Below are 144,179 nucleotides of genomic sequence, written 5' to 3' on the forward strand. Positions count from 1 at the left end.
CAGGCCGCTCTCGTTCCACCACCCTTTTCAAGGAAGGGCAGATGTCATACAATGAGAGCTGAGACAAAGCATTACTTCTAAAGGCAATTGAAAGTAATGAGGTTCTGCTAATTCAATTACAGTACATGATTAGATTCAGGCTCATCCTGATGGAGAGATACTGGACACAGCTTTAAGGTCATGGGAGCATATAGTAATATGGCTAAATGCTCTTTTTCAGACTTAACGTTATGGAGCAGATAAAAAGAAAGTTTCTTTATGACCTACTGATGGATTTTAGCTACAGAGTTCAGGTGATTGAATCCACCGCGCTGCGTCCGGCTTCGCCGGGGGTTTATACAAACACATTGGCTCGTGTTCGGGGGCTGGAAGCAGGGCAGGGAGGGAGATATATGGAGAGTTTTTAAAATCCATCAATAGGTCCTAAAGAAGTGTCATGCAAAATGTGGTATCTATATGTCCACTTCATAAAGGTAATTTCCATAAGCCAGGCAATTGCAATAAGCCATTATCTTAATAAATCAGGTCACAAGACCTTTTTGTACTTATTTTGGGACAACGAACAGACATTTGTAGCATTTGCGGCAACATGTGGTGCTTTTTTTCCATGTCATGTCACTAAGCCACCGCTGACTAATACTGAGAGGGAGATGTACGGTACTGTAGCTGCTACTGTAGGTTCTGTAGGCTCTAACCTACCGCCCAGATTGGGCCACACGGTGTGTGTTGAATTATGACATCAACACTGGCGGTACTAGAAGAGCTAACAGCAGCGTTAGCGTTTGTGTTCATACAGGTGTACATCAATGCATCATCAATGCATCTACCATCTGTTAGCTTATCAGCTTATCTATCATCTATTTATTTATAGACATAAACTCAATGTTTGTACTGAAAGTTACAATTTACAATCCAGAACGACTTACAAAATGCCAAGTAAAAAAAACATAACAGCTGAGTGAGTCACATCATGCTTTAGCTATCCAACTGCCATTTTAGCACGTACAGCTTGTCCGTTTTCATTTTTATTATAGTCTATTCTTCAAAGGAATGCATTTCTTGTCAGAAACCATAACTTGCTTTGGCCAGAAGGAACTTGAGTGTATTCATTTATACCGTACTTGAGTTCAATGAGATTTCATTTCAATGACATTAAGAGAAATGTATTCTTAAATTAGAAGCTTATGTGAATGTAAACCTTCATTAGGTTTGGTTAGCACTTCCCTTAAATGGTAAATGTTGCATTTATATAGCACCTTTATCCAAGGCACTTTACAGAGATTGTGCATTACATTCACCCAGTCACACACACACATTCATACACTGAGCACATCAGGGTTCAGAGTCTTGCTCAAGGACACTTCGACACTAATCTGAGTTCCCAGAAGTTTTATTTTTAAATTCGACACTAACTCTGGGGGAGCCCGGGTTCGAACTGGCGACCTTGCGGTTAATACCATCCGGCAACCGGTTACCATCCGGCCACTCTACCCCTAAGCCACTGCCGCCCTTAATTTACAAAATATTTTTTCGATGATGGTCTGTGTCTGTTAGACTAGAGATATTGACCAGTTTTAAAAGTATAGTGTTAGATAATTCCATATTACAAATACAAATGTTATTTCCATCATAACTGTATGTATCCCCTGAGCAAGCAGGCGGGTTCCACTAGCTCAATGGTGAAAATGTCAGCACTTGCACAGGAAAGACAGGTTAAAATCCATTGTAGGAGATACAAGTTACATGGTGCAGCTTCAATTTACAGTATAGCTGTAATCATGCTCTGTATTTGGGAGTTTTTCCACAGTAATATCCTGGATTCATAATCTGTAAAGATCCCCAATGCTAATAATAAAGCATGATTAGCCCAGACCCTTTTTACCGATTTATTACAATATTGACATGATCATGAGCACACACATACAAAGTGTATATTGTACAGATACACATGTGCGGATAAGTGGTTGAAGATGGATGGATGGATGGACCCATGTGCACATGCATACGTGGATTATGTGCACACACACGCACGCACGCACGCACGCACGCACGCACACACACACACACACACACACACACACACACACACACACACACACACACACACACACACACACACACACACACACACACACACACACACACACACACACACACACACACACACACACACACACACACACACACACACACACACACACACACACACACACACACACACACAGATCATCATGAATCATCAGCTGATGATTCATGAGTCCCATTGACTTGACATTGTGTTCTGCCTTGGCTATACCACTGCTAAACCTCCCATGAAAGCAGAGGAAGTTTTCATTACGATTACGTTGCTCAAAGAATCTCACACAATTTACGCAAACTTTATTTTTCCAAGGTAAAGGTGACTGACAGTTGACACCTCCCTGTCAAACAGTTTGACATGATTTACCACATGTCAGATCTCTGTCCATGTGTCAGAGCAAATGGAATGCTACTCTAAATACAGTATGAATGATGGTACAGTTCACTGCTGTTATCAATGCTTCAGTTCAGTAAATAAGGCATATTCATAAATGTCACATTACACATTTTATAAATAATACTATTCAGCTTTGATAGTACATTATTTTGTCTAGCAAGTGTAGTAGTAGCAGCAGCAGCATCAATTCCACAGATTAACTTCAAAGCCCACACCAGCTATCATCATCATCCTCAATTCCATAAAAGATTGATGACACACACACACACACACACACACACACACACACACACACACACACACACACACACACAGAGAGAAATATTTATCTATGTTCACATAAACAGAAGTAAAAGAATGCCTTGTACAAAACACTGCCAGTGCAGTCAGACAATAGGAAAATAGACAGTTACAAAGTGCCTAGATGGCAAAACATTGTTAGATCCAATATAGTTGACATACTTGTCTTAAACAGCAGACATAAATAATGGATAAAGGAAACAGCGCCTCCTCCAAATGGAGTGGCTTCCTACAGTATATTAGCTGTACTGAACAGTACCTTGCTAATTCCTTCCCCCACAAGGTCGACCATTTGTAAGTCCCTCATGTGCACGTGCCCCTAGGCTACCAAACATAAAACCTTTACATCTGTAGCCTATAGCTGTAAGATGGTGTGATATTTTAACACGTATCACACTTTTATGTGTGAGTATTTTGGTGACTGCAGTGCAGACCAGGCTTGTAAAGGTGGTACTGTGGGGGGCAGGAGTGGTTTTACGAGCATGCCTTGGCTCTGTGCATGCTTTGCTGTGTGTGCTAATTTTCCATAATACTCCTCTCCCTGTAAGGAGTGAGAGCGCCAGCGTTTGTGGCATGAAGCAAGCTCCCCCACTGAAGAGGGGTTGATCCAGAATCTTTTCATTGTGGTCTACATTTGTTGTTATTGTGTAGCTGAACCTTTATGTGATGTGTTTCCCAGACTGCTGTGCTGTGCTACAGTACAGTAGCTCAGACTATTAGTCAAGCTGCAGCTTGCTGGGTTTGACCCATGAGTCAGTTTTTTGATCATGCAGATGTGATGATGATTATACACGGATGAGAAAAGGTAAACACGTTTGGTCTGGTTTGGTGATTACATTAATTAATCAGCTTGTGAAGAAATCTCACATAATTTAGTTGCGTGAGAGCAGAGGTTGAAATGTCTACATAAAGGAGAGAAACTGCCCTTTTGGCTTAAGCAGTGGCACCCTGCTTCGCTGTAATATCCGAGGTCAGGACAGTTAATACAGCACTGGATGAAGTGGAATTCTCTTATTGTACACAACCACAGATGTGGGACCAGAAAGTTCGGGGTTGTGGCTTTGATCAGCCTTTGCCTGCGGCTGTGGCAGCCTGTTTGTTGCAATCATGAAGGCCAGCTCAATTAAGACAACTTTATGAAATAAATGTAATAGCAACAGAATTGATTTCCATAGACAGTATAATGTAAAGTGTGGTGTTTTCTGGAATCCAGCTTGGGAAGTTGTGGCCTGGTGTCTTCTTGCCGCACTGCTCAGTGCAGGATGAAGCATTCGGCAGAGCACCGGGTGGGACATTTTGCATTGGACATTGGGATCTGTTTTAGATGGCCAGAAGACACCACACATTCTGTGGTGGTAAAAAAAGAGCCACAGTTAACAGATTTGAGTTATTGCTTTCACGGCCAAAAGAAACCACAAATTCTGTGGTGTTAGAAAGATCCACAGATAACAGATGTGAGTTATGTTAACTAATGTGATGTCTTGCTGTGAGGTTTGATAGCCATTGGCAAACCCAAATAATATTTTCGTGCATTCTGACTTACTTTCAGCTGAATATATTTTATTCTGCAAAAAGTAAGTCAAAAGATACGAAAATGCTCATTTGATATACAGCTGCTATGATAAAAGATTTAATTTAATTGAGCCACCACTATTGTAATGATGTCTGTATAGTCTACTGTATGTAAATTACGGTATGTTGATATAGTGTGTATGTACAGTAAGTACATGTATACGTAATTTACGTATTAACCTATTCTGTCTGCAAATGTGTTCATCCGAAGGTGCTGAAAACACCAAAGCAACATTGGACTGAGCCAACGAACGAGCCTCATGGCTCAACTATGCACACCTCTAGGATGCGTTGTTTTGTTTTTGCTGTACTTATAGTATCTGTAAAAGCATGTGAAAGAGACTGTGTGGCACCCGTGACAGAGGGCTGGACTCTTGTGAAGTCCTTCACTAATGTAGATTTATGCCTGGGCCATGGCTCAGCGGTCCAGGCTCCTTGGCTGGTAATCCAGTCAGGCAGTGTGCCACGGGTTCGACTCCCGATCCCGACGGCATTTACTGCATGTCTTCCCCCCATCTCTCTCCCCATTTCCTGTCAGCCTGTCTGTCCCTCCATAAAATATATAAAATAAAGGTGAAAGCCGCAAAAAAATAAACATTAAAAAAATTAAACGAATGTAGATTTACAGTATTATGACAAGGATTTAAAAGGAGAGCTTTATCAGTCGCTGAAATGCTCTAAATAAACTTTGAGGAAACCAGGGTCAGCCAGGGCTCTATGCTAGGTATGCTAGTATTTCTGTCAACACCAAATCTCTTTACTGAAAATAGCCGATGTACCAGCTCACAATCCACCAAAGTTTTGCCCTACTACAGGGACATATAAGGGTTCATGTGGTTATGGCCACCTCAAAGTCTTTCATAGTTCCATTGATGAAGCTCTACTTGTCAATTACAATTGCAATTTAAGCATTTAGCAGACACTCATTTCCAGAGTGATTTATGTCATGTGTAAGATCGGGGCAAGTGCAGAAACGAACATGTATTAACCATCAACAGCCTTCGATAAATTACTGTCAGAATGCTAAGAAAACAAGTATGTGCTACAAAGTAAAGATAACAAGCAGATTCCTACTATAAATGTCTCTGTTTGCTTGCGTGTGTGTGTGTGTGTGTGTCCTCACCTGCGCAATTTCCAGCCTCTGCCTCAGCCAATTGACCCCACACCTGAAAATTGATTACTTAACCACTCCACTCTTCACAGTCAGTTTGCACTCTTCAGACAGACACAGGCAGATACTAGCCTGGGCACCATTTCATGGTGGAGCGGATGATTACGTTACGTCATGTTGTAGTATTGTTTTGTAGTCGACATTGAGGAACAATCAAACTGAACTTCCTTTTCCCTCAAACCGATTTTTCTCAATAAAAGCTGCAGGCTACGAGAGCTTTTATTGTTATTCTTCCGGTTTGAGGGAAAAGGAACTTCTGTTTGATTGTTCCTGCCTGTTGACTACAAAACAATACTACAACATGACGTAACGCTATCATCCGCTCCTGAGCGGATCATATACCCGAAATGAAACAGAGACCAGGCTTTCCTCCGAGGTGGAAAGCCTGGTGAGGTGAGGTTAGGCAGATACAGAGATCTCCATGTGGGACACAGACAGATAGTTAAAACGGGTGCTATGACAAGTTGACAACGGGTATTATTAGGTTCCCAAGTTGCATCGTTCTCAAGGCCGGTGGCCGACGCACGTACAAGTCTAGTGTATCTAAATAAACTAACATACTTTAGCATACAGTAGCATTATGTCTACAAGTAAACCTCATACTGAATGTCCAAAAGACAAAGATTTTACTTTTTAGGAGTCAAATTCAAAAATAGCAAGAGTAGCAGATCTGCATTATTTTTTAATGAAATGCTTTTGAAAATGTTGCAATTGTTTTTAATTGACAAAAGTTGTGATTGTTTTAGTTTAAAAAAAAAAAATCTTTTGAAATACATATATTTAGCCTATATATTTTTTTTGTAGGAAACTGAAAAAAGGGCATATTTTTTTAATTGGTCCGTGACCTGTGTTTGGGAAACAGTGCTGTAGAATGGTCGCTCTCAGCCGCAAATGGTATGACAGGAAGACATCTGACCTCACATGATTGCTTCCTGCTCAAGTGTAGTTGTCTGCCTGACTGTTACCAACTAGACCTTGGCAGGTACTCCTTCCTGCTTTGCAAGATTTGATAAGAGAGATTACTTGGTGGAAAGATCTGACGTTTATTTATTCAGTTCAACTCGAGAAGCAGTGGAATCCATTCCATCCTTTGCAGAAAGTGTATGTATTACTATTATGTGTGGCGCGTACATGTACAGTGTATGTAGTGTGTGTGTGTGTGTGTGAGTGTGTGTGTGTGTGACACACACTGTGTTGTAGATGTAGATAATAAAAAAATAAATCGCTATAACATTTTGTAAAAAAAAAAAAAAACATATTTAGCCCCATGCTCGAACGCCCCCCTGTAAAAAATTGCTAAAATCGCTTAAAACGAAAGATAGCAGCAAATGAAAAGAAAAATTACATACATCTAACAACCTAAAACATGATCCTTGGTTGAAAAAAACTAAAGTTGTCCTCAAACTTGCAGAGTGATGGATTATTTTAGCTGGGTTACATCTTCGAATGTTGACATGAAATAATAATCCCGTCTAGTGTTTCATTAGTGCGAACATGACATAATAGTCTACAGCTGCTGATCACGAACACACGTCACAACTAAGGCTACCAAGGACTCGACAGTGATGTTACTGTTATGCAACACGGAAGTAGTACGGAATTGAAGCTGTTTATAAACCAGTCAGCCAGTGACATCACTGACGGTGTCTTTATGCGACGAGTCACGTTTTCACCTACACCTTTTGTCTTCTTCCTTCATGGGACCCCACGGCGTCTGGGCCCCGGTGCAGCGCACTGGTTGCACCGCCGATATTTACGCCACTGCACACACACATAAAGGATTCTTTTTCAGTATACCGACAGCTCAAGTGGCCTTGTGGTTAGAGTGTCCGCCCTGCGACTGGGAGGTCGGGGTTCAATCCCTGGCCGGGTCATACCAAAGACTCTAAGAATGGGACCCAGGCCAGTGCCTCCCTGCTTGACACTCAGCATCAAGGGTTGGATTGGGGGTAAGTCCCTGCGACATACTAGCGTCATGTCCAGGGGGTGTACTTGTACATCAAGCTGCCTCACGCTACAGAAACAGGAGATAGCCTCCTGCCCTATGGGCCTCATGGCTCGGCAAGGCTACTTACTATAGACCGATTCACAGAGGGTTTCCTGGGTGTGGCCATTACTGAGGTGTACCATTGAGTGCAGCAGCACTGATTAGCTACACCTGGCCTACGGAGCACCTGCTCCATGGTTTACACCTCAGTAATGGCCGCGCCCAGGGCACCCCTCTGTGAATCGGTCTATACCGACAGGGTGTTCATTTTTTCCCTTTGCTTTGTCATTTATGTGTATTTATTTTGCGACTCATTTAGTTATGATTATGTCAGTTGTGACATTGTGACATGGGTGGAGTGGAGGACATAGTGTACTGCTGTCTGTTAGGCCACATACCGTAAGGTCACATCCAATTAATGTCATCATGGACATTGGTGTGAATGTATACAGCCTGCCGTTCATTTAATTATGTGGTCAACACTCCGGTTATCTACCGGCACGCCCTGGAAGGAGATGTTCTAATCTAACAGACATTAAAGGGTCATACTGGAGGTCTGGCATGTTTAGCTTTGACTCGGTAACAGGAACATTCGCCCCAAAACACACTCGCCCCCATTTCTACCACGGACCTCTTGCCTCCAGCGGTTCTTGTGTTCTTGTTTTACTGAGGTTAGAAATAAGTTTAGTGTTGGGCATAGTTTTTCTGAGGTTAAGTTTAGGAATAAGACTAGATTTAGGCTCAGTGTGTGACACTGATGAAGGTTGGATAGCCGAAACGTTTGTCCCTGTTCAAATATGAAATAAACTATTTTAACTGAAGTCTTGGTGTGTGCGACCCACTACCGTTATTTTGATAATGTTTTGAATGGGTACTATGACTACCAGTAGGGGCGCTGTTGTGCCAGAAACAGAGAGAGGGATAGTGCTGCATTGTTGCCTGCTAATGAGAGAGAGAGAGAGGGGGGGGAGTTGCACCACTCAGTTCACACAGGTGTGATTTGTCTGTTTAGGAATAGCCTACAGATTAGACCCGGAGTGAGCGTGTTCTGGGCCCAGCATTCTTGTGTTCTTGACTCTGACTCAGAGAATACTTTACGTTATACCGTGTCTATTATTGTCGCGCTTGCTATTTTTAATGCTTTTTGATTCTTGTAATCCATTTTTCACCTGGTGCCAACTGCCTAAGCTATAATCCTGGACGATACTGAGCTCATGCTTCCTCAATGCATGAGGAGTGTGCAGGCCGCTTCTTATCATCTGACAGAGGGGAGTTTCCCCAGGGAGTTTCCCCAATCCAACCAGTTCCATTCCCCTCCATAAAGTGCTCTGGCTGACCAGGGGGAGGCATATAGAGACTAGGATTGTTGAGGGGCGCGAGCCCCTCCTACAATATGTTCAGCTTTTGGTGTATGTGCACAAACTTCACAAACATTAAAATGCCATTGACAATGAATGGACAATTCAAACATTTATGACGAAGCCGAAGGTGAGGACGCAAACTGTGGCCGGAAATAAAGGGTTGATGTATGATGTATGATGATGTATGATGTACGATGATAAGAGCGCCCCTCACTTCACACGGGTGTGATTTTTGTTTCAATGCATTGAAAAGCAAAGATCGATTAGAAAAGTCACCATTACTTTTTTGATGTGCGATGATGAGTTTAGCCAACATTGTGAGCTTGTACAGTAGATCTGCTATTTTCCACTAGTTGGTCTGATCTCTCTTTTAGGGCTTGAGCTAAAAAGTGTGGGGACCACTGTTTGTATGTAGGGCTGCTGCAACTATGATTTTCTTAGTGATTATTCTAACAAATGATCAAAAACAGTTACTATACAAGAAAATATGACAATCTAACGATCTAACAATAAAGCCATTAATGGCAAAATTGTCCATGTTTATGTATGACTAGACTTGTACGTGCCCGTCGGCCACCGGCCTACTTGAGAACGATGCAACTTGGGAACCTAATAATACCCGTTGTCAACCCGTTTTAACTATCTGTCTGTGTCCCACATGGAGATCTCTGTATCTGCCAGTCTGTCTGAAGAGTGCAAACTGACTGTGGAAAGTGGAGCGGTTAAGTAATCAATTTGCAGGTGTGGGGTTGCCATGGCAATCAAATGGCTGAGGCAGAGGCTGGAAATTGCACAGGTGAGGGGACTTTGGCTCATTAGCCTTTTGTGGTGGTTCTGGAGAACAGTGGATCTGACCGACCCGATACCAGGCACTGCACTCCCTGTGGGGGTGTGGAACGTGTGTGTCGAATTTGAAGTCGGTGGGTCAAACGGTTCTCAAGTTAATACAACCGCACACACACACACACACGCACGCACGCACGCAGACACTTGTGTGAAGTGAGGGGCGCTCTTATCATACATCATCATACATCATCTTATTCTGCCCAAAATAGCCGATTTGCTCGTCTACATATGACGAATTTCCTTTCATTGTCAATGGCACTTAATGTTTGTGTTTCTACCAATTTGTTCAGACACATAATGGAGAGACAGCGAGCTTGCACATATGACGAAAATTCTCCTTATATTGTCAATAGCAAATGTGACAAGAGTTCAGGACAAAAAATTATATAGGAGGGGCTAGTGCCCCTCAAAAATCACACCTGTGTGAAGTAAGGGGCTCATCGTATTGGGGGCAGCGGTGGCCGAACGGTTTGCGGAGCGGTCTTGATACCGGAAGGTCGCTAGTTCGTATCCCCGGACCGGCACGTTAAAATTACCACCGCTGAAGTGCCCTTGAGCAAGGCATTGAACCCCTACCATGAAATGTTCTATGAGCAGGGCCTGGCTGTAAACAAGTTCTTGAGCTTAGTCCAGTTACCCTGGGTAAACATATAGTAACTTTGCTTTGCTTTGTATATATCATCATGACGTAAAATAGACACCATGACATAATTGTCCATTCATTGTCAATGGGAATGTAATGTTTGTGTGGGACAAAGTTTGTGCACTGCACATACACCACAATCTGGACATAGGAGGCGATGGCGGCCCTCAAAAACCCAGTATTGCAAGTAAAGCCCCTAAACACGCGCCGGTCGGCGCATAAATGCACCGGAAGCACCGCTCGCCCCACGGACATAATTCAGTCCCAGTGGGCACTACCTTGTAAACAAAGGGCTAATCTGGCCCTGATTATGTTCCTTTAACTACTTCAAGCCTATACTTTGTTAACCGGAGTCCCCCAAGGGGAGCTTGTTGAGCGGCTATATATTTTCGCTGAATTTTCACCTCAGGACAGTGATGCTGTATATGGTTTCGTTATATTCTATTCCCTTCTTGGGGGCATGCTCTTATTTGTAAGCCTATGCAATTTGACCTAAAGTAGCTTATTTCTTGTTAGCTTTTATTCTGGGCATTATGTCATTTATGACATATGCCCAGAATAGGGACGGTCGATGCAACACCTTTTACAGAAGGCTACAGTAGGCTGACTGTGTTTTTCTCATCATTAGTGTGAGGCTGGTACGGTACAGCTGCTTTGATCTCAGCTCATCAAAGGAAGGAAAGCATCGGTGTGGAGGTGTGCAGAAAGCTAAGAACACATGGCATGCACATGGATGTTGAAGATGTTTTGGGGCTATTTTGTTGTTTTTTTCTAAATGTTTGGGGTTGGGACATTTGGCAACTGCTCCAATGGGATCAACTTTGTAGATCATATCACACTCAACTAATATTGCACTTGTTTAACACATTATGGTAGAGCAGTCAGTTTGCCACTAAGAATACGTTTTTTGATTCAGTTATTAGTGTAGATTTTCGTCTTACACAAAATTCCCATTGACATTGAATGGAGAATTTGTCATATGTGTCTGAGCAAAGCTATTTTCGTCCTGCACAAACATTAAATTCCCATTGACAATTTGAATGGAGAATTTCACGTCGGCTAACCAGTCACATCAATTCAGCTGTTCATAAGATGATGTATATATAGCGCCCCTCACTTCGCATTGGTGTGATTTTGTATTTTTGTTTATAATTTGGTCTTTTTCTTTTCTTTTTTACTTTACACAAGTAAAGTAGCTAGCTTTGTGTAGGTAAGGCTTTTGTTGTTTGTGTTGTGTAGAACTTGTACAGGGAGGGGCAGAGAAATACCATAGCGAACATGTTGGACAAAAACAAAATAATCCTAAAGTGAGGTTATAATCTATGAGAGAAAATGAATGTCTTTAGGACCAAGTGCCTGCATGTAGCCGAGAGAGAGAGCTCTCTGGGGGCCGAGAGAGAGAGAGAGAGAGAGGGGGGGGGGGGGGGAGCGAGGGAGAGAGAAAGAGAGGAGAGAGAGACAGAGTTTTGTAGTCAGTTGTCCTGAGGTTGCAGCATCAGCATCAGCGGAATGCGTTACAGCAGCAGTGTGTTTGAGTGCGCAAGTGAAAGATTAAGTAGCTTACATCGACGGGAGACGCGTGTGGGACTGTTGGCTGTTCATTCGTCTGTACTTCTCTACTGAACATAATTCATGAAGACGTAAAGGTGGCAAAAATATTCACGGACACTTCTGGTCAGGATTCTTCCGAAAGGAGCCATGGATAATGTAAAAAGGCACAAAAGTATTAATTTCGCGACCATCTTTTTAATATGTAAGTAGCAATTATTTAATTCACATTATTGTATTTACGACTTGTGATTTTTTTTGCTTCATTTTCCCCAAGAGACCAAATGTTCAACTTCACAAAAAAAAAAGTTTTGTCTTAATTTCACACCCCCGCCCCCTATTTTCCATTGAAGTAGGCCTATTCTAAATCAATTTACTCGGAATGCTGAACGACCGTGTTCTCCAATTAAGTAATTAACAGCCAGCCGTGCAGTTTCAGTGCATAGAAAATGGTGCGACTGATGGTGCCACACAGCAAATTCATTTGAACCCATATCCCGCATTAACTTATAGCCTAGCCCTAGACTGAATACTTTTGCTTGCTTTAATTAAGACATACTGTATAGACAGAGGAAAATAGGCCCTTTTGATCAGTGCATCTCCATAAAATAAAACGAATGATGAGACTTGGAATTTAAACAGAATATTAACCAAACATGTCATATGATTTAAATAAAATAGCTCAATAATGATAGAAAATACAAGCATATTCAGAAAGTCCTTGTAATTCTAAACTGTAATGATTTAGAATTTAGTCTATCTACCTCCCATTATTGGCACATGGAATGTTTAGTTGGCTAGCTGACTATGAAAAGAATTTCATGCCAGAATTCTGTATGTGCTTCAAAGTCCCATGAGAGGGGAAATGTAATTTTAACAAATTCTTAATGGCACTTATTAATCCACTTTGTACCACAAGCTGTTATACACTACAGTATACTGTTGCTTTTGTTTTTCTATTAGTTCCATAATATGTGTTCTTGGATGAAGAAAAAAGGAAATAAATAGTATTTCTTGTATGTCATATAAATGGATAGCTTAATTTACGCTATGCATGATGCATTAGGTATAGGGCTACTTTATTAAACCACAGAGACATTGAACATCTGTACATGGAAATGATGATGATGAAGAACTCACTCATGGATTCATCACCATAATCTAGTATCATTCTGACTGCTCTCAGGCTTTAAGTATTCATATGGAATGCATTACTTCATCTCAGGCAGGACATTTGGGATTCAAAGCATGCACGGATGGATTCCCTAAATGTGTTTAAATTCCATGCTTCTGTTTCGGAGCAATATTGTTGACAGCACAGCAGCCTTCCTTCTGGTGGCACATGTTTGCAATTCTAGTGCAAATAAATCAAAGAAAGGCAATGCTTTTGGCCAGGCTATTGTGAAAATAAATAGTTCTGTTAAAAAAATATCAACTTTACTGATGCACTACAGTAGCATGAACTTTCTCTTTTTGCACACATTTGTAGCTGGTTGCTCCCTCTAGTGGTTCATTTTTTCATCCTGTATGTTTTTATATTTTCAGAAACAGGTTCATTAAAGTCTCCTAGTTGTGCTGAGGTAATTTTGACCTGTTGGCTATAAGTGCACTGCAATTCAATGCAAGTATAATACAATTCATACTGTATTTATTCAATCAATCAATCAATCAAACTTTATTTATATAGCACATTTAAAAACAATTAACCGTAGTTGACCAAAAGTTCAAAAGTCACATGTGAAGTGAGGGGGGCCTGGCAATGTTTTTTCAGTGCTGTAAACAAACATTAAAAGTCCACAGAATTGGCTGCCATATGACATCATTTCAAAAGCCAGACGTTGGAGAGATTAGCGCCCCTCAAAAACAAACAAAACAAAGGAAAACGAAGCAACAAGGCGAGCGAGAGCTATGACTATAAGCATGTACATTAAACTGTACAAACACAGTTGGCTGTGTTCGGGAGAGGTGATTGTTGTCATTACATGTATTATGTTCTTGGGCAGTGCCCATCACTGGGAAATGTTTAACTGGAGGAGTAGGATGGAGGCTCTGCATCCTTCCGGTGGGGGCTCCTCACTGGCAGGTGATCCAGTAGGGATATTAATAACAATAACAACTAAATTAAACATTGTTTTAATGTGAATTATCATTGTGTGTAACAGTATGCAGTTCCTCCCTTAAGCCTGATTTATACTTCATCATATAGGTGTCGCATGCCAATATCATCGCAGAATCATGTACAGTGTGTGTGTGTGTGTGTGTGTGTGTGTGTGTGTGTGTGTGTGTGTGTGTGTGTGTGTGTGTGTGTGTGTGTGTGTGTGTGTGTGTGTGTGTGTGTGTGCGCGTGCGCGTGTGCGTGTGCGTGTGCGTGTGTGTGTGTGTGACGTGTGTGTGTGCTTTTAGTATGATTGAATTGTTGTAAGATGTTGCCAGGCCAAAATATAGACTCTAAACCTGCTTATTAAGTGGCTGAGCTGTGCACTCAAGATGTACAGTAAAGAGGTCAATATGGGCAACATTCCAAGGCATCCTGATAGCCAAGTTGTTAGGCACAACATAGCACATGAGTGCAAAATACCCTTTATCAGTAAGTCTCCAGTTCGATTCCTGGCTTCCATTGTTCTATTCTTGGCACTATCAAAAAAGGCTTAAAGATTCGCTCTTCAAATGAAAGAAAAAAACAACAAATAACATACATACAAAAAATCAGACCGTCTGAGTGGTGCTGTACTGTACTCGTGCTGTAATACTGTACTGTACAAGCCTTCCTCCCTGGTCTCTGTGTGTGTGTGTGTGTGTGTGTGTGTGTGTGTGTGTTTGTGTGTGTTAGTCTGCGCAACGCTATAACGCTATTTCCGTGCTCAGACGGACAGACCCAGAGACAGAGCCAGCCAGCCAGCCAGCCAGGGACACACATTGCTGTGCATTGGAGTGGCTGTACCACTCAAAAAATATCTTAAACGTAAATAGCTCATTCATAGTACACACCATGGCTCATTTACAAAACAAGAAAATACTTATTTTTTATTGTTCTACTATGTAATGAGCCAGTCATTTACTTATTTTGTATTTTTTCTGGCCTTCCTACATCTTTGCTTCACCAGTCTTAGAAAGGCATAGCCCTCCACCATTTCTGCTCAAGGCTTTGATTAGATTTGCATTGATTTGTTCAACTTCTTTGGCTCACCCCTTTTAGCACCTCACAGTGTTTCTACAGTATCAGTGTGAAAAGGGGTGCCTGACTACATCAACAGTTTTTGAACGTACCATAACAGCATTCAGTATACACAGTCATGTAATACTGGACTAAAGCTAATTCAGAGCATCAGTTCATCAGGTCAGAGATTATATTTCATTTGGTGTGGACCTTGGAGTTGATACAGGGAATGAGGGAAATATATCTGGATAAACACATGCAGCTCCATCTAATGTTTATACATTCTGTTAAACTTGTAGCAGTGATTTAGACCAATTTAATTCTGCTGGCTGTATTTAGGCATCGGAGTCACTCCGGGATCAAACGGCGGCTGCTACCGTGAACTGCTTAAATGTTTATCTTGGAAGTGAACCAAGTTCTTGAATGTAGTTTGAACCCTCATTTCAAACAGAAGAGGTTGGTTGAAGGGGTAAGTAGATTAGTCCTGGGTCCTGACCTCAAATGCAACACGCAATTCAGAATGGCTATTATGCACCTGTGTACCCAAGACGGCAAGTACAGTAGCAGCTAAAAGTGTTTGTCTTGTTCATATAACATGACAGCAAATTACTTTGCATGGGGTGCAAACCTCTGACTTCTATACGGTTTTCAATGCTGCGTGTGAGGTCTCACTATCAGTATTATGTATACAGTAAAATCCTCAGTGATTCGAGCTTGCGGATCTGCTACTTTTGACTGTTTTGTGTGACACTGTAGTATGATCAAGTGTGGCATTAATTTACGAAAAATACGGAGATGAACGGTTTCTGCCCGACAGCAACGATATAGTATAGATTTTGTGATAGTGCTACAGTATTTCCATATGCACTTATGACCATAAATCCTTCCCATCTGTCGCTGTTGTTCTCCTCTTGTTTGTGATTCAGCACAGATGCTGAACTTTGTACTGAGGTGACGTCCTCGGGTGTGTAGGTGGTAGAATGTTCTACCCCAAGTCGATGATCAGAGAGACGTTGCAGATCAAAGCTCTGCGGCCCTGCAGCTTGACTGACAGATGATCATGCTGTGGCATGCATATATCTGACCCGTCAACTTCTGAGACCAGTCGAACATGGTTTAAAGTGGATTTATTACTTTCAGCTCTTGATCTCGTATGCGTGAAGGCATGAGGTTGTGTTAAAAATGAGAAATGAGGAGCTGACGGTTTCATTAAGCTACAGTATCATCCAATTCCATGACAGAACGTCTTTTACACACAGACATAAAGCTGTGCATGTACTCACAGTATAATGGAGAGCACCGCATTTGACAGTGATCCATAGTATCCATTCAAAGCTAAATAGTCCTCTCGCCCAGGGCTTGATTTGTTCTCTCCCTCAAACATAATGTATTCCAGGTAATGTATAGCACACTTACACCATATGAAACGAGACAGATTTGAGGTTGTGTACAACCAATCAACTCCTTTTACCATGTATGTGGCATTTTCTCCTGCTTTGATGCAATAGAACAGCACTACTGGCAACACAAGACAGTGTTGTAAATCCCTTAAGACACCTTTTTCCCCCAATGGCAGCTAAAAGTGCGCAGATGGGGTATCAATCTACACACTAATGTTTTTTTTTAATTGGAATTCTCATCTCAATGGGTAATTAGTCATTCAAAGTGATCAAACCCCCCCCAAAACAAACATTCTGTAGAATGAAGGTCATCGCAAGATTGCAGCAACATAACATTGTACCACAGATGGTGCCAGTGGATCGATATTTCATAGCTGTTTTCATTAGGTCAAATGGAACGATGTATCACAGTGTAGACTACTTTCAGTTACTGTAAAGGACATATCATGAAAGAGTTTTACGGGCAGGAAATAAAAACAGAATAACAGGCAGCGCTCTATGGACTATGGATTCCATGCATGCGCTCATTGATTCGTTCTCCTCACCTTTGTATCCTAGCCTCCTAGGGCCCTCCAAAATGTCAAGGATGCGTGGGAAGGCGCTCTAGGGCCGACATCTGCAGAATAATCACACATGAGATGTGTCGCTAGAAACACATCACCAGCTAAAACCATTGTTTTCCTATGGCTTCTTTCTTGTGGCGTTCGTTTTCTTGTGGTTTTAGATGCACATTAAAAGTTCAAATAATCTATTTTTTTCAGCAAAAGGTGCAGAGTTGCTCCTTCCTGTTTTGATTGATGACGGTATAATCTACCGTATCTACAGTATAGTATGACTAGTGGGACAATGGCATGACAGTTTAACATTAGACTCAATACTCAACCTCTACTTGAAACTTGCATGATATATACATACGTACTGCAGTCATACAGTGCATACACAGAAACATTATCCTGTGTGGAAGCCTGTGTAATCAGGACAGCCTTGTGGCAGGCTGGTTCAGCGCAAAAGGAAGGGGTTATACAAAGGAAACAAGGTGGAAACTGTTCAGAAATTAAAGTTAAAACATTTGAGCTGTATACTGTATGTAGATTCCAACAGCCATAGTTGACATGAAACACATTGTGCAACAATTGTACAACATTATTGCGAATGTCAACTCTAAGCTTTTTAAGGAGGCTCAGTTTTGGGCTTGCATAGTTCATATTGTATGAGCTGATGATCAGCCTACAGTATGCTGTTCAGTGCTGTGCATTCCTAGTGTAGCCTCAGGATATTATTACCTTGTACCAGGTTTAGAGTTACTAAACCTGGTGATGCAAGCCTGTCAGAAACCTCTTGGCGGTTTTGTTGTAGAATGGATGTGGCATCATGTGGGGACCCTCTATGTGAGCAGAAGATAGTCATATAATTAAAAGCTCCACACTTACTGTACCAAATAATGCTAGTGGAAACAGGAGGTGGACCGCGGCGCCTCAATGACCGTGACATGCCAAGATGATATCTTGGCATATCAACCTGGTGATCACATGCTCATCCTTTTTAGTTACAGTTGCTGTAAATTATTTATTTAAACTGCTCTCTCTCTCTCTCTCTCTCTCTCTCTCTCGCTCAATGTCTCTCTCTCCTCTCACCGCTTTCCTTGTCTCTCTTCAAAGACGAACTGTAGCAGCTGAATGTGAGCATTGTGTTGAACTCAGATGGATTTGGATGTTGTGAACCCGCCTATACTATAATTCAATCGGCTATCTAATGCACTCTTTAAATAGCACAGAAATACTGCGCTGGGGAACTGCACTATAGACTTTAGACCAGATCAAAGCTGCTCTATCACTTTGCACTTTCTGACCTTTCTAATATAGCAATGCACCAGCAATGCAGCTGTCTACACACGCCATACAGAACAGATGGGCACAAGTTAATTTGGCACTTACACAATGAGGCCGATATTCATGAAAAAAACAAAAACGCATCAGTTGTAAACCAGAAATTACAATTACACTGCACTTTGCACAAATCTGTGCTGGATGCAAGAGCTATCTGTCATCTAATTGATGCTTTACTTTGACCTGTTGCTATTGGTAATGCCTGATAGAATAGAATCATAGTTGGCTGCTGAGTTGCAAATATGCCTTATGTTACTGTATGTTACTGTATAACAATGGTTCTGAATGTAAACCTGTGTGTGTGTGTGTGTGTGTGTGTGTGTGTGTGTGTGTGTGTGTGTGTGTGTGTGTGTGTGTGTGTGTGTGTGTGCGCGCATTCAGGCTCTGCCACTCTTTGCGTCTAGCCCTCGCATGAAATGCAGACTAGCCTCTCAACTGTAGTGTAAATATAAAAAACGTTTTACCTACTCACCAATACAAAGGGGGTTAGTGTAATTAGAAAGTCTATACTTTCCATAGTATTGGTGAATAGGTAAAACTTTTTTTTATATTTACGCTACAGACAAGAGGCTGGTCTGCATTTATGCGAGCGTAGAAGAGAACAGTTCCATAGCTCTAATGAAGGCATTAGAGCTATGGACCAGAGGGGTCAATAGAGGTTCATCTTAAGTACAAAGAAAATCCTGGCTTAATTGGTGCAACACTGTTCATAACCCTCTGTGACTCTTGGACTTAAACTGCACTTCTATCAAATAAGTCACGCAGCACATAAAGTATGTGCTGCATTAACCAAGTAACTCTTTGTTAATCCTCAAATGTGGCTACATGTATACACTAAGTATGAAATGGAATTTATAGTTTCATACAATTTAATGAGTTAGTAGAAGAGACTGTAGCTGCATGATGCTTGAACACGGATGGTTAAAGACTTTGAGGTTACATAGCCAATCTCAAATCAGTCCACAGCACACAAAGGGTATATAATTTGAGCTATGACATGTAGGCCAGAGAACAGCTGGTACAGTTTAGCAATAGCCAACTGGTATCGTTTATGTCCACCATACTAATCGCATGCCCTTGAGCAAGACACTGCATGCCATTGCCTGAGTCAACGCTATAGCTAACCATACTCTGTCCTATTATAATCATATATACTGTATAAGACACTGTTCTGGGATAGGGCCTACAGGAGTCCACACAATGACAAATCAGATTGACATATACAGTAAATTAATTAAGTAATTCATCTCAATCATCACTCTTAAGTCCTTAGTCAATATAACCCCTCACTGTAGTGTATGCTAAAGGTAATTTATTATGTGTGTGGTACTTAGTCACCTTAGGCTTAGGTTAATATTGCCTTTTGATATGACCGATTGACCGATAGGACAGAAACGATGAAAACAGACAAAAAAAAGCTGTAGGTCCACCTTTTTTCAAAAGCAAAAACCAAGGGACAGGGGCGATCGAGGGCTTGCTTACGGTATCTAATTCCAGCCGAGCTGCAACCAATTAAATTATAAATTGAGTTATGGGACTTAATTCTTTTGGAAATGCCAAAAGCCTGATTCAGTGCACATGAATGGGCCTTCAGAAGGGTGTCAGGGGGGAGATGGACCGTTTTATGGCCACAACAACCAGCCACATATTTGGTCTCAGACATGCCTGGCTGTAGGCTGGTCCTCACGAGAAGCACGATATAACAGATGCTCTGTCACGAAAGCAATGAACATCTTCCCCCACTCTACCTCGACATCGAGACCTGGGAAGAGCTCCCTGCCTCTTACCTCCATATCCTTGGCTGAGTACACCTCAAAGGAGATAGTCGATTTGTACAATAGATCACTCGTTGACTGTTTGTAGCTCTCACCTTGCGGATCAGAAGAGATGATAAATCCTACGTCAGCTCCTCACTTGGAGTAATATACATTTAGATGGACAACAGGGTCTGTGTCCACTAGACAGGCCTTATTTATTGAGTGATGGTTGACAGTCTGACCATTGTTTTTGATGGAGCATGAAAAATACATAGTAGTAGAACGCTACAGTACTGAACTATATGTCAGCCAGAGAATAATAGTCTTCTTCATGCATTTGTATATCTTGACGTTTTACAGGTCCCTGAGTTGCCCCTTAAATTAACATTATGGTCATTATGGCTTGATAACAAAGGAAGAATGGTGTCAAGTAAGAAAAAGACACATTTTAAATAGCTACATTTTGTTTTCCAGTTGACTTAGTTTAGAGTTTTCCTCAGTGTGTTATTTATGATCCTAAAGTGGTTTAATATCCAATGTTATCCTAGTGCTCTGAATATAAACAAGCAGGGTCTGATACAGATGGTAATGACTTTCTGGCACCTCTCTGGTGTCAATTGGGTGTGACAATGTATGGCCACTACCATATCTATAACACATTAATTCTTTGATGAATTGAGTACAAAGAACCCCACCAATGGAAACATAGGGCAGGCTTTCTTGGGTTTAAAATCCTCTTAGCAGACCTTGTAACAAACTGTACTTTTCTGTGCAACCAATTTGTGTCCAACTGTCCATCCTTAAAATACATCATTTTTGAAAGCCCATTAGTGCCAAACAGGGAAAGCTTTCAGTTCAGTTTGAGTGGAAGGAAAATTAAAATAAAGATATTATGTGACATAAATTGCAGTTGCTTATGCTTACGTTTAGAACAGTGCCACTTTTTTTTTTTTTCTTCTAGGCTGGTGTTTTGTGGTTTTTAAGGTATTAGTTGGCTTCTTCTTTGATTTTCTATGTATTTGTTGCATTTGAACTTGATCTTGTTGGCCTGCTTGTGTGATACTGTATATGAATGCAGTCGTTCCAATCAATCAAATTACTTGTTAAGACAGAAAGCCCTAGTAGCTAGCTATGTTACATTTGTTTCAACTGAAATAGGCATTATTAACTGGAACAGACCTTGGCTCAATGATTGATTGAAATAGAAGAAAGGTTTCCTTTAAAATCCCCATCCTCTCCTCTCTGACCCTTATGCTGCCCATGGTGCTGAATGGTGCGTGTCAGAGCGAAGGTCAATTAGCCCTTTGCTAAATCCCACCCCAAAAAGCAATTGTCCACTGCCAATGATGAATCCAAATAGTTTAGCAACTGTTGGTATGCAGGTCAAGCTTTCGCTTGACCTGCCCAGGTTATGGCAATAATACTAATGACCGTAGTCTTAGGGCCGATTCATACTCCTATTTTACCGCTGTTTCGGCGCTGTAGTGCCGAAATGATTTCGGCTCGTCAGAAATTTTCAGTAGCACCGAAGAGCCCACTTTAGGACGGTACCCGCCCCCCCGAACCTCAAATGACGTCAAATTGTAGGCTCTACAGTGCCGAACCGACTTTTATTCGGCTCTAAAATAGGAGTATGAATCGGCCCTTACCGTGCAACATGAAAACTCCTGTCAGGTGGTCGCTAAAAGTTGATTTCTCCCTCTCATATTTCTATAGTTTATTTAAATAATGTCATGCAAATTGTCCAGTGCATAGCCTACTGCAAGCCTGGTTGACTAGATTTAGAAGACATTGTTATGCTCTTGCTACTGAAATGATTGATTATTTATATTTTAACATGCATGATGCATCTCTATGGGGGAGAAGGACAGCTTGCCCTGTCTCCTCACTGCTAACGTGCCTATTGGACGGGACGGGTTTGGTAGGGACTTAGCGAAGGGCTAATGTGAGGGAGTTCCAGGGGCCCCCCAGCTAAATGATAGTTTGGAACCAAATGGACCCTTATGGGTCTGTAACTCTGACCCGTTAGGGTCCATTTGGTTCAATTTGTACACTCTCAGAGTTAAATTAACATTGATTTTACAATATAAATTGGGGTCTTAGAGATAGAAATGCCATTAAATGGGGGTCTGTAGACTAATATGCATGTCAAACTGATGGTCCTTGACATTAAACGAGTTGAGAATCATTGCTAGAGCCGTAAAAAATCTTCTCTTATGGGGGTCCCTGGCATATCTTTTCAAATGGGGGTCCGTGGTAGCCTGGCTCCAGCCCTGATCTCTACCATTCGCCACCGAGTGGCGCGCTACGAGCTTGTAGGTCTGCTACTTTTGAAAAATCGTGAAAATATTTATTTCAGAAAACTGGAGGATTTAGAAGATTTTTTTTTAATTTTGAGGTCAGGCCTAAATGGGTTAAAATAGAAATGTATTACATGTCTAACAACACTCGATGGTCGATGGTTAAGTAGTTCTTTGAAAGTAATAGCCTACTGTACACATACATAACATTGCTGTAATTGAAGACAAAGCAAAACCCAGCTTTCCTTGAATTATTACCAGTAATTTACGAAGGGTGTACGCAACCATAATGAGTTCCAAAATGTTTTGCAATTTTATCTGTCCTAACATTTCTTTTTTTGTAATTGTGGTGGTGGAGTCGTGCAGGTATGCTGAAGGACCAGTACTGTGGTTACCAATACAATTGTGAAAACATAAACAACACAGTGTTGAAATGTGACTAACACTTGGGTTCCACTTGGTCATATTTGCACACTCTCTCTTTAAATGAACACTGAGGCTTTTACTGTGTGTGGCTGTAGCAGTGTGTGGCCTTGGGACCTAATTTAAGGCGGGTGTTATATTGTTTTAGTGGTAATCTGTGTCTTTTGGACAGACCTGTGAGACCTTAATGAGAACAGATGTGTGTTTGTGCATGTTGTGAGCTGTGGTGTGAGAAAGAACCTCCTCAGCATAACATTTGTTCCAGGTTACATGTTTTAAAAGTGTGTAGTGAATATGATTGATGTGTTGCTAAATGTCAGCGTTTTCCCTTAAATAATATAATAGATATTTTGCCACTAGTGTTCTTTTGAATCTTCAGAAAACCAAAATGACAAAAGACGGAAACGAATTGTGGAATGCTATGCTTAACCAAATTAACACTGAACGATGTGAAGTGAACGTTATATAAATGAATATACATTTGATTGTTTTCTTTGTGCTGAAGTTACACCACCAATCAGACGTGAGTGAATAATGATCAAAAAGTCATGACCAACACTTGTTGGCGTCAACATTTTTGTGTGCCATTTGTAGATTCAATTTGTACATTGTTGTTTCAGTGGTATTGGTGTTTATCTCCAACGACATTGCTTGTTAGTTTACCTACAGATGTTTTTGATAAACAACCTGGTTACACATAAATTGCGTAACCGCAATTTTCTACACCCTCTGGGAGAGAGATTATCGAGCTTCAAGCTGCATTTTTTTCCTGTGTCTAACCTAGATACCAGACTTTGAAAACCTCTGAAGCAGGCACGGTAACACAGTGCTCCCTGACGAATCTGCATTTACAGTACCAATCATTCCTTACTGATCCCAATAACAGTCCAGAAATAGTTTATAGCTTAATCTATTGCAGACAGAATTTAGAGCAAGATAAGAAACTTGATACGTTTTTGTTGCAAGATTAGAACTTGGTATCTTAGTTTTCTGTGACGTCAGTTGCTTTCGTCAGCAGCTAGTGTTGAAAACAATAATAATTAACTTTTATATTATAGAAAATGACTGACAATATGAATTCATGATAAAGTACATATTGCACAGATCTGGATGGTGTCCAGCTAAACCTTTTCCTTTCAACAAATTAGATGATATATTTCAAACTAGGCTCATATTGAACAAAGCATACTTGTGTTGTATTTTTCAAGATTGCAATTGTATCTATGGCATGTGACCCCATATTTCAGCCCCACTGCCATTTACTTCCATCCATTATAACATTTAAGTGAAAGATTTCAGAATATGACAAAAGTGTGGAGGTACTTCCTTGGCCTACTGGCATTGTACACAAGAAATTGCACTCTGATCAATCCAGTGTTCTGCAAGATTAGCCCTGGGCATGCAGATAAACCCGCAAACACACAGATTTGGTGATACTTTTTTAGGTTAAAATTTAATTTTTGTTGAATAAAACATTACATTTGTGCTGTGTATTTTAATTTGAGCTCATTTTTACCTCCAAACATTTAGCTAGAATTATTCAGCTGTTGTTGAAGAATGATGCTGTCTGTGATCTATCAACAAGCACCTTTTTAAACGTTGAAATGAACAAGCATTGGCAATTCCAATGTCATTACATTTCTTCACACACTATTATCTACATCTTATTTGACAAGTCTCCTGGAGAGTGTTACAGCTACAGTCATCCACAGCTTTGGCAGTAAAACCGTTTACCTATTTGTTTCATTATGTTTATTAAACAATGGGGGTGATGTTAGTCTGTATCGTACATATACACAGTCAAATCAGAGTGTTCATTTAACTCAGAGAGGCTGAGCGTACAGATTTGGTTCATATGACACACTACCACTGGTTCCAGTTGCGCACTCTCAGAGTTAAAAGAATACTGATGATTTTACTGTGTAGACACAGTGTCCAGAATTAGCTGTGCACGCTGAAATGTGAAACAGACGTTTCATCTGTTATTTTTCAGGGACGTGGTGTGCGATGTGGTCGTGCCTGTTTGCGTCCAGCATGCACACATGTGCATGCATGGCCGTGCACATGTGCACTGGTGTGTATCTGTTGTCAGCCCAAAACCTTGCTGTTCCAGAGAGCACATATTGTCTCGGTCTCATTGCGGTTCCGGAACAGTGCAGCCTCACAGGAAGACAGTTGGTCCACGTTCAAGGTCGAACATAAGTGTTTTAACATCAGCTAGCTTTACCGGGTATTCTGTCAAGTCAAATGTGATATCTGAACATTACACGGACTGGATTAGATACATGTGGCCTTGCATATAGCATCTGTCAAGTTGATAAGTAGATTAAGCCCAGTTGTTTTGAAAAGCAAGTGAACCATTGGACCCAAGTTTTCTGAGCCCAATTACTTATTTCCTGCTAAAACACATAGGAATACTTATTTTACCCCACGTTCAGTGTTTGATACTTTTGATGTTTCTCTCATTTGCCTTGTGAACCCCGGTAAGACAGCAAGATTGATTTGCACCAGTATTATGTTATTTGTCATTCTCTAATATCGTCCAAAAAAACATATCACTACAAAATCACAATTTGAGGAGATCAGAGTAATAAGGGTTTCATTTTGGCCAGTGGACAGTCTTCATCATAATAGTCTACAAGCTATGACTCTTTCTTGGGACGATACATAATAATAAGTGTAAGAAAAATATCTGGGATCTTATTTTCTCCCCGGAACATCCAGACCCCCAGGAACCCGAGCTCCTTTCTATAAAATGTCATGTCTGCTGGTTTTGATTATACTGATGCTGGCTTGTAGCTGAAAAGCTTTCGGTTTTTTGTACTCAGTAAATAGAAGATGATTGATCTGTGAGTGAAAGAATGCCATTAGTTTTGATACTAGTCACGACCAACATACATACCCAACATAGTTTGTAATATTGTAAGCTGTGTGACTGTACTAGACAGCTTCACATACATACAGTAGCCTACTGTACAGTGAACTAGAGGCGCAATAGCCAAACTAATCAATTTAATCTAGTTTTCCAAAATACCCCAAATACAGTAGCAGATCTGCAAGCTTGCAATGTGTCGTGATGCATCATGCGACACATTGTCAGCTTGTAGATTAGCTAAATTATGTTCTCTCTTTCCATGGCACACTGTTGTACGATATAATTGGGCTTAATTGGTTCAGACTAATTGATTTAGTTGATTATAATTTGTTTAAAATTAGAATTGAAAGAAAATAAGTGAGAGTTACAGACCTTCAGTGAACCTCCAAGAGCAGTCCATAAATGTTATGCAATTGTGGTTTGGCAGCATTTACATGTCTAACGAGGTGGAGAATTCTGGATAAATTGGCTAATACTGCTAATTAGAGGAGAAAAGAAATCCCACATGCTCTTAAGTACTAGATGTCGACTGAGTTTCATAGGCTGATGTTTTGGGCCTATGCCTTCATTTATACATTCATTAGAAGACGCAGATGAAATCATATTCATATGTTGGTCCGTTAAACCCAGTTGGCATCTATTGTAGCATTTGAGTGCGTGAAACACAACCATGCCAGAATAGTGGGCACAGAAAATGACTTACTGGAATACTGGAAGTATGTGTTATTTTTGTAGTTATTTTGTGGCAGTGTGGTCATCATTGCTAATGTCCTCTTGTTGTAGGGCAGCCAAGCATGGCCACTGATGCAGTGCCTGTGTGGCTGTTTGCCAGGCCTAATGCACTCGTAACTGTGCAAACCTATTTGTGTGTGATTCACTGTGTGTCAGAGTGTACAGTATAGTATATTATTAGTCCTGGTATAGTTCCCTGTTCCCTGTTAAAACCCTCTTGTACTACTGATGTAACCAATGGATACATTAACATTGAGGAGTTTTGTGTACATGATACTGGTACTATTGGTTCACTATTGGTCATATTAACATTTTGCATAATGTCCACTACTGTCACTGTGATATGATTCCTAGCCTAATTTATGACGAGTATACATCCTCTTCATTTACACATTTCCTACAGTCTGGTCAAATATTTTGTTTTAACATGCATTAACATAGTGTTTCTAAAAGTGTGGTCCAAGGAAGGACCCCCATGAGGTCTTGAGGTTAGGGGGTCCCCAGTTTAATATAGCATTCAAATCAGTATAACCAGGGAAGATGCTGAGCTGCCTGAGCACTAGTGTTCCTTTACAGCAAGACCCTGCACGATCACATTAAAACCTGGGAACTGCCCATGTACAACCTCAGTTTTATACTGTTGTCCACTGAGCTGGGGGTTCAATGCCTTGCTCAAGGGCACCTAAGCAGTACTCATCATGTTCTATATAGTGTAGCTGTGATGTGCCAAGTCTGTACACAACTCTTCCCTGAATTTATAGTTGTTTATGTTACCAGAAAGTATTATGGAATGTTATTTTGTCAGTGAGTATTTTGTGGACAACAGTGAAATGCCCCAAACATCAGTCATAGAGGTGAGACGTTTGGGTTTAATGTGACACATGTAAGCAATTTAATGAAACAGATAGTTCCAATCCGTGATTAGGGTTGGCTGAGCTGCATTCGAAGACATCGTAACATGCTCTTAAACAGACATATGTGACTGCATGACATCAGTATTACTGCGCAACCGGTGATTAGAATAATCATCTTTTTGGGACCTATCATGCATTTGCATAGCAACTTCCTTGTTTGTGCAGGCAGTCAGGAACTGCTTCATTGTAGAAATTATTCTTGTAGTGAACTTGTTGAAATTTACTATGAAATAGAGCGTCGCAGTCCCGCCCCCTTTCATGACGACGAAGAAAAACAACAAAAAACGTGTTAAAACCTGCCGCTTTTTTCTACTTTGTTTGGCCCGAAATGTTTTGTTTGTTATCATGATTTGTCACGACAACAGTTGGCTTTGTCCGCGGCGTAAACGTCTTTAGATAAATACTTTCTGAAAAGTTTATGAGGAAAATTAACGGGGATTTATTTTCTGGGTCTCTCGAGGGGGCGGGACTGCGACGCTCTATACTGTATGCTCAAGACCTCATGGCATCACGTCTCCATATATGGTCACGCCTCGAAACATCACATCTCCATATATGGTCACACCTCGTGACATCACGTGACATTATGAAGACCCTTAGATCTTCATATATGGTTGTCAGTCCATCATGCCTCGTGACATCACGCCTTGTGACAGGCTCCATGTCAATCTGACATCATCAAATCCTCTACTGGATAACCATACATGGAAAAGACTGGATCATCACCTAGATCTGCATATATGGAGATCTCAAACCTCAAACCCTTAGATCTCCATATATGGAGATGACCTGTATACTGACATTACATATGTTGATCCGACCCCACCCGCCCTTCCTGTTCTGCCAGATCTGACCTCATCAAACCCTGTACACTCAAGACACGCTCCATATATGTCCAGTACAGAATTCATTCCATATGTTGATCTGACCCCCCCCATGCCAAAGCGCCGGCGCTCGCCCAGCAGTCTGCCGTCAGCCAGGCGCATGCATGCACGCAAGGGCGAGGTCGCTTCTCACTCTCAGGGCCTCTTACTGGTTATTAAAAACCGAGTTTAAACTCAGGGCCCTGAGTTTAAAGCGTGCACATGGATTTTATTTATCGTATAAAATAACAATTCCTGTGCCCCAGCGTGCACAGGAATGTGCACCTCCCTCCTGTAGCACCTAAGACTACGTTCTTTCCTATACAGGAAAACCCTGATTTGTGCTGACTCGGGTATGTCCAGTCCATATATAGGCATTATTGCTGATTTGTGCTGACATCTGGCATTTTCCAATTCCAGTCCATACTTGGGCTTATGCCAGCCCGCCAACTTGTCTTTATCTTTATGCCCGCCACAACTTTAACTTTAAGATAACTCACACCAGGTTTGTCTGAATGTGGAGGAATTACTTATGTGTACATTTTGAATAGCTGAGTGTGTGTGTGTGTGTCACTGTGTGTCTCACTGCATGCGTGTGCGTGCGTACGTGCGTGCGTGCGCGTGCCACGTATTTTGGCTGTGAAAAGGATTTTCTGGCTCATTCTCTCTTCTCGCCGTCCAAGATAATTGTTTCCAATGTTCTAAGCCACCATCTGTCCTCATCCGTCTGTCCTTATACAGTACGTACCTGATGCTGACGAGATGTCACCAGATGTCTCAGATTAAAGCCGTCTTTGGTCTATTCTGCTGTCATGTGTGGTGGACTGAAGGATAAGAACCGGCACTAGGAGTGGATCAGAGGAGCGTTGTTAGGCAGGCTGCATGGTTGACAAAGCTTCGCTCCCTATGGATAAAAAGGCTCAAACGAAGCGCCAAAGAATTCTCTCGCTCGATGGTTTTCTTACAATTCTCCCCTGAAGGTTTCTGGAAATATTTGAATTAGCTGCATTTCCCCATCACTGAGTCACTTCCTGACCACCTGAAAGTTTAGGATTGAGAAGCGAAGGGGAAGAGAGCTTTTACCTTCTACTGTCTTTGCATCTGCACTTACTTATTGATGACAATTAACATAGATCCTAGGTACTGTATGTTGCTTACTTGTTGTTATCCTAGTTAGTAGTTACATTGTTATTTGTTCTAACACTCCTTGACTACTTTACCGCTGCTGTTGTTGACAAAGAAATCATCTGAAACTTATACTTTGATTCTGCACTTTTTATATCGCTCAGTAAGGTCTGCTAAAATAATGCCTAAATTCTAAATTATTCTGTACAGCACATATCCACTACCTAAGCTGCTCCAGTCAATCACATTCCTTAAACCCCCAATATACATCAGGGGCAGTGGCTCAGGGGTAGAGTAACTGGATGGCAACCGCAAGGTTCCCAGTTCGAACCCGGGCTCCCCCAGAATTACTGTCAAAGTGTCCTTGAGCAAGACTCAGTCTGAACACCTAATGGTTTCCTCCGGCGTCGGTGTGTGAATGCGTGTGTGAATGGGTGAATGTAATGCACAATCTCTGTAAAGCGCTATAGCACCATTTACCATTTAAGCAGCATGCCTCTGCTTAGTCGGTCTTGTCAGGGGTGTTTTAGATTGACCCAAATGCAGGACAGAGTCGACGGGAATTCAGCGGATGTGCCAAATAAATGTAATGCTCCAGTCGGCCAGAAAATGCAGGAACACAAAGGCATGGTTACAGGCAGAATACACGGAATAATCAAGTAACATTACACGTAATGCAGGCTTCTATCAACAGATGAGCGGCCAACTGACTGACTGAGGACAGAGCTTTTAGACAGTACACAGGGGCGTTGATTAGGGAACAGGTAACCAGGGAATACAAGAAGGGCCGGGTCTGATAGGCTGATGGGGAAAGGAGGGAAAGTGTGATGGATGGTATTTGATGGGTGAGTGGAGAATCACAGGTCAGGCCAGGGGAGAAAAGTAATTTAGAGGAGGAATAAACAGAGAGACAGAGAGGCAGATGAGAGAAAGAGACACGTCTAGACTCTAGAGACTATAGCCAGCATTGGCCCACAGCCTAGAATACTGCTCCCGTGGTTTAGCTGCAGTTTTCTAGATATGCACGGACTGCTTTCAGAGCTAAGATGTTTTCAGAGCACAAAGCCAACACAGCCAGCGAGCTGGGCTTCAGTCATTGATGCGGCATTGGCTAGCGACCGATGTCTGATGAGTCAGCTCACTTCCTCTATCAATTACGCTCTGTTTTCATTCTTTTTGTTTTGTTTTTGTAAAACAGCATACCAATAAAAGTGCTATTTAAGTCTAATGTATTAATTAGACTTATTACAATTATTATTATAGTACAGAATGTCTTATTTGTCTGGTTTTGTTTGGTCTTTAAATTTCTGAATATCTAAAGATACATTTAGCAGGGTTTTCTTCCAAATAAACTATTTGGGTACTTTCGTGGCTAATAATAGTCTACTTGGCTCTCGTTGTTTTGTCCCAAAATGTATTTTTTCCGGTTTCCATATTCAGCCATCTATGCATAGCTATTGTGTGTTCTATTTATTACCAATGAATAGCTGCTCCGTCACTCTTCAACACAACTGCCCATTTTCATCACCGTCTGCTTTTAATAAAGTGTCCCTTCTAATAATCTCGTTAGTGCTGGGTGACCAACGTGACACATGCCTCAGAGGCATTAGCTAACACTAATGCCGTTGTTGCGGGGGGTTAAGTTACGATGACACCCTGTGATATCATCATCTCTGCCGTTGTGTCTGGTGAGCATGAAGGGGTCCTCCCACCCTCCCTCGGGCCAAGTGTTCTATGTCCACCCCCCCAAAACAAAGCCAATCCTGTCAACTTGTCTTTATCTTTGTTTGGTGTGTGTCTGTGTATGGTCAGATTCCAGTAACTTTGTTTATAATGAAATGAAATTGGATTAAACCAGCCCTCTGCTATTAATCTCTTTGCCAAGTTGATGTTTTTCATACTGGCTAATTTCCACTGACCTTTTGGAAGTGGGTCACTAAACTGTGATAATAAGCCTAAGGCTATTAGAGTGCAGGAAATCAAAGAACCCCAGAATTCTAACATGGACAGCTGGTCCTCTAATAATTCCAGTTACATGGGCAATACGCTACTAATAAGGCCAGCTGACAGATACCCATGAGGGAGATGGCACAGATGCACCATGGATAATGGCTGATGATCTGATCTCTCTATCTGTCTGCAACAAATAGTCAGCATGGTGTTGTCACGCCAACGGATAAAAGCCTGTCACAGTCATCGGGGGAAATACAGAACAGGACAAGTTAAAGTATTGTGTAAACTATGTTGTGTAACAATTCAAGAGATGTGGTATTTTAAACATAATGGGCTCCATTAAGCAGTTCAAATAATATTACTAATCATATTACAGTTTTATGAGCTGGGGGCGTGTGGTATGTCATATTGCAATTTTGGGCATGTTAAGAAGCGCTTTCGACACCCCGTGGATTGCGCAAAACGGCCTTGAATTAGTCATGGGTGTGTTTAAGGAGTGTTTGAGACGTACCCAATCAACATGTCCGTACTATTCTCTTTACCAGTCAGCTGATGTCACATACGGAATGCGCACTTTGGGGATCGTGGTATTACATTTCTTCAGGCTGGCACCATAGAAGACATGACATGACTTGGTCACATTTGGGTTAATTATTCCTATTGCACTGCATGCTGTCACCTTTATGCCTCAAAATAATTTGTTTCTATTGAAAAACACCAGTAAAATAACGTTTATTATATTTTATTTCATTCAAGTCATGATGAAGGAATGAGTTGAATGCTGGCTGCTTAATGCTGTGCCTGTGGCCCCGATGGTATATGGTCTTAGCATTTTAGCATTTTATTGAAGAAGACTTGAATCGGGTGTGATACAGCATATGAAAGCAAACCTCCCACGGATTATGGATATGTTTTTATTTATTTTTAAGGTTGAGAAATGAAAGAATTATGGCTGTTTCTAATCTCAACATTTTACAAAAAAAAGACGCAAAAAGAGGCTGTTGCCATGTCTCATAGAAACAAGTAAATAGGTCTATAAAAATAAGCGCATATAACAGGGGTCTGTAACCTATTTTAAATGAAGTGCCATGTTTTTATTTTCTAGATAGTGAGTCTGCCATATCCAGATTCATTTTAATGACACCACATTAAAATAAAAAAACATATTTTGATTGTCCACAAATATAAAGTTCTTCCTTGTTTTTAAATATGTTCTTGCACATTGTTATAATGATCATTATATATATCCCCCTGCAGTCAGAGTTCATAGTTTTAATGAATGAATGTGATGCATTGTGAGCTGGTATAGATCTGCTATTTTCAAAAGTAATCTTGGAAAATTTAATTACATTTTTGGATTAGCCGTCCTTAGTTGGGCAAATGCATTCATCTGGGGATCCTTGACATGGGAATGTGCTGTGTGAGGATCACTGGTTTAAACAACATTAGGAGAAAAGCCCAAATAACCACTTTAGAAACAAGAAAAGCAACCACAACTAGTAGGCTACAACTACCAATATTTACAAGCAACTTTACAGAAAAAGAAGCCGCTTATAATAAACAGACATGGCAACACTCCAGCAGCCTCCCAGAGCGTCAAGTGTAAAATCAAACAGTGCTTTTTACGTTTATGAGGTGGTCAGACCCACGTCTAATCGTTATGCGCTGAGTGTTTTTAGGTCAAGGGGCTTAATAGCAAATTGCGCAAAGCGAAAATAATTAACATATGGACACTCCGACAATGCTAAAATATTCAGGAACGCCGTATGCCATATGTGTGTGCGTTCAACACGGGCCGATATGCCTTTCATTATACGATTGTGCGCAGAGCGAGGGCAATTTATGTATTACCCCATTGTAAAACGGATCTTCAAAATGGCACCCAATGGCTCAAGATACAAGGTCCATTCAGGGATACGAGGATGCTGTAAGATGACTACTCCTTCCCCTAAAGAAAGGAACTTTGAATGTCTGTGTACATACTGTGAGCTTTGTTTATACTGCAGTTTATTCGTTTGTACATTGCACGACAGAGTTGCTTGCTGAAAATAACTGATTTTAAAGCATGAATATCCATAATGTTTTTAGCAAGCAACTCCATTGCAATTCCGTATAAGTATAAATTAGGCTTTCAGCCAGAATTCTACCATCTCCTCCGAAAGGGCTCCATACCCGCAATAATCTCATACATAATGTAATATGCATATTGGAGTCCACAGTTCAAGGGCAGCTACTGTACAGTTACTGTACAGTGTCGTGTCTATCGTGACTCATAACTAGTGTGCGATACCACATGCTGTCATTGACTGTGCCTCAATCACTTTGCTCTCTCTAATTTAGCTTAAGTGCTGCGGCTTGAAAAAGCCATAGCAGGCTTTTTTTCCATCGATAAGTGAAACAACTAACGGTTTCCTCCATCTCCGTACCCCTCTCACCCCCCCCCCTCTCACCCCCCCCTCTCTAACCTGCAGTCTGCAGTACCAGCCATGCTCTTTTGGACAGATTTCTGGAGGAAAACTTCTCTGATCATTTGTTGCCTCATCAGTCAGACTCGGAGCACGATGGCCAAAGTAAGATTTGCACGCACGCACGCACGCACGCGCACACACGCGCACACACACACACACACACACACACCCTCACACACACACACACACACACACACACACGCACACACACACACACACACACACACACACACCCTCACACACACACACACACACACACACACCCTCACACACACACACACACACACGCACACACACAACTTTTCTGAACTTGTATCTTGCTTATTATTTTATACACATACATATAGTAATAAATACAAGGAATGAGTAGTACAAGGAATGAGTCAACCTAGTAAATGGTGCATTTATATAAAGTACTTTACCCTTCACACTCATTCACTGATGACAGAGGAAACATCAACACCTGCTCATCAGGAGCAGTTTGAGGTTCATGTCTTGCTCAAGGTCACTTTAACCGTCTTCCTGCCATTGCCGAAGCCCTTCGGCAATTGAAGCATTAATTTGATATTAACGCTTGCTGCCATTGCCGAAGCCCTTCGGCAATTGCTCTTTTATAGTGCTTATGATTGATCAAGCCATAATGCTACTCACGTTAGCCGGTTAGCTAGCACTGTTGTTAGCACTGCACTGGATCGTTCATATTAATTCACCGTCGCCATAAGAATCCATTCTATCCGTTTCTTTCAATCGCCTGTATCTCCTATTCCTTGTCCCAGATGGCATTTTTGGTCAAAACAGCGTTTCTTTGACGGCACGAGCCGACGTTGTGGAGTGCTAAAATGTACCGGCATGATTCGATCATGTAAACAAAGGTTGTCTTGGCAACGTAAAGCTGGCAGGGATAAGCTCACTTCCGGTTGAGGCAAAATGTGGCTTTTCAAAATAAGAGCTCAAATTAAAAAAATGCTGGCATGAATTAGGTCCTAATTTCTCAATAAATGGCAGCAGTAAAAGGGTTAAGTAACTAAGGATGAGCCAGGGGATCCATCCAGGAAGTTTCCGTTTCCCAAGTGGCCGCTCTACCCTCTGTGCCACTGCCGCCCAGTAACGGGTATCACTGTGAGGGCTTTGGAATGTCATTTGAGGTTATATTCTACTATAAATGCGCCACGTCTCTGCGTGCGTGCGTGCGTGCATGCGTGAGTGCGTGCGTGCGTGCGTGTGTGCGTGCGTGTCTGCGTATGTACAGTTGTGCACGATTGCACGTAACTCGAGAACCAAAAACATTATCTTAAAAAATAACAGATGTACAAGTTTGCTGTGATCTTGTACATCTGCTATATAAAGAACTCAAAAACACTGTCGTAAGAGTAAGAGTTTCCTGAAATACTAAACTAAAATCTAAAATGACACAGATGCTTTCCCAGTTTTAACGGGTTAACCTGACACATCTTTTGGCGGTGGTGAAGGGGTAGTTCAAATATAAGTGTCAACTTAATTTTGCTATTTGAATTAGGAAGAAGATCAGAACTGGATCCAGTCCTTCAAATAGTATAATAAATAGTATGATAACCGGTTAGAACAAAAAAACCGCAGCCAGACTTTGTACTGTTGCATATTGGCAGAATCTTCTTTGTTTTTAAATCAACAGAGCAGCCATTGGAGATATCTCGCCAATATTTGGAGTTACGTCATAGCTACACAATCCAAACCTCTACCGAAGCCTCATTTTACTTTAAGACACCAGCGACAGTTTGACAGAGACAAAATACTGTAAATAGCCTGCTTCATCCTTGCGTCATCATGCGATCGGAGGAGAAAGCTCAGTTCTCAGCTTATTTATGACAGGAAAAGATAAAACGGAAAAGTGGATTCTCAGCAGCAAAGGACTGATTTAATAACATCTGACCTTACGACCAAAGGGTCTCTGCATGGGGGTTTTCCTCTCTCCTGTGTTAATAACGTCTGACCTTACGACCAAAGGGTCTCTGCATGGGGGTTTTCCTCTCCTGTGTGTCCCTGAGGGCTTTTCTGTGCCATGTCGCTCGTTAGTGGTCATTTCCTCCTCTCTGACGCCAGTATCACATGATGCATCACAAGCATCTCCTTTAACCCATTTGGAGTTTTCTGAAAAAGCTATGTTTCTATGTCAGTCGTCAGTCATTTTTCAAAAATAGCAGACCTACAAGCTCGTAGTGCGCCACTCGGTGGCGCGCTATGAGCTTGTAGATCTGATATTTTTCAATAGCTAAAACATAACATAATGCTAACACCAAAAGGGGTTCCCGCCCAAAATGGGTTAAACATCTTCCTCCTATCCATTTTCCCCCCTTTTGTATCTTATTATTCCTCGAGCTCGACCTCAAAAAATGAATATCTATCTATCAGCTGTGTTAATTTATCCATTTGTAACAGAGCGTGTAACATTTTTAAACTAACACTGACTGAGCTGCAGTTTGTACTTTTTTTGTTGTTGTCGTGCCCAGTATTTGACCCCAGGTCTCCCGAGCGTGGGAGACTACATTTCTTCCAGGAGGGAATCCCTGTTTGGCTATAGGTAGATAGATATTGCCCTTGTGAGCTTCAGGCAGCGCTGCGTGTGTCAGGTGTCGGGTAGGAGTGTAAGGTGTCATACCTCAGTGGTTCTCGACAGTGAAGTGACAATTTAAGATTTTAATACCTTTAATACCTAAAATAAATATACCATTAGTGGATCAAAAGTAATCAACAAACTATACTATAAAAACTGGTCAAACTTTGGCCAAATTGTCAAATAATAAAATAAAAATTGTGAAAATAGCCGTGTTAGGCGTGCTAGGCGCTGTGAGCTTGTAGATCTGCTATTTTCACTATTTATCTGTGGAACCGAGTCAAACCGACCCGGGGGGGTCCCCAGTTCAAATATGATTATTTTTGGAGATCCCCAGTTCGGGGGTCGCGGCCTGAAAAGGTTGAGAACCACTGCCCTACCTGATATTAGGGTCTACAATCATAGGGACACCACCAACAACCACTGAAGATGTACTATATTGTTTTTTAAAGGCACTAACATGCATTTTATAACTTTTTAATATTTAATATCGGGCCAGTGCCCGTGGGAGCCTGGGCAGGGGCCCTGCCCAGAGCCCGGGCAGAGGACTTTTGTGGCGGTCTGAACGACTCGACACAGGGAACTGCACTTATATCGTGATGTCAGAAGTGATGTCAGCGTTATCCATTTTTATGCCCATATATGGAGTTCTTTGTCAGGCATGCCCAAATGGAGTCTATGCAGATGTCAGAATAATGTCAGAAGTCGGTGGGACGAACCCGTATTTAGGCATGCCCAAATTCTGGAGTCTGGTTCAGTTTCATCACCCCATAGCGCGCGCAGCAAATGGGGTTTAATCTGATTTACAGAACCTTCCTTTTTGCTTGATACCGTTTCGTAGAGACGGCCTACACGCATGATCTATACCAAATGAAAGCCCGAATTTCAGTACTTTGAATTTGAGATCTGAGATCTGAGCGATGAAAAGATGTGTTCCTGGCTCTGTGCGGGGTGGAAAAAAATCAACATAAAAAACGGCACGGGGGGGCGGCACAAGTGAGACTTCAAGGCAGCAACACATCACTCTTCCATGGGCTATAGACCGTAACGCCGGGGCTCCACTGGTCAGCGTTGCGTCTCCGTCACGGTCAGGGAATGTTCCCTTTTTAATCAATGAAGGGTGGCTCCACTGCCTGCGTTGTGCTGCCCCGGTTCCTTTTTTGACCCGCGTCACACGCGTCCAGTGGAGCCCCGCCGTTAGGCTATGAAGCAATATAGCACTGGGCACTGAGCCCTGGCGCTTCACCAAATCAAAAGGCCCCTACTGATTCAGCCAATTAATTAATTAATTAACATGCATGCATGCGTTTAGCGCATATCCACTACTGCCTGCGCTGCCCGCTGACACACAGCACTGCATGCCGCACTGGGCACAGCCTTTCCAACTTCAGTCTCTGCTAAACTATCTGCAATTTCCCCGAAAAATAATTAGCCTATATCTACAAGCTCCATTAGCAGGCAGCAGCATGTTTTGTCTAAATTGTCTTTGTGGCCAACAAATGTAGCTACGTTTGCAAACAGTGCTGTTGACCATGTTGTTACATGGTCCATATAACATGTGTGCACCAACAGACAATGCCAATATGCTATATTAATATTAGAACGTTTTAACGACAGATTAATTATTGACGACAATGCAACCTGTGGGTCCAACGTCACTGAAAACTTTCATAATAGCAATTAAATTAATTTACTCACGAGTGCTGAAATCGTGAAATGGAGGATGTAAGAACACACTTTTGTTGTATTAGAGCAGGGTAAATATGAAGTTTTGCGCCAAGGTCTTGTTTATATTGCTCTTTACATAGGCTGTATGTTATTGTCGCAACTTGGTCCGTCTGAGAGGGGGCCTTCCTGAGCAAGGGGGCTTCTGACGGCGTCGCTTACTCGCTTCCCCTCTGTCAGAGGTGGAAGCGACGCGCAGCCGTGGGGAACCCCCCCAAACCGACTGCCCCTCCCCTCCAGAAAACTCCTACAGAAACTCTCAGACGAAGACCAAAAACACTAGCGGGGGTTCCTATGTTGCGTTATATTTTTCGAAAGAAGCAACAGCTGTACCTATAGTCTCGTACCAGGCCCTGCAAGCTTCGGGCCCTGGCGCTTAAGCTCCACCTAGTTCCATTGTTAGTCCAGCTCTGACTGGGCATAACGGGCAACGGATAAGGGATCTCTTAACACAAAACTTGCTAACGATTTCCTCTGGAAGCTCTGATGCTACTGCTGATAGCATTGGTGGACCAACCTTTTCCAAGGCCGACAGCAAATGTTCTCTTATAGCGAGAAGCACACCGCATACCTCAAAAGAAAGCTTCATTTGTCCACTCCAATTTAAAAAAAACATTGGTTTTACCATCTTCCATTCTGGAGATATTTACCTTTTATGTAACACCTGCTTTTGTAATAAAGTGCAGAAAGCCGAGTTAGGGGGCGTTTTATGTCAGACGTTGACAGGCAGATATGAAAATGAACACAAACTGATTTTTGATGATGATGATGACGGATCGGGCATACGCCAGACGGGATGCAAACGATGCAAAGACACGTCATTATTTATCCATCTATGTACGTGTGCGTGTACGTATTTGCATTGTTTCATCTGACCGATGATCATCATCATCAAAAAAAAAATCGCAGAGGGACGATACAATCCGTGATAGTTTTCTTGTTTGTTCTTAGTATGCAGAAGGAAAGGAGACATGAATCTGGCCGACTTTAGATCTGTTATGATGGTGTCCATGGGAGTCGGCATGTTCCGACAGACACGACACACAAGACACCCTCCCCTCCCCTGAAACAAACAGGACCTATTATATAATTATAATTATAATAATAAGACAGTCTCCAAAGACAACATGTAAAATTGGGAGATAACTACAGTATGACATCACGAGTAGCACCAAATCATTTGGCCTGACCACTGTTTATAAAAACCCAAATATGATGAGAATGTCTGATTGTTCAAAATTGGATATTTGTGAGGATAGAAGACACGTAGGGGTGCCAAAAAAAACAAAAGAAAATTGGGAAAAGTTGAATTTTATGTTTTAATAATTATTAGGCTGTTTATTATAATAAGGATTTGGGGTTTAACACTAAGGATTTTTACTGCACTGTGTGTTCTCTTTTCTGTTTCCTCAAGCCCCCCCCCCCCCCCCCCCCCTCCTTCGATTCCTTAGTTATAATCATAACAGCTGTTTTCTCTTTCAGATGATTTGTTCCCTTGTCAGCCATGATTATGGATGACTGTAGATCTGTATGTAATCACGCCTGCTGCTACCCTACATTTATGGGGAGATTTGTGGGGAAATTTGTGCCGAGTTTGAGAATTATGTAAACGAATTCTTTTTTAATTCTTTTTTTTTAGTTCATGGAAGTTTTCTGGCCTTCCATCTTTTCCGCTTCTCCGAACCGTAAAATAAAAATGAAATGTGGTCTCTTGAAAAAACTAAAAAGCTACTTGGTTTGAGATTTATTATATGATTTATTTATAATTGCTTTCCTCCATTAAATATTTTTTTTTTACAAAAAATGTTTTCAATTTCTCCCAATTTAGTCATTTCCAAATTCCACTCACTGCTGACCCCTACTGGTTAAATGCACCATTTTCCAGTGGTAGGAAAAGTACTCAAAAGTTTTTACTTTGTTTATGTAAAATGTAAGATTAGTCTACTCATTATGCAGAATGGGCCATTTTAGGTTTTCAAATCATCTTTTGAAAATAGCCCATCTACAAGCTCACAATGCGTCACATCGCGACACATTGTGAGCTTGTAGATCGGCTATTTTCAAATGGCCGAAATATATACAGTAGGGCTGAAGTGGTTACTGTTTGTGTCAGAATCCAAAATCTACAAAGTAACTAGCAACTCAAATTGATGATATTGTGATGTCACTATATCACTGCTTTTTTCATTGGTACATTTGACTGTCAAGGTTTTAGCCTCCAGGAAGAACATAACAACCACACCAAGGGGTCCAATGAAGTACTTATAGGACTACTAACAAGTATTTTTAAATTGTAGAACCCTATATATATATATACAGTAGACAGTATATCATTCTCAGTTTCGGGGATAATTAAGTAAAGTGAAAACTCCTTTGTCTCCGTCTGTCCGTCCTCTTGTTCTATGCAGTTACCTCCTGTGATTTTGAATCTCCCTGCTCCTGGACTATGTCAAATGACAGCGCTCAAAGGGACTGGTCGATCGCGTCTCCGTGGCAACGCGGTGCAGGCAGCCAGACCGCCGTGGCGATGCCTGCCACTGACCAGTCAGAGGGAACACGTGACGGTAAGGACTCACAGGGTGTACGTAAATCCTCTTTATAGTTCATACTGTGTGTTTCTGTCAGGATTCACAGTTCACACAGTTCCTTCTGCAAGGAGGTTAGGCTACATAATAACGCACTTATGTAAGGTCCACTCACACTGAGCATACTCATACTTTAAATGCTTAGTATGAGGTATGAAGTACGGCAGCCTTGTGTTCATAAAACAGAAAGATTGGGTATTGGGTAAGACTGACGTTATGTATCTTTCAGGACCTTTCACTGCTTCGTCTCAACCATTACTCTATGGCTCTGGTCTCAGCTACCGCGGTGGATATTTTGACATTCCGTTTCTTTTTTATGTTGCCACTACTGTTGGAGCAGCCATAAACTACACAGGTTCATCTTGATGTTCTGGGCATCTTTGTAATGTTAGTTTTAATAAAAAGCAGGTAAAAGAGTAACGTTTGAGGCAGACTAACATCAGTCACTCTACTGTTCACTGTAGTAGAAGAGATGCACCTGGTGAGGGTTTAAACCCTGCAGCTACGTCGCCTACAGGAAATATGTAAGCTGCGACCATGAGACCCGTTTTTGAATTCGTCTATACAAATGACCCTTTACTGAGGATTTTACTGTGTACAGAATCCATACCGTTCCTTCTGCAAGGGGGTTATAATAACCTGTTGTTCTCAGATATAGTGTACACTAAAATCCTGAGTGTTGAGCTGAGGATTTTTATTGTGTACTGGTTTGACAGTGCATACATAATTCATACAGTTGATTCAGCCAGGGGGTTGTAATAACACATTCTCAGATACAATGCATTGAATGAGCAGCTTTTGATGTTCTTGATGTTGCGAAAGTGTGGTTTGGGGTTTGTATTGTGCTTTATTCTGTTGTATTGTGAGTGGGCGGGTGGGTATGGTTTGTACATTTGTTGTTTTATTTACTTTGTATGAAATGTGCTATACAAATCAAACTGACTTGACTTAACCACTTACTGTACATAATTAAACAGCCCTGGGGTCCCCCAGCGCGCTCTCTTTTTGTGTTTTTCAGAAACCTCTTAGGATTTAGAACAGTGGTTCTCAAAAATAGCAGATAACACAACACAACAATGCTGTGAGCTTGTACATCTGCGCTATTGATGAAAAAAAATAATCTTGAAAGGGTTTCATAATTTAGATTTTTTTAAACACAAATCATCTCTTCTGGGGGGGTCGCTGGCATAAAATATTTTCATATGGGGTGGGTCCACGATCAATTACATATCATTTTGGGGGTCCTTGGCACTAAGAAGTTTGAGAACTATTGATTTAGAAGGTCTAAAGCCCTAACCACACCAAAGGGTCACCATGCAACTCCTTGGGTCCACTCCAAACGGTTGCAAGGAGTTAACGTCTCCTTTGGTGTGGTTTGGTCCATTGAATTCCATGCGTTGAATCACTAGGGACGACGCACGTCAACGTGCAACAGGACATATCACACCGCAGGGACAACGCTAAAACCGCCTCGACCCTTTCGTGTGGTTTGGTCCATTGAATTCCATGCGTTGAATCACTAGGGACGATGCGCGTCAACGTGCAACAGGACATATCACACCGCAGGGACAACGCTAAAACCGCCTCGACCCTTTCGTGTGGTTTGGTCCATTGAATTCCATGCGTTGAATCACTAGGGACGACGCACGTCAACGTGCAACAGGACATATCACACCGCAGGGACAACGCTAAAACCGTCTCGACCCTTTGGTGTGGTTTGGGCTTTAATGGCTTAATCTAAAAGCTCAAAATGAAACACGTGAGCTTGTAGATCGGCTATTCGGGATCAATAAAAGTCTTATCTTATCTTATGTTTCCTTGAGGGGGTTCCATGGACCCTTACAGGTCTGTAACATTTGGTGGTCCTTGAAATGACAAAGGTTTGAGAAACACTGCATTATTCAATTCATGTGCATTTTATTGTTAAGTTATTTTATTTATTTTTTTTCTCCCCAAAAGGTCATTTCCTGCTTCTAGGCCCCTCCTCCTCTGGGAGCTGTGAGTACCAGCTGACCAGCCCGGTGCTGCCAGGCAGCGGTGAGCTGTGCCACCTGCAGCTGGCTCTCTACGAGGCTGGCACGACACTGGGAAACCTCACGCTCCTGGTCAAACCCGTCCTGTCAGCTCCAGCTCTTACCTCTGTGCTTCTCAACCACAAGAGACAGGAGAGCGCCAGGTCAGCGCTTACATCTTCTCTTTTGTTGGAATAGACCTGAGTAAAGGTTGACAGATCTATATACTATAGGCCTATCAGAACACAACACACAAATACCTTTTACATCATGGGTCTTCAACACGGGGTCCTCAGAGTTACCACAGAGGGTCCACTATATTTTTTGTGAGATAGTAACATTTTGTATTTGTTAGTTTATTTACATAAAAAAATATGTCTGAAATTACAAATGAACTATTTCACAATGCTGATGATAGTGCTGTTAAACAAATCTATGCAGCCAAAGCTGCCAATCTTTAATGGTCCAATTTCTACCAGGTCGGACCAAAGAGCTGTAATTCAAAGATGACCGCAATCTTTTGAGTGTCTGTTGTTGCGGTCATGTCCTTAGTTAGAATTGATCTTATGCTAAAGCACAGCCATCTTCAGACCAGCTAAAAGCTTGCTTGTATATGTATGTGCACCCTGGAAATGAATGTACGTATAATTGGTTATGACAGGAGCAGGATGAATGACCGAATGCAATAAGGCTGTATGTCATTGTTAGTGGTTGGTGGGTAATGCACCATACATTTGTATTATGAAAGAGGTTTTTACTTCAGTCACAGTAAAACATACAGGTAGGCTGGTTTCATCCGTCCGGCCAGCCTAACCCCATTTCTAACGCTCAATTGTGTATTCACTTCAGTAGTTACTACAGGACTGTGTGTTTATGAATTACATGATATTTCTCATGGAAAGGCTGTTTGTGTAGCGATAAGATTCTTCTTGCCATGACAAGGTTAATGGCTACAGTGTCAGTAGCATTAGCACTCACTGCTAGTGCAGTGATGAGTGCACACACTGGGAAGTGGGAACAATTACAAACAAACACAGTGACATCATGACAGTAATTATTAGCTGCTACCAACTAGTTGTAAGTGGATGTACAGGATGTGGCCGGATAATTGACGAGGCTGATTGGAAGGCTGCGATGCAATGGAATATTACTACTACTGTAAAGTCAAACCTAGCCCCTTTCGGGACCCTACGTAAAACTTTTTTGATATTTTGTTGAGTTTAACGTTGGGTCCCTGCTCTCTACTGTATTTTCGTATGGAAATTCCTAAATGCGGATGTGGAGATTCTCTCTAAAATAGGCCCCGCGGCATGTGACGCCATTATTTTCCTTGAGTTATTCTGAATTCGGTAACTTTAAGTAGCTATACATCCCGGTGCGAATATCTCCTGTGGCGCGGAAGCCGTTAAGTATTTTTAATCTTTGTTTGACCGATTTGGTCGCTTTATTTCTTCTTGTTTGTTTACCGTTTATTGTACCGCCTCCCGGTGTGCGGTTGGCTTGTGAGGCTACGTCCCTGCCTCTGATCTGCTGTGTCATAGCTATAGCGCCACTAGCTAGCCAGATAGGCGGTACAATGAAGTGTCAATAAACAAGAAGAATCCAAGCTTCCAAATCGGGCAAACATATATTAAAAATACTTAACGGCTTCCGCGCCACAGGAGATATTCGCAAAGGTATGTATGTGTACTTATACTTTACATATTCAGAAAGCCTCATACTGAAGAATATCGTCAAAGAGCGCGGGGAGGCGTTTTAACATGTAAACATAGCCAGTAAATGTTTTAATCAGGTGGCATGGACGACGAGGAACAGGACCCAATGCACTGGGTCGAACAAATGTCAGAAACTTCAGTAGCATTTGGGTTCTGCTTGGAGGGCTAAGTCAAACCCCACTTCCACTCCAAATGACAGTAAAGGAATCAACTCCAAATGTCCAACTCAAATGTCCAACTTTATTTTCAACTTTTTGCACACTTTGTTGCAGTTGCTTTTGTTGACTTGATTGGTTGGTTTCATCAATAAGGTTGAAAACCTTTGAAAACAAAGAAACAGGTTTTAACAATGCAAAACAATAAACATCTTTTCAAACATGGTTGATTTTAAACATTAAATATATATATTTTAAATAATCAAAACCGTCTTTTAGACAAAGTGGTTTAAATAGTGTTTTCACACAATGAATGCCAAAATGTAAAGTCTTAAATTAACTTTAAAGTCGACATTTTAACAGTCTTAAATTAACTCATGAAGTCGACATTTTAACCCAAATTATTAAAGTCATTTTCAATTAAACATTTCTGAATTGTAACCTTTAATAAATGATTCAAGTTAAGTAAACATTTAGTATTTTAAATTGAATAAGTGAAGAAAAAAAATAGCTGAACTTTAAGCTTGTAGATCAGCTCTAATTGAACAAGGCATTTTAAACCTTTAACATGAATTGTCCACATTTTTAGTAGCTTTCAAATTCTTAAATCATTTTAACATTTCTAACTTGGTCTTATTTTGTAAAGAGATACTTTTAAACATAAATTAAATCCAACTCTCAAGCAAGTTATGTGTTCCTTCCCCACTTCAGACTGAAGCAGTTGAAGCTACTAAATACACAAATTAGCCTGATTTTAAACACATTAAGCAGAATAAGCAGTTGAATAAGCAGTTGAATAAATATAACAGACCATTGGCGTCTTTGGGGTAGAGCTCCTGGGTAGACCTTCAGCTTGCTTGTTTGTTTGTTGTGAGAGAGTCACCACCACCAGCATTTAACAGGTGTTCAATCACCCAAACGAGCACCAGCAGCCATCTTGCAGCTGATGCACTCTGGGAGATGTAGTTGTCTTGTGTCTTGTTGAAGATTAATGCTCCATTTATGAGTTTATGCTCCACTCATGAGTTTTAACTCAACAGCCTAACCCCATTTCTAACGCTCAATTGTGTATTCACTTCAGTAGTTACTACAGGACTGTGTGTTTATGAATTACATGATATTTCTCATGGAAAGGCTGTTTGTGTAGCGATAAGATTCTTCTTGCCATGACAAGGTTAATGGCTACAGTAGCATTAGCACTCACTGCTAGTGCAGTGATGAGTGCACACACTGGGAAGTGGGAACAATTACAAACAAACACAGTGACATCATGACAGTAATTATTAGCTGCTACCAACTAGTTGTAAGTGGATGTACAGGATGTGGCCGGATAATTGACGAGGCTGATTGGAAGGCTGCGATGCAATGGAATATTACTACTACTACTACTTTCAACAATTTATGTAACATTTCTGAGACACTATGGATATTTTGACATTCTGTTTCTTTTTTATGTTGCCACTACTGTTGGAGCAGCCATAAACTACACAGGTTCATCTTGATGTTCTGGGCATCTTTGTAATGTTAGTTTTAATAAAAAGCAGGTAAAAGAGTAACGTTTGAGGCAGACTAACATCAGTCACTCTACTGTTCACTGTAGTAGAAGAGATGCACCTGGTGAGGGTTTAAACCCTGCAGCTACGTCGCCTACAGGAAATATGTAAGCTGCGACCATGAGACCCGTTTTTGAATTCGTCTATACAAATGACCCTTTACTGAGGATTTTACTGTGTACAGAATCCATACCGTTCAGCGACTGATCAGCCTATTTTGGACGATATGGGTCTTTTCTCGAGTCAGTGTGTAGTCTCACTAGTCTGTGGTTAGGTCTCTTTGGTGAATTCTTGATCAGTGTTATTATGTCACGCCTCAAGAACAACTACAAAAGAAACCCGATTAGCACTTTTTAACACCTCTTGGACGGCCGGTGTCTCTCAAGACAGACTGTTGCCTGAGGAACAACAGGGGAGGCGCTGTTTTCCCGAATATTTGACGATGGGATTCTCAGATTGCCGGCGGAGAGGTCCAAAATGTTCGGAATTCCCAGAAAATATGTAATGTAAATGTAAAATGTCCACGAAAATCTTCATGGGGGCCGAAAGGGGCCCTAGGATTCTTCATGGGGGCCATGGCCCCGTGGCCCCCACAGACTCTACGTCGCTGTCTTCTAGTGATCTATGCGGATTTAGAATGTATTGCTAGTCCACTCATTCCCAACGTGTGTGTGTGTGTGTGTGTGTGTGTGTGTGCGTGTGCGTGTGCGCGTGCGCGTGTGTGTGTGTGCGCGCGCGTGTGCATGTGTGTGTGTGTGTGTGTATGCGTGAGCGTGTGTGTGTATACTACTGTATGCGTTTCATTTGCCTATACTATACTAGTATACTCCTTTCTTGATACTCCACTTGACCTAATAGCAATCTCTTCTATTATTCTAAAATCTCTTCTAAATATTCCATATTTCAAACATTTTAACCGTTAAAGACAGTATTTGAAATCAGTCAAGGGCCATACAGCCCAAACGCCCAACATCGTACACAATCTCCAAAACATCTGTCTGTATAATGTGTTACTGCAGAGCTACATCTGTCTGTATAATGTGTTACTGCAGAGCCGAGTGGGAGGTTCTGGAAGCTGTCATTGGCCAAGTGGACGAGCCCTTCCAGGTGACTTTGCTCTACACTTCCTGTGTGTGGCAGGAAGGAGCCACTCTGGCAGTGGATTCACTGGAGTTCAGAGACTGTGATCTGGGTGAGTTTCAGAGACTGTGATCTGGGTGCGTTTCAGAGACTGTGATCTGGGTGAGTTTCAGAGACTGTGATCTGGGTGAGTTTCAGAGACTGTGATCTGGGTGAGTTTCAGAGACTGTGATCTGGGTGAGTTTCAGAGACTGTGATCTGGGTGAGTTTCAGAGACTGTGATCTGGGTGAGTTTCAGAGACTGTGATCTGGGTGAGTTTCAGAGACTGTGATCTGGGTGAGTTCAGAGACTGTGATCTGGGTGAGTTTCAGAGACTGATCTGGGTGAGTTCAGAGACTGTGATCTGGGTGAGTTTCAGAGACTGTGATCTGGGTGAGTTTCAGAGACTGTGATCTGGGTGAGTTTCAGAGACTGTGATCTGGGTGAGTTTCAGAGACTGTGATCTGGGTGAGTTCAGAGACTGTGATCTGGGTGAGTTTCAGAGACTGATCTGGGTGAGTTCAGAGACTGTGATCTGGGTGAGTTTCAGAGACTGTGATCTGGGTGAGTTTCAGAGACTGTGATCTGGGTGAGTTTCAGAGACTGTGATCTGGGTGAGTTCAGAGACTGTGATCTGGGTGAGTTTCAGAGACTGTGATCTGGGTGAGTTCAGAGTCTGTGATCTGGGTGAGTTTCAGAGACTGTGATCTGGGTGAGTTTCAGAGACTGTGATCTGGGTGAGTTCAGAGACTGATCTGGGTGAGTTCAGAGACTGATCTGGGTGAGTTTCAGAGACTGTGATCTGGGTGAGTTCAGAGACTGTGATCTGGGTGAGTTCAGAGACTGTGATCTGGGTGAGTTCAGAGACTGTGATCTGGGTGAGTTCAGAGACTGTGATCTGGGTGAGTTCAGAGGCCAGATACTGTATGCTGTCAGCGATACTCATTACTACTTACAGTAGCCTATTAGGGCCTACACTGATAGTGTAGCGCCTGTTCAGGGTGTGGCTGCTTGCAGTGGTGTAAAGTAACTAAGTACATGTGCTCAAGTATTGTACTTTGTTCTTTACTTGAGTATATCCAATTTACAATACATTCTACTCTACTACATCTCATAGGCTTTTACTTTTACTCTAATACAATTATTTGAAGCCTGTATAGTTAGTAGTTACTGTGTAGATTTTGATTATTATTATTACAAAACAGACATTAACCACTTCATCCCTACATTTCGGCCATTGGAAAATAGCGATGCGACACACACACGCACACACACACACACACACACACACACACACACACACACACACACACACACACACACACACACACACACACACACACACACACACACTACACATACACACACACACACACACACACACACACACACATACACACACACACACACACACACACACACACACCGCACATATACCCTGTTAAACATGACATGCTAAAGCAGTACACATTCAATGACGGCGATAACAGCAGCAAAGGCAACCAATGCAAGGCACCAACCTGCTCATCTGGAGCAATTAGAGGTTCAGTGTCTTGCTCAAGGACACTTCGGCACACAGCCAGGAGGGTCTGGGGATCGAAGCGGAAACCTTCTGGCCCCTGTATCTCCTTAACCAGAAGGCCGCTGCATTGAGTTTGTGCTTGAAATGTACTGTAATTCTGCAAACATAAATATTTCAATCAATGAATAAAACTCCTTAACCAGAAGGCCGCTGCATCTCCTTAACCAGAAGGCCGCTGCATCTCCTAAATGAACTCCAGCTGAATATGTAATCAATAACACACTTCATACCTCCGTCCATTATTTGTTTGGTCCTCGGTTAATAAATGAGAGTGGCGCACTGTGTGATGACATGCAAGATGCACTTGAAAGGATAAGCAAGTCAGGCTTGTTTCCAATTTGATCTTGTTTGATCAAATGTACTGTATGCTTTACTCGTGTCATTTAATGACATGGACATGCATGTTTCAAGGTGCAGAACGCTTACAAATCAGGACCTGAGAATACTGTTGTTCATGCAACAAGAACAATTTGTATCATTAGATAATTACTTGCGCAAGCAGAGCGCGCAAGTAATAGTTTTCGTCCGCGTATGTTGCCGTTTGATGTGTATGCGCCGTGCCAGTGTATGACGTAATGACTACTTATATATACATATATAGAGGCATTCCACCCGGCACTGATCGACATATACGTCACCATCGAAAGACGTCACTCATGCGTATGACGTATTGACTACTTGTGCTTGATATAGCAGTGCTGTCAGATTACATACATGTATACATAGGGGCATTACCTTTAATCCTCCCGACACTAAAACATATGGTCATTACGTCACCATCGAAAACCAATTACACCCTGGCATTGGGTCCTTTAATCCACATCTTTATTACGTCATCATTGAGATATATATCATATGCTGCTACGATACATACGCATCAAACGGGGCATACGCAAAGTAACCACAGTATACCGCTAATCAACTTACACATTACATATACATAGAGGCAAACCTACCTCCAAAAACTAGGTACGTAGCATATACATAGCTAAACCTAATAATTCAATATTTCAAACGCTCTTTCACAGAGAAGCTGAGATTTGACAGTTTGTAACGGTCCACAGTACTTGCGCGCTCTGCTTGAGCACTAGTAGGCCATTTATGGCCTACTAGTGTGCAACAAGCAAGTAGGCACTCAACAGAGTGCAGCTCTAGTTATAATTGTTATCAATAAAGGTTTATCTTATCTCATCTTGTCTTTATAAAATAGCTTCTTGTTTGCGGCAGGTCACCATGAGCCAGATCTGGGTGCAGAGTGTGAGGAGTCCTTCCACTGTGACACTGGAGGATGCATCGACCAGAGCCGAGTGTGTGACTTCCACAGTGACTGTCCTCTGGGAGAGGACGAGGGATTCATCTGTGGTGAGTCTTGTAGTTTCACTGTCCTCTGGGAGAGGACGAGGGATTCATCTGTGGTGAGTCTTGTAGTTTCACTGTCCTCTGGGAGAGGACGAGGGATTCATCTGTGGTGAGTCTTGTAGTTTCACTGTCCTCTGGGAGAGGACGAGGGATTCATCTGTGGTGAGTCTTGTAGTTTCACTGTCCTCTGGGAGAGGACGAGGGATTCATCTGTGGTGAGTCTTGTAGTTTCACTGTCCTCTGGGAGAGGACGAGGGATTCATCTGTGGTGAGTCTTGTAGTTTCTGATATCACACTCACACCGATATGGGTTAAACAGAGTGATGCTGGTAAATAAGCTTTATACAGACGTCACTCAAAAAGCCAGTAACTGTTTGGCACTAAAGTGCTTCTGTCGAACTGGTTGCTGCAGTCTGAGGGAACTTAGCAGACACATATTTCTGTGTATGTGTGTGGATGACAATGAAAAAACTTTAATTACATTAATCTTCTGAATTCAGGCCACATTTTAAGCATTTTAAGCCTGCACGTGTGTTGAACTGAATTTTGTTATTAATTTTTTATACTGTTCCAGCCACTGGTTAAATGATAACATTGTGATGTACTATGACAGAGTATACATTAAGCATTACACACGGGAGAGTTTTTTTTGTTTTTTCATTCAGTTGTGTCATGAGTACATCCACATATCTTTCTTTCCAACACAAATAAAAGAAGCCACCTGTATCCACAACATATTTTTGTGAAATATAACCATTTTCAGATAATTTTTTCCCGGTGCCTCTCTACCCACTACTGCCCAAACTGTTTGAGATTATTATGATAAAAATCACACCCGTGTGAAGTGAGGGGCGCTAATATATTAAAGTCTAACTCATGTTGATATGGTGATGTAATGGTGATGTAAAACAAACGGTGCCAACACAAACATTAAATGCCATTAACAATAAAGAGACAATATGACATAATGAGGGACAATATGACGTAATGAGGGACAATATGACGTAAAATTTCCCTTCATTGTCAATGGCGTTTTTAAAACAAACATTGAACTAAAAACAAACATTAAACCTTTATATATAGGAGGGGCTAGCACCCCTCAAAAATCAGACACGTACATGCAGATCTTGGGCTGATAGGCACTACTAGGCAGTGTGTGTGGGTGGGGCATGAGTGTTGCAATGCAGAGTTTTACTGTAGCAGGACGGGACAGAAAGTGCATGGTGATACAGTACAGTACTGGCAGACAGTATGCCACTTGCATTAAGTGTATTAAAGTTTAAGACCATGATAAATTGATAATCCTTTGGCTGGAGGCACTAGATTAGCCAGTAAAGTGGTCACGTTGCACCTCAGTAGCAATGCAAAAGCATCCAATTTGAAGGTACTGTACCTCAGATAGGTCTTAAGACACGTTTTGTTAAGACATCTTGATAAATAATTGTCTTAAAGGAGATATACTGTAGACAACATTCAGTGTTTGTACACAGAAGTGAGAGGTGTTGCAAAACAGATTCAAATCTGGCTCCCCCTCCCATCAAGCCATGTCACTTCAGGCTATGGGTTGTTGTTGCTGCTCAACTCCTGGTCCTGGGAGGGACACATTGGATATTTTATCATAATGGCTAAATATGGCATTAAAAAATGATGAATTTCTATCGAATATCTTAGTTACAATGAAATTGAGTTGAGTTTTTTTAAGGTTAACTGTAGCATTATCACAATGTCACACGGGTCCCGTCACGTGGTCACCAAGCCATTCCCCTCTCGCACGCCTATCAACTCTGACCAGGAAAATGAGAAAGTGGCTTTCAACGTAAATTATCGTTTATTTGTAATCGGTGCATATAAAAAATATATTCCCCCTCAAATGCCCCAGCCACTACAGCATCGTTCATGTGAACTACTTTGTCCACGCTTACTCATTGTAATGATCAAAATCGCTATGATGATCTGATCCACGCTTCAACCCGCCAGGCAGGCGGAAGCAGCCGCGGTCATCCGGCAGTGGTCTCACCATAGCGACTTCCACCATTTCAACAAATAAGCACAAACAAACCACTTCACATGAACAATATTGATGTAACCTGGAGATTTGGTGGGGGATCTGACGTTCTGTCGGAAGCTCCCTGTATGTCACTGACCATGTGTTATGCAAGCATAATGAATTGGCCTAATTTGTCACTATCAGTGGGGTCTGTCTTTCTGTCTCGTCTGTGGTTAAATTATGGTAAACAAGACCAGCTACGCTGATCAACATAGCATTTATTCTGCATGCAGCCAGTAAGACAAGAAAGTCAATCACATGGTATTTTTCATATGTAGCGACGTGATTTTTGTGGTTTATTTTGTGTGGGATTTTATATATTTATCCAAATGTTTCAGTTTCACTCGAACTATCCTTTTACAAAGTTTACCATACTGTTATTGTACATGTTACCATTTTTAATAGTGAATGTTTTTCTACTTCTTTTGGTACGGAATCTTGCTTTTTGGCTGGGCTTTTTGGGCTTTTTGTTTAGGGCCACCAAAAACCATGGTCTGACTGGTTAATTTGAGAACTCCTCCTAATTGGGCTCCAGGCCCTTGGGGCAGGGTAGCTTAAGAAGTTCTTTGTGTAGTTGGGCTGTATGCTTCTTAAGTGCGGCAGCGTGGTGAGACACAGTGTGGTCAAAGGTCTTCTTGTCTGCAATCCACTCCTTGCACTGTGCCATGATCTCTGACTGTTTCAGGTAAAAGTGCTTGTGTATCACCTCTTTGAAACATGGGGAGGGATTGAGCATCTGCTCCAGCATGGCCCACTTGACAGTGGCCTGCCGGATGTTGGCGTCATACTGGCGGCACTGCGTGGTGCCGGCTTTGGTACCACGCATGATTTCATAACCTGGCTCGTTGAAGAAGGGCTCAGGCACCAAGATCAGAGACTGCAAAGACACCAGTACCTGTAGAAGGCTTGATGTCTGTGGGTTCCATTGCTCTTCTGGTGTGCCCGACCAAGTGTTGAGAATACTTAAACATACTTTTCCGTCTTTATATAAATTAGGGTTGAAGCGCACGCTCTGGTGTCCTGTTGTCTCCAAGTAGACCAGTGGAGGGGAGTTGGGATAATCCTGGGAAAAGAACACATCAAACTCAAAGCAGCCGTTGGCGTATGGAGAGTCGGCTGGGCCTGTGATGAGAACCTTCATGATGTCCAACCTTTCATCGTCACATCGGATAAACACACTGGAGGAGGAAGACAGAGGCAGTGAGGTGGAGAGCGTGGCGGCCTCCTGTGCCAGGCGACGGGAACGAGCAGAACTGCTTCTATTGTTAATCATAGACGTGTAATAGTAGTTGACTTGGAACAACAACGTTCCTTCATTGCTCTCATGGGCCATATCAAACATGTCGAACTGGAGCTTCTTCATGGCAGCAAAGTATTTCTCCTCTAGGGAGCCTGGAGTCAACTCCTTCTTTGAAGACTCTACAGGCTTCTTACCCTGGGTGGCCTGGCGTATGTTGGTGGTAGCAGTGCAAACTATCTCGGCTGTTCTCTGGATGTCTGACACCAGCAGTGTCAAGCCGTCGTCGGGTTCGGCGTCTGAACTCATCTTTCTGCTCTTGCCTTTCTTTGAACTGCGGCAGTTAACTTTGTTTGAGCTGATGAGGCAGTTGGTGTACATGTCTGTGCAGGTCTTCATCTTGGCCAGCAGCATGCTGATTGAGGTCTGTCCTTTGGAGCACTCCTCCCCAGAAAGGGGCAGCAGTAGGGGAACCAGGGCTGTGCATGTAGAGATGGCCCGCAGTAGCTCCATCAGCGCCCGGTACAGGCGCACGTGGCGGGCGATGTCCATCACAGAGTCGTTACATAGGTAGGAGGACATGAAGGGGATGAGGCAGGACTGCCTGAGCACCTCCTGCAGCATCGAGGGCCAGGTGTTGCTGCTTGTGTCCCCTGTAGGGGCACAGCCCCGGAGCCTTCCCCCAGAGCCTTTTGGATTGATGTAGCTGGTCAGCACCTGCAATAGGCAGGTGACATAATCCTCTTGTAGGTTCTGTTTGGTATGAGTAAGAGCCTGCGTTGATGACCGTTCGATAACAGAATGAATAGGTGGATCTGGATGGGTGGATATGCCCTCCATCTCAGAATCAGAATTATAGTTTGTATAATCATAGTCTGTGGGACAGTCTGACTCTGAACTGAAGCCTGTTCCCTTGGGCCAGTACAAGCGTTGCTCCTTAGTAGTATATCCACCATACTCCTCAGTAGTATATCCACCATAACCACTGGACACCTGAGGCACCTGGCTGAGGGCTGAGACGCAGGACAGGATGTGATTGATGGCACCGATCTCAAGGGCCTTGCGACGCAACAGCACGCCGTCATCCATGGTAAGGGGAGTGCTGCTGAACAGTTCTTGCAGCACATGGAATGGTAATGTGGGCAACTCGCTGTCCAACGTGAACAGTTCTTGCAGCACATGGAATGGTAGCGTGTCGCTGTCCATCGAAGACTCAATTAAATGAGTTCCCTCTCGATCACCTGGGATGCTCAGGGCCAGGCGCAACAGGTATCGGGCATGCTTCTCCTTGAGCAGGATGTCAGCATAGCCAGGAAGCCGCAGGAAAAGGCCAAAGGCGACCAGGGAGTGCTCGGTAATGGGTGACATGGTCTGCACTGACCGGGATAAAGTATATGCTTGGTGGTCCGAGGCGTTTTCGTATAGCCTTGCGTATTCGTTATTGCCATACTGCTGTATCGCATTAGGGTGGAGCATAGGCAGCCTCTCTGCGATGAGGGACAGGCCACCCATACCGGCAAACACCTCCAGGGTTGACTCGATGGGACTGGTCTCCAGGAGGGATTCGTCAATGGCCAGGTCCGGGCACTCGGAGCACCAGGGCACCAGGTCCTTGGAGCCCAGTTTGACCGTCAGGTCAATAGAACGATAACCCATTGGCAGCTTACGGTTGTACAGGAGGGTCAGCAGCTGGGCCAGGGTCAGGTCCGCTGGGAGGGGATAACCTGGAAGGAGTTTGTGGTAGATGTGGAAGAAATACGAGTGCTTCTTCATATCTTGTCCCCTCCTAGACCTTGTCCCCTTTCTTCCTTTTTCCTTCTTCATTTTGTCCTCTTTAATTAGCTTGGCTGTGATGTTTGGGGAATATAATACCTGGTCTAGGACCTCAGCCAGTGTGGTGGAGATGGACAGATGGAGGGTGCGGTACTTGTTGCCTGCTCCATACATGGGGTGCTGAATCACATGGTTGGTGGCATTCTTGTTGAGTCCTTTGTACAGGGTAAAAGGAGACTGGACAAAAACTGTGACTATATCCAGATCCAATATGAGCTGCAAGAAATGCTTCTGGATGAAGCTTGAGATGTTTCCAGACACGGGCACATTCCCTTCCCGGGGAGCAGGTTGAAAGAGCTCACACAACAGCTGTGCCATAAGCCGCTGGTTGTTAGCGTGGCCAGAGATGCACTGCATGAAGAAGGCTATGGTGGCGTTCTCCAGAGTGTTGAGACTGCCAACCTCACCCAATGCACCCGCTATGGCACTGGAGTGGCGCAGCAGGAAGAGCAGGGATGTCCACAGTGTGCTGGCCTCTGTTCCTCCTAACCAGTCTTTCATTGTGTGACTGTTACCCACTTCTGTCAGGAAGCGCAGCACCGGCACAGCCTGCTCTGGCGACAGAAGTGGTTGGGTGGGTGGGGACAGGGCAGAGTGGGCCTCATGGTGGTGGGCGGTGGCAACCGTGGGAAGAGGCAGGTCGGCACTGGCTAGGAGGCCACAGCAGAGCTGGTACAAGCTCTGAACCAGCAGAGAGGGGAAGCCAGAGTCTAATAGCTGCTTAATGGCCCTCGGGGTCTGTGAAGCAGCTGCAAGTGTCGCCAGCTGTGACACAGACAAATTAACCTGTGGTTTTGCATACTCTGAATCATCTGTGAGTCCCGCACAGCTGGCCGCAGTGGTGTTTGCCTGACAATGGCTGGTGCTTGGTGCCACAATGCCCATCCAGGACAAGAGCAGGGAGAAATAATGTGGGTTGATGTGGCACATGGAACACACGAGGCTATCTACAGCCTTTTTCATTGTGTCAACGGGCAGTGACGTGGACCAGTTGTACAGCAGCTCAAAGAGTTCTCGGTCCAGCAGCGCAGGGAGGTCATAGTCGACATTGAGCTCATAGCTGTGCCACAAGATGGCCGCAACACAGTGCAGGTGGGAGGGTGAAGGCTTGGGGAGGCCATACTGCTTTAAAGAGGAAAAAGTTGAACCGGTGCTCATATCACGGACCCATTGTAGAAGCACCTGAACCCTGTCTTTGGTGTCAGGATCCTGGGTGGTACTAAGCTGGAAGAGGACGTCTATGAAGGAGTCTGAGGAGGGAGCGTTGAGTCGTCCAAACAGTAAATCACTGTCCACAGCAGCAGGGTTAGCACCAAAGGTTGCCATGTTGCAAGCAGTCCTGACAATGGCTTGTGTTGTACCGGTCACTTGTGTTTTACCAATTTACTGGACACCACACCACCCATGTCATGGACCGTTGCCTAACAACGGTGATTTACACTTGCAGTGGTGATCTCCATATATGGTAATCCGGGAACACACAGTCATGGTATCTCCACACAATATGTGCTTGTGACATGCTGACTTGTGCTGGTGTCATGCATATTCATATTTGGGCTGCGGTTACCACGTTATTGCGCTGACAATGTGTCATGTCGCGAATATCCAGTCCATATACCGTAACAGATATACATGAACTGTATATACAGTACATACAAAAATAGGCTACTGCTACTGCAAGATACTATTGAATTGGACCAGCACATTATGGTGCATGATATGGTACCCTGCTACAGTATTCCTCTTGTCTTCAAGAAAAAAAGTTTTTTCCTTTAGATCTTCAATCATAAAGTAGTAATTTGATAGCCTGTTTTTGAGGGGCACTAGCCCCTCCAATATTCAACTATAGTGTAGATTGATAGATTCTTGTCCTAACACAAACATTAAATAACATTGACAATGAATGGAGAATCTACGTCATTATGTAGACGAGCAAATCGGCTACTTACTTACTTAATCATCTTCGTGCTGGATAGCACATAAGGGGCTACCTTTTCATTTGATTATTCTAAATACAGTATTTGGGGATTTAGCAGTGGGGAAGGGGTGTTCCCCCACTAAAGTTGGTATTTTGGTTAAATCACCTCCGTTACCTGTTACATTATGCATAGGTGTGGTTTGGGCGTTACAATAATTAAACCAATCACGTGCCACATGCCATTGCCTTTAAGAGATCCCTTATCCGTTGAAGCTATATTGCTTCATAGCCTTACGGTCTATAGCCCATGGAAGAGTGATGCTGCCTTGAAGTCTCACTTGTGGCTACAACTTGGGTCCATTCTGCAAACATGTCCAATCCACATCCACCTTCTGAACTTGATCACATTTGACAGTGGGGTCAGGCCTGTTCTCCTGTACAGGTCTTCAATGGAGACAGTGGGGTCAGGCCTGTTCTCCTGTACAGGTCTTCAATGGAGAGAGTGGGGTCAGGCCTGTTCTCCTGTACAGGTCCTCAATGGAGACTGTGGGGTCGGGCTGGTCTCCTGTACAGGTCTTCAATGGAGACTGTCGTGGGCCAGAATATCCTCAGTATGCTCCTAAGGCATCTTCTTTGGAATACATCCAGCTTGTGACAGACAGGTGGCCTGTGTCACTTTCTGCGACTCTGCCCCATACATGAGAACCCCCAGGACGTTGCTCTTAAATATACTCAGTTTGGTCTTTATACTGATCCTGCCTGATCTCCATATTGATTTTAATATGGCAAAAGATCCCCGTGCCTTACAGATCCTATACTTTCTACATCTGCCCCTGATTCCCCATCTATACTGTAGTTAGCTTGCTTCCAAGGTAGATGAAATCCTGGACTTCCTCCACATTTCTGAGGGGCGCTAGCCCCTCCTATACACATATTTTCTAGTTCTCTTTGAAAAAAGAAAAGCAATTGATATACTGTAATGGTCATGAACAGACTCACAGTATTAATGCCATATTTTGTTTCCCAGCTTTGAAAATATTCATATAATCAATCAATGTCTCCTTTCTCCCTCCTGCCCTTCCACTCTCTTTCAATGGTCAGAACATGAGTCATCCCATGCAAAGACAAACACTTGCTCACGCTGTGAACTGAACAGCGTTGCTTTGGTCCCTAATGGAATCAATGTACTGTGAGCAATTGAGAGAGAGTGGATTGGAGTGGGGGGTGTCATGGATTGGAGTTGTGGGGGGGGGGGGGTGTCATGTGGCTGTTATGCTGGGATTCAACGGCTTCGGGAGGGCTCAAGCACCCACTGTCACAATAGTACGCCAAATAGCACCCACTGATATGAAGGCTGAAGCTCCCCTCCCCCTAGTAACTTTGTCACGTAGTCACACACCTTTACGGGGGTGCTTGGGCCACTGGGGGGGTGGGCGAACAGGTATTAAAATGCTAATAAGGTGGCTTTTGTTCTGCTGCTAGGTAGAGAGTATAAATGTTGCACTGCAGTACAGTACAGGCTTTATTTCCATTTGACTACTGTGATGAAGCCACCTCCAGCCAAGAAGTAGAAGTAAGTGACTCGTCCATGCTACAATTCGGCGCACCCCGACGCCCGCCGACAACGGACAGCACTGTCGGCACCAACACGCTTTTATTTTATTTATTTTTTGTTTTTGTTTTTATTTAAAAAAAACATCTACACCAAATAATGAATAAATGAACAAAAATCAAACATATGAATCCCAGAAAACAAAAACAAAAAACCGCACAGACACAAAGGTAAACAGAAAAACGGCTTGAGATAACTACAACAGTACAGCATTTTTCAAGTTGAGTGTAAGGCTAGGCAGGAAAAGAGCAGGAGACATGACTCACAATATACTGTATATCAGATATATGACCTTATTAGTCACAGGCCCGGCCGGCATCCAGCCCTCGCTCGCACCCCGTGGAGACAGAGGCCCCGGAGACCCCCAGCCCGCCACACAACGGCTCTTTTATGAGCTAATAGTCAGCAGCAGCCAGCAGCCCGGGGGGCGCAAATATCAATCCACCTAGAAAGAGACATTTACCTGGATCACGTACAACTCTACTAAAGACAGAGGCCCTCATTTATCAACCATGCGTACGCCAAAATATGGGTGCACGCCGAAATTACCGACATTTTCGGCATTTACCATTTCCGGCAAAGCTTGAAATTGAACTTGAGTAGGACAAAAAGTCACGTCTGGTCGGCAGCTGGCGTAGCTTTGTCCTTGGCTGTTTTTCTGTCGTAGAACAGCGGAGCAGCATTGTTTGACCAGCTGAGAGGCTGTCACAGGCATCTAAACATATATGTATTCAGTCCTAAAATGTTTATATAAAAGGTATGTATAATGTATGTATTATGTAAAAAATAAATAAATAGAAATGTTAAGGAATACATGTGTCATATGAAATTAGTAGGAGATAAAATCGCGCAATTAAAAACAATGTTGCAGGCCCAGGCCGTAGCTTAACGGTCTGGGCACCGGACTGGTGATCCAGTCGCAGTGTGCCGCGGGTTCGACTCCCGGACCCGACACGGCCTTTACTGCATGTCATCCCCCCATCTCTCTCCCGTTTCCTGTCAGCCTACTGTCTGTCCCTTCAAAAATCAATAAAAGGCGTAAGCCGCAAAAAAATATCTTAAAAAAAAAAAAAAAACAATGTTGCAAGAGATACGTAAGCCATTTAAACAGTGTTTTGCATGAGCGCATACATGCGAGGATTTGGGCTGTCTGTGCTGAAATATTTCCATGACGGGACGTTGGAGAGTGCAGCAGTGCTGCAGCTCAGCTGCGGAGAGTCCCAACGTGGTATAGCCTACTGTAGCCTAATCTACAGCAGGCCGATGTCTTTCTGGAGTTACGTACGGTATGTGCAATCTAATAAACCCGACGCGTCGCTCAAATGCCAAATGTACCGTGCCAGGCTGCCAGCGCAAGTGGGAACTGCATCGGAGATATAGGTATATTACCCAGCCAGCCCACCACCAGCCAAACATGAGGCTATATACGGTTTTGGCTGCACATTCATATAATGACAGTTGATAGTCCGGCCACTGCAGTGACTAACGACTGCGAGGCAATCTAAATAGACTGTCGAACGTGCATGGTCAGTTGGTCACGGACGGACCACTGTGATAGAGAGAGACAGACTGACAGACAGGACAGGAGGAGCACCTGCAAAACAGCAGTGTGTGTGTGCCTATTTGTTATTTAATTATGGTTCACAGGTTCAGGTTTTCGTTCACTAATATATCTTGTTGTATATTAAATTAAAAATACTTAATAAATAAATAATTTAATATACAACTAACAACACACAGTGAAAGTTGCTTGCAAATAGCGATATGTGCGTGCGTGCGTGCGGGGGGTGAGGCGGGCAGCAAGGGAAGGGAAGCGAAGCGAGAGGAGAAACAGACAGCTTTATTTAATGTGTCATGTACAGTAGGTGCGTGAGTGCATGACAGCAAGGCAAGCGAGGTGAGAGGGAAACAGACAGGGTAGGCCTACAACTTTATTTAATTCATGCAGGTGTTCGTTCTTTATTTAACAACACACCAGTTAGTTGGGCTTGCAAGTTGCGTGTGCGTGCTGTGCGTCTGTGCGTGTGTATGAGAGAGGGGGGTGAGGCGGGCAGCAAGGCACGGGAGAAACTTATTTGTTCATGTAACCATGGTTTCAGGAAACGTATTGCCGTTGTTCATGTCGCAAAAACGAGGGCGAGGCTTGATTTAATAGGGCGTGCCAGATAGATTTCAGCCGTCACATTTATTAACGTCAGACCGAAATTAAGGAAGGATCAGCTGTTTGCGATCACTTTATAAATGCCGTGGCGACGTGGGTGTACTACGAAACCTGCACTCGAATCTGTGGCAGATTTTACACTCGATTGATAAATGAGGGCCAGAGTGTTTTTGCTCTAAAGCTGTGGAGCTGGGTGCTCCACTCCCATCGAAAACCAACACGAGAACAAGGTTGTTATAGCCAAAGAGTTCATCAGCCGCACAGTTGTAAGAAGAAACACTTTCCTCGTACGCTGCCGTTATAAGAACCTTCCGCCACTGCTGGGATTCGCCCCGCAAGTAGACTCGTTTCTACTTTAGTAGATTATGTCTATAATATTGCCTTATCTGAATGGCAAATATGTGCAAGGTAAATAATGAGTTTCTATTGAACAGAGATAGTGTCAGTTGAATGTGATTAACCCATTTTGGGGCGGGAACCCCTTTTGGTGTTAGCATTATGTTGTGCTTTAGCTATTGAAAAATAGCAGATCTACAAGCTCACGAGCTTGTAGGTCTGCTATTTTTGACTGACATAGAAACGTAGCTTTTTCAGAAAACTGTCAGGATGTAGAAGTCATTTTTAGAGTCTGATCTCAGGTCAGAATGTGATGAAGTTACTCTTTCTCTTCCACAGATGCTCTTCCATTTGGCTCCCACTGTTCATTTGAAGGGGACGCGTGTGGCTGGTCTGTGGCCAATCAGCACTCACCCTGGAGGAGGCTCGCAGGAGACGAGCTGATGGAGAGACAAGCAACACATGGCATCACACTGCAGAATACACCGGGTGTGTGTTTGTGTGTGTGTGTGCGCCTGTGTGTACGTGCGTATGTGTACGTGCGTGTGTCTATGTGTGTACGTGCATGCTCGCGCATGTGTATGTGTACATGCGTGTGGTAGTCTTGAGCTACACCTGTACTCTCATAGTAAAAATGGCAGGTCTACAAGCTAAAAATGCAGTCAAACTATTACACTATGACACCCATTATAATTTTTCCTCACTAATGCTAAATCTAAGATGGCACCATTTCTGCCTATATACTCGCACTGCATCTCAGAGGAGAAACTGTCTAACAGTGACATTATCGGTAAGCGCATGGGGTCATTTAAAGATGGAGTGCCGTGATCTTTTTCCACCCTAAAACATGATCATCAGTTCTAATTTTTTCAAAGAAGTGTACAGTATTTGTTAAAATGTTGTTTTTATGTGGGCATGCCCACCAGTTCATTAAGTTTGCCTGGTGGGTGGTGATGGGTGGTGATCCACCTGAACTGAAGCCGCACCCACAGCTGTAGTTGTATGATAAAGGGGGAGGGGCTGATAATGTGATGTTACTATATTACTGTTTATTTCATTGGCCCGTTTGACTGTCAAGGGTTCAGCCTCCAGGAAGAAACCCTAAATACAAAGTGAATACACCATTGCACATAAAAACGACTCCAGGGTGTCTAATGAAGTACTGTCACCTCACCTCAAAGATTTTCAAACTTAAAATGTTAGTTGATGAGAGAACCATGGCTTCTATTTCAGCATGCTAACATTCCACGAAGAGAAGGCTGTAGTTTATTAGCTTGGAATCCCCATCGATGATGTCAGGCAGGTTTCTGAAGTGACCATAGCCCCCCAGTGAGACACAGAGCGAGTAGACAGAAATCGAGTAATCATATAATGAGCACCAATTGTATAAGATTGTAAAGAATGGGTGAATTGCTCCTTTCAATTTCAAACGTTCGCCTAGAATGACATGCCAGGTTCAAAGCGACTCAAATATATAGAGAGAGTATAGAACTTGCCTCTGTGGGACGTGCGCGCAAACAACTACTGATAATAAAATTATAATTATAATTCACAACTCTTTGTATAGTTGTAACTTGTATGTGCAGTATTGCAATAATATTGCCTGGACACCTTCACAGTAGTTGGACTTGTCTCATGGCACAACAATGTGCCTTGGCACACCGTTTGGGAGCCACTGCCCTAGATTACTCATCTTGGACAAAACGTCTTAATTTAATTTAAAATATCAAGTATCACATGTATATTGTTTGTAAAGTAAAGTTGTAAAGTCCAAAATGTGTGGTATTCAAGTGTGTGTGTGTGCGTGTGCGTGTTGGGGGTGATACTCAGATACTCAGATCCTTTTCTGCACTTATTTTCAGATTTTGGGGAAACCCCATTTCATGTCCCATTGTAATCTGCTAATGGGGTGTGAAGAGATGCATGTAACTGTATGCACTAACAAAAAGGATCACCAAAGTTTCCTTTTCCACGTTTCTCATATTACCAAAATGTCAAAAGTAATTATTTTCTGGCTTTTATTTTTTTGGTTTTCTAAACATTAAGGATAGCCTAAGGGCTTTAGTGCAGGAATGCTTTGTGAGATTACTGCCGTTAGCCGTATGAAATTACATAACTGATGTGAGCACGTACAGAATGGGACGTTTCAATCTGGAACTGTACTGTACTGCATTGGAACGCTGGCTCAAAGTGGCTTTATTTTAAACCAACTTTCCATAAGCTGACTTCAGTACATGGACATCATTTCATTTTCTGGCTTGTTGGTTGCGGTCCAGCTTGATTCAGGCATCAAGCCGAGACACTTCAGTATTTATTATTGTTTCAGTGATGGGGACTGAAGAGCTCAACAGCCTTCCCCTGTACAATATCTTGTCAACAGCAATATATAAAAACTCCCTGTCTCCGTTAGCTTTCCACTGTGTTACATTTCTTTCACTCCCCCAGGGCATTTCCTGTTTCTGCCAATACGGCCGAGTGATTCCCATCAGGAGGCCTCGGTTCAAAGCACTTCCTTCCCCTCGCCAGTGTCTACCAATGCCTGTCAGGTCTGTCAGTGACTCATTTTGTGTTATATGGTATTTGGTATTTGCATTGATGAATCAATCAATCAATCAATCAATCAATCAAAGACTTAATCATCGCACAAAAATATTGTATTCATCCTTGTATTGCATTACATTTTTTTTCACAGCTACGCTTTTCCATCTACGTATTTGGAGAGTACAACGGTACCGTGGTGGTGGCTGTCAAAGAGAACGGTACGGCCACCTCACCTCTGGTCTGGGAGAGAAACGGCCAGTGGACAGACGACTGGCAAGACATCACTCTTCATCTGACTAGCCTCCATCGTGGGTAAGAGAAGGACCATGAGAAAAGAGGATGGAAGTAACTGGCAGTTTGCTAGTTTGTGCACGTCTGTGCGTGGAATTTACTGCAAGCGTACAGCACGTTTGGAAAGATCGTATGTATGTCAATGATATATGCCGGCTACACCAGATAGACCGGATACAGATCTGGTGTAGCCAGGAGCATTTAGACAGACCGGATACAGATCTGGTGTAGCCAGGAGCATTTAGACAGACCAGATACAGATCTGGTGTAGCCAGGAGCATTTAGACAGACCGGATACAGATCTGGTGTAGCCAGGAGCATTTAGACAGACCGGATACAGATCTGGTGTAGCCAGGAGCATTTCGCATGCGCATTATTTTCACGGACTGTGCATACGTCACACATGCTCGGTGTAGCTCGGCCGAAAGGGGGGTGTGTATACCTGCTTTCACATACACTATCTGTGTATATTTTGTTCTATTTCTTTTTCTATCTTTCTATCTTCTATCTTATCTTTCTGGCCAAAAAGTGCATTTATACAGTACGTGTGGTGGGGGGGCTCAAAGTGTGTCCACTAAGGAAAGTAGGCTTTCTAATTACACAACCTGTCTTTGTATTGGTGAGAAGGTAAAACATTATTTATATTTCCGCTACAGAGGAGAGGCTGGTCTGCAGTTCATGCGAGGCAGGAAGTTCCATAACCTTAATGCAGGGCATCAAGAGAAAAGCATGAAGAAAGCATGTTCTCTATCTCTTTCCCTTAGCTCTCACCATAGCCTACCTCCTGTCCTCTTTCTTCTCATAGAATACTACAAAATTATGGAGTGCACGCACGCACGCACGCACAGACGCACACACACACGCACGCACGCACGCACGCACGCACGCACGCGCACACACACACACACACACACACACACACACACACACACACACACACACACACACACACACACACACACATAATTAATTAATGAATTGGATATAAACATAATTCCAATTTGATGTGTATTTGTATTTGTATGTGTGTGCATGACACAGATTGCATGTGTTAAAGACTTTGTATCATGGTAGAGTGTTTGCTCCTAGAGGGGGAGAACGTACTGGCAATGCCTCTGAACATTGCCTTGCAGTTATTGCAAATATAATAATAATATTATTAGGCTTGTCATTGTGGATGGGAAATAAAGTGGAAATAAGAAGTCACGTTAAGTTTAGCGTGAGGGAGAGGGTCTACCCTCTACAGGGGATTACTCTCTCTCTCTTTCTCTCTCTGAAACTGTGGTGTGACAAATATTTTTATTTATTTATTTATTTGACAGGGACAATGCTCATTAATCAACATGTAAATGTGCCAGAGTTAGCCATAAGCTAATTTACATCTGTAGTCCCTGAGCAGGCTCTTAAAATGGTAGTAAAACTAAACATACAATGACACATACTGTACAGTACAATACAATACAGATAAAAGAAAGACAGTGTATAGTGTGCCAGCACACAACACCATGAGTTGATGCCAATAAAAACTAGTTCGAATTCCATTGATGTTGACTGATGTTAACATCTAATGGAATGGCATGTGTTTTTCTCCAGGTTCCATGTGAAGGTCACAGCTCGGTGGGATCATGGCTCCAATGCTGACATTGGACTGGATGACATCGCCGTCGGGGCGGCATGCTTCGAAACAGGTAGCCATCACAGCATGACACAGACTCCACTGTGTAACGGGTTGAACCCAGGATAAGTTCATGCTGTGGATTAATTCTGTGAAATCACATTACAAGCTCACAACGGAGAGTGTGTAGGTTTGGAGGGACCGTTTAGAAACGGTACTGTCATCCATGGTTTTCACATGTCACAGTTGAGGCGCTAAATCGAGCTGTCCTCGAAGCATCGTGGTATGATCAACTCCCTTACTGGGTGTAATGGAAATAGAGGCTTCAGCCAATTATGCTGACTGGTGATGACTAACCGCTAACCGCTGTTTTTCACTAAGGTCTGGAGGCGTCTCCAATAGCTCCATGATAGAGCCTCTCTATGATTGTTGCTGAGTGGACGACAATCCACCCAGAATCCTTCACTGTGGGAGGCGGTGAAGGATCACACCATAAAACAGCATGCCATCACACCAGTGCCAGCGTCATTTATTATAGCGCTAGTTTGTACAAACTCCGTTCCGCACCAGTGCCACTCTCGGTGATCAAGTTTGTCGTGACATTTCCTTTGTTTGATTGGGTGTCATAATAATGTTCTACCCAGATGTGCTCTCCGTGTAAAACGGCCAGGAGACAGTGCCTTGGTGTTGTTGTTTGTGAGGTTAATCGGGGGACGCTTTGGGAGGAGGGGGGTGGTTACGCCGAGCACTGATGGCGGTCTGCGGAGATTCCACCGACGCACAGGCGCCAGTTCGGCGCGATTGGAACGTGAATTCCTATGCGAGCGATATCAGGGTCTATTCCAGAGTCCTGTTTTTGATTGTGAGCTTAAACTTGCTAACATCTTCATGATGTCCTTTCTACGCACATCACGTAAACGACTCACTTATCTCATCCACCCCCTTTTTTTTGTTTTTACTGTGTAATGTGTCCTTTTATCTGCCCTACGATCTCCATTTGAATTCAGCTCAAGTATACCATTTTCATTCTTCTTCATTCATCATTCTTTAAAGAAACCGGCAAAGAGGCATTTTTAAGGCTTGTGTTCTACAGATGGATGGATGTGTCTAGCAGTGTAATACTTTTCTTTCCTACATCTGCCTCTCCCACTCGTGTACATGTATTTTCTCTCTCCCTCTCTCATGTTGTCTATCTCTCTGGTTTCCAACCCCCACGCCTCCCTCCCTCCCTCTCTCTCTCTCCCCCCTCTCAGATCTGAACTCCCTGCTGCTCAGTCACAGATTCTTTCATGACATGGACTCGATGGGGGACCTAGAAGATTTCCTAAGTCCTCTTCCTGAGCCGTCTGCCTCAGGTATGGAATGTGAGAGATTTGTGAGAGATTTCCTCAAAAGGTGCCCACTATATCATATCTATATCATATCTTCTTTGCTTGCCTCTTTCTTTGATGCAAGAAAGATGTATTTGGCGCTGCACTGTGGCGACATTGGCATAAGGGCTACGCTTGCATGTCTTAAGACAAATTTCTTCCTCGGGAGACAAAGAATAAAGAACCTTGAACCTATATCAATGGTGGGCCATGAGGGTTTTGTAAGTGGGCCCCTAAAATAAAAAATAAATAAATAATGATAATATAACATTAACAAACAAAAATAGTATGAAAGGTTTTCTTTAAAACCTTTATATAAAACCTTAATATAGTATATACTATATTTATTAGTTCCATTGATCCAAGCTGAAACAAAATCAATTGATTCACCATAACATGCTCTGAAAATGCATGTGGCCCACCCATCTGACCACTTAGCACGCTTAGGCTGCCGTGTTAAAGGACCACTTCACCACTTTTCAACCTATCTTCATATAATAGGTCCTCACTAATAATCATGATAAAATGGCACGATTTCTTTCTACTCAGTCTGTGTCTCATAGGAGGGCTGTGGGCAGTTTAGAAACAGTCTTCCAGTGGCATCATCATTAGGCAGATTATTTTTTAAACAAGATTTTTTTTACAAAAATGTTTAGATTTTCATTATCGTGAGAACGATGGCCTCCATTTTCGCATTGCAACTTTTCATGACTAGAAAGCCTGCCGTTTCTATTAGCTTGTATTCCCCATCGATGATGTCACTGGAAGACGGTTTCTGAATTGCCCACAGCCCTCCTATGAGACACAGACAGAGTAGAAAAAATCTGCGCCATAATAGGTCCGCCATTAGTGAGGACCTATTATATGAAGATAGGTTGAAAAGTGGTGAAGTGGTCCTTTAAGTGGTCAGATGAGTGGGCCACGAACGCTTTTGCGTGTGTCCGTTATTAGCTCTACATGTATGCACCGGGTGCTGTGTATTAACCACATAAACCCTATGCACTTCGTTATACATGAAATTGCAAAAAAGGCAGACCTTTGAGCTTTTAGATCGACTATTTCCACCCCATTTCCGCCTATTTTTTGCTGAATGTTTATACCTATTACGGCATTCCCAGAATAGGGACGACAGGGCTCATGTGGTTAATGTGATTTCCTTTGATTTCGCTGAGCAGATGTCAGTAGCAGCGCTGTAATGTGCGACATCGGGTGTTCATTTGTTGGTGTGTGTGTGTGTGTGTGTGTGGTTATGCTATTGATACTGCCCTGTCTTCAATCATTCCTTCCACATTCTTACGTCCGTCCGTCTGTCCGTCCGTCCGTCCGTCCGTCCGTCCGTCCGTCCGTCCGTCCGTCCGTCCGTCCGTCCAGTCCTTCCTTCCTTCCTGCCTTCCTTCCTTCCTTCCTTCCTTCCTTCCTTCCTTCCTTCCTTCCAGTCTATTACGACCTTCATCAGGTATCATGATGAAACGTTGTAGCCTAATAAACTACTGCTGTAAGTGAAGGCAGGACTTAATTTTTTTCTCATTGTTGCTGCTGTTCCTACGCACCTTTCCGAGTAGGTGTGCAAGGACTTTTCTCTACAGAATCTTCTCATTCATCCACATAAATGACTCTGTACTGTATCTGACAGTATGTTTCTCAACGCTGGGTCTGTGGACCACTAGGACCGACCTGAGAAACCAACGTTGACCCATTTTGGGGCGGGAACCCCTTTTGGGTGGCGCGCTACGAGCTTGTAGGTCTGCTATTTTTGAAAAACCGAAGAACGACTGACATAGAAACATAGCTTTTTCAGAAAACTGTCAGGATGTAGAAGACATTTTTAGAATCTGATCTCAGATCAGAATGGGTGTGTGCTGTATGTGACCTTCCTCCTGGGTCTCTCTGCAGAGGACTCGTTGATGGATTGGTGGTTCACCTCCTGTGGTGCCAGCGGGCCTCAGGGTCCCACCCAGGTCCAGTGTGACAGCGCCTACCGAAACACCAACGTCAGCGTCACCGTGGGGAAGGACCCCCCCTTTAAAGGAGTCCAAGTGTGGAGGGTACCCGCCACCAACAGATACACGTAAGTGAGGATAGTTGTGACACTATACAGTATAATCATCACTTGGTTCTCAACGTGTCATCCCGGGGACGCACAGAGCGGGTTAACCACTTAAACCTAGGTTGTGTGGTGTCCCTCAGGGCTCTGTACTATTATCTGTTCTGTTTTCTGTTATTGTACAATAGCTTTTGCTATTTTTAGCTAAAGCTTTCCCCACAATACGGATCTGGGGTTTACGTGCGTAGCTAGCTAGCTTAAAATAAAAATTGTCCTTCAAATTAATTTTATTATTTTTCTATATACATAATATACATTATATCCAGTTTTATCCTAATGCCAGTGAGTCAATTTGCAAAGCAATGATGCCTGAACAGAAGGCAGAAGTAGATGCTGTTTCTTTTTCTTTTTTACATTCTAGCACCATTATCATTTTGTTTTTCTACCAGTGACATATGTCGTTCATATGTCCTAAGGCCATAGCACTTTGGCAATTGAAGAACATTTCAACATTTGCTGCATGACTCAGACCAGGGCTGGGTGACAGACAGAAGTGTGACTGAGTGCTTAGGGACTACATTATTCTATTCGCCAAATAAGCCCAAGGCTTTGAATAATTTTATTGTGTTAGCCAAGCCAGTCATGGGACCTCATTATCAGACCTGTTACAGTACAGTATGTGTGCTGGGATGAACCGCGCTCCATAGAGTCTTGTAATGGCCGCGATCTTGAGCGGCGTTTATCTCTTTAATTGAAGCTCAGGTGAGGTGATATGAGACGAGGCATGATATTAGGATGTCAATAAAAACGTTGCTCGCACGTTGCTCCGTTTAGCAGATTAGCGTGGCATCTTTTTATCCCTCTACGCCAAATCTCCCAAAAATAACTGATCTACGTACAAGCTCACAGTCATAACGCGTCGCAACGTGATGCGTTGTGAGCTTGTACATCAGCTATTTCCAACCTGTCTCAACCTACTGTGCTATATCACACTGCACTCTTTCTCAGCGTGGTATAGAAGGCAGGCCGAGGGCAGAAAAACAACATTCCTGTAATGCTTTACTCCCCATGTGTTGATGATACTCGTAGCTCAGCTGGTCCACGCTGACAGAGGCTGATCTGTGTGTTGCCCCCAGGATCTCTGCTTATGGCGCCGCGGGAGGGAAAGGAGCTAAAAACCACAACAAACGCTGCCACGGTGTCTTCATATCAGCCATCTTCCCTCTGGCGAAAGGAGACCTCCTCTATATCCTTGTGGGCCATCAGGGAGAGGATGCCTGCCCTGGGGTGAGGACGGGGAGACTGGAGGGAAAGAGGAGAGGACTCTTTTTGGTGAAGGTTCCCCTAGATAATGGATGCTGGGGTTCAAGTGGTTAATAAAGACAGTCACTGCTTATTGTTGTAGATCATGTGTTTTCTAAATGTCTTTTGTATATCATGGATGGATGTTAGATACATAGCAGAAACGTTGTATTGTTTTCCGCTCTGTTGTCAATAAACGGTGTGGATGTGCGTGCACCTCTTGACCATTACATGTGTGTGTGTGTGTGTGTGTGTGTGTGTGTGTGTGTGTGTGTGTGTGTGTGTCTCTCTCTCTCTCTCTCTCTCTCTCTCTCTCTCTCTCTCTCTCTCTCTCTGTGTGTTTCTCTGTGTGTATGCGTGTGTCTCTCTCTGTCTCTCTCTCTCTCTCTCTCTGTTTCTCTGTGTGTATGCGTGTGTCTCTCTGTCTCTCTCTGTCTCTCTCTCGTTCTCTCTCTCTCTCTATGTATGGGGCGTAGAGGAACCCTCTCACCCAGAAGATCTGCTTGGGAGAGTCGTCAGTGATTGAAGACAGCCACCGGGGGGAGGGGCCTGCCGAGTGGGCGGGCGGTGGAGGCGGCGGAGGCGGAGCCACCTATATTTACAAGGTGACAAAGAAAAGAAATACACAATAAATAAACAATAACCCATTCTGGGCGAGAACCCATTTTGGTTATGTTATACTTTAGCTATTGAAAAATAGCAGATCTACAAGCTCATAGTGCCGCGCTACGAGCTTGTAGATCTGCTATTTTTGAAAAATCGTGAAAATGTTGCGCAAATCTTTGAATATATATTCTTTCAGAGCGAACGATTTTAACGCAAATATTTGCTTCGCCAGTTTGAGAAACATGGGGTTTTCAGAAAACTGTCAGGATTTAGAAGACATTTGTAGAATCGTCCTCAGGTCGCTTATTTCTAAGTATTGGGGTTGAGTACTTTGTCCACTGCTGCACTGTTTCTACATGCTGATAAGCATGCAGGAATGTCTACATGCATTCTGTAAAGGATTCATCGCAGTCTCTGAATCTATGTCATGCGTGTAAATATACCGTGAAAATAGTCGATCTTCAAGCTCACAATGCACCACTATGTGACCTGTTGTGACCCATTGTGACCTGTTGTGGCCCGTTGTGAGTTTGTAGAGCTGCCATTTTCTAAAATATTGAAAAGAAAATGTAAACATTTATTTAAAAAAATTATGGGGGCCTCTGGCACTATTTATTTATTTTGCGGAAAAATACATATTAATTTGGGGGTCGAAAATGTTTGAGAATCACTGCCCTAAAACAACATTAGACAATAAAGTTTGACTGACCTGCCCTAGGCTTATTTTAGTAGACCTGGTTGCTTGTTCCTCTTGCCAAAACTGGCAACAATGGAGGTCAGATAATATAAATCATGCCACGTAACGTTCCAGGGAATTATAATCAGAACTGATTCTCTCAACTTTATTGTCCCATCACACAATTTTTAAGTATTAATTAACACGCACAAATAAATTAAACAGTGCTGCTGGGCGAGTTTTTGCGCAACCACTCCGTCATTTAGATATATGCAAAACTGACACTGGTGTAATCTACAAGTAGATTGACCTTACTTAACCCATTTTGGGGCGGGAACCCCTTTTGGTGTTAGGATTATGTTATGCTTTAGCTATTGAAAAATAGCAGATCTACAAGCTCATAGCACGCCACCGAGTGGCGCGCTACGAGCTTGTAGGTCTGCTATTTTTGAAAAATCGAAGAACGACTGAAAACTGTAAAAGAAAAAGACCCGAGTGCTTCTTGTACCACTGTGTTGATAGATCGTAGGAGGTGAGTTGGTTCCTCTGTTGATCGCGGCTGGTGGAGGAGGTAATGCCTACCTGGAGGACCCAGAGACCAGTATGGACCAGATCCCCCTGGAACAGTATGAGAACGACACTATAGCGGCCAGCAGCAACGGACTGACCGGCTCCGCAGGTAACTGTGTTTCTCTTACCTTTAATGGACTGGTAAATGGACCGCATATAACGCCTTTTGTAGTCTTTTTCCAACCACTCAAATGCATTTGCCCAAAATGACCTGACGTTATGTCCCAACAAGAGGCCTGAGATTGGCTAATCAGTCTCTCCTGATTGTGCCCGACACACATTTCACACTGTGGCTCCATGTATGCTCTGCTCGTTCATTGACGGCTTTCAAATCCTTATTAAAGACACATTTTTTCTCAATCACTTTTAATGTCTATTAAGTTTACCGTGGCCCTTACAGTTGCTTATTGTCTTTATATGTTGCTCTCTGACACTTTAAGTTAATGTTTTTCCTTCTTCTTTGCTTCTATCTATATTTTATCCTCTTCTTCTCTTTTTGCCTCTATGTATGTTATTGCTCTGTAATGTGAAGCACTTTGGTTCGACCTCGGTCGTTGCACAAATGTGCTGTACAAATAATGTTTGATTTGATTTGATTTGATTTGATTTCACAATTCCCATTCAATTCAATTCAACAGGCTTTATTGGCATGACATTTGACCAGTGTTGCCAATTGCCAAAGCACAATTACAATTCACATGACAACGACAGAACAACGTTGCACATTGTTCTGTTCTCAATGTGTGTGGAGGGTACACAAATAAACAGACAGCTAACACTTGACTTGAGAGATGGTCAGAGGCAGAGTAAAGTTGAAGGGGCTTTTACTTCTTCTCCAAACCAATCAAGACAAAATTGTAAAACTGAAACATAATGACACAAAAGAAGCACTAATTAAATAATGCCTAATTGTACAAACATTCAAAGAAATAATAAACAGCATAAAACATACAGCTACAATGTCTACAAGCATTATGCATTAGAGACAGTAGACTATCACTTTTAAATGACATGAAATTACTATATAAAATGTAAATAGCTTGTAGATATATGTAAATAGTTTTTAACCTGTTTTTACAACACTACACATTACTGTGAAATGAATTACAATAATACAATATTACTGTCCATATGAATTTAACCATGAAAAATCAACAGCATTAGGAATAGTTATGAACTGTATCATAAAATGTAATCATTAATTGCTGTACTATGTATGAATTGACAAAAAGTCAGAAAGGCTCTTTAGAGCTTGCATAAAGCTATTAAAGTTGACAAAACAGTGAAATTGTCACATCATATCAATGCACAGAGAAACACTGAAACTAGTATAAGCTTAGCAAACAACCTGGATGCTAGCGCTAGCTTAGCATGATCAAACAACGTGGGCTCACTATCAAACACAAATGCAGATGGGGAATCTAAACAAACACATGGCTACAAAAAGTACAGTACACATCAGAAAAGATTGCAGTCATAGTACTCACAGACGATGCTTTCCAAGACATGAACAGAAAGTGTATAAGGAATACTGTTTAAGCAGTTGAACTGTGTGACCGCATGAGCTGACGTCTTGCTTGTGAATAAACTAGATTACAAGGGAACCCAAAGTTAAGTAGTGTCCACTAGAGGGCGCAAAAACACAGAAAGTTCAGTATGTTCTGAAATAGAACATGACACTCCTCGCCTGGTATTTGTTATCAAATGCCACTAACTAAACAAACAATAAATGAAACATTGCATTACTCTCCTAAAGATAGAGGTAACTAAAGTGAGTCCAGAACCTTGACTGAAATAAGGAAGACTGTCTCAAAGACAGGCCTTTTGACCAGGACAGTGGACCTTTGGAAGGTACTCTTGCGACAGTCCATTCTCAGACGTTGGCGAGACAATGTACCTGTCTCCACTGCTGGCGGTGGAAACCTCCGCCGTCGAATGTCTCTGGAGGGGGCAGGGGGGCATACCACTGGCGTGTCAGTATGGTGACAAGTGACATGAGCAAGGGGGCGTCCTGGGTCTCAGAAGTTTGGTGTGAGGGACTGTGTATTGAGTGGGGAGTAGGGGATGCTGCCCTAATAGCAGACAGATACTCTGGCTGGTCGGCAACCTTCCCGAAGAGCTGCAGGAGATTCTTGTCTGCAGGACGTGGGATGGTTGGTCTGAAGAGAGGACCAGAAGGCGGTATGGCAATGCTTCTCTGTGTCGAGGTATCATAGTGAGAGCTTGTCTCAGACCAAGGGTTGATACGGACTGATGCTGAACTTTTGTGAAGCAGTGTAGGAGCCTGAGGTGGTAGCTCCAGGAATGACTCTGTGTCGTTTCGAAGCGCAGACGCAGAGTGTGACAAGGGGCTACAGAGAGGCTGAACATGGGCTGTCACATTTGGAGGGGTGACCGAAACTGTGGACAGTGATCCAGATGTGCTGCAGACTGCTGTGACCGTTGGTTCCATGTGGCTGATGACCGGGTTGACAAGTACGCCTGAAGTGTAGCTTGCTTGGCTGGAAGTTGTGATGGTCGACGAGGAGTCTGTCTGTTGTCTGTCCGCTGTGGAGCTGAAGGTTGTGGCCGTCTGGACCTTGACTTCCGCTGTGGTGATGAAAGTCTCCTTGACTTGAAGCTGAGTTGAGCATGGAGTTAAGAAGGATGGACATCCGTCTTCTCCGTCCAAGGACTCTGCTGTGAATCCTGTAGCTCTTCTCCCATATGTCTCCGTAACCCCAGAACATGTGCGGAGGGTGTATGGAGAGTTCGATCCGGTGAGTTTGAAAAGGTCGTAGACCTTTGCTGCTTTGTCTGGGTGAGCTTTGGGATAGGCCTTCACCAGGCAAACTTTGGAACAGGACCTGGAGCTCTGGTCTCCGACGTTGGTGCATGCTGAGGTGACTGTTGGCGGATCTGTCTCTCCATCACCCTCCCCGCCATTCTCGGTTGAGCCTTCTGCGTTCCAAGGTGGTGGTCCAGGATGTAAAGCTGCAACGTGTCTGTCGCTGTTGGGCTTTGTAAAAGAGGGATGGCCTGTATGCAGCCTTACATCTGGGAGGACGTTGTTCGCGGTGGCCTGTTGGTGATCTGCGGGCGTTGACCAGCTCAGCTGCTGAGCCGCATTGACACCATGACCGTTGCTGTCCCGATCCGCTCTGGAGTCGACATGTTGTCTCTGTCTGCTTGGAGATGTCGAGTCATGGTCTCCGTTTGAATGGGAGTCTACAGTGGGATGAATGAAAGGAAGTAATGGTGTGTAAGGTTGAAGCCGTGGGGGTTCCTCCACCCCAGGAGACTGCTGTGGACGTTCTGTGAGACTAGGAGGCTTCTGAGAGTGTTGTTGGACATAAGCTTGTGTGCGTTCTATGGCAGTTTTAGTTGTGTCCTCCATGTCCATCTTACTGCCCTCTCCGTTTTCAGCGTCCGCTGCTGCCTCTAGAACTTTAGCCTCTGCCTCGGCTGCTGCGGCGTCTCTTTCATACTTTAATGAAGATAACTCGGCAGCTATACGAGCCCTTTTGAGTTTCATTTCAGCCACTTGAACCATTATTTCCGCTTCTCTCTGAGAGAAGGCAGCACGCACTTTGGCAGCTTTAGCTCGTGCCCTGGCGGCTGCTGCACTGAACGTGGAACATTTGCTTTGTTTGGAAGTGGTGGACTCACGATCCTGAGAGTGAGAAGGTGTCCGTTCTTCGACTGCCTCTCCTGTAGTCGACATGATGACTCACTGCCTCTCGAGGGTGGTTGTGAGAAGATGCAGGTCAGAGTGATGCTGTAGTTAGTATCCTGTTTTCCTTTGCAGTCGTGCCCGCCGGGAAGACGTCTTTTTACTGTTCTGTTCTCAATGTGTGTGGAGGGTACACAAATAAACAGACAGCTAACACTTGACTTGAGAGATGGTCAGAGGCAGAGTAAAGTTGAAGGGGCTTTTACTTCTTCTCCAAACCAATCAAGACAAAATTGTAAAACTGAAACATAATGACACAAAAGAAGCACTAATTAAATAATGCCTAATTGTACAAACATTCAAAGAAATAATAAACAGCATAAAACATACAGCTACAATGTCTACAAGCATTATGCATTAGAGACAGTAGACTATCACTTTTAAATGACATGAAATTACTATATAAAATGTAAATAGCTTGTAGATATATGTAAATAGTTTTTAACCTGTTTTTACAACACTACACATTACTGTGAAATGAATTACAATAATACAATATTACTGTCCATATGAATTTAACCATGAAAAATCAACAGCATTAGGAATAGTTATGAACTGTATCATAAAATGTAATCATTAATTGCTGTACTATGTATGAATTGACAAAAAGTCAGAAAGGCTCTTTAGAGCTTGCATAAAGCTATTAAAGTTGACAAAACAGTGAAATTGTCACATCATATCAATGCACAGAGAAACACTGAAACTAGTATAAGCTTAGCAAACAACCTGGATGCTAGCGCTAGCTTAGCATGATCAAACAACGTGGGCTCACTATCAAACACAAATGCAGATGGGGAATCTAAACAAACACATGGCTACAAAAAGTACAGTACACATCAGAAAAGATTGCAGTCATAGTACTCACAGACGATGCTTTCCAAGACATGAACAGAAAGTGTATAAGGAATACTGTTTAAGCAGTTGAACTGTGTGACCGCATGAGCTGACGTCTTGCTTGTGAATAAACTAGATTACAAGGGAACCCAAAGTTAAGTAGTGTCCACTAGAGGGCGCAAAAACACAGAAAGTTCAGTATGTTCTGAAATAGAACATGACACACATCATTACACGTTTATGCAGTGCACACACTGACAGCCGAAGAAAGCCAGGGATTGAGCCAGGAACCTTGAGACACTGCTGCCACTACGAATACGTTATAGAAGAGAAGATAAATAAGGGAGAGGATTGAGAGGAGAGTAGACAAGAGGAGAGGCGAGGTGAGACGAGGAGACAAATTACCAATACAATACAATTACTCTGTTCCCCATGGTCTGTTAATGCAGAATCACAGCTGTTGATGTTGTTGACGAAACAAGCTGAAATGTAAGAATCTCACTGGAGAATTGAATGTAATATATCCATACTCAGTCCTAGATGATCTTGTCATTCGAGGGCTTGGAGTGCGAAGGGCTTAAGTGAACCTTTCCGAATTGTAGCCGACAGATTAGGCTTCACAGAAAGTGTTTTAAAATATAAATTTCTTATGGTGTTTTTAATTAATGAAAAGCTCTCCTGTAAAATTGTGCCGTGTGCTGTGCTCCAAGCTCTCTCTCTGACTTCAAGGGTGCTTCATTGTAAATACAGAGCACACTGCATCCCGAGAATGACCTAAGCCTCTGTTGATGGTTGGAGTACATGTCATATGAAAAGCTTTCACAGATAATGACGAGACGGACGGTGCTCACAGGGCTGTCCATGGAAAGTAAAAGGTCTTGAACGGCTTTGTCTGTGATACATATGTATACACACATCTTTCATTTATTTTTATATATAATTATAGCTTGTCTTGAATACACACAGATGCAGTAGTGGTGGTGGAAGAACTACTCACATCTTGTACTTAAGCCAGGGCGGCGGTGGCTCAGGGGTAGAGTGGCTGGATGGTAATCGCAAGGTTGCCAGTTCGAACCCGGGCTCCCCCAGAGTTAGTGTCGAAGTGTCCTTGAGTGTCCTTGAGCAAGAACCCCAAATTGCTCCTGATGTGCTGGTTGGTGCCTTGCATGGTTTCCGCTGCCATCGGTGTATGAATGTGTGTGTGAATGGGTGAATGTAATGCACAATCTCTGTAAAACGCCTTGGATAAAGGCGCTATATAAATGCACCATTTACCATTTATCATTGCCACAATGTAGAAATACTCTTCCGGTAAGTCCGGTATTCAAAATTTACTTGAGTAAAAGTACAAAAGTATTTGCATTAAAATATACGTAAATACTGAAAGTAAATGTACTAATATTGCAGAATGTCCCATTTCACAAGTTAGCAAATATTCTTCATAAACATCTTTTGAAAATAGCTAATCTACAAATCTACATGCTCACAGCGTGTCGACAAATAGCCTAAGTATGCATAGGACTGAAGTGGTTAATGCATGTTTTGTAATAATAATGTAAATCTACAAAGTAAGAGGAGTAAAAAGTACAATATTTGTAGATGTAGTGGAGTAGAAGTAAAAGTATTAAACGTGAGTAAGACACATACACACGCACGCACACACACTCAGATGTTTGGCCTTTGGATGGAAGGGCTCATTCTGGAAGGCAGACTTAACTTCTTGACATGGCATGACCTCTGAGAGCAGTACATATATGGCAGCGGCCCGCGGGGGCCTGTCTCTCCTCTTGGAAAACGTCATCTGGAAAATTCTCTGAAAATCCTCCTTGACCAGCAGAGTCCCAGCATAGACCATATCTGTCAGCTCATCTTATTGAAACCATGGTGGGCCTGTTTAGATACAGATCTGTGTGTTTGTGTGGGAATTCAAAACCTGAGTGTCCTGCTTGGGAAACCTGGGAATCGATCTAATCCAGGGGTAGTTGCCTACCCCCTTTATTCTCAGAAGAGCCATTTTTGGCCCAAAAACTTATTACAATTCTATCTGGAGCCGCAAAATATGTTTGCTTTAATAAAGCAAACTTTAAGTATTTGGGATTTTTCTGGTCTCTCAATATTACATTTTATTGTTTGCTAATTTCTCAAAGCATATCAAGTATACTGTACCAGTAAGCCAGCAGCATTGGTGGTGAAAACAAACATAGATGTCTTATCATGAATACATTCTTCTATTCTTCTATTTTCCTTCATTTGATTCTTATTTTTATCGGGTGTAAAGGCAACATTGTTTTGCAATATCAAAATGAAAGAATAACTTTATGCCTACTACAAATTCAATAATAAATTATGATTAGATGTAAAAAAAAAAAAAAAAGAAAAGAAAAAGAAAACCTCATTCCTTTTCATACTTCTTTGCTGTAGCAACTGGGAGCCACAGGAGAGGGCCTATAAGAGCCACATGTGGCTCTAGAGCCACAGGAGAGGGCCTATAAGAGCCACATGTGGCTCTAGAGCCACAGGAGAGGGCCTATAAGAGCCACATGTGGCTCTAGAGCCACAGGAGAGGGCCTATAAGAGCCACATGTGGCTCTAGAGCCACAGGAGAGGGCCTATAAGAGCCACATGTGGCTCTGGGAGCCACAGGAGAGGGCCTATAAGAGCCACATGTGGCTCTAGAGCCACAGGAGAGGGCTTATAAGAGCCACATGTGGCTCTAGAGCCGCAGGTTGCCTATACCCCTGATCTAACCGATGCACACAGGATAACTCCAGCCACAACACTGCACCACACAGGAAAGACATTTCTCAAATCCGGGTCTCTGGGGGGGCCACCACTCTTTGTTACCACTCTTTGTAATCCTGTGTGTGTGTGTGCGTGTGCGTGTGCGTGTGTGTGTGTGTGTGTGTGTGTGTGTGTGTGTGTGTGGGTGTGTGTGTGTGTGTGTGTGTGTGTGTGTGTGTGTGTGTGTGTGCGCGCGTGTGTTTTTATCTCTCTGTCAGGTGGAGGTGGAGGGTGGAAGGACATCCCTATTATCTACCCGAGGGCTGGCAAGGCTCTGGATGAGGGGGCAGAGGGTGGACACTCGTGCCCGCTGGCACTGTCCAAGCTCAGCTGGCCCACCTATGGAGGCTTTGGGGGCGGAGGGGGGGCCTGCAGTGCGGGAGGAGGTGGAGGAGGGTACAGAGGTAATGGAAATGGATAGATAGAACCTTATTGATCCCTGTGGGGGTGGAGGAGGGTACAGAGGTAATGGACATGGATAGATGGAACCTTATTGATCCCTGTGGGGAAATTCAGCTGTCCTAGTAGCACCGCAGTGAGCATGAAACACAAGATATATACTGAGATTCAACATTCAAACTAAGGATAAGGACTGAGTACAAATATAATAAAGATTAGAATAAAAACAAGTAGACCAGACATTATCTGACCTAGCCATCTTCACTTGGACTGACTTGGTCAGCATAATATATAAACTATTAATACATATACATAAATATGTACAATCTATCACCAGTAATATTATATTGGACTTATAGGACACACCATACAAATCATTGCTTCAATATTGCATTCTGTACAAGAAACAGTTTTTATTTTTTTTTCCTTTTTTTTAACATTCTGCCTTTTTTCCCACGCTTTGCATAAAAAGTCTGCTAAAGCATATTTGCATACTGGTTGCTGATTGGTCCCTCGCTGCTTCGGAGGGAGTGAAATCCAATCACAATCACTGAGCGGTGCCAGACCAAAATGTATTTCCAGCCTGTTATATATATTGTATTTTTCTTCATATCAAGACTTTACCTACGGTATTATAATTCATAGTTATACGATGTTTCACCCCTGATCACTGTATTTGTCCTGTTTGACTGTCTATATCTCTTACTTTTTCGTATGGGATTCACCTGTTTCCTGAGCCTCCGGCTTATTTGTTCTTCTATATTTTATGTGTAGGCGGCTTTTACTTTGTTTAGATACGATAATGGAGAAACCGGAAAAAGAGAGTGTCTACCATCACTCCCCACCAGAGATTATCACAGGGCGATTTAGAGCAAACCAGAGAATCTAAAGTACAGTGCATGATCCCCTCGGAGAAGAGGGCCACGTTGTTCACATTCATGGCTGACTTCTCATTGCCTGTGACTTATAAAGTGACAGTAATTGTAGATCAAGCTGTTTCACTCTAATCACTATGCTAGCGGGTGGTACTTTCGTAATTCGTACACAGTAAAATCCTCAGTGTTATAAGCAATAAGTCCTTAAAACACACTATGAATGACGTGGCAGACAAAACTCCACATGGCAACGCAGAAACAGCATTTTAAAAAACTGTCTTTCCAAAAAAGTCTGTTTACAATGGAGCTTTTGAGCTTGCTGAGGCCCTGTCCTCATGTTTTAGACATGAGGACAGGGCCTCAGCAAGCTCAAAACACACGTTGTGAGCAACATAGACGTCAATGGCGGTGAATCGTTGGATTTGAAATGGATGTCAATGGCAGAGATAATTTGGAATATTAAATATTAAATATTATGACAAGAAGTTGTTTTCAATTCAATCCAATAGGGGGTGATGCGGCGCTGACTGATGACATCACAGCAGATGGTCAGGATGGAATCTCATTCGTCCACCCGATGGGGGAGATCTTCCTGCAGCCTCTTGCAGGTGAGGCCGGAACCGCAGTGAAGTAATGGGTTTTAAAGGCTTTGTTGCAATACATAATACCTCTGATAGAGATGTATTTATTATCCACGAGGAAAATGTGTTTTTCTCAGGTCAATGCAGGACGCTGTCCTTCGATGTGACAGCTTCTAGTTTCATACAAAAGTGGTTAAAAGCACCGTCGCCACACATTGGTCAAACAAACAACCTGCATGCTTTGATGCCCCTGACCTCGTTCCCAGGCTTGAGGACAACGCATAATGTTGCACAGTAGTGTTGTTCGTAGCCTGAGCACTTTTAGAGGAACCATCATGTGGTGTGCACTGCATGCCCAACGCTGACTGAATTATCTGAAATGGCCGTGGCGTGTACCATTGTAAATATCTCCTATTATTTCCAAAGCAAAGAGACATTGTCTGTGTGAACATTAAGCTCTTGGAGGGCAAATTTATCTCGTAAATAGTTGATCCATTGAAGGCTTCAGTGTGTGTGTGTGTGTGTGTGTGTGTGTGTGTGTGTGTGTGTGTGCGCGCGTGTGCGCGTGTGTGTGCGCGCACGTGTGTGTCTCTCTCTCTCTCTCACTACGCATGTTTCTGTCCATCTGTCTCTGTGAAAGTATTTACGTATATAATGTTGAACAAGCACACACTCCTCCCCACATACAGTACATTTATTTTTCACCTTTCCTAGGGAATATCTGTTCGTATATAAAAGTCCATGTGTTTGTTTGCGCAAGACCCTGCCATCTGATTCTCATTATTTAGACAGAGGAGGGGATAGAAATGGCTGCGGCCAGTAGTTAACTAATTCACAGCCTCACGGAACCTGTTGCCCAGGGCTCCGCGGTGTCTCTGCGTCCGCTGAACCAGGAGGACAGGAGGACAGGCGTCCATTGTCACCCGTCTGTCATTTGTGGTTGTAGCATGAGTTGCCACTTGCCCCGTTCACGCAGGCATAGACACAAAAGCTGCCTCTGTCGTGCACGGACATGAGATGAACTCAATATTTTGTCACTGTTTGGGGTCGGCAACCTCATATGTCCAAAACCGTTTTTTCTTTTCTTCAGGTAATTAGGGGGAAACAAAGAACCTGTGTTCCAACTTCCAAAGGATCCAGTGTAGTTATTGTTTATTCACAACAAGCTCTTATTAGTAATACTTTTCGTTGGACAAGACTTAACCACTTTCACTTTCAAAATGTAAAAACGAAACAGCAAATAGAGTCGATCTACATTGGCTATTTTCACTACTTTTATGTGACACGGTTGTGCGACAAAGTAGAGTGTTAATGTACAGGGAAGAAAACTCAAACAAACAAATCACACCTGTGTGAAGTGAGTGATGCAACTGTATAAATGTATTGTTATAGTTACTGTACTGTACTGTGCTCTCAGTCTGTACTATATTGTAGTGTACTGTGCTCTGTACTGTATTTTGATATTTTTTGGAGAAAATCTTTGAGAAATTACAGAGTTACCATGTGGGGGTCCCCGGGGGGTCCCAGGGGGCTGGCCCGGTTCCAGCGAGCCTTGCCGCGTCCGAAACGCACGTACAGTATAGGGACACACATACGGACACACATAGCTGCGTAATGGAGCGGAGGCACCGCTCAAAAAAACTAAAATATGGATTTCTGCTCGACAACAATTTCATATGGAATGAGAGAGAGAGAGAATCAAATGACTTAATGACAAAATATGTAATCACATTATCCGAGTTGTCCCTGTTTTGGGCAGATTTTCAACACATTTTCAAAATCACACCTGAGCGGTGCAACTATACATTTATTGTTACATTTATAGTTACTCTGTAATGTATTGTAGTGTACTGCGATCTGTACAGTAACAGAGTTACCCGGAACATCCAGACCCCCAGGGGCGGTCCAGTTCAGAACATCCAGACCCCCAGGGGCGCTCCAGTTCCGGCGAGCCTTCCCGCGTCCGAAACGGTCGAGAAATGACAGTGTTACCGTGTTCCGTGCTCGGACAGACAGACACATACGTAGACACAGGGATACACACGCTATTTTTTTAAAATAGCAGATCTAACAGCTTGCAGGGTGTCACGATGCAACATGTTGCATCGTGACATCCAGATGTCAAGGCATAAATTAGCGTGTGTGTGTGTGTGTGTGTGTGTGTGTGTGTGTGTGTGTGTGTGTGTGTGTGTGTGTGTGTGTGTGTGTGTGTGTGTGTGTGCGTGTGTATCCCTCGTCTCCCACAGCCATGGAAAGCCACGGTGAGTTGTTGATCAACATGCAGCTGAACTGCAGCCACTGTCAATCCCAGAGGTGTACACGAGATGAAGAAAGCCACGCCCACGGCATCCTCTGCCTCTGTCACAATGACGAGGTGCTGGCCAGCGACAATGTCACATGCACAGGTACTGTACGCTGTGGAAATACCTTACACCAGTTATAGTCAACTTTATATTTAATTCATTTTAAATATTTTGATATGGATATTGGGGCCACGGACCTTCATTTGATTGAAGTCGCTTTTTCTGGGCTCCCAATCTACACTGTAAAAATCCTCTCTTGATTTACACATCCGTAAAGGTCCATTTGAACATGCCGAGTTCCTTTTGCATGGAGGTCGCTCACAGTGACAGTGCAGTGGTCCTTTTATCACTCCCCTTCCCATGTCCAATAAAGGCCTATGCACATGAAGGGTTATAGCTTTTTTTGAGGGGCGCTAGCCGGGTTTGTGAAAACACAAACATTGAAGACGAATGTGAGGACGCAAATTTTCATTGGCTGGAATGAGATGATGTATTTCACACGGGTATGATTTCAAAAAATCTGAAACAGATACCGTCTTGCAATCACACACTGGCCTTTTCCCCTATAGTTTATTTACACTGTGTCTGCCCTTCTCTCTCTCTCTCTCTCTCTCTCTCTCTCTCTCCAGCAGGAGTTCCTCAGCGCCCGGCTCTGGAGGGCCAGCTGTCTCTGTCGTTGATCCTGGCTGTGGTGGCCTCCACAATCGTGACGGGCGTGGTCCTGACGTGCGCCAGCCTCACCCTCAGTAAGAGACTCTTCCAGTTCTGTGTCAAGTCCGTGCCTTCCACCTTCCACCGGCTGTGACCTCAGCCACACACAATGTATTCAAGACGAGCACTAGATGGTATTGACAGAGAAACGATGAGCAACGCTCGACGAGTGTCGGTTTTTCAACTGAGTGCCCCACTCAGACTGTGAACTGTGAGAAAACTGCGTGGGACACATAATGTCGAGTATTACTCTGATGTGAACAACGCAGTCGATTCCGATTTAGTGACAACAATATAAGCAATTTTACTTTTTTTCAGGCAACGTTCTACTTCCACTGGCTGTATTTTAATTAGATGTGTGTGTGTGGATTTGAGTCGTCATTGCAGATCAAACAAATGCTAAATGTGATGGTGGTTGCAGTTTGCTCTACGTACCACTTTCATGTGTTTTAGAACCCCTTATGTACAAAAGGATACAATTTCTGTTAATGGCCAGTTTAGGCTTAATGTACAGTATGAACTGAATGTACAGCATACAACACTCCTTTTCATATTCTACTACTATAAAAGTAGACAGGTAGACAGGTTTGACATTTAACTACTATGTTTTGAAGCACGGTCGCTGACTGTAGGTAATGGCCACCCTGATTCAGACTACTACCATCTAGGTAGTGAATAGAATAATTTATGGTTCACCTGCTCTGTGCTTTCAGAAAATATTGAAAGGTTCATGATTATAGGCATATTTATATCTATCTGGATATGCCGATTATAAAGACAGGAGACATAATATGCTTTTCTTTGAGAATGAACAAAAGCATAATGCCAGCCCTGTCACCTGAGGAGACATACATGACAGAGTTTCAAAGGGGAGGAAAAAGGTTTTCTGAAATGTGAAATTGGGGAACTGTCATAGTATCTTTATTTTAACACTTTGCTCAAAGTGGAGTTGAACCTCAAATACGTTTTGGACAGCTGGACAGCGTATATCGGAAATGAAATGTTTGATATACAAGGTAGGCAATGTTCAGGATAAGACGTGAGAAATTGAGCAGGTTGTTACATAGGATGTGGCATATTGCAAAGCTATTTCTGTATTGTATGCAGAGTTCACCAACACTTAATTTTGTTTATGAACACCCTCGTCGGGTCTTTTATTAGGTGAGATACTGTAACTTGCAACAAAACAAGCTAATGTATGCAAATGCTTTAATGCTGACCATAGTAGATAGATACTGTAGATAGACATTTATTAATCTCATGGGGGAAATTCAGGTGTCACACAAAAGCTAAAAAAGGAATCATTAGGGAATCGACTATTAACCAATTTTGATATATTACATTTTACTTTTACTTACTACTTTACATGAATGGTGATTTAGAAAAGGAAGATGTTTTGAAGGATGAGAGAATGACAGAATCTAATTTATAATAATAACCTTATGATAGATAATGGCTCTTAATGTCATTAGTATTTAGCTTTGTTTTGAAAAGTTAGTTTAAATCAGTTTCACATTAAAGCTGCTATGTAAGATACTGTACTTAATGTGGAATTAAGCATACTTTATGCTCCGTCACACCACTTCGTTGCGTGCCTAAAATAACAGTCCTACAATCTCACAACACTTTTCAGACGCAACGTGTTGTGAGCTAGTACAGTAGGTCGGCTATTTCCAGCACACGACACCGCCGTGCTACGAAGAATGAATTGAGCTTATAGATACTAAACATATCTGCACCATTTGATTTATTAACCAAGACACTTTATAAAGTATACATGTGGCATTAATATCTACATACGCTTTTGCTGCAATAATAGGACAGTGAAGGGATTATCTTCCTAATATTTCTTTCTTTTGCACCATTGTCACTTTTTATTGACGGTCGTCCACTGCAGAGCCTCATTTATACCAGTTAGGGAAGGAACAGAATGTCGAGCTAAATTGATATGCGTGACACCGTATGTGCAACAGTATTAATGAGGTTTTAAGAGGAAGTTGATGCTCTAATAAGCCATCCAGTGCAGATTAGAGAATTTAAGCATGGCAGATGATTCTTTCTTTCTTTCTTTCTTTCTTTCTTTTGCTCTCACTGATTCTTTAGTGTGTGGTTTCGTCCTCTATTGTTTTACTCTCTATAGGCTCCATTTTCATCACTTCGCTAAACCCCTCTTTGCCTTTTTTTACTCTTTTGAAAAACATTTTTGAATAGTTAACTAGCCAATCTACATTGACACGTTGTGAGCTTGTAGACTGGCCATTTTAACTATTCAAAAATGTTTTGCAAAATAGTTTAAAAAAAAAAAGGCAAAGAAGTTTAGGGATAAGGGGTTTAGCGGTGATGAAAATGGAGCCCTATATTCTGTCTCTCTGCTGGCCACTTTTATCTTTCACTTCCCATCAGCCTGTTCTCTTACAACTCAGTGAATATTGAGTGGAGTTTTAACCAATATGGCCTTTCCTTCACAGAATAAGGTGAAACCGACTGACAGTGCCTTACATTTTATGATGAAACTCACGTACTGCCAGGAATTGGTGTGATGAAATCAGTTTTAGGGCATTTTATTGGACTAATAGAGCACATTTAACTCACAAAAATACAGATGTTACACAAGGATCCAATTCTATCTATCTTTTGGTTTTCTTCAAATTGATAGCACCTACAGTACCACACTCTATATCAACAAACATTAGCATGTGTTGGTTATTATTATACGATGCAGAGTCAACCAACAGCGGAACAAGTGATTGAGGAATGCACATTAGTGGAATTAGTACAACTCCATGTGTACATTCTCAGAGTTACAGGCCTGTAAAGGAGGGTTAATTTGGACCCCTCCTCAAGGAACCCTGAGAGCAGAGCCTAGACCCCCCCCCTAGACTTTGAGAACCACTGGTCTATCAGAAAGCTATTTGTGAGAACAGTGTTGCTTCCGTCGCAGTTATTTGAACACTAGCATGTTGTGACATTATCTCACACATGGTAAAGTATAGTTACTCAATACTGGCAACATCAAGCTATTTCATGTCTGTTTTTAACAGATTAAAGTGGAGAGGACATGTTGGCATGTTTTTTGCAAGCAGTTTCTGTAAAGACACTGATAATATTATGGAATATGTAACATTGTAGAACATTGTTGGTTGTTCAAAATGTATTTGCTCTTTTTAATCGAGAAGTTGTCATTGCATTAGCCAGGGATACCAATACTTAACTCATTACACTGATAGAGCCAGCCATAAGCAAATACAGTAATAACAGGAAATGATTAACTGATATTATTCTATACTTATATTCCCTATAAAACTCATGGCGATACAAATGTGTTGCCAAAAAGAGTTTATAAGTAGGCCTACGTATCTATGGGGAAGTATAACTGAACTGATATTGATAAAGACTTCTGGTTGTGGTCAGTTAGGTCACTGAAATCTATCTATTTAGTTTGACTTGTGCACTAACTGTGTGAAACTGTGTTCAATGAATGAAGTGTAACTTTGTTTCTGTTGGTGAATAAATCAGTTGTGGCACTACGACACATTGTTGAATATGATAAGAGTTCACGTTTGAATTATATTAGGGTGATCTACAGTGAGCTTCTGGAGATAACCGTGAAAAGTAGTACACATTTGCTTTCAGACACGCACGCACGCACACACACACACAGAGGATTGATGTTGGTGTTGGCTAAAAACACATCCAGCCTCACCATTCTGTGCACCATCGAGGGTTGCTGTTTGCTGCCCAATTACTGTATGTTTGGAGGCTGAGTATTGTCCATATTTTATACAGTATATATAAATATATACCGATATTATACAACACACACAATTATGTGTATATGTGCACATGTACAGTATGTTCACGCAAAGGTAACTGCACCATGTATAGTAATTCATGCACACGCATGCACGCACACACTCCGAGATCTCCAGTCTACAGGTTAATGGTGTCTCTTCACCTGAGCTCTCCCCCATGCAGGGAGGTAGTCTGTTCCCTGGGCGCCCCGTCTCTGCATCTTCCTCCTCCTCCTCATCTTCCTCCTTTCCTCCCCAACCTCCCTCCTCTTCTTCCTGCTCTCCCCCCCCCCCCCCATCCCCCAACATCTCCTCCCCCCCCACCCCCACCGCCGAGTCCCTGGCGTCTGCACCGGGCGATGGCTCGACGGCAAAGGGCATCCTCCTCTGTGTGCCCCTCCCTGGCAGACTACCCACCTGCATCGGGGACGCGCGCCGCCTCCGTGGAGGGTGAGTCCAAACTCACTTCGGTGCAAGATGGTCCAGGAGCAGTAAGCAACGAGAGGTCAATGGTGCGCTGGCTGCGGCGCAGTTCTCAATTACCACAATTCATTGTTATTTAAAAAGCTTTGTGCGGCACCGGCACGGGAGTGCCATGGATGTGCTCGGAATGAATTGGCTTCAATTAGACCGGCGAGGACAATCTTATCTCTGGTGTATTGACGAGTCCAGCTATGCCTCGGCTAAGTTTGCGACGTCGTGCCGACATCATGTTCTCACATGCTGTACAATGATACTTCATTATACATATATTAAGGCAATGACTATCATCCGTATCACAGTGCTTCACTGGTCCCTGATCGAATCCGAGAGCATATGCCACTGTGATGCTACTTGACCGCTCCTTGGGTTACTGTTCCTGTACGTAGTCAGGAAGCTGCCGCTAGAACTTGTAGTACATTGCAGGTCAAGGATCATGGCTACAGTTTGGGTTATGTTTTTAAAAGGGTTTTCGGGGGCCACTAAAGTGAAAAAGCTTCCATTTTTCTCCTGCTCTCTCTTTCCCTCTCTCTAGTTTACTACCGCAAGAAGAACCAGCTCCATGCTGTGAGGGTGCGTCTACAGAGCCCCGAGTACAAGCTGAGCAAGATCCGCTCGTCCACCATCATGACCGACTACAACCCCAACTACTGCTTTGCAGGGAAGGCTGCCTCTCTCAGCGAACTGAAGGAAGTGCCACGCAAGAACATCACACTGCTCAGGTGCAATGCAACAGCTACGCCTGGGCCATATGACTTACACTATAACGCTGCTCAGGTGCAATGCAACAGCTACGCCTGGGCCATATGACTTACACTATAAACCCCATAGTTAACATCACGCTGCTCAGGTGCAATGCAACAGCTACGCCTGGGCCATATGACTTACACTATAAACCATTTTGACCTGAGATCAGATTCTAAGCTATGTTTCTGTCAGTCGTTCTTCGATTTTTCAAAAATAGCAGATCTACAAGCTCATAGCGCGCCACCGAGTGGCGCGCTATGAGCTTGTAGATCTGCTATTTTTCAATAGCTAAAGCAAACACCAAAATGGGTTCCCGCCCCAAAATGGGATAAACCCCATAGTTTGTCTCCCAGCATTGGCCTTGTATCCAACCACAGGCAAAGTCTGGGTGATTATTTGTTTTATCACATACCCAACCTTATTTATTTATTATAAAATACAATGACGGAATTGCATTTGATCAACATTAATTAAATGACCAGATTAACATTACTGTCAATAGAGTACTGACTTCACACCCACTACCCCCGGGGTCACATGGTTATTTTTAAAATCCCATCGACGGATATAAAGTAAAGCGGAGAAGATACTGCTTCAGCTTGTGATGATTGGTATCACCCCTGGAAGAATACAGTGTCCAGTCAGCACTAGCTTATCACCCTCTCTGTCTCTATATGCCTGACAATATCCCTGTGTGTGTGCGTGTGGGTGTGTGTGTGTGTGTGCGTGTGTGTGTGTGTGTGTGTGCGTGCGTGCGTGCGTCAATGTCTTTCCTTATGGCAGGGCTCTGGGCCATGGTGCGTTCGGTGAGGTGTACGAGGGCCAGGTCCTGGGGACCAACAGTGAGCACACTGCCATGCAGGTGGCCATAAAGGTCAGCTCGCTGCACCACACGCTCACAGGATGACCGCGTACTTCAAAGTGTTAGATGAGAGTGCCTCACGTGGCTGCACGGGAGGTACTATTCATTACGTGACATTAGCCGGTAAACGACGTCACATCGGGCGCCCGTACACTCATCGGTCTGATCTAAAGGTCGCACGCTTCTAGGAGGAGGATATTAGATTACAACCTTTTCTAACACCTTTGACAGAATAAATTGCTTTGCTCTGATGTGATCCAGGTAGCAATCATCACTGATACAGCATTAAAAAAAAAAGGCAACGATGACATGGAAACCAATACCGCCTATATGCCGTCACAGAACTGTGGCCAGAAATCCATGTTAAAGTCAAAGTAAAGTAAACCCACTGAAAGTCTGCAGTTCTTTCTTATCTCCACATGGGTCTGCCTGTTCTTCAATAGTTTGCTGATTAGAGCCCCCTGTCTGGACTCTTAGCAATGTTCACACAAATATGCATGCATGGCATGCACAGGCACGCGAACACACACGTGCACACACATGCACGCACGCACACACGCATGTGCGTGCACACACACACACACACACACACACACACACACACACACACACACTCCCACCTCTGACCATGTCTTTGTATTCCTCTGTGTTCCACAGACACTTCCAGAGATCTGCTCTGAACAGGACGAGATGGACTTCCTGATGGAGGCTCTGATTATGAGGTGTGCAACACATTATTTATTATTATTATTATTATATAACACTATCCATTTCATAATGATATCCTAATATAAGACTCCATATTCATCTGGCCCATATATGGACATAATGTATCGTTCGGATCGGCAGTTTGTTTATCGTTATGTCTGAGTCAGACTGACGCCCTCCCATTGTTGATATACGATGATTGAAAAAGAAAATAATAAAGGAAATTTGATATTAAAGTAACAATATGGTATTATTATCGCAATATTCATGTTGAGGGTATTTGGTCAATAATATTGTGATATTTGATTTTGTCCATATCGTCCATTCCTAACACACACACTACCACATACCACAGCGTACAATTCAACCTCCTGAAACACTATGCTAACATACAGTATACTGTAGCGTCTTTCTCACATGTGTGAGGCAGCTGGCGCACCAGACGGGACTCAACAGAGAAACAGATACGTAGCGTCAGTCCACGCTGGCTCAGCTTGCGAGGGCCACAGCTACTAATGTTCTCCTCAATGGCTTGCTTGTTTTCCTATCCATCCCCTCAGCTGTTGTTTATTATAGTATTATAGTGAGTTAGTGAGAGAATTCACTCTGTGTGTGTGTGTGTGTGTGTGTGCGTGCCTGGCTACGTGCGTGTTCTGTTTGTATTGTATTACTATACTTGCTAGGGTCACATGTCCCCACAAGTATACTGTAGTAGACATTTTGAGGACCATTTTCCTGGTCCTAACAAGAAAGAATATGTTTTTTTTTGTTTTTAAAGCCTACAGTAATGCAAACGTGTGTGTGTGTGCGTGCGTGCGTACGTGCTGGTGCGTGCGTGCGTGTAGGTGGATGTGCACGCATGCATGCACGCACTCCCACACACACACACACACACACTAATCCATGCTTTATTCTCCATGTCCATGCAGTAAGTTCAGCCACCAGAACATCGTTCGTTGCATTGGAGTCAGTCTGCAGATCCTGCCTCGTTTCATCCTGTTAGAACTGATGACTGGAGGAGACATGAAGACCTTCCTGAGACAGAACCGACCACGTGCAGTATGTCTATCTCTATACCGGGTTTTCACCACAGTTAAAATAAGTGTTTGATATACTGCTGACATGAAATGTGACCTGTGTCACATCACCACTTAAATTATCTTAAATATTGAAAACCCGTCTTCAGTTTCAATGTCATACCTTGATGAGGACTCAAGGGGCTGTATTTTGCGTGTCTTAAGTACCAGGTCTTATTCCCTAACTTGAGTAAACTAAAGACCTGGAGGCGTGATCAATGCTCTTTGGCCACTCAAAATAGCCAAATGGCATTGATCACGGCTCCAGGTCTTTAGTTTACTCAAGTTAGGGAATAAGACCTGGTACTTAAGACTCGCAAAATACAGCCCCTTGAGTCAAAAGTCAAAACACATAGTCCCATTGGAATTGTGCTCCCATTTCCTGAAAAGTAACAGTTTAGGACATACAAGGTTTCTATCCAACATGTGACAGTTATGTTGTTTGTGTGTGTGTGCAGTGCCAGGCCTCCTCTCTCACCATGCTGGAGCTGTTGCATATGGCTAGAGACATCGCCTTTGGCTGTCGCTACCTGGAGGAGAACCACTTCATACACAGGTTGAACCTCCACTCTCTATTGTTTGAATTGTGAGGACTGCCACACATTTGAGTCTGGCTTATTAGCCAGGCTAGCTGTGAAGCTGGCTCGTTTGACACTGAAGTGTTGTGCAGTTAAGGCCTGAGCCGAGGCCATGTCTTTGAAGTTATTCATGTCATTAACCCATTTAGGCCTGTTGCAACCCCTATGCAAGAGATAATGTATGCGAAGGCGGTAGTTGTTGAGGTAACAAGACAACTCACCCCTTTTACGCTTTTTGGTGAGTTGTCCGGACAACTCACCCTGAAAGTGAATACAACTCACCAGGGGTGAGATGTCTTCACTTTCCGGGGTGAGTTGTCTTCACTTTCGGCCACTTTCGGGGTGAGTTGTCTTCACTTTCGGGGTGAGTTGTCTTCACTTTCGGGGTGAGTTGTCTTCACTTTCGGGGTGAGTTGTCTTCACTTTCGGGTTCACTTTCGGGGTGAGTTGTCTGACTGAATATGTACCCTTTGAGCTCTTTTATATACTTTACTGAATATTTCACCAGAATACTTTACTGAATATTTCACAAGAATATAACACAAGAGTCAAATGTACGGTCAAATGTAATGTATTTTATTTAAATATAGAAACAACAGTTTTTACAAAAAATATAGAAAAAAGGTAAATATAAGTTTTTTCAAAAAACATCAGTTTGTACAAAAACTATAGAAAAAAGTTGTCGTATCTAAAAAAAACATCAGTTTGTACAAAAAATTTAGAAACAACAGTGTTTCACCGGATTTTACTGTTAAATAAATAAATAATCTCAGCGAAAAATTCAGACAACTCACCCCGCCGTCTCAGAAAGTGAAGACAACTCACCGGAGTGAGTTGTCTGGACTTTCGGGGTGAGATGTCTTCACTTTCCGGGGTGAGTTGTCTCAGAGAACTCACCCCGTAAAGTTCAGACAACTCACCCCGCTGTCTCAGAAAGTGAAGACAACTCACCGGTGTGAGATGTCCGGTATTCGTTGTTGAAACATAATGACTGGATGTGTTTGTTTGTCATTAATCCATTCAGGCCTGTTCCTGTTGGGATAATGTATGCCGCGGCGGTAGTTGTTGAAACATAATGACCTAAATGGATTAATGACAAACAAACACATCTGTTTGTTTGTCATTAATCCATTTAGGCCTGTTGCAACCTATGCAAGGGATAATGTATGCCGCGCCATACATGCTTCCATGGCTGTCATGTAGCAGCACAGCAGGTGGTCTGAGGCTTTGATTAGACAGCGATCTGTTATAGAGCGGAGTGGTCATTATCAAGAAATAACACCCTGCTGAATTCAGCTAATACAGTACATTAACACAGTGCACTCATCAGAGTCTGTCCAAGGGGATCAGGTTTGAATCAGATTATTTGATTTAGCAAACTTATATTTCTTATTACATTAATGTTTGTTGAGATCATTTTATGATCACAAATTGAATATCAAAGTGAACCCAAAATCCAAATCTGATCCAGTCCGATAGGGATTAATAGTTTTCAACTATTGGGCCCCTAATGTGTGTGTGTGTGTGTGTGTGTGTGTGTGTGTGTGTGTGTGTGTGTGTGTGTGTGTGCGTGTGTGCGTGTGCGCGTGCGCGTGTGCGCGTGCGCGTTTCAGAGACATCGCTGCCAGGAACTGTCTGTTGACGTGCCCCGGACCAGACAGAGTAGCAAAGATAGGTGACTTTGGCATGGCACGAGATATATACAGGTGAGTGAGAATGCTACTGTATATCTGCACTGCTGCCACTTCAGGCAGTATATGACCATATAGACCGTCACCAAATCATTATGACATTACCACAACCAAAAATAACGCCCATGCTGTTATTAGTGGTATTCGTTAACCTTATTTCTTGGAAGAACCGGATACTTATGATATTGTTATTAGAAATAGATTATTTTGTTCCGTTATCCATTCCATTAACATTAATAGTTGGGGTGAAATGAGTTTTTTGTGCAAGCTCTGTCGTTTTAGTTGTTTCCAGAAAGAGAGAGAAAACAAAAGGTGATTAAAGCCTGATTAATAATTGAATGGATGCGCAACCGCACGTCATGAAGTGAGCTTGTGAATCGACACTTTTCGGTGCCCAACTATGTACAGTAGAGACCACTTAAAGCCCATATTGAGTCCCTCAGGACTCTATGATGGTGTATTTTCAGTTTTTTGTTATTGTGGGTAAAGATTTAGCTGAAAATAGCCGATCGAGCTTGTCGGTCTGCTATATTTTCAGCGAAAGCCCACAATATACGGATGCTGGGGTTTAAGTGTACGAATCAGGCTGTGGGGCTATGGCTACGGCTAATGATTTATGTCTCATGAGTCTCATGGCGACAGCAGTCCAGCCAGCAGTGGATTGATTGTGGTAAATAAGAGCCAGTTGAAAAGCTATCTAATTTTCCTCCACGGGGCTCGCTTCTAAATGTACTTATATAGTTCATGACCTTGTGATATTTACCTCTTCCTTTCCCCTGGCTGATCATAAATGTCCACTCTCTAATATTGATAGCGTTGTTTTTCCTCCTCAGAGCCAGCTATTATAGAAAGGGAGGTCGTGCCATGCTGCCAGTCAAATGGATGCCACCGGAAGCCTTTATGGAAGGCATTTTCACCTGCAAGACTGATACATGGTATAAATGAATACACTCTTAATACAGTGGCTAACCTAACCTGACAAGACAGACAGTGTGCGAGCGTCTTCATTTTCACATCTCTGTACGTCTGTCTGTACGTCTGTCTGTTTGTGCAATGCACGTAACTCGAGAACCGTTCGCCCCACCGACTTCAAATTCGACACACGTGTTCCACACCCCCACAGGGAGTGCAGTGCCCGGTGTCGAGTTGGTCGGACCCACGGTTGTCCAGACCAGAACTGCAACAAAAGGCCTCTGCCCGGGCTCTGGACAGGCCCCCTGACCATATGGTCCTTACAGTATATGAAGCTGGCCTGTTCTGACGAGTGTTCGCAACACTCCATATTTGGGCATACCTGATACAGAACTCCATAGGAATGAAGGGACACAGACAGATGGGTGGAGCGGGTACTCTGACACGGGTACAACGGGTATTGCATAGCCGGGCCAGGGCCTGGGGCATGGATCTCCAACTTCCATCGTTACAGCCGGGCACCGGTCTATTATTTAACTTGTGACACCGATAAATAGGAACTTGAAGTATATGCCTTAAATAATAAACAGGCCCAGGCCGTAGCGTAACGGTCTGGGCACCGGACTGGTAATCCAGTCGCAGTGTGCCGCGGGTTCGACTCCCGGACCCGACACGGCCTTTACTGCATGTCATCCCCCCATCTCTCTCCCGTTTCCTGTCAGCCTACTGTCTGTCCCTTCAAAAATCAATAAAAGGCGTAAGCCGCAAAAAAAATATCTTTAAAAATAAAATAAACATGCTGTGACAATGCTTTCGGCCCACACATTGTACAAGTGGGCCCTGGTCCAAAAATGATTGGGAACCAGTGCTCTAATGTATTAGGCAGCAAGTTCACACACACACACACACACACACACACGCACCACATCAACTCTGTTCCCTTGATGTGTGTCTCCCCCTGTAGGTCGTTTGGAGTATTGCTGTGGGAGATTCTCTCTTTGGGATACATGCCATATCCCTGTAAGACCAACCAGGAGGTGCTGGAGTTTGTCACCAGTGGTGGCAGGATGGACCCTCCCAAGGGCTGCCCAGGGCCTGTGTGAGTACCTGCAATATGCACTGGTGGAAAGTAACTAAGTACATTTACTTAAGTACTGTACTGTACTTAATTGTGGGTACAATTTTGGGACTTTGGGATACTTGAGTATTTCCAATTTCCTATCTACAAGCTCACAATTTTGAGCTTTTAATGTAGATCTTCTATTTTCAAATGATTCATTTGTATATATTTGAAACTTGAAATGGGACATTCTGCATAATGAGCACTTTTACTTCTGGCACATTTTCAGACCAATACCTTTTTACTTTTACTCAAGTAAATCTTTAATTCCAGACTTATACTTGTAACAGAGTATTTCTAAATTGCAGTAAAACATGTGAGTACTTTTCCCACCACTGGCAATGGCTCTGTAACCAAATGGACACGCAACTAAGAGCCTATTTGATCACAATAATGTGTAAATGGATACATTACATTGAATATTTTACTGTGTGTAAAGAAAAATCTAGAGTGTGCATGTTCATTTAAACTCTGAAAGTGTCAAGAGTGACGCATTTTTACAGTTGCAAGTGTCTGTCTGTATACAGACTTGTATATCGTCTCTGTCAGGTGGAAACCAAAACTGTAACTTTTCATGCCCGAGAGGCATCCTAACCAGATGCCCGAACCACCTCAGCTGACTCCTTTCCAGGCGAAGGAGCAGCGGTTCTACTCCGAGTCTCTCTCGCACTTCTCACCCTATCTCTAAGGGAGATGCCAGCGACCCGTCGAAGAAAACTCCTTTCGGCCGCTTGTATTCGCGACCTTATTCTTTCTTTTGACCCACACTTCATGACCTATAGGTGAGAGTAGACAGAGAGCTTTGCCTTCTGGCTCAACTCTCTTTTCGTCACAACAAGGTTTCTGCCCGACAGCAACGATAATGCACGTTGAGAACCACTGACTTGAACGACAGCCTTGAGTTGTGTGTGTCTGAACTGTCTGTCACGTACCATGATGCACTTGCAGCTATCGGATCATGACCCAGTGTTGGCAGCACTGTCCAGAACACAGGCCCAACTTCTCCACCATCCTGGAGAGGATCAACTACTGCACTCAGGTACATTTTACCGTCATTACGCTTTAAACGTTGTTTAAATTCATTTGTAGGATTTGTATCTTATCTTGCCCGCACAGAATATAAAACTCTGATGCTGGCATTCAAAGCAACCAAAGGTATGGCTCCCCCATATCTTGCAAGTATGATTGAACCCTACAAACCCTCCCGCGCACTCAGATCAGCCAACGCAGGGAAGCTGGAAGTACCCTCACTAAAAACGCCGGGACAACGCTCCACACGTCCCAAACTCTTCTCCCTTCTGGCTCCAAAACTGTGGAATGCACTTCCCATTGCAGTCAGAACTGCAGCATCACTCCCAATCTTCCGCCGTAGTCTGAAAACCCACCTTTTCAGACTCCATCATGGCCCATAGCACTTACCCTTAGATAGCATTTCCGTAGACTTAGATAGCATTTGATACAGACTTATAGCATGTTATGTAGACAGCACTACAATTGCATTGTATATAGTCATAGCACGCCATAGTACATATGTATAGCATAGTAGTTTTATAGTTTATATGTATAGTTTCATTATATAGATATTCCACTGTTACTTTCTTAGCTTACGCATGTTTCATGATAAATGCTTTTATGTGATGTATTCCCATGCTTTTTGTTCTTGCTTAATGTAAGTCGCTCTGGATTAAGAGCGTCTGCTAAATGCCTAAATTGTAAATTGTATCTTAGGGCTGCAGCTATCTTATAAATTATTCTATTGATTACTTTTTTTCCCGATTAGTCAAATAATCGAGAAGCACATTTCTTAGCAAATTCTTTATTTGTTATAAATTATATCGACGCATCGGAATCGAACAGAAGGTCTGAGGAAGAGCTTCGGCTCGAAACGTTACCACGTCTTGAAGTAAAAGATATATCTGGGAGCAGAAATTGGTGTTCGGAATCTTTTATTCTTGAACTATGACTGTTTTTGATCCAGCCTATTAGGTTGTAGATATGCATGTCTTTTTGGCTGTTTTTTAGCCTCCTTTAGAAAAAGAAATCGAAATACTTTTTTATATTACGCACTTTATACTTTTTAAAGGTTTTATACTTAGTTGTGCAGCGGTGTTGCATCTCCAAACGACCTCCGTTCCTCTCTCTACCAGGATCCAGATGTGATCAACACCCCCCTGCCAATAGAATACAGCCCCACCATGGAGGAAGACGGTGTGATCCGTCCTTCCGAACACACCTCCAGCAGCCTCGCTCCGCTCCTGGCATCTCATCCTGTTCCCCAGGACCCCTCGTCCTCCCTGGGCCCGGGTCCCGCCACACTCCCCCCACAGCCCACCAAGCCCCGCCTGCTCCTCCAGCGGACCCAGCATGTACACCAGGAAGTCACGTCCTACCGCGAGGCGTTGGAGCCGTCCTGGGCCGAGCCTGTCCCCGCCCCCGGCCTGCCGGCATCTGTGGCAGCAGTGGGGGGGTGTCCGGCAGGATCCTGGCTCCACCCGGAGCCCCTCCACCACCGACCCTGCTCCAGAAACAGCTCCTCCTCGGGGAGCCAGAGGCTGAAGAACAAGACCAAGAACCTGTGGAACCCCACGTACGGCTCCTGGGTGCTGGAGAGCTTCAGCAGGGGGAAGAAGGCGCTGGCTCACACTCAGTCCATGCCTCTTTCAAGCCCCTCTTCCTTGTCGACATCCACAACCTGCACCTCTCAGGTCTCTCCGTCTTGCAACCCGGCCTCAGAGTGTGGTGGTGCAGAGGCTGGCTGTGACAGCGGAGGCAACATGGCCCACCTCAGCACCTCTACCGCATGCCCTTCCTCCTCCCCGGCCCCATCCAGCCAGGCTCCAGCTACCTCAAGCCTGTCCTCCCGCAAGGCCCCAGCAGGGAGTGCCGGTGCCCCCACCGCAGGCCCCACAGGAGCTGTCATGGACCTGGCAAAGCTCCAGAGCTTCCCCTGTGGCAACGTCAACTACGCCTATGACGAGCAGAGCTACGAGGCGGAGAGCCTGCCCCTGGTGATGCCCAAAGCACCGGAGGCCGGGGCGAGCGCCAGCGCCAGCTCCGTGCCCAGCTTCTCCTCCGTGTCTGGCCTGGGGCTGGGCCTCTATGCCAACCCCTCCGCCACCGGTATGCCTAAGCTGCTGCTGAAGCGCCACGCCAGTTACGGCCATGAAGACGTGAGGAGACACACCAAGCCAGAGAAACCCACACGGGACAGAGACTCTGGCTTCTCTCTGTCTGAAGACCTTAGCGTCACGCCTGTGTAGGAAGCGACTCAGCCCTACCCGACCACCCCCACCGACGGGGGATTTCCATTGAAATTAGAGTTCTGGAAAATTCTGTAACTTACATACTGAAACTGGACGACTGAACAAAGACTCTGACTGCGGGGGGTCTCCTCAAGGGCCACAGAATGAGTAACTAAGAGTTCCTGAAAATGCTGGAACACACATGCACTCACGCACGCGCACGCACGCACACACACACACACACACACACACACACACACACACACACACACACACACTCACACACACACATACATTTGTATTACTTACTATACAATTGCAAGGACATCAACATTTTAGAGTTTAGGAATAGGACATTATTCCTTGTTACCATTTGTAACCATAACCATTGTGAGTTAGATATTTTCAGTGCATGACACTGGCACACCATAAAACCAACATTTGTCTTCTTAGACCCAGAAAAGCAATCCTAACAATGTCTATTTCTCAAATTAATTTGCATTTGGCCCTCAGTCACAAGTACGGGTGGGACGATTCACTTACCTCCCGATTCGATACGATCACGAATCTCGATAGGCCTTACTAGGGCGCCGATTCGATTTATATTGCAATTCTTAAATATATTGCGATTCTGTGTTCAACGATTGTTGCGTTCCGATATTACATTGCTATTTACGATATCAAGTTACTTAGCTTTTTTACAATATTCTTTTTGGATTTTTCTGCCTTTATTGATAGGTTGAAAGTAGACTGACAGGAAATGGGAATCGAACCCGCGGCATGCCGTCAGGCTGGCTCAGCAGCCTAGGTGCCCAGACGGTTGAGCTAACCGTCTGGGCCTATACTACAACATTTTAAAACAATTATAAACAATATAAAGCATGCAAAGTTGAATCATACACTTCAATGCAGCCAGATAACGTCAGTCAGGTTATTTTTTACATGAATGAATGAATGAACTTTAAAATTGATTTTAATAATCGTGGCATTAAAAGAATCACGATATTAGTGATTTTTTTTTATTAATTAGTGAATAGATTTTGTTTTGCCCACCATACCCATACTCACAACTATGTAATAGTAATTAATACAAGTATATAAACACACACACACACACACACACACACACACACACACACACACACACACACCCTCTCACACATCACTGTGATTGACACTGGAGTGGAGGCCCACACCCTGGGCTTCCAGAACACTGGTAGCAGAACACTGAAATACTTAATCAAAGTACTCCTCCAGGTACTTTTCCCACTTTTCCTACTTTCCTGAGGGTCCACATGACTGGACACATGGCTGTCATGAAGACACTTCAGAGCCAGGACGAAGAGTGTCTCCATGCCCGTTTTCCTTTACCGTTGCATAATATGACGTGGTTGTGTTGTATAAAGTGCAGTGAATGATCCATATTGACATGCAGTAAGCCCTTAAATAATGAATGTGTCGCATCATTCACTAGCTACTACACACTGTACACAGCAACATCGTCAGTGTTAAAGGAAATCATTGCTATTTTATTTATTTTTTCATCATCGAGCATACAGAATTTCGTATGCTCGATAACATGAAATTACTTGTTGGATGATGTCATGGTTTTCGCGATGTCAACACTTTGTGGAGAAATCAATTTTGATCTCCTCACATGAGAGCAATTTGGGTTCAAAATCTGCAAGGTTTCCCTTAACTCTTGAGTGTACGTTATCAACACATACAATCTCTGAGTCACAACTGGATAAATTAAAGCTGAGGATTTTAGTGTGGTTTTTTTTGTGAGATTATTTTTGGAGCTTACAGTATTAGGTGTAGATATGACTGCTCACCCTTGACCATGCTGGTTCACGCTTTGTTGACAACTTTGGTGAAAAGACATTTGTGTTTATGCTACTGATGTCGTTTTTTTCTGAAAACTGTTATTGTATTTTATTACGTTTACAGAATTGAGTTTTTTCTTTCTTTTTCGAAATGTCCCATGTTTGCGATTACTAATATATTCCCTTTGGACTGTAGGTGAGAGGAAGCCAGCTCAGGCCACAGGAGACTAGCAGTATGATCCTGAAAGCCTGTAAGCAAGTTTTCCTTCTCTGTAAAGCGTATTTATATTTGACTAACCTGATACAAAATTGTAGCCATTTTATGTTCTCTCGTTTAGCATATTATGTATATACTGTGTGTGTGTGTGTGTGTGTGTGTGTGTGTGTGTGTGTGTGTGTGTGTGTGTGTGTGTGTGTGTGTGTGTGTGTGTGTGTGTGTGTGTGTGTGTGTGTGTGTGTGTGTGTGTGTGTGTGTGTGTGTGTTTATTAAGGGTCAGTTTGTAGTTGATCACTGCCATTGGTTACTGCTGCCTGCAGTACCATTCTTACTCAACAGGGGGGAGAGTAATGTCTGACATACTACACAGGATGTTGTGGGTATCTCAATTTATAATCAAAGATTAAACAGTGAGAACTTTTAGTCAGTATTAATGTTTTGAACTTATTGTAATTTGACCACTTTGAAGGTGGTGGTGATTTGTTTTGGAGGGAGTGCTTATTTTAATCTAAATGTTTCTCTTAGTTTTTTATGTTTGACAGAACATATTATTATCGTTTTTTCCTTAGGATTTTGAAGGCTTGTACATGTGTTGTTTTTTTACAGGAAAGGTTCTATTGGTTGTTATTTTAGCATAGAAGTACACTTCACTTCACTTTTGGAAGTGGACCTAGTTGTCTATACTCTATAAGAAGTAATATATCCCTCCTACAAAGGCATTTAAATTGTTAAAACAGTGTTTTCCAAAAGGTTCTTAAGCCTTAAAAAGCAGTCAACCACATCCTTGGTCACTATAGGTACAGTCTAGGGATGTTCTCTGGTACATTTTAATTATCTTATTTAATTTTCACATTGAATTGGAATCACTTTTGTCATTATATTTGTTGTGGCTCTACTTGACTGAGCAAAAATTATAAACTATGCAATGTCATCTTTTCATTTACCCATACTTTGCCCCAAATAAAATAACATACATCTTCCCTGTGTTTTGAGCATTTACTAACTGGCTACACTAGCATTGTTTGATTGATTGAATACTTTTTAAAAGTTTGCAGAAAGAAAGCACAGGAAAGTACAGTTCATTAAATGGTTAGCTGCTAAGAGGATTTATTACCCAATAAAGCACTATGGCTTGTTTCCATTGGGGTCCTTCATATTAAATTCATCTGAACATTTAATGACATACAGTAGTGTGGGGGCTGTGATGTGCTGATGATCCCTGAAGGGCCATGTTGGGCCCAGGCCGGGGGCCAAAGGTCTAGGGGTGGCACTCGTATTTGTTATTGAGATACTGTATATAAAATGATAACAATATCAATAAGCTGATCGGTCAGTCTATCAAAGTCACCAGATCCATATGGTCTTTTTTGCAAACCAGTGAAACCACAGTATTTGAGAGTATATAGTTGTTTTTTTCACTTTTATGGGAGGAAACAGAAAATTAAAAAAAGGTTGTCCAGCAGATCATTTAGGTTTAACAGGTCTAAATGGGATCCTTCTTATACTGTACTTAACAACACTTTGTTGTGAGCAACTATATCCTGTTTTAGTTTAGTTTAGTTTAGTTTAGTTTATTTGATCATCCTTCAGTTTCAAATACAATATTTAAAGAAAATGAATGTAAGCCGTTGGAAACAGAACAAAAACCGAAAAACATGAAGATGATCAAAAGGAGTAGGCAGAAGCTAAAAGCTTATAGATGCCTATCCTACTTACAGAACATGAATCGTAATACTCATTACATTAACGAGAATTTCATCCTGTAGACTGTAGACCCATGTTTCCCTACTGTGTCTTAAGGGGACAAAAGTCCTACTGTACTCAGTGGCTGTCCACTGTAGCCTAATCCATGTGTGCCAAGTCCCAACAAAAACATTTAATGAATTACACAGAATAGTATACATGTTTTATTGCCTGATATGATATCCCAACCAACACCCATTGTTAACTTACTTGGAAATGACTAAGTGTTTGAACAATAAAAACAAATAAAACATCAAGCTGTTCTCAACGGTCTCGTTAAGTTACAGGACAACCCTGTTATACTTCACACTTGATATATTAAAAAAAATCGTTTACTCCATCACAGTGGTTCCAAAGTGGCTATTGAAAATATTCTACCAGTCTATAGCCAGCATTCTGTTTAATGCAGTGGTATGTTGGGGAGGTGGCATCAAGGCCTGGGAGCTGAACAAGCTCAATAAAATCATGAAGATGGCCAGCTCTGTTGTTCCGAATGGAAGGGCTGTCGCAGAGAGGAGGGTTGAACAAACTTACACCCTGGCTATCGCCTCAACCCCTCCCATCCACTCTATGGTGAGATGCAGGATAGGGTGAGCAGCACCTACAGCCAGAGGCTCACTCTCCACCAGAATATGCATACAGACCGGTACAGACTCTCTTTCATGCCAACTGCCATTAGACTGCATAATGCATATAAGAACTCTCCCTCAATGCATATGGTTCTGTGTCTGCCCTTGTCTGTGTCATTGTGTCCATTATGTATCATTTACACAGTGCATGTACTGTATGTTCAATGACCTTTGATAAGAAAGATGATGGCTATCTCCGTCAGGCTGAAAAGGACAGGGGTGGAGATTATGTTTGTGCATGTGTGAGTCCAGAGAGTATCTCGCAAACCATTTCTGTCTTGTCCTTGACAGTAGCTGGTCAAGTCATGTGACAATTAGCAAACAGCTTTTTGATATTCCATGATGTTTACCTCTAAATGGCTTCCAAACTTAGTGGAAGGAGTCCATTTCTTACAAAGGACTGCATATATCGTGAACACAATCAATCAACCCCCTACTTTGATCGCGTCCTCTAGACTCACTGCTAAATGTGCTTTCACTTTGCCCATAGCCGGACCCGAAATGTTTAATTGTACGTCGTAGAAAAGCTATTTCCCTCCACAACTTATTCAGGTCCTGACAACTTCAACCTGTGACTTACAAAGCCTAGGCAGGTCATCCAGCCTGGTGTAGAAATGCGCTCCGCGGAGTGCCCCTCTCTAGTTGCTACACGTATGTCATTTTGATTGAAGAAATAAAATGACAGTGATTGAAATATACATCAAAATATATATTGAAATACATTGAGTGTCATTAGCAGTGGTGACGATAAAACAGTGCAGTGTAGCCAACTAGCCACTATTTACAGTAACAGTGATATACAGCCTAGTTGTTGATGATTTAGCAGAATTATGACTCATATTGAATGCAGAATGGCACCTACTGTATACTTTAAAGTCAAGATGAAATTTCACCCCTTTTTGATTACATTCCCCAGTCATATTGCGCAACTATACATATCACACTATGTAGAATTATATGTAAGCTACCATATACGGTATATGCTTGTATGTAAAATCCTGTTAAAGTCAAGATGAAATTTCACCCCTTTTTTATTACATTCCCTAGTCATATTGCGCAACCACTATGTAGAATTATACAGTATGTAAGCTACCATATACGGTACTATATACTTGTATGTAACATCCTGTTAAAAATCCAAACATAATTTCTTCCTGAAAAACAAAATATGGTGTGCATACGTAGGCTTAGACCAACCAATTTCAATGAAAATACATGACATCCGCCCATGAATCTCTTCACTGTAATGTTTATGACTTTTCAACATTCAAATCAAATTTCTCCCAACAGTATACTGTGCTGTCTGTCTGTCCCACCTACCTATCCTGTCCCAATACAGAAATTAAGATATGCTTGAAATATCCGTTTCTTGTTCTTTCTGCTTCTTTTACTTAGCTGTGCGGTGGTGACGTCCCGCATTGTGGGCTCGTGGATCAGTTATTTGTGGTGCGGGGCGTGGCGTGGCACGCAACTAAGTGTCAATCAGGCATTATTAGACTTGGGTGGGTGACATCATTCGTTCATACTTTCAGCGTACATCAGCATAGTTTGACTTTTTGTCATGTCCGTGACAATGACAGTCTGTCTCTAGTCACACTGGTTCTGCTGGTTGCCACGGAGGTGCACGACGTTCCTTCCACGGTCTCTGCGGCGGTGACGCTTCCCAGCGTGTTGCGGAGGTTCTCCAGCCCCCAGAGGTAGCCGTCCTCCCGGTTACCCTCTTGCCAGGCGACGCAGTGGTTTAACACCTGTCCGTCGGGCAGTGCCGTGGTCTTGCCAAAGTCAATGAGCCAGACCTGAGCACGGCCGGTGTGGTCATGTATGAAGAGCAGGGAGCTGCCAATGACCTGGGGAAGTGAAACCAGCGGAATTAATTATACTGTATTAGGAAAAAAAGTACTTTCTAGGCAAGTTTATTTGTATACCACATTTCACACTCAAAAGGCATTTCAAAGTGCTTTTACAGAAGGCATAAAAAGCCATTTGAAGAGAAATAAAGAATAGAACTGATACAATAAATAATTAAGATCATGTTTCTCACGCTCACTAATAAACGTGTTAAAAGTAGTGTATTGTTTGTTTCTTGTACTTGAATCGAAACAAAGTTTTAATACATGTTGACTTAACAGTATCAACCTTTTACTGTACTTTTTACAGTTTCAATGTTCCATAAAAATGTGTACACTTTGCATAAACGGTCCATTATTGATCCAGATTACGGCCACTAGAGGGCCAGGCCAGCCCTGAGCCTGATGCATGCGTGTCTATGAGGGAGCACACGCCCACATTCACAATCACATCAACACAACAGAGCTGCAGCGGAAAGTGAGCAGCCTCATCTTCCTCTGGTTTTAAAGGACCTGTGCAGGTCACATCATGTGGTTTTAAAGGACCTGTGCAGGTCACATCATGTGGTTTTAAAGGACCTGTGCAGGTCACATCATCTGGTTTTAAAGGACCTGTGCAGGTCACATCATCTGGTTTTAAAGGACCTGTGCAGGTCACATCATCTGGTTTTAAAGGACCTGTGCAGGTCACATCATCTGGTTTTAAAGGACCTGTGCAGGTCACATCATGTGGGCACCGTTGCTAAGGTGACAAAACAGTGGCTAACCGTTGAGGTATCAATAGCATTTTCACGACTTCTTAAACTTTGGCTTTCTAATGGAATTTATTGGATGAAATAATAAAATAAAATAAACATTGCATTTTATTTTAATTAATCTTTTTCAGAATCTTTTTTGAAATTATTAAAAACAAAAGAAAATCAAAACAAAATGTAGGAAACCAAAGGGACCCATAAAGATGTGTCCGTGCCCCACATGTGGGTCCCCACCCAGTGTTTGGGAACCAGTGCTCTAGTCTAGCCCATTTTGGTTTTTTAAACCAAATGTGGTGTGCACAAACTCACCAACATTGCAGCTGTACGAAAAGCTTGAATTATCCTCTTTCTATCTGCAAAGTTTTGTTTCATATAAATCCACCATAGACATGTTATGAATATGAGCTACTTTCTGTCAAGAAATACCCTGCATTTAATTATTTTTCTAAGTGTCAGAGTTTGGAAGTGCTTGTTTTCAATAACAACATTTTGCTGCCTCCTGCATTATGTGACATTTAGAAACAGGTGGTACGCAGGACGGTTGAGTGATTTCCAACGAGCGCTTCCAAACTCCAACACTCAGTCTAGATGAGGAGGGCGTGTCCTGATGGGGAAATCATGCATGTGCATACTCTCTATAGTGGTGATACTCAGCATGGGGCGCCCCAGGCATCATTGAGGTGGTTCCAGGGCGTCTCTAGCTAAATGATTGATTAGGAAGGTGATTGCTGATTCAGGCAGTCACCCCTGGTCCAAACTAATTGGGCTCTGAGCTGGGCGTGTCTGCACACCTGTTCAGTCATCCCATGAGAGCCTCTGTCATGACAGCAAATTATACATCTCTGGAGTGTACCATCTTGCCACGCTCTACAATAAATGCATCTGGTCCATGTACATGACTAGAGGATCCAAGCCACAGAGGTGGCTGGTAGCATCAACCTTGCTACAGTCTGCAACTCGGAGAGTGAAGAAATGCAGGGCAAATTTGTTGCTTACCTCGTGTCTCTTGAAGAACTCGGACATCTGTAGGGCCCGTTGGATCTCAGACAGTTTACTCAGGTAGGAGTCCTGTGTGACAAAGTAAAGATGTTTAAATACATGAAACCTATCATCCCTTTTCTGGGCATGTCATAATAGGCAACCATTCGACAAAGAAACATGTGAACATTCACTATTTGATGTAGCCTACAACAAAGTATATAGGGTTTAAAGCTCAATAATGCCTTGGTAGAGGTTAGTGTAGTTACCTTGCCATGATGTAACTCCAAATATTGGCGAGATATCGAAATTCATACTCAAAATAGTCTCTCCTCACTGAATTACATTGCACAGTCAGAGAAACAGTTCTCAGTCACTCTTTTACTACATAACCAAATGCAAACAAAGAACATTCTGCGGTTTCTGCCAATATACAGTATAACATCACAAAACAGTACATCTTATCTTATTTGTTAAAGAAATGGTCAATTTGCATTCAAGTTTGAATCAGCAGATTCTGCTTTGTTTGTGTTTATGTGCTTAAAGAGTGACAGACCCCAATCAATGGAGCAAGATATCTCCAATATTAACTACACAATTCTCCTAAACCGTTACTTATACAGGGGTTCTCAACCTTTTCAGCCCCCCCCCCCCCCCCCCCCCACTGTTTGCCTCTTTCTTATATTATTTGACAAATTGGCTAATAATTGACCAGTTTTTATAGTATAGTTTGCGGTATTCGTCTTTTTATTTTCTTTCTTTTTGAGGTATTAAAAAGATCTTAAGTCCTTAATTAAATTGTCATCTGGGGATTCCCCACACCCACTGACCTATCACACTGAGTTATGCAACCATACTGTACGTGTATGTACAGTATCCACCCATGTAGATACAATTGTAATAGAGCTGCATTTGTTTTGGGGCACCTCCCATCATTAATCAGAACATTAAATAGGGGTAATATTTACTTTGAACTGACTGACGTGCGTCAAAGTTCTCCACATATAGTTTGCAGTGCACACACAATTCAAACACTGTAACACTCATTCTTCTCTTCTCGTAAAAACACAGTCGGGATGTTTACATAATGGGAGAAGGATTTAATAATGTTAGCACAGTGCAAGTGTTTGTCTAGCGTCATGCACATCATGTACACGGATATAGAGCCTTAAGGAACAGGAGTGTTTATAGATGGTGACACATGTTGCACCGTTGTGTTAAATGAGCTTGTGTATATATTTTTCAAACTAGTAGAATGGTCACAGCACGTACAATTATGGATACTATATTGATACCGCCAAGTTGATTTTAGAGCAGCTTCATAAGATTCAGGGATTATCGGCATTATTCTAGTAAATGTGAGCAGCAGATATGGGATTCAATGTAAGTCAATTGCAAAACCTGTGTTTGTACTATGGCTTGGTTGTCTGTCACCTACTATAAAGTTTATATTCCCTCCAACAAAATCCGTGAACACTTTGGCGACGTCCTCCTTCGACCTGGTCTTTTTAAAGTCTGTTCGACAGGTACCATCACACATCTGGTGGGAGAAAGATGAGATTTATTTAATACATGCACACTAGGCATGTAACGATATATCGTATATAGCGATATATCGATATTATATCCAGACGATATGTATCGATTTATAAAAAATTATATGTGATAATGTGTGATAAGAAATGTCAGCTGTAATCATATTCCATCATATTCACATGATTTGAGAGAAATGAGACAGTAGAGGCCTGGAGAGGGGAGCTGTATATGTGTCTGTGACTGTGCCCAGGTGATGGTCGTTATTGATGCTCATTAATACATCAAGGAAGGCAATTATCTTTGCAATGTAGTTAAATAAAAATTGTGAAAAAAGCTTTGGGGGGAAGATAAATCATTAAAAAAAAGAAAATTGGTAATTTGTCTGGAAAATCATTGTGTTGAAAATATCGTGAAAAATCGTATTGTGAACCTCATATCGTGATACGTATCGTATCGTGAGTTAAGTGTATCGTTACATGCCTAATGCACACAGAATATTTTAACCCATTAAGACCTGACGCCGATTCTACAAGTTTTCTGGAAAACGTACGTTTCAAAATGTGGTGTTCAAGCTTTCTCATGTCAAGGACCCCCAAAATGATATGTATTCGGCTGCGGAACTCCCATCTCAAAATATTAATTATATATTCAAAGATTTGCAAGAAATGTCAAAAATAGCAGATCTACAAATTGAGCTTGTATATCTGCTATTTTTGAATAGCCAAAGTATGCTATATGTAAAGTTATGCTACGACACAGATGCTTTCCCGGTTTCAATGGGTGGACTCCCTCTTTACCAGGTTTCGCCTTGATTGCGTCTAAACTCTAACATTTAACTTCGCTAAAACTATGCCTAAGTTGGCTAACCTTAACCCCAACCTCACAGAAATTATGACTAACCTCAAACACCTGGGAAAGTGTGAGTCCTGTGGTTAAACACTTAATCACTGTAAACATGGCATCCCTATTTTGGGCATGTCATTAGGCAAAATGTTTCCCAGATGTTAAAAAAAAAACAGCTTGTGGATCAGCTATTTTCACCCATAAAAATTGGGTTCCTGACCCAAACTTGGGAACCAATGTTCCAGTAGCCTGGGCACCATTTCATTTAGGGTATATGATCCTGTCGGGAGTGGATGATATCGTTACGTCATGTTGTATTGTTTTGTAGTCGACAGGCAGGAACAACAGGCGGCAACTTCCTTTTCCCTCAAACCGATTTTTCTCAATAAAAGCTACAGGCTACGAGATCTTTTATTGAGAAAAATTGGTTATCATCCGCTCCCGACAGGATCATACAGACTTTTGAAACAGAGACCAGGCTTTCCTCCGAGGTGGTGGAAAGCCTGCTGAGGCGAGGTTAATGTTCCAGTGCTCTTGTCTCCACAATGTCTACCTTGATGCCTTCTATCCTGAAGCCCAGTGTGTGGGTGGAGCTGAGGGTCTCCCTCCACTGCATGTAGCGGGGTTTGGTGACGGCCCTCTGCATGTGCTCCTGGGCAGTAGGAGCCTCACTGTCCACCTCCACCATCTTCTCGTACAGGTCCTTCCTCAGCTTGGGCCGCTCGCGTGCACGCACAAGCTCCTCCTCCAAGTATGTCCTGAAAATGCCAGGATAAATTAGCCCTTCACTAAGTCCCTCCCCAACCGAATATCCTTGTCCAATAGGCACGTTAGCAGCGAAGAAAGCTTGACCTGCATAGCAACCGTTGCTAAACTATTTGGATTGGCATTGGACAATCGCTTTTTGGGGTGGGATTTAGTGAAGGGCTTAGTGAAGGATTTAGTGAAGGGCATCCTTCAGCAGGAGAAGCGTAACTATTATTTATGTTCAACTTCACTTGACTATGAGTCTTTCGCGATTATTAACAAAGTGAACGCTACAGTAGCGTCATAATAGATGATTTATTTTGATTGATTGAATACTTTTACATTCAGAAATGTAAACCGCATGTGGTACAGTCAGACATTAAGGCTAAAAGTATGAAACAAAAAGGTCCTGGGGTCCATTGTGGTCCTATGTATTCAATTCATCAACATAGCATAAAAGATAACACAATAATACATGTCATCAACAAAACACTATTATACAAAGTAGAAAAGGGAAAACCGGCGGCAGTGAATGACGACTCCTCATTTCAATTTGTATTTGCTGTCACTCCCCTTGTGGTGTCCTCCTGATAGATGATTTTTCAGGCCAGTTTCGTAAGAAACAATTGATTCACAATGGTGTCAGGTCATTCCACATTTTGGTTGCAGAGTAGTATGAGAGTTTTCCCATGTTTGTTCTATATTATTTTGGTAGTACCAGATCATTGTAGCTCCCCTCTAGTAGTGTGGGTGTGACTCACTTTGGAGAAGTAGTTAGTCAGGTATTTGACTAATCCCATGTCTTCTACCCTGAGTCATCCCAGACTCAAAGTGTGTTGGAATTAGGTGGGTTATGGGCCTTAGGCCAAGAAGTTGTTGAATCAGTTTGTTTTCGGAGGCCTGAAGCTTAGTTTTTAGTGCCATTGAGATGTTGGAGAACCTACGAGTGTGAGCATAGTCAACATCATGGCATTGAATGAGGGCTCCAGCAAGAGTCTTGAGAGCACTTTGTTGACAAAAGAGGAAATTCTGCCGAAAACCATCACTTTTTTTGATCATTTTGATGCCATGTTTTCACCTGTCAGTTTGTTGTCAGCAATGTCAGGAATACAGCCCAAATAGGTAATCTCTTCTTTGCTTGAGATTACTACATCGTCAACTCTGATCTTGATAAAACATTTGATAAAAAGTTTTTTTGATTGATTGAATACTAACAGTTCTTAAAAAGTACCGTTATATAATAATGCTAAAAGGATAACACATAAGGGCTTGTATCTTAGATTCGTAACATGTTAGGAAAATGATTACAGAGAGGTGTAATGAATAAATCCAATAAATGTTACATAGTTTACTGTGTATGTAACTGTTCACAAATATGTAATGTTTATAGAAATATGACGAATCTGCTTTGAGCCTGACTTATGCTGAGCCTGACAAAGTGTGAAGAGTGTCACTCGTATTTTCAACTGAGAAGAGTGTTGACGCGTGGACACTGTAAAGTGTTAAGTATTTGTGAAAGTGAGCAAAGGCGGAAGCTGAAAGGAGACTCCAGTGCATGTAGTCTGAAAGCCTGAGTGCACGTTGGTGCATGTAACAGTGTGTGACTTTGTGGTTGTGAGTGATCGTGTCAAAGGGGAGTCTCCAGGGACACCCTGCGTCATACCCCAGTATTGTGTAATCAATTGTGTTGTTCTCACATGCATGTACATTGTACACATGCAGTGCACTGTGCGCACACACACACACTCACCCTCACACACACCCTCACACACACACACACACACACACACACACACACACACACACACACACACACACACACACACACACACACACACACACACCCTCACACACACACACACACACACACACACACACACAGGTACATATATAAGTCCACAAATACATGCATGTGTAGACTAAACATGCACAATACTGAGACATTTCCGTTTGACACAAACAAACACTGCAAATACTGTATGTTGCCTGTGCAAAAACGTACAGTACATAGACATGCTGTGTGTGTGTGTGTGTGTGTGTGTGTGTGTGTGTGTGTGTGTGTGTGTGTGTGTGTGTGTGTGTGTGTGTGTGTGTGTGTGTGTGTGTGTGTGTGTGTGTGTGTGTGTGTGTGTGTGTGTGTGTGTGTGTGTGTGTGTGTGCGCGTGCGAGCGAGCGCGCACGCCAGAACGATACAAGGAGGTACCCCGCCTGCTGTGGCAGGAAGCCCAGAGATGTTCCAGCCTGCAGTAACAACAGGTGTTCATTTAGTGCACACACAGCTCTTCAACTCTAGACCTGTCTAGTTCAATAGTGCATTTGCCTCACACAAAATACCTGTCATGTCAAGACACTACACATGCTCATTGTCGCTGTCAGGCAGAAGAAACCTTGTGGGCCTATCTCCATATTTCAAGATATTTTTATGCTTCGTTTTTTTCATTTCCTTTTCCTTTTTTCCTAAATTAATGCCCTGTTTAATACTTTGTCGTGTGACAGTGTCACCCAAAACTGCATGTACTATCTTCGCTATTTTCAAAAATGTTTGCCTATAAATAATGACATGGCCAAAATATCCATCCATCCATCCATCTTCAACCGCTTATCCGTAGTCGGGTCGCGGGGGCAACAGCTCCACCAGAGTGCTCCAGACTTCCCTCTCCAGAGCAACATTAGTGACTTCCTCCTGGGGGATTCCGAGACGTTCCAAGGCCAGTGAGTTGATGTGTTTCCTCCAACTGCGCCTTGGTCTGCCCTGGGGTCTCCTCCCAGTGGGACGTGCGTTGAGGACCTCCTTAGGGAGGCTCCCGAGAGGCATCCTAACCAGATGCCCAAACCACCTCAGCTGGCTCCTTTCCAGGCGAAGGAGCAGCGGTTCTACTCCGAGTCTCTCTCGTGTGTCTGAACTTCTCACCCTATCTCTAAGGGAGATGCCAGCCACCCGTCGAAGAAAACTCATTTTGGCCGCTTGTATTCGCGACCTTATTCTTTCGGTCATGACCCACACTTCATGACCATAGGTGAGAGTAGGAACGAAAATTGCTCGGTAGACAAAATAGGTATGCCAGGTTGAAAGTGTTTATGTCTGTCTGGGTTGTATAAGCTACTTTACATTATTACTTGGACGGGACATATTTAAGCAATATTACACAAGAGTTACCATCATTAATGGCACGCCTGCTTTGCTGATAAGTTCTGTAGGCAGCGCAGAAGTGCCATTACTGATGGTAACGCATCAGTAATAACGGTAATCGAGTGTAATATTGCGATTATACATAAGTTACCCTAAAAACAGTTACCCTAAAAACAAACATGTCAACTCTATTCCATTATAACTAAGATATTTGATAAAAAAAATATGACAGGTGTAGCCACCATGACCGAAAATGTCCTGTGCAAACGCCTAGCTTAGCTAGTAGACACAAAAAAAAACCCTGTTGTGCTGGGCAGTCCCCGCAGGCGATTTGGTTATGTTTTGATTAGGTGTGCCATCATGCCCGTTTGAAGCACGGGTCTCAGCTATTTTATTTTCAGTGAATTTCTATGACGTAGGTTCCTCCAGTTACTGGTTAGTATAATTCTTACCTCACTCCCATCTTACAGTCCATGACATTGGGATGGTCAAAGTTCACCAGTAGGTCAGTCATGTGAATGAACGCCTCTCCATCTCTTTCCACAACACCAAAGTAGCCTGGCACAAACGGAAGTAGTGCGTCACCCCTCAATCTCTCAAAACACTGCTTTTCGTTTTCACAGAACCTTTTTAAAATGTTGCCTTCGTCTGCTGCCTTGAAATTTCCTGGAGGAACGACAGAGAAATACAGGGAATTTCAAACAATGTCTAGAACACTAAACACAAGTGATTTTCACACAGACAATTATGTTTTTGTGATTTTCATAATGTTGCTGATGTCTGAGGTGGGTGGGTCCTGCAGTAGCGTCATGACACCTGTCGTCGTCGTCGTCCCCCCGCCAATAAAGATGGGTGTTTTGAGAAACACTGATATACAACACCCAATTCATTGTGTTAACAGGTTCATACCTTTATGGCCGGCTAGTTGGACCCAGTTCAGTCTTCTCTTCTGAGAGGCTAAAGAGGGCCAATGGACAATGGTCTTCAGTTTCCTCCAGGGATTCCTCTGCTGATGGCATGAAGGTACAAACACAGAGTAGAATAATGAAATGCAATGTAAAATCCTTCAAAAATAACAATAATAGTCAGCACAGAGCGTGTGCTTTAATGCTGACTGAATGTGAACCTCACACGGTTCTTGATTTTTGCTTGGATAATACGCACTTTTAATTATCAATATACAGGTGATGTGGACACTGCTGTTGCCACTATGACTCCAATTAATTTATTGATGATGATTTTCCTTTATTGATTTTATGATTCCTGCCCTCTTTTCACTCTCTCCATCTCCCCATGTCTCTCTCTCTCTCACACACACACACACACACACACACACACACACACACACACACACACACACACACACACACACACACACATTTTATGTTGACTAATGATGATTGCTTCACGCTAAGTGGGAGATGATGCTGAATAAGTAAGTAGCCTTGGGAACGGACGGTTCCCGAGCCATATTGGCTCATAGGCCAGACGCCTAGCTCCTGTTTCATTAGGCAGCTTAATGTACAAGTACACCTCCTGGATATGATGCTAGTATGTCCAGTGGTGGAAAAGTACTAAATTGTTTTACTTACGTAATGTAGCACTGCAAGTAAAAGTCCATAAATCAAAAATATGTATTGGTGTATTAATGTAAGTACTCATTGTGCAGAATGTCCCATTTCCAGTTTTCAAATCATGTATAAAATATTCTGCAAATAGCAGCTCACAATGCACAATTATTTGAAGGACACTATATCGTTAAGTAAAATGTCAAAATCGTGACAGCCCTACTCAAACCACAAGGCCACTGAGCTGGTGATGATGCTGAATGCTGCATCTCTGCTGAAAGAAATCTTTTACCTTTTAGACCATTATTTTCCTTGAATAGAAATTCTATTCCTGTTCTGAGAGGTTCAGGGGCCTCAGAGAGGCAATGACAAATGCTGGGAGGTCATTTTATTCTGCACATGCTGTGATTGAAACAGGAAGTAAAATGCGGGTCTCTGGTCTTAGTCAGAGAACACTCAGCACAGTGTTTGATATACTGCTTGACTGTTCACAGCCTAGGCTGAACAAATAACAGAACTCGGCAGAAGCCAGTTCTCTCCGAAATGTCAGGCGATATGCTCCACTTACTGCTATCGTGGTCAGGTCTGCGATGTTTACCCACAATATCTAGGTGTGTAGGTGGTGTTACATTTCCACAAAGACTGTTGCGTAATTAACTATTAACTCAGGTAATTAATCATATAATTTTCAGTACATGGTTATCGATGAGTATCAGTATTGTGCATAGTGTAATGCAATGGTTTCCAAACTTTTCAGGTCGAGACCCAAAAGAGAGATTAGACGTTTGCCCCCGACCCAAACCCAAAGCTTCACGCCACGTTGCGAGCTTGTAGATCGGCTATTTTCAGTACTTTTTAATTATTTTTGTTTATAGAATTTCTTAGATTAGTTTGTTTTAAAATGTATAAAATTATTTAAAAACATTTAAAAAATAGAGTAGGGAAATACATTTAGATTTTTACTTTACCCATACAAATTGGTCCATGACCCACAAATAGGTCACGACCCACTGTTTGGGAAACAGTGGTATAATAAATCTCTCTCTGGTTATAACTTATCCCACAGATGGGTGTCTTATGTACAGACAAAATGGTATGGAATATCTAAAAAGGTTCTATGTAAGCATAATAGCCATGCAGCTCCCTGACACTGGCACGTGTCAGTTATTCATATTTCATAGCCAGGTTATTCTCTCTGTCAGGGCCAAGGTTATTATAGTTTTGCATTTTTCATTCGTTTTTAGGTTTTATTTCCTTTTGACTTTTGGTTTTCAATTTCAGTTTGTTATTAGTTTCTAATTAGTCGGGGACGAGATTCAACAAGGTCAGAAAAATAGATCTACTACACAACAAACAACACGTTGCATGCTATTTTGCCTTTTTTAAGATATATTTTGTTTTATTAGTGTTTTAGTTAATTTTGTTAACACAAAACTTTCTTTCAGTTAACGACAATGGGCCCAAAGCTTGCGTAGTCTATCAGAATAGTGCCAACTCAAATAAAATATTTGTGCACAAAATGTGTCAAACACAAAAATATGTCCAACGATCTATTGCTTGTATGCATTATTATAAACATGTCACATGCAAATTCAACCATTTTTTTGTTCAACGCATTTAGAGCTGAATTATTTATTAGTTCCCTCTCTGTGTTTGCGTTGCAAGTGTGGCTACAGCTTAGAGGGGCTACAGTTAGCTATTAATTCATAATGTTGACATCCATCCTGATTGGCTAAGATTGCATTCCAAAGTTTGCACTGCAGGAGTGTTCAAATCGAACACATGCAATTGGCATGAAACATTTCACACACATTCCCACTGGGCATTGGGCAAAGGAAGAATTGGCATCCTACATTTTTCAAATCTGCCTAATGGTGGCCCTATAACAGGCTGATTCGGGTTTGAAACTATAATTGGAACGATCCACGTGAAACTTTGCACGCACACTCACTAGAGGCAAAGGAAAAACCTCTGCCCTGCCTATAGATATATAGATATATGGGTAGATATAGGTAGGTAGATTATTGCATTGCCTGCTGGAGTGTGAATCACCATTCATAAGTGTTACAACACAAACACTTGACTTCCTGGGAGTAGCTACGGTATTAGTGAAATGTCAAAGGTTTGACTCAAAATAGCTATATTGAAAACATAAGCACGTTTGTGTGTGTGTGTGTGTGTGTGTGTGTGTGTGTGTGTGTGTGTGTGTGTGTGTGTGTGTGTGTGCGTGCGTGCGGGTGGGTGGGTGGTGAACTTTCCTGTAAAGTGGCATTTTCAGAGGTCATACCATATTTGTATAGTTAGTATTTAACACACTGTAACTACACTATTTAGTATTTTGACCCTGAGTTGCCTAGACTCACAATGAGAGAGAGACTGACTGACTTCCAATGTGTATTGAGTCTGTGTAAACTTTCTGTAAAGCAACCTGTCAGCTACAGACCTTGTACGGACTACGGAGAAGGCGAAGAGAAACAGGATCATGAAAACAAACGCACCCAATGAATATTATCTGCATGACTGAATTCTGGCTGCAGGGAAGACGAAGAGCAGATAATGTTAACAAGAGGGCAGGGCAGCCAAGCCAGCTCAATATTTGCTCCGAATACATAAAGGTTTGAGCTATATTCTATTTGATAGCCAAGAAGGAGAACATTCAGATATGCATGAAACAATATAAACAAGTAAAGACTCGTGGGAACAAGAAAGGGAGTGAGGACTGAGGAGAGGGTCAAATGAGGAGAGGAGAGATAAAATCTGCAAGCTTTTTCCACTATTCTGTTCTTTTCCATTTAGTTAGATACAATTGTATAATAATGTGTTATATGAATTTGAAGTAGACTTATTTATCGGGCAAGAAAGACAAATCGTTTTCTACCCTCAGAATGAAGGGCTAGCCTTCACTGCCTAAATGTGTGTATACTGAAGGAGGGGCAGATAGCTACTTAAAGGTCAAGGCTTCCAAACTGGAAAGAAAAGAAAGATCCAACAATTGTGTTGTATTTGGTCCGGACAGTTATTCTCTCTCCCATGGTTAACCTTGGTGACAGTAACACAGCAACAGAAAGGTTGAGGCTGCGACGTGTCTTAGTAATAAATTATAGTTTAGCCACAAACATCTGTTTTCTTGACTGTCACAGTCAAGAAAACTGTAATCTTGTGTAAATCATATTTCCTTCTTGGTTGGTTTGCTTGTTTACTGTGTTACCAAAAGACAACTGCACATGATGATCAAATACAGTATCTACAATAAACAATGGACAGTATTTTCTGCTCTGTGTCTGTCTGCCACGGTTCAGACAACTACCAGGTGACATTAGGATGACGTGAGAGGTTTTGATCTCCCATCAAATATAAGGAGAGTTAATGTGATTTCAGTGTGGAGAACTGCATGTGGACAATCAGATTTTCTCCAGATTAGTCTTTCCTCTGTGGCAGAGTGCTTCAAGCTTGTCTGATCATCAAGAGGAAATGACGTTTAAGAAGTATTCAATCTCATTATCTCACATGATCTCAATAAGACAATAACAATATTGCCTGCATCTGTGAAAAGTAGATTTTTTTTCCAAATTTCCAGACATCTCACTAAAGATCACACACAAGCAGCAATAGGCTACTGCTGAAACCATTTTCTCTACCATAAGTTTGTTTTCAATAGCGAGTGATCACTCACACTCAGGTTGACTGACTATAGTCAAGTGCAACATGGTCTATTTGTAGTTTCAAAGGTTGAACAATAAACCATCGCAAATAATTGTTTGAGTGGAAGGGAATTATTTATTCTAGAGGGTTTTGATGAATAATATAATATAGGCTAATATAAGTCTGACGTCTCTGTCTCTCTGCAGTGAAATCGAGGATCTCATTTAGCTTTTGGACTGAGAAAGTTCTACAATGAGTGAAATTAGTTATGTGACTGTCACTCTGTGTTGCTGTAACATTTATTGTTTTGAAATCACTGGAAGCAAGACTTCCTGCAATAAGAGGCCTACTAATTTAGTAAATAATAAATATACCCAATTTTCATCTGTTGTTTTTGTTTTCTTTGTTAATTTGTTTTCATGAAGAGTTAGTATACTCACTTCACCACTGTGCAGAATATGCTCTAACATGATAATGCCTTTGCTTTTGCTCTCGTTGTCACTGAGCAGATCATCCTCGGACTGCTCCCCTATGGAGGACCCCGTGGAGGAGATGGACGAGTTGGACAGCTTCCTCCGCAGGGGACCGTCCACCATGTCATCCAGGTCCTCTTGCTTCATCTCCCGCGAGCAGCCGCCTCCCTCCGGGGTAATGGTGACCTGCGGTACCCGACGCACCTCCATCACGACCGCGGCCGCCGTGCCGACGAGCGCTTCTCCGGACCCGGTTGAGTTTGAGTGCGGCGCGGACGTGGGGGACGGTCGACACGCTTGTCCCGTCTTTTGTGCGAGCTCATCGCATATGTCGGCGGGCGACTTGCGGCTGGCTTTGCGCTCTAGTAGCGAACGAGCTCCAAGAAGTTCGTTGATCCCTGCCCCAGAAAGCCCAACCTCCTTGGAGGTCTTTCTCCTGATCTCCTTTGGCATTTGATTTCAGGACAGGAGCGCACGCGAGACCGTGCGAGCGTGTATTTTGCGAGGAGCCCAATTCACTTGATCTGTTCTGTTCAAATCTGTTCATTTCACTCCAGAGACGAGTTCAAACACATTGGTGTGTTTTGAACACTGATTTCATAATGGTAGACGCGCTGCATGCAGATAAAACGGACCTCTCTTCTCTAGTCTCTTCTGTGCACACTTGGTGGGTTTGTTTGGGGATTCGGGGAACCCCTCTCCTCTCCTCTGCCTCCAATAGTGTCTCGTCTTGCTTCTAGTGTTGAGTAGCGTCGGTCCCAGCCATAGACTGTAAGGTCCCAGCCATAGAGCTAGAAAGGAGGTCCCAGCCCCTGAGTGTTGTTGACGCGGTTGACGCACGCACGCGCGCTCGCACAACACGTACACCCACCTTGTGACCTTCCGCATTATTTGTCTCGCTTCCTGACTGGGAATGAACTGCAAGCCTCATGCGTTTTTTTTATGTTGTTTTGTTATAAACTACTTCCTCATTCATTCATTCTGCCTGGTATTTGTACCATTGATTGACACAAGAAAGTAAACGCGCTGATTAAGCTTAAATGGCGGGTCGTAACTATCGAACTAAGAATACCGTAATAAATGCCACATACAATGTGCTATCACATTTGCACTCTATTGATCTCATCTTTTTTTTTTGCTGTTGTTGATGTTGAATCGTTTGAAGGAATGCCAAGCAAAAATAAGTTTTATTGTTATCTGTACATGTATATACATGGATGTCCCTTCCTTCACATTGTATACTCTCTGTCATCATCGCACCTGCTCCAAATTGCCTGCCGGGTGTGCGGTAGTCTTCTCTCTATCTGTACATACACAAAATGTAAATAACATGTCAACATTTAAATACAGCAACAAACTAAAAGAACAAAGTATAGGCTACTGTAAACACTAATGTCTTAAAGGAAATATCCTATAGATAGATATGTTGTCACGGAAACCGTCGACAGCATGATGTCACGTCACCCTATAAAGTTAGTATGGCACATCAGAGCAGAGTTAGTAGGCTACTGTACATCAGGCTTTAGTATAGAGTCTGTCGTGGCCAGTCCACTGAGTCCAGCTCCGTTCACTCCCCAGCTATAAGGCCTCCCCGAATACGAGCCCTTATAGACTCCTCTCCCCATAGGAGATCTCGGTTACACATAGATAGATAGATAGATATTCTAATCTTATCGTCAAATACATCAATAGAAGCCTTGGATGTCGTGCAGCTTGTCACCTCCCAATCACATGGTGGTGCTAATGCACAACCACCGCTGAAATAGCACGTCTTGATCGCACACGTGAAGAAGACTAACCTCCAGCACCAGTTCTGGAGTTTTGTCAACCCAGGAGGAATTATTGTGTGATTGTATTTCAGTCGTGCTTGTGTTTGTTTTGTCACCCCTGTAAGTGAGCGGTGATGTTTGCCCTCAGGAGCGCACTGCGCCTCGGCTCGAGGACGATGCTTATCCCGGCGGTAGCGAGGAGAGGATGCGCCGCCGGTGTGCCCGTGGACGACATCGTCAACGGACTGACAGAGGAGCAGATAGAGGTTAGCACCACCACCACCGTTAGCATGTGTGCTAATGTTATTGTGCTGTCTGAGATGATGATGCAGGCAGGCTGAGCGAGCGCTATGGTTTGTTGTACTGACTGTACACCTGCTGGCTGCAAGCCTGAGTTCAGCGCCCCTTAATAGCAACACTAGTCTTGGTTCCCGGCTTGTCACACAACACAAGGTTGAAGGGAGGTTGTCACTTGTCATAATAATAAAAGACACAACGTTCTGGCTGGTGGTGGTGACATAAAATGACATAAGGTGACATCTAATGACGTGCGAGCTGATTAACTCGTCTGTCATGTAGTATGTCATTGTCAACACACCACTCACTCACCAGTCACCACTAGTACTGGCACGTGTTTACTAGTGTTTAGTAAAACGCAGGAGAACAAACTGCGGTCTTGTTTTCCCACAAGGGAAGCGGACACTTCAGATTATTAGTACAGGAAATGATACGTCAAGTCGTCTCAACAGAACACAACACAGAGGGAATACACTCTAGTCTACACACACAAGGGGAGGAGGGTGGGGGCGGGGTTGACTATGAAGTGTTTGATTGGGTGACTCACATTGGTTACCCTAAAAACTAAAGGTTCTGTATCAATCTCTGTCGCACACATTAAATAGAAAAATGAATAAATTAGTGGACTAATACACATGCTTCTATACAAGTGGACTACTGCACGATGGTAACAATTAAAGCAATTGACATCCTATCATGCTATGTCAAGTAATAACAATGCTATGGAGGCTCAGTTGACCTTAGTTGTGGATCAAGTTGACCAGGAGCTAATAGTCACAATTCTAAGACCACCAGTGTTTCAATAGGAACAGTGAATAAATTAAGTGACACCCCCCATTTCAATCTATGCCGGGAAAGACATGAAATGGGGTTGGTTGAAAGAGCACTCGAATCTATAGTACAGTGATGCTCATGCATTAATGCAATACTGTATACTGAATACACAGAGATGAAAAGAAAAACGTGAACGTGATAAATCAGATTAGTCATTCATCATTATATACGCCATGTGTGCTGTGTTCAGATTGAACGGTACAGGCCTGAGATGCTTGACCCATATTGTGAGGTGTTCTGGCGGCTCTGTGGAGGGTCCTGGCATAGTTTGTTTTGGGGTCCACTTGCTCACAAGGACATGTTGAGTGATCGTGTTTATCCTTTGATGGAAGTGTTGAGGTCTCTTCCAGAATGCCAATGCCATCTACAGGGCATGAGGTGTCACTGAATGGTTATATGAAAGTGTCATGCCACGGTTCAGTCATCCTGGCTAAAAATAAATAATTGTGTGATTCACAACATCATCTCAATAATAATCTTAAATATACCAGTAACTCGCCCCCTAAAGGGCAAGGTCGCGTGCACACATCCGTCTGGGCGACGGCAGACTGCTGGGCGCCCAGATCAACATAATGGAATGGTCAGATCAACATATGGAATGAATTCTGTACTGGCCATATATGGAGCGTGGAGTGTACAGGGTTTGATGAGGTCTGATCAACATAAGGAATGTCAGAACAGGTCAGCTCCATATATGGAGATCTAAGGGTGGCAGCGGGGCAGTGTCTTGAGTGTACAGGGTTTGATGATGGCCCAGGTAGTGCCGGGCCTGGATCTGTTTTGAACTAGTGATCTAGTGATTTAGAACTAGTGATCTGTGATCACCAGCAGGTGATCACAGAATCTACCTATTTAACCTGATATCCAAGCATTCAAATGGTAATCACATTATATTACCCCTGCTTAAATAGGACATTGTGTGAGTCTGTTCTTAATAGATAAAATAAAGTCCAATGATACCATTTCCTGGTTGTCCCACAGTCCCAACTGCCTGTAGCTCTACACAAACAAATGAAAGTCCGGAATGAAATGGAGTCAAACTCAGTGACTCTACAACCTAATGTAACCCGATAAGGGCTGTTCACACTGAACACTATCACTATAATATCAAAATCACACCCGTGTGAAGTGAGGGGCACTCTTATCCTCAAGAAGGACTCAAAAGTCAAAACTGGCCATTCATTATCGATGGCATTTAATGTTTGTGTTTGTGCAATGATGTTAAACTGGAAATTCATTACCAATGGCATTTAATGTTTTGTGTTTGGACAACATTTGTGTTTACACGCATACTAAAAGCTGGGCATAGGAGGGGCTAATGTCCCTCAAAAATATAGTTTTAAGAATGGTACTAAGTCAAGTGGATGGCACGGTTCACACCAACTATAAGAAATACAATGGTGAACAAATATATATATACATAGCACATTTCTGTCATCAATAGTACTGGACTTGTGGCCTACAGAATTAGAGGTGTCAAACCATGGTCCTTTTCAAATACCACTAGATTGAAGAGCTAACATGTCAGCACATTAACTTTTTCTTGCTTTAGTTGTGCTTGTAGAGGTTTGAGAATGTGCCCAGTTCCCACTTAATTACTGGCACTGGACACTTGGAAGTAACACTGGTTGGCTTTACAGCTTTTTCAAGTCGTGTGTGAGGACATGATTATGCTGATAGTGGAAGTTCACCACACTAAAATTAGTGTTTTTATTGCAATATAAGATTATATATTTTATCTCTCGTCCCTGCATGTGAGTCTTATAGCCTTTTACAGCAGGGGTATTCAACTAGATTAGGACGGGGGGCCCACAACTGTAGAATGATTGTGTGTGTGTGTGTGTGTGTGTGTGTGTGGGGGGGGGGGGGGGGGGGGTGAACTGGAAACAGCTGGAGAGAAACACACACAGAGTCTGTCTCATTTCTCTCCAAAATAATATGACAGAATATGATTAAGGACTGCTGTCATTACGGTAATCTCACACAACAAGCTTTTTTATTTTATTTTATTACCCTGGTGTTAGTTGTAGTGCTGTTAGATGTTGTGCTCTACACATTACCAGCATCAAAATACTTAATATTTTGTTTTGTTTGAATGTTGGAGCTCCATATACTGTACGTGCAGGGTTTTCTGCTGGAAAACATGTAGTTACATGTATTACTATATTTCTATGTAATTATACACTTTAACTTGTTATGCACAGACCTGTTCTTATGTGCACCTAAATTAACCTGATGAATATTTATTTTGTCTAAACAGCTTAGGGGGGCAGTTCGAAGGTTCCTGGCAGAAAAGCTCGCTCCTTATGCCAATGAGATTGACAAGGAAAATGAATTTTCAAGAATGCGGGTATGTTCAATTTATAGTTTTATTTAGTTTGTTTTGTTTTTACCATCATCAATAGTAACTTATGCCAGTAGTCAGGACCCAGACCATTTTGTTTCCCACCCCTAAGTCAAGGCCGAATATGGATTTGCTTTGTTTGTTTTTATAATGGTGTACCACTGATCCATTGCCTTTTAAATACCATTATTTAATTATTGGGATGGTCTTTCCACTAGGATTTCTGGAAAGAAACGGGGGAGATGGGACTTCTTGGCATAACTGCTCCAGGTATGATGGTTAGATACAATATTAAAAAGGTATTATCGAGTTTATAATATATTTATCAATGATGAAATATTGTCGTGCAATTTGTTGTAGTTCATAGAGTAGTGTAGTTTTTTTTCTTGAGGTACTGCTTCATATACACACATAGATACATACATAGTTGTCATCTTTAGTTTAAAGAATCCTGCATCATTCAAAACTCATGCAGCTTTGTCATCATCACCTTGCTAATACCTGGTCCTCCCACAAATTATAGTCTTGTATCACGATGCACTTTTGAAAGGCTGTAGGCAAGGCAATGATCTAACCATTAAGCTAGCTCATACGTCTCCAAAAATATAGCCTATTTGTGTGGCTACACTGTAATGCACAGTTGCACACCCTATCTTTCAACCCCAACACTTTGCTTGCGTTTTCTTTTTTATCAAAGCACTGAACTGTAAACTATTGTTTTTTCCTTCTCTCTTCCAGTGGAATATGGTGGCACAGGTTTGGGGTACCTAGATCATGTCATTGTCATGGAGGAAATGTCACGAGTGTCCGCAGCTGTTGCCCTTAGTTATGGTGCACATTCCAACCTGTGTATCAATCAGATGGTGCGCCATGGCAACGAGGAACAGAAAGAAAAGTACCTGCCTAAGGTCAGTATGAGGTATCATTCATTTGTTAAATTCTTCTACAATAAAATAACATCACCATATCAAATCCGAAACATTTGAAGAATATTCAGAGATCCCCTTTTGAATATATGCACTTTGTCCTACGCACCTGTCGTCAACCTTTTGAGGTGTGCATCGGCTTTTTCTAAAAAGCTTTAATGTCCTTGCCTTTGTGTTGCTATTTTCTTTCTTTTGATTTTTTTTTACTAGAGAATGGAACATAACCAGGTCTCAATGAGTTGAAATCCTGGCTCGGTGTATTCTTGCCTTGCTTTGTTTAGGAAAATAAATAAAATACAAATTGGTAGGAAAAAGAGGATAGTTTACCCTTTCTGTCCTCAAAATGAGCTTTTGTGTTACTAGTTAATCACAGGAGAGCATGTAGGAGCCCTGGCCATGAGTGAACCCAATGCTGGATCTGATGTCGTCTCCATGAAACTCAGAGCCAAGAAGGAAGGTGAGATACCATTCTATGATAGAGTATAATTCATTCATCATCCTCAATCCTTCGTTAACCCATTTTGGGCGGGTATCCCTTTTGGTGTTAGCATTATGTTATGCTATAGAAAGACATTTTTAGAATCTGATCTCAGGTCAAAATGGGTTAATGTTAATGTGCAATCCCTGAATACCCACAATGTGCATGCACACAAACATTTATTCTTTCCGCAACAATATTATGCCACAATCTAAATGATATATTACTAGAACACTGAGTACGGAGGGAGATGAGTGGGGGTACTGGGGTCATTAGGGTTGTGATGTCAGCTGGCCAAGGAAGCAAGTGGAAAAAAGCTCAGTGGACAGAATCGGAAATTACATAAACCTACTGAAAGTAAAGTAATGGAAACTCGCATGCATTTCATGAGTTTCATTCAACATGAACATTAATTTAAAAATGCCGCTGATCAGGCCAAGAGGAGAATAGGGTGAGGGGAAATATTCTAGATAAAATGAGATGAGTGGGCAGTGGCGTGTGATTCTGAAGAAGGGATGTTTTGTCATATGTGGGGAAACGGAGAAGGCATTAATATTAATAGAATTTCTGGAGGCTGTGAGTGAAAAAGATGAGGAAAATAAATCACACCTGTGTGAAGTGAGTGGCGCAACTCCGTCCGGAAGTTCCAGACCCACAGGAACACGGCCAAGGTGCTGGCCCGATTCCAATTACCCAAAAAAAAAAACATGATCATCAGGTACTATGATTATACTAAGATGAAGATATTTTTTAATGCTACAATCCACACCAAACTTGGCATAAACACTGTTCAGGGGTCTGCCATGACAATATCCACACCAGGGGCCACATGTGGGCCTCGATAGGGGCCCTCTTGACCAAAATAGGGGCCCTCTTGACCTGAACACCACTGTTCAGGGGTGTACCTACCGTGACAATAGTCAAACAAAAAGAATACATTGTGCACAGCCGCACACATGGTGCACTATTCATGTTTAACACTTCAAATTCCATAACTCGGTGACCATCAGCGCAATACAGGACTAGGATTTGAAGGCTGTATAGTGGCATGAAAATCTAGTCATTTTAAATAGCCTTTTCCTGGCTAACAATAAAGCAACCATTGACTTGAGATCATGGTGGTTTGTACAGGTGACTACTATATTCTGAATGGCGGCAAGTTCTGGATCACCAATGGGCCAGATGCTGATGTCCTGATTGTCTATGCTAAGACGGATCCAGATGCATATCAGAAAGGAATCACAGCTTTCATCATTGAGAAGGCAAGTCTTCTGAAACACAAGATATGTAGTAATACAATAGAATCTGTATTGTGTGGAAAAAGGTGACAGAAAATAGCTCATCTACAAGCTCACAATGCATTGAGTTTTCATTTCTTTTGTCAATGACAATGCAAAAAAAGGTTATTTAATTATAATAGTTTTGTTTAACAAAAAATGTCTGTTATGTCTGTGTGACTTTCATGTAGGATATGCCAGGATTTTCTACAGCACAGAAGCTAGACAAACTAGGCATGAGAGGATCCAATACCTGTGAATTGATCTTTGAAGACTGCAAGGTCCCAGGTATGCATTTGTATTGTCATCTGTTTATTATGATTTTTGGTCTACAGGGGCATTTCAAGAATGTTCAACCAATAGGTTACAGATTGGGGGAAAAATAGCAGAAACATACAAACAAACAAACAAAACAAGAGACTTACGGCCCAGGCGGTGGCGTAACCGTCTGGGCACCCGACTGGTAATCCAGTCGCAGTGTGCCGCGGGTTCGACTCCCGAGCCCGACACGGCCTTTACTGCGTGTCTTCCCCCATCTCTCTCCCGTTTCCTGTCAGCCTACTGTCTGTCCCTTCAAAAACTAATAAAAGGCGTAAGCCGCAAAAAAAATATCTTAAAAAAAAAACAAGAGACTTACAATGAAAAGAGACAAAACATAACCATCAAAGAAAAAAGACAAAAACAATAAAGTAATATGCATTTGTATTGTCTGAGCTGATGTAGGAGGTTGCATTTGTTTTAACATTCCAGATTTTACTGTATTATGTGATCTGTGTGTAATTATTTTTGTCTCCATTAAGCTGTAGATGTTTTTATTTGTTTTAGCGCACCATGTCCTTGGCCCTTTGAACAAGGGTGTGTATGTGATGATGAGTGGCCTGGACCTGGAGAGATTGGTACTTTCAGCAGGACCCGTTGGGTAAGTCTGTTGAAACAATTTACATATTTTGAGTAAGGCTTTATTGTGTGCCTGCCTGGTACGTTTATATACTTCTGTGGAAACTTTAACACATAACAAAGGCAATGTCTAGAAGTTGCTTGCTTAAATTACACACATAAATAACATCAGGAAAGGAAAACATGAATGGGCACAGTAAAGTTCAACAACAGTACAGGTACAGTACAAAATCTGCTACGCCAGCACTAAGACTTGTTTACATCAGGGTCCTCCATTGTCAATTCATCAGATAAGTGTATGCAAAGTGTTTCCCAGCCTGCCTAACCTTGGTAACCTAGGCAGCTGTTGGAATTTAATTACCAGAGATGACGACTTTAATTTATGATGCTCGATATTTTCAACATCATCAAAGGCTCAAAAGTATTTCAAATTATGTACATACACGCACAAACTGTATTTAGCTGCTGTATAGATAGATTGTGGTTTCCTGAATTCAGCAAACTTGATCGATCATTTCACATTTGCTCATTAACATCTCATAGTACAGTTTAGAATTTCGCATTTCAGGAATCTGGCTCATGTTTCGTCCAAGGAGGCAATTTGATCATGCTGGCATCAATTAGACAATCTGACCTGGACTGTCCCCTGCTAGCTAGCCTTGCCGTTAGCTTGTGTCTCATAAAGCCACTTGAGAAAGGCAGTACTTGTGTATCCATTGACCGTGTGATTGGTCAGAAAACTATCTAGGTTGATGTTAAAGAAGAATAGTTGTGTAATGCTGAATTTATTCTACATTATGATGTTGTCGCTTGTCGAAAATAGATGTGATTCGTATATCAGCTTTTTTTTTTTTTTACATACTGGTAGATATGTTTTTTTTGCCCGGCTTTGTGTATTTGTGTGTACCCCGTAGTGATGATTTGATTGGCTGAGCACCCCATAGCGATATTTGATTGGCTGAGCAATGTACGTATCGAGGATAAAAAAAAAGAAGAAAAGTGAGGATGCCAATTGTGAATTGTGCTGATGTATCATGATAAGAGCGCCCCTCACTTCACACGGGTGTGATTTTTCTTTAGTAAATGTTTTTTCCTCCTCGTACTCGCAGTCATTTGTTTTCTATTTTAACAAACATTCCAACACGAATATCCTCTTTTTCAGCATTATGCAGGCGGTCATGGATTTTGCTGTTCCGTACCTACATGTCAGAGAAGCTTTTGGACAAAAGATTGGACACTTTCAGGTTTGAACTAATCACCATGTCCAACCTGGGAAAGACATTTGGTCAAATGAATGGAAGTAACTGGTTTCCTAATGTGTTAATTTACTTCTACTACAGTTGATGCAAGGCAAGATGGCTGACATGTATACCAGGTTAAGTTCCTGTCGGCAGTATCTGTATAATGTCGCCAAAGCTTGTGACAAAGGACATTTCAATTCCATGGTGAGTGGATTTTATTTTAAGCACTACTACTCTGTCGTCCAACTTTGAAACCGTTTGGATAGTTTTGTTTGTGTATGCATATTGTACACACATTTATTTTATTTCAAGTGATGTCATGTCTTCCCTCATTCGTAACCACATTACCCTGGCAAATTCTCAACAATCTTTGTATTTGAAACTTTTTATTCATTCATTTTAAATAGTGAAAATAACTGATATACGAGCTTGTTCATTGGCCTTTTATATACAGGGCTTAAGTTCCTTTTCTTCATTATGTTTCTATTCAGTCAAAAACATTTCCAGGTTGTCTAGAAGTGATCTATTAATCTCACAAGACATTCCCTTATTCAGCATCCTATTTCACTTTTATTCACTAAGCTGTGCTGACTAAATCACTGACTGGTGATTTTTTCTTTATGTCTCTGCAATATACAGTAGTAACCATTTAGCTTTTTTTTTTATTGCAGGACTGTGCTGGTGTGATCCTGTATTGTGCTGAGAATGCCACTCAGGTTGCTCTGGATGGCATTCAGTGTCTGGGTAAGTGCAAATCAATGGCTTCGATCAGTTGTTCCCAAACGTTTTTAGCTCGAGACCCAAAAAATAAATTAGATGTTTAATTTAACCAGGAGCCAGGACCCAAACTAGGTTATGTTAACCATGTCTCTCGGCTCTGTTCGGCTATGAGTGCTGCATTGATCCGCTGGACACTGACTCCCAGGGAGCTCAACCTCCTACCAGCGTGTCGCTGTTGTTTCAGCATGACTTTGATAGTTACTAATACTATAAACCACTATATTTGAAGAAACTATTTGTAAACACTACATTTGACTTGAAAAAACTGCTACATGAGCAAGTGAGAAGTGTGTGTACTGTTCAGAAAACCAGGAAACCGCTTGAAGCGGGCGGATGCGGTGGTGGTGGTTCATGCCGTGATCTGGGCACGTTCACCGGTTGCTATGTTTTAGCCACTTGGAACACCGGAGCACACAAGCACACACACACACACAACCATGCTCGTCCCCTCTCTCTCTCACAAGCACACGCACATGCACACACACACACACACTCGCACAAACACGTCACGATCATGTGCAAACTGTGACTGCACAGTGCTGCGGATGGACAGTGACACTGAGTCAGAACCGAAGCCTCAGTTGGAACGAACCGAAGCATCAGGTGGAGGATTTCTCACCTTCCCAGACCCTCGGAGATGTGACTGGATGTATGAGCCTGGAGCACAACCTCCTTAGCATTTTTATGAATCCTTTACCGTTGGAGTGGACCGGCTGGAGTGTGTTTGGATCACATTTCCGGGCGTATTCTTCTCTGGAAGTTATAGCATCATTCATAGGTTGGCGAAGAGTGCCCTCTAGCGCAATCACTGAAAACGCAAGAAGAGGTAGATCTATGTCCATGGCAGTCTTAATTCTCTGTGTGTGACCTTATTGTCTTCATAATCATAACATAGATTTTTTTCTCCCTTTCTTCCTAATAGGTGGCAATGGCTACATCAATGACTACCCCATGGGCCGATTTCTACGAGATGCCAAGCTGTATGAAATTGGGGCAGGCACAAGCGAGGTTCGCAGGCTCATCATTGGTCGATCTTTTAACAGTATGTTCAAATAGGTGGACCTGATATGGGCAAATGTCTCACTACAGACTGACCAGATTTCAGGACGCACACACACACACACACCCCAAAGGCCTTACACAAGCTGCTGTTTTTGTCATGATTCATGTTTTGTGAGATTTCAGCCCACATTTTTCCTTGGTTTGACTGATCGGTCATAGTGTATATCTTTTTAAATAGTACAAATTGTGTCATGAAATAGTTCATTGAGAGGTATGATTTATTTGTTATGGACATCGATCTCTGCTGCTTACTGCTTGTAGTATTGAATAGGCTTACAACTTCTAATTATGTTTTGTCATTACATCAGCCCATAAAACAAACTTAATGTTTATCCAACAGTTAAAACATAACTTTTATTTTTATAACATGGAACAAAGGCAAGCAATCACATTTAGCTGAAATGGCACATATAACACAATTTTTGATGCATAACTGGATATTCTGAACCATGTCAAGATCAGTTTCAGCATCAACATGACAAGCATTTGCTGTGCTGTAGCTCTTCTCTATTGTCCAGCTGGCACTTAAACTTGTTTATGGTCTAGTGATTTTGTATTACTATGTCATTGTTTTACAACAGTATGACATGACAGAGGCCACTATACATACAAATGGAAATGGTTCAAATATCCACCATCAGTGTCGGGTTAAGATTTTCACATTTCAGGTTAAAATATACTAATTGTACTGTGAACATTTAATGTGTAAAACGGTGAATGAATGAGCAGAGGAGTTTTCACAATACATACATTTGAATGAGCAACTCCTGCTGTATTTGCATTAACAAGCTCCAAATTGTGACACAAACAGCCTTGAGATTTAACCGCCTTCTGTTACTGAGTTTAGTCCTGTTTCTTTTGTCGTATTCGGCATCTATAAAGTGTAAAGTAAAACCCTATTTATGATGGTACTCTGTCATTCCCCATTGTAAATTATGTGTTGTTTTTTTGTATATAACCTGGATAGATTATATTGTAACTGCTGTTGATCTGTGTAGAAAAGTGTTTTTGATAAGCTTTACAATACAGACTGTTTATTTGGAAGGGACAGTGTATTAATGAACGGTATGTACATGTTGTAATGTAAATACACTGGATTCAGCTTTCCATCAGTAGTCCCTGACATGTAACAATAATATAAACGGGCAACAATACAAGAAATGGCAATTACATTTTAAGTTCGATGTAGCAATAATGGTTTTCTGTGCAAAAAATAATAAAAATGTTTTTGCATTTTTGGACTACTGTATTATAACCATTACTTAACCAGTAAAAACAACGAGATCAAAGTCTTTTGCACAGACTAGAATGTGTGTTAGAAATGAGGTTTCTAAATCGTGCCCTAAATATAACAATTTAGCATCCATAATTCACGGTTTTGCAGTGGGCATACTGTAATTACTGCTGGACTGTATTTAAGTTTAATTAAGACATCATTACCTCTGATTTCTTTGTCTATTTAAATACTTGTTTTTATCCGATACTAAAACATTCACCAGTAACTGTCATACAAATTTGATATGATACTATCATACAGGTGGCATAAACTGTTAACTGAACACAGAAAAACTTTACTTGGTATAATGCTACTTTGGTTCAACAGACAATACAAAGTACCTACTGGATACTGTATACCATGTGTACACAGAACTGCCACCATAATACAGGCCCAGATAATCATTAAACTTGTAGCTACTTTATTTTAATAGTGAACTAGCATACCCAGGTTATAAATTCACACACCTTGCATCTAAAGATGTTAGTTGTGCTCACTGTACCTACAAGTTCTGAACCAGGGACTTATTTTTCATAGTGAATTAGGGGTTAAGTGCATTACTATAGCATAAGTCGGGAGGAAACCACCCAACATAAATCTTGTGTGTTGATTCAAAAATATTGAACCGAAAAGTAGTAAAAAGCGCTTGGGACAAAACCTTAACTCCATTGGGCCCTCAAACTCTGCTAAAGGAGCTGAGCTCCATCACCTCTCCTCTCATGCAAGTAATTGCCAATATATAAAGTCACAATACCAACTTTGATGAGGCAGTATTGCTTTGTTTAAAAAAAAGGTTTTCTTAATTTCCTGAAAAATGTGTATTTGTCATTTCCTGGAAAATGTTGGAGTTGGTTGGTTTCTTCCCGACAGCAGAGATAAGCTACTGTTGCACAAGTAGAGAGGATTGCATGTGAGGGACACTTGCATGTTTCCTCAATACAATCCAATTATAAACCTTTTGGTGTCCAGCTGAAACATTGCAACAGTTTATTTTATTATACAGTCACACATAGGCAAATTGTTTCCTCAATGGTAAGAAAGGTAAGATCTGATAGTCAAATGAAAGATGTATTCATTATCCATGGTATTTTCATAATGGATACATTTGTTTCAATAAATGGCTGTCCGAGTTTAATCAAATGCCAATTTTATCACGTTTGTGACGTGATTAATAACTTTATATCTTGCATGAGTATCCATCAGTAATCTCTCAGGAATAGGAATTATCATTCTCCATCCTTCTCTATCTGACTCCAGTTCACTTTTTCAATATGACACCTCTCTCATCCCTCTCTCTGTGATTTGTGAGAGTGAATGTTCTCTGTCCATCAGCGTTGCACAGACAGGACTTATAGCTACAGTCACCTGCCTAGATGATGGATCAGCAGCTCATTGCCACAAATCCTCTACTCCACATTCAGCTCTCATGGCTGTTCTAACTCAGACAGATTGATGTCAGGATGGTTGTTTGGTTGGACTTTGATCCGGCTCAATATTTCCCTTGGTGTGTCATATTGTGACAAACCACTTTCCAGGGGATGAATTATGTGTAGTAAAGGAAAAGGGTTGCAAGGAGGTTCCCATACCCCAGGGGTTGCCAAACATATCCATGCTGTAACCCACCTGTGGATCATGTACTTATGGACCAGGAGCTGCAGGACCCACCACATTTTGTTGACCCAACATCCCGCCCTGCTATCATCCATTTATGGGTCCTAAGTGCCAAACCACAGTTTGAAAACCACTGCCTTGTTTTGTTACCCGTTGATCTTCAGCTGTGGTGAAGATGCCACTCAGTACAGACAAATACCCTTAGATTAGGGGTTAGAAGAATCAGTAAATGAATAATATTCAAGGAATAATCCAATACGAGAGATAAGACATTTAAGACAGATTGTTCTGGTGCTCTGGTCTGTGCAAGACTGACCTTGTAGGACAGTATGATATTTTATTTTTACAAATACATTTCTGTACTGATCATATTCACTGTCAAAGCTGTCAAAGTGTGGCCTCCCTATTTTGGGCATTCATTATAGACGAAGAATGTCAAACAATTTCCACAAAAACAAAGTAAAAAATGCCCGCTGGCCTAGTGGTCCAGGCGCATGCCACATATAGGCTCTGGCCTGACAGCGTGTCACTAGTTCGAGTCCCGTTCATGACGACCTTTGCTGCATGTCTCTCCCCTTCTCTCTCTCCCTCTTTCCTGTCCGTCTTCACTGTGACTATCAATAAAGGCACAAAAGCCACAAAAACAACATCAAGAATTGACGGAAATAGCAGATCTACAAGCTCACAATGTGTCACACATTGTAACATGTTCTGAGCTTGTACTGTTCCACAAAGACAATTATTGGGCTATAAGTAATTTCTAGCTTTGCAATGCCGTTTTGTTGGTCACAAATAAACAATTGAAAGTTATTCAAATGAAATAAATTGAATTATGTTTTAGGGTGAATTCAAGGGTAAATCATATGACTACAACATTGAACTTGTTCAATGTGTTCTCTCTCACATTTTGATTTGATGTAACATCAGTGATACAGGGGACATGAGAAGTGAGTAACAACATTTGAACACGTGTGATTATGTTAATATGTGATAATGCGATTATGTGAACTCAAACACGGAAAAACTGTCTCCTACGGGCTACAGCTAGAAACTGCACAACTGATGTTGTCCGTGACAATGCATTATACTGACTAAACGTTTTACATTTGCCCCCAGCAAATAACAGCTATCACTTCAAACGGTTCTGAAACAGAAAATGTGCTCTATAGCCCTCAGAAAGGTGTTACAAAGGTCATACATCCGTAATGTTCTGAAGTGAGAGCCACGTGGTGAAAAAGGCACAGCACCTCCCCTACCCTCAGGCGGCTCAAAAGGTTCAGCATGGGGCCCATGCATGATCCTGCTGCAGAGGCAGAGAGCATCCTGACTGGATTCATGGGAACTGCACTGCCCTCAACCACAAAGCACTGCAGAGGGCCATGCAATAAGCCCAGAGTCAGTGGATGTGAGCTCGCCTCAATCCAGGATATGTACACCAGTCATCGTGTCAGTAAAGCCGTAGGATTATCACACCCATGGATTGTTTTAGTTGCTGCCGTCTGGCAAGTGGTACTGTACCGTATACCGTACCGTACCGCAGCCTCAAGGACCGGACCAACAGGCTCCGGAACATCTTTTCCACCAGGCAACCAGGCATATGAATAATTAACAGCCTGTTGCCTGTCTGCCTGTTATACACACACACACACGCACGTACAGACACACACACACACACACACACACACACACACACACACACACACACACACACACACACAGGTATATACTATATACAGTATGATGGTATGGTGTGGCAGCAATCCATCTCCCAGGGGTTTAGCACATTTTGATGAGATAGACTCCTGTGTTCTTGGCTGATATCAACAAGAAGCCCCTCCGGGTTCGCTCTGCCAATCAGGGATTGTGTATTTGGCTGATGACGTAACTATGGTACGTTTGTCGTTTGGTCATTACTTGTGCGAGCAGAGCGTGCAAGTATACTGTAATCGGCTGCGTATGTCGGTGGCGGCGCTCGGCCAATCAGGGATTGTGTATGGTTGGTGGCGTCGCTTGCTCGGCCAATCAGGGATTGGCTGATGACGTAACTATGGTACTGTATGTATGTATGTATGTATGTATGTATGTATGTATGTATGTATGTATGTATGTATGTATGTATGTGTATGTATATGTATGTATGTATGTATGTATGTATGTATGTATGTATCAGACAGAGTTATATAGAGATCTAACAAGTCTAGGCAGTTGTAACTCGGAGGGGACAGAGACTGAGTCTTAAATCCCGCACCCAAGTTTAGTCTAAGGGACCGAGACAGCTGGGAAGGAAGGGGACTCGGAGGGGAGCTACATTAGTAGAAGTGCGTTGAACTTAAATGGCAAACGATTTACGTCATAATGTTGCTTTGTAGCTGTTTTAGCTTTTGCAGCAGCTACAAATGTCAGATGTATCTTTGTATCATAATGTCACTCCACTCACCAGGCTTCCATTGAAAATGATGGTAGACTGTATTATATCTGCTCGACTGTGAACGTAGAATAATACTCTAAACAAACATGCCATATGACGTAATCTTCAGAAGCCATGCATTGGAGGGGTTATGTTGTGTTCACACGGGCAGATGAAACGATGCAAAGACGTGTTGAGTAATAAGGGACACAGGGAACCAGGTACCCAGCCAGGGACACAGGGACCCGGGTACCCAGCCAGGGACACAGGGACCCGGGTACCCAGCCAGGGACACAGGGAACCGGGTACCCAGCCATAGGGACACACTTATAGCTCTGCACCACTCAAAAATCAGGAAAGACTAGCAGGCTACTAAAGAAGCCAGCCCTGAGCCAGCCAAACAGAATGGCCTGGGGAAGGAAGATATAGGCCTACAGTAACCTTCTGAAAAGGGACTCTTCTCTTCCCCGCCTTGTGTGTCTAACTCAAGCTAGAATTAACACAAATTTCGAGTCCAATGTTCTAAAACCAACCAACAAACCCACTTCTGCCAGTGCCTGCCTGTCGTGAAAGCCCCATAGCAGGTGGCCCACATGCTATCTTTATATGACAGCAACTGCCTCTGCTCCTACTATTATCCACAGTCAGCTAAATGTTAATATATGCAAACATTATGTGTTATTTCAGCACTTGGCTCTTGGATTTATGTGTATCCTATTTGGGAATCACTTAAGGAGAATAGTGAGGAAAGAAAACGCCAAATAACTACAGTACAATGACTACATACAGACCCCCTTTCCACCAGTTGGGAACTGGGTATCAGTTCAGAACCAGTTTTTAGTTCATGAGCCAGACTTCCAAAATTGGAACGTTAATTTTGAATTGAGTGGGCAAAACCATACCTATATTAAATTAATATATGATAACCCTTCCACAGTAGTAGCTTTTTCATATATATATATGTATTCTTTGTTGCATTTATTTTTTTTAAGATTTGGAAAACAATAAATCATTGTCTTTGTGTAAGTAATCAACTGAAGTTTCATGGTGATAACAATTTAATATAGGTATGGTTTTGCACACTCAATTCATAATTAACTCCAATTTGGAGCTCTGGCTCATGAACTAAAAATCACACACGTGTGAACTGAGTGGTGCAATCCCCCCCCCCCCCCCCTCTCTCTCTCTCTCTATCTCTCTCTCTCATTAGAGTCACTACCTCTCTCACTCTCTCTCATTAGAGTCACTACCCCTCTCACTGTTTCTGGCGCCCCCTACTGCTATTTTTAAGTCACATACTCATGCTCACACGGACACACAAACAAGTACGAGACAGACACACACACAGACACACACACAGACACACAAACACGTACGAGGACATTGCAAGCTGGTTGTAGGAGTGGTTGCACCACTCAAAAAACTGGTTATGAACTGATACCCAGTTCCCAATCAAACAGAACAACCAGTGGAAAAGGGGCCACAGACCTATTTAACAAAGTCCCCCCTCAAGTATTAATTAATTTGCAGCGGGCTACTTGTTGGACAGGAGGACACTAAATGGACAATTTTCTCAAGCAGATCATTTAGCTGTTAATTTAGCTCTGTAAAGAACATGCAAGACATTACAAGTCATGCACGACCATGTGTCAATTAATTAGGCTATCCGGGTGGGACTGTACAGTTTGACATGTGGACGGTGAGTCCGTGGCCCTTTAAGAAACTCCATGTTTTCGCAACATGATGCGTCAACATAAAAGCGGATGATGCTGTTATGTAAAAACACGCTGAAGTGAGTCGCAGTTTACAAAAGCGCGAATGAAGGCGATTTACACCTTATGTTTATGTATGTTAACAACACACAAATATGTAGTTTCTATTGCAAACGACTGGCATCTTTACGCTGGGACTGTAATAATCGCGCAGTTTCGAGAAAGGCTTCGTTCTAGTGGATCGGGACAGATCAACGCAACTCAACTGAGTGAGTGAGTGGTGGCGAGTCGCCCACTGTTTTCCTTCACTTGCGAGAACGATACACCTGACCCATCTCTCTCTCTCTCTCTCTCTCTCTCTCTCTCTCTCTCTCTCTCTCTCTCTCTCTCTCTCTCTCTCTCTCTCTCAGCTGTGTAAAAGTCATTTGTCGTTTGTACGCGACTGCAGGGTCAGTTGTCTATGGACATGGTTGTCAGCACAGGTCTACACTAGTTCACGGTCACTGGGGAGAGAAACAGCCATCAACTATTTTTTACAATCAATAAAGAGTGTGGACTGACTGACTATTTCCAGTCAGCGCTGACACCCAAGTGGCCCAACCAGCTGGAATAAAAGATCAATGGTACAGTATCGCCTACTTATCACGGTATCTATCACCTACATATAGTGGTCACCACCTGAAGCAGATTTAAAGTTTGTGCAAGTCTTTGTTCAAATCGTATGAGTAGGCTATGCATGGCTACTATTTATTCCAGTCTGATGTGGTACAGTGGTCACAGAAAAATAAGTTGTGGCAGTCACTTGTGCGTAGCTAAAATATACCGTGGGATGGTTGCATCACAAGATGGTTAATGGCAACATTGCTGTTGCGCCATGATAGACTGAATGTATAGGCTTGCATGCTAGATTAAATCTAGGCGTTGTGTGTAGCCTATTACAGTAGTATAAAATTCCTCTTGGCCAAATGCTGGCTTCGGTTGAATAATGTATGTTCTTTTTGAAGAAAAAAACAGCCTCAAACCATTAAACAATACAGCAACAATAACAAAATGCCAGTAGATCCAGGCTGGCAGCTGCTTAATAGTTTTGGGAAATTTCAAATTTACCTTATTTTCACAGCAATTTTGGAGGCACTCCTATGCCCAGCTTTGTGTGTCTGTGTGTACCACATTTGTGATGATTTGATTGGCTGATTGTAGCTGAAGTTTAAAAATTGTATTGCATTGCATCTTTGCATCATGGTGTATACTACAGTATAGCATGGACATCTCCTGCTCAGTTATGTTCATGATTTAATTTCAATGACATACTGTATAGAACCGCCTAAATGAGACACACACCAGATAATGGCATGTCAACAAGTCTGCAATGAAAAGGGTCTATGGCTATTGGCTACATTATCTATTATATATTAGAGAACTTGTACCCAACACATGGCAAGAAACCCAAAGCCACAACAGCTACGTCGCTATTGCAACACCCACAACACCATCTTACACACTACACCCACACACACTCACACGGCAGTGACGTCACACACTTACCTTCGCAGTGTGCGGGACCTATCTCCTCCTATCGCTAGCTCTCAGAATCTCATTCTGATCTCCCGCAGGAGAAGAGAAACGAGGAAGGGGAGAGGAATTGTAGCCTCACGATTTTGCTTATTCCTTCTAAATCTCTGTATTTAAAATATCGCTCTCTCAGCGAATCTCTTAGTTACATCAACATTGTACTTTGTCAGTAGTTTGTTTGTGCCTACATATTACGATTACACGGAACGCTTTGGCTATTTTCGCCTGCCAGCCAACTGCCGAGTACACACGCCTGCACACACACGCACACGCACGCCTTTGCTTGCACACACACACACGCACGCCTGGAAGCCACGATCTCTCTCTCTCTCTCTCGCCACGCCTCTCTCTCTCGCCACGCCCCACACACACACACAGGCTATACACGCACGGCGGCGCCGCGGCAGCGAGACAGGATGTTGTAATCTTGAGTTTCATTAAATAACTGTCTTTCTCCACACGCGCACGTGCGCACACAACATTATTCAAGTGAAATGCGCAACGGCAATATTGGGCTAATAATAGGCTACCAATACAGGACGTTATAATCTTCACTTTCATTAAATAACTGTCTTTCTCCACACGCGCACGTGCGCACACAACATTATTCAAGTGAAATGCATAACGCCAATATTGGGCTAATATATGGGTAGCCTACAGGGTTTTACCCACGGAATATACCAGGGATGCCCACACTTTTTTTTTTACTTCAGAGCTACTTTCAAAACAACCAGCTCATATACCCACCAAATAAAACTACATTGCAGAAAATCGTTACAAAATGTAATTGAGGCTACATACAGTGGTGTCCCCTTCGTCTGTACCAGGCTGACTTCTATAGGTTTTGAAAGGTACCTTTCTTCTTTTTTTTTTCTTTTTTTTCTTCTTTACCCAGGGAAGTAGCTGAGCACAGGTGCTCATTTTCAGCAACGCCCTGCACATCGAAACACACACACACACACACACACACACACACACACACACACACACACACACACACACACACAGGAAGCCACACCTCTGATTGGTCGGGTTTAGTCTTAAGGGGTGTGTTTTTTTCACCCACTGTGTAATACAATGAATGGACGGTAGGTGGCAGTAGTACAGAGGCCAGAGAAACTATAAGACAAACGCACATGGAATGGGAAATAGAGGGGGGAAAATGGAAATGGTAGGGTTTTTATTTTTGGTATTTGACTTTGCTACTGATGATTGTACGCAACAACAACTATTGCATTGTGTGTTTGAGCTGACAGGCCCTTTTTTATGTCAATCAATCAAGTAATCTCAGGTCATCTCAAGCGGCAGATGCAAAAATAGTTTTTTATATTAAAATTATATATATTTTTAGGGCCATGTCATGTGCTCTACCTGCAAAGCCTTTGTGATCTATAACTTTTGGGCACCGCTTAACGTCAGATCAGGGGTTTTGTCGGCCAGCGCCAAAAATGCTCCCCGACAGCATAATCGGAGCAAATACCGGGCAGTGTGTATGAGCCATAACGTGTTGACTACACTACACTACACTAATAAGGACACATAATAATAACTAATAACCCATCCATTACTACATGTGGAGTCAACTCCCGCAATTTCCTTCTTCCCATAGTGCGCGGCAACGTAACTCTGGGATGAGCGGCCGCGAAGCGGCCGCAAAATTCTAGTGTCTGATATTCTCTCTTCTCAGCAACATTGATTGATTTTTGATTGAAATCTTATTAACAGAATTATTGCAGAATTTGCAGAATTACAGTACATTTCAAGCACAAACTCAATACAAAGAATGTTAACTGTGAGTGGATGACCCAATTAAGCATTACTCTTGTTTACAAGAGGGTCCACCATGTTCCATTCATCAAAACATTTAGAGACGTACAAAATAGACACAAAGAACAGAACAGGAATTCATCATAAAGGAGGTAAAAAGGGAAAAGAAACATACAGTGAGGGGAAAAAAGGGGGGGCGGTGGGGGGGATTCAGGGGATTTACAGGGGCCAGTTTTGAATTGCAGCCGTCCGTAGGTGCTCTTTGAGAGAGGTTTTGAAGGAGTCAAGGGATTCACATGTCTTAATGACTATTGGTAGGGCGTTCCACATTTTGGTGGCATAGGAGCGAAAATAAAATTTTCCCTTGTTTGTGCCGAATCTGGGTTGTACATGGTTCGTTGCACTCCCTCTGGTGTTGTGGTGTTGTGGGTGTGTTCTTTAACATTTAAGGAAGTATCTAGACAGGTTCATGGGTCTCTTGGTGGTGTATCGAATCTTGTGGACCAGACCCATTGCAAGATGCTGTACTCTGTCGTCGACCCTAAGCCATTCCAGCCTGTCAAAGTGGGCTGGAGTGAGGCGGGTTCGGGGGTGAGGCCAAGTAGGAGCCTGACCAGTATCACAACATGATACGCCTAGCCTATGAGGTTGATGTCATGGAGCATAGCGGCACACCACCAGCATAAAGCTAGACATAAATCCAGGACATAAAAATCCCAGTATATCTGTAGAAGTGCCCTGTTGTGTCTAAAGTATGAGACACATAGATATCTCAGCTGTCTTTATCATTCACTGCTGTAATAAAGACGGGGTGGGGGTGGGGCTAGGCTACCCATCTATTTAGGCAACATGTGGTTGGATAGTGATTGGATAGATATGTTAAAGTTTAGACGAAAGAGGGCTGAGGCTGTTATTACAAATCATTGGAATATAATCAAATAGAATGCAATTTGTATGACTTAAAAATGACTTTGTATCTTTCTGTTTCAGTATATTTTTGTTATCTGCTTACCTCAGAACAATCGTCTAAGCTCTCATAGTACGTACCAATTGCCCTACCAATTGCCCAAAAAATGTCAAGATCAATTTAGATTTGCAGCCACAAAAATAAGTATGGCAAAGCATAGATACAACTTTCACCACAAAGGATTACCATTCAAGCGTGAATGTTAATCCGTGCAAACCACAAAGGGGACTCTATCATCCTAACTTTACGCCCATGTTCAGTCAAACAGGCAATAGACAGACACCATGGGCATTTTAGTCTTGGCAAAAATGTTCCAGAAGAGGTCCATATTGTATACCAGCAACATAGGCTAGTATTGCTTATTAATAACATTGCTTATTATCTACTTATTATGAAACCCTGCAAAACCTGTCCGTCGTTCCGTCAGTCACGCCACCATATATGGCCGTCAGTCCCTCATGCCTCGTGACACGTCACGAAACCATATATGGCCGTCAGTCCCTCATGCCTCATGACACGTCACGCCATTTATTTATTATGGCCATTTCCATATTTAGTATGAAGATCACTACCCAAAACCCTGGATAGCCATACAGATTGGAGAAGACTGGATCATCAGATCTCCATATATGGAGCTGACCAGTTCTGACATTCCATATGTTGATCCTGCCCCATCCGTCCTTCCTCTTCGATGTCTCCCTTTTGACTGATGCCTGTCCATTCAAACTCTAGACGGGCCGGGCCCACCCCAAATTAATTAATAGTGCAACCCCACCCGGCAGCCGGCGAGAACTAGAGTTCTCAATAGGCCGGAAAATTAAGGCCCTCATCACATCCTGTAAACTCAAGACACTGCCCCCATTGCCACCCTTAGATCTCCATATACAGTATGGAGCTGACCTGTTCTGACATTCCATATGTTGATCTGACCTCATCAAACCCTGTACACTCAAGACACACTCCAGATATGGCCAGACCTCATCAAACCCTGTACACTTAAGACCCTGCCCCCGCTGCCACCCTTAGATCTCTATATATATGGAGCTGACATGTCCTGACATTCCATATGTTGATCTGACCTCATCAAACCCTGTACACCATCCATATATGGCCAGTACATAATTCATTCCATACCGGTATGTTGATCTGACCCCCCATGCCAAAGCGCCAGCGCTCGCCCAGCAGTCTGCCGTCACCCAGGTGGATGCGTGCACGCGACCTCGAGGTCACTTCTCGCCCTCATGGCGTCTTACTGGTTATTTCTTATTTTAACGTATTTAGAACGCATTCACAGTGGGTAATTGTCCCTGGAA

The 144,179-nt window shown here is 42.5% G+C and overlaps 4 protein-coding genes across 8 annotated transcripts in view; 3 read left to right on the forward strand and 1 right to left on the reverse strand.

Moving 5' to 3' along the window:
• The first annotated feature begins 11,843 nt into the window (after positions 1–11,843).
• ltk (leukocyte receptor tyrosine kinase) lies at positions 11,844–102,862 on the forward strand. Of its 3 annotated transcripts, none has more exons than XM_083792605.1 (29): positions 11,844–12,109; positions 33,761–33,859; positions 40,481–40,636; positions 42,617–42,833; positions 47,145–47,284; positions 50,022–50,156; positions 61,637–61,786; positions 63,743–63,843; positions 63,990–64,150; positions 65,723–65,817; positions 66,998–67,099; positions 69,008–69,182; positions 70,295–70,445; positions 70,937–71,065; positions 72,265–72,421; positions 79,858–80,043; positions 81,423–81,521; positions 83,741–83,899; positions 84,427–84,543; positions 89,315–89,501; positions 90,310–90,400; positions 91,046–91,110; positions 92,026–92,155; positions 92,631–92,728; positions 94,364–94,456; positions 95,275–95,376; positions 96,318–96,452; positions 97,422–97,512; positions 98,621–102,862. In XM_083792605.1, exons 1-29 carry the CDS (start codon positions 12,055–12,057, stop codon positions 99,731–99,733), a joined length of 4,689 nt encoding a protein of 1,562 aa, XP_083648731.1. In that variant the 5' UTR covers positions 11,844–12,054; the 3' UTR covers positions 99,734–102,862. The 3 variants fall into 3 exon arrangements, with proteins under 3 accessions (XP_083648731.1, XP_083648732.1, XP_083648733.1); XM_083792606.1 differs by having other exon boundaries at positions 84,430–84,543; XM_083792607.1 differs by lacking the exons at positions 11,844–12,109; positions 33,761–33,859; positions 40,481–40,636; ... (1 more) ...; positions 47,145–47,284; positions 50,022–50,156 and adding an exon at positions 50,400–50,421.
• A 1,895-nt stretch (positions 102,863–104,757) lies between these two features.
• itpka (inositol-trisphosphate 3-kinase A) lies at positions 104,758–120,416 on the reverse strand. Of its 2 annotated transcripts, none has more exons than XM_083791561.1 (7): positions 119,617–120,416; positions 114,876–114,972; positions 114,419–114,632; positions 110,643–110,847; positions 109,149–109,250; positions 107,729–107,800; positions 104,758–105,977 (listed from the first exon to the last, which is right to left on the reverse strand). In XM_083791561.1, exons 1-7 carry the CDS (start codon positions 120,100–120,102, stop codon positions 105,690–105,692), a joined length of 1,464 nt encoding a protein of 487 aa, XP_083647687.1. In that variant the 5' UTR covers positions 120,103–120,416; the 3' UTR covers positions 104,758–105,689. The 2 variants fall into 2 exon arrangements, with proteins under 2 accessions (XP_083647687.1, XP_083647686.1); XM_083791560.1 differs by having other exon boundaries at positions 114,876–114,975; positions 119,617–120,415.
• A 1,026-nt stretch (positions 120,417–121,442) lies between these two features.
• Positions 121,443–132,795, forward strand: ivd (isovaleryl-CoA dehydrogenase). Its single transcript, XM_083792632.1, has 12 exons — positions 121,443–121,684; positions 124,810–124,899; positions 125,112–125,163; positions 125,632–125,801; positions 126,183–126,276; positions 127,429–127,559; positions 127,766–127,862; positions 128,400–128,493; positions 129,634–129,715; positions 129,812–129,916; positions 130,384–130,456; positions 131,415–132,795. The coding sequence occupies exons 1-12, from the start codon at positions 121,553–121,555 to the stop codon at positions 131,546–131,548; spliced, it is 1,254 nt and encodes a 417-aa protein (XP_083648758.1). The 5' UTR covers positions 121,443–121,552; the 3' UTR covers positions 131,549–132,795.
• A 5,857-nt stretch (positions 132,796–138,652) lies between these two features.
• bahd1 (bromo adjacent homology domain containing 1) overlaps positions 138,653–144,179 on the forward strand; it is a 33,439-nt gene continuing 27,912 nt past the window's right edge. Inside the window, exon 1 of one of the 2 annotated variants that reach the window (XM_083792660.1) lies at positions 138,653–138,829. The gene's annotated coding sequence lies outside the window, so the exon portion shown is untranslated. Of the gene's footprint in view, positions 138,830–139,072; positions 139,184–144,179 lie in introns of those variants that run through there. The other variant, XM_083792662.1, reaches the window with a different exon arrangement.

The sequence above is a fragment of the Protomyctophum parallelum genome, assembly GCF_964188405.1.
Source record: "Protomyctophum parallelum genome assembly, chromosome: 20".
NCBI classification, from domain to species: domain Eukaryota; kingdom Metazoa; phylum Chordata; class Actinopteri; order Myctophiformes; family Myctophidae; genus Protomyctophum; species Protomyctophum parallelum.

Excerpts from the sequence above, each read along its gene's own strand:
- ivd (XM_083792632.1), top strand. The coding sequence starts at position 121,553 with ATGTTTGCCCTCAGGAGCGCACTGCGCCTCGGCTCGAGGACGATGCTT. Across the intron at positions 125,164-125,631 it reads TCTTGGCATAACTGCTCCAG|TGGAATATGGTGGCACAGGT; the intron begins GTATGATGGTTA and ends TCTCTCTTCCAG. Across the intron at positions 127,560-127,765 it reads CAGCTTTCATCATTGAGAAG|GATATGCCAGGATTTTCTAC; the intron begins GCAAGTCTTCTG and ends ACTTTCATGTAG.
- itpka (XM_083791560.1), bottom strand. The coding sequence starts at position 120,102 with ATGCCAAAGGAGATCAGGAGAAAGACCTCCAAGGAGGTTGGGCTTTCT. Across the intron at positions 114,976-119,616 it reads ATATTCTGCACAGTGGTGAA|CAGAGGAATCCCTGGAGGAA; the intron begins GTGAGTATACTA and ends TCATGCCATCAG. Across the intron at positions 107,801-109,148 it reads GAGGGAATATAAACTTTATA|GACTCCTACCTGAGTAAACT; the intron begins GTAGGTGACAGA and ends TTTGTCACACAG.
- ltk (XM_083792605.1), top strand. The coding sequence starts at position 12,055 with ATGGATAATGTAAAAAGGCACAAAAGTATTAATTTCGCGACCATCTTT. Across the intron at positions 72,422-79,857 it reads CGGACTGACCGGCTCCGCAG|GTGGAGGTGGAGGGTGGAAG; the intron begins GTAACTGTGTTT and ends TCTCTCTGTCAG. Across the intron at positions 92,729-94,363 it reads GAGAACCACTTCATACACAG|AGACATCGCTGCCAGGAACT; the intron begins GTTGAACCTCCA and ends TGCGCGTTTCAG.